General features: G+C 40.8%; 1 protein-coding gene across 1 annotated transcript; it reads right to left on the reverse strand.

Annotated features, from left to right (window-relative positions):
• Positions 1-3041: 3041 nt before the first annotated feature.
• On the reverse strand, positions 3042-95868 carry LOC124722999 (ubiquitin carboxyl-terminal hydrolase MINDY-3 homolog). Its single transcript, XM_047248173.1, has 10 exons — positions 95506-95868; positions 95294-95427; positions 79903-80132; positions 75216-75330; positions 54044-54197; positions 50329-50466; positions 40761-40920; positions 26983-27142; positions 7077-7259; positions 3042-3235 (listed from the first exon to the last, which is right to left on the reverse strand). The coding sequence occupies exons 1-9, from the start codon at positions 95603-95605 to the stop codon at positions 7113-7115; spliced, it is 1338 nt and encodes a 445-aa protein (XP_047104129.1). The 5' UTR covers positions 95606-95868; the 3' UTR covers positions 3042-3235; positions 7077-7112.
• Between the last annotated feature and the right edge of the window lie 45016 nt (positions 95869-140884).

Consider the following 140884-nt stretch of genomic DNA (forward strand, 5'->3'; position numbering starts at 1 on the left):
GTCCGCAGTCAGTCCTGTTGACGATGCTGCAGATGGTGAGCTCTGCTTTCATCCCGCTAGCGAGACTGGCAGTCTTCATCAAATCAGATAAACACCGGAAGCCAGAGAGGATTTCCTCCGATCTATAGCGACACCCGTCATTGGTGCCGACATGAGCGACCACCTGCAGATGGGTGCACCCTGTACCCTTCATGACATCCGGAAGAACCCTTTCCACATCTGGAATGACTCCCCCCGGTATGCACACGGAGTGCGCATTGGTTTTCTTCCCCTCGCTTGTAGCCATATCTTTAACGGGGCCCCATTACGCACCTGACGTTGGAGCTCCCAACTACCAGGAAGCCCACCCTCTACGACTGCCCGGACCTTGCAGACTGAGGGGCAACCTCTGGAAGAGGACAAGCAGCCATGTCCGGCCGAAGATCAGTATCAACCGGAAACAGAGCCTGAAATCAGTTCATCAGGAACTGCAGAAACCTTCCGTTCAGTCCTCCAGAATGTCTTTCGCCCCCTGCCACACCTCAAGACGACCTCCCACTCCACCACGGGTGAGGGGTCAGCCACAATGTGGGCAGTATCCCAGGCAGCCACAGCCGTAGTCCGATCGGAGGATGCGAGGGACGAGCTGGCCATCCCCAACAAACCCCAGTCCGGACCCCCACAGTGATGCCCACTGGCAACAGCCTCAAGCTGTGTGATCGAAGCCAACACTGCCTGAAGCTGGGAGCAAAGGGTGCCAACTCAGCCCGCATCCTAACACAGCAGTCGCAGTCCCTATCCATGCTAAATACTGTTGTGCAAAGAATGTCTGAACTTATCTACAGAGAGCACAAACAATTCGACACAACATTTAAACAGTTATTAAAATACAAGACTGCCTAGTAAATGCAATAATGCTACTACTTGCACAATGCTGACACACTGCTCAGCGACAGAAGGCTAACTGTACTGTCAGTATCGTACAAAGACTATTTAAATGAAATAAACAAATTACAGACGACTACGCGACTTTACACGTCACAGATATTAAAATGCAAATCTGCACACAATGATTTGACGGATTTAACTAAACAAGTGCGCTAAGAACACACAAACAAACTTTCAACTTTACTACTGCACTTATATGAACGATAATAAGCCACTTGCTGCTACTTGCGCAGTGCTGAAACACTGCTCGGAGGCAGAAGGCAAACTGTCAGTACTTAAGTAATCAAATTGAACTGTTTAATTTTATTATTACTGTTATTAAAATAGTAATGAGAGCGACCATAACTGTACTTTAGATCTGCATCTGAACGACATCAAAACATTCCAATACATTTCACTCTACTTGAAAGCACCACCAACATTATGAAAGATACCAGAGTGAAGGAAAAGCTTATATTTCTATATTGCATATAACACCACCCAACTGCATAATTTTTTTAATCAGAGTATTTCAGATATTGGTTTCATATTAAATTGTTTCAAGGTACAATGCACCCTCATGTTTTGAAGGTATTTTTTTTTAACTATATTCAAATTGAAATTAAGGAAAATCTGTACCAAAAAGCTACATATCTCTTACGAACAAGAGAAGATCCCGATATTACAATCATACACCGAAGTGACAAAAGTCATGGGATACCTCCTAATATTGTGTCAGACCACCGTTTGCCCAATGTGGGGCAGCAACTAATGTGGCATAGATTCAACAAGTCGTTGGAAGTCCCCTACAGAAATACTGAGCCATGCTGCCTCCATAACCTTACAGAATTGCCAAAGTGTTGCCAATGCAGGATTTTGTGCACAAACTGATCTTGATTATGTGCCATAAACATTCACTGGAATTCATGTCCGGCAATCTGAATTGTTTGAATTGTCCAGAATGTTATTCTAACCAATTTCTAAAAACCCAGTAATTGGTGCATTGTCATCCATAATAATGACACCGATGTGTGGGAACATTACGTCCATGAAGGGCTGCAAACAGCCTTGAATTTGCTGGCCCTAACAATTTCCTGTCAATCGGTCCACACTGTGCCATTATGGAGCCACCACAAGTTTGCACAGTGTCTTGTTGACAACTTGGGTCCATGGATGTGCACCACACTAACTTTACCATTAGCTCTTACCAACTGAAATCGGGACTCATCTGACCAGCCCATGGTTTTCCAGCCTAGGGTCCAGTCGATATGGCCACGAGCCCAGGGGAGGTGCTCAGATGTCATGCTGTCAGCAAAGGCACTCCCATTAGTTGTCTGCTGCCATAGCCCATTAACACCAAATTTCACTGCACTGTCCTAACATACATTCATCGTATGTTCCACACCAATTTCTGCAGTTCTTTCATACAGTGTTGCTTGTCTGTCAGCACTGACAACTATGCAAATACCCCAAATGCCACTGCACTGTCTGTGGTGAAAGGTAATCCTTGAAATTTGGTATTCTTGGCACTGTGGATCTTGGAATATTGAATTCTGTAACCATTTCCGAAATGGGCTGTCCCATGCATCTAACTCCACCGTCCATTCTGCGTTCAAAGTCCACTAATTCCCATCATGCGGCCATAATCACATTAGATATTTTTTCACACGAATCACCCGAGTACAAGGAACACCACCACCAATGCACTGCCCTTTCATACCTCTTCCACATGATGCTACTGCCATCTGTATATGTGCATATCATTATCCTGTGACTTGTCACTTCAGTGTAATGTCAACAATAAAATTCAGAAAGAGATACTCTTGTTCAGTGTTTAAAAGTGCTGTGTGTTTCCATGTACTTTTCATACAATACTTTTGTAAACTTAACTGACTAAATTATTCACACAGAACCAACAAAGGCAGAACCACTGTACAGAGTGACAACTACATAACACATGAAATGAAAGTTTGAAAATTTAAGATAACTTTAAACAGAAGTATGCTGCTGGATTTTTCCACACAAAGGAAAGAAGGAAGTTTAAGGTAAACCATCACACTGACAACGCTGTGTTTTGGTCCTACTTAAAAGTGTATTTTTCAGTGGGGCAAATCCAAATCAATAACACAGAACACTAGTGTTGAGATATTTATTTGTAAAAATGTTCTTTCAGAATGTTATAAACACACTTTAAGAGCACCAATGCCCTTCTAACAGCATGAACGAAACTGGAACTGGGCTATACATTCTGCTGTTTTTCCACCTGCATATGAACCTGGAATAGATTATCTTCTGCTGTCACCACTGCCATTCAAAATGTAAATCTCTCCTGTAAATAAACGAATAATGAAATCAAAAACAAAATAATTGCTTCAGTATTTTTCATAAACACGGATTAATTTCTGGACATAACAGTTAATATTTTTTCTTGCAACTCCTACAATTTAAATCAGTTCCCAATTTGCATTTTACAGAATTCGATGCCTAAAATATTTTTAAAAATAAAAAATTATTTTCTTCTTTATGTTTCGTGTATCATTAAAAAAAGTAGTGGCAATTTCACCACCTACAACACCAATCAATAATTTGATATCTTACTGTGGTCTGCCAGTAGTTTCTTAGTTTAATGCTTGGATTAGTACATTTTCTTTGCATGATTTTATATAGTTTCATGCAGTAGGAAAATGACAAAGACTGCTGCTTGTTTGTGAATATAATGCAAGTTGGTGGTTATCCAGAAACAGCTGGAAGCTGCACTGGTGATGGCTGATGAGCTTAGACTGCTGCCCTAAGCTGCAGGGACATATAAGTCCCCGAGGTGAAAACACACACACTTCCAATGCCTTTAGAATATCCTGAAAACTTTGATGCCACTGCATCATCTGATGCAGACCATCAGACTGATTTGTCCTTACTCGAGGGTGAGTGGTGGACTGTTGTGGGTTCAGCTATATGTTGAAGACCAGTGCGGGAACTGTTTTTATGGCAGCCGCCTTAGTGCTTAACAACAAGTTTGAGGTGCCACCCAATGTTGATAACACGCCTGAGCTGTACAAAGTCTGCTGCAGGGGGGGAGGGGGAGGAGGAGGGGGGGAGGAGGAGGGGGGAGGAGGAGGGGGGAGGAGGAGGGGGGAGGAGGAGGGGGGAGGGAGGAGGGGGGAGGAGGAGGGGGGGAGGAGGAGGGGGGGGAGGAGGAGGGGGGAGGAGGAGGGGGGAGGGGGGGAGGAGGAGGGGGGGAGGGGGGGGGAGGAGGGGGGGAGGAGGGAGGAGGAGGAGGGGGGGAGGAGGAGGGGGGAGGAGGAGGGGGGAGGGGGGGAGGAGGAGGGGGGGAGGGGGGGGGAGGAGGGGGGGAGGAGGGAGGAGGAGGAGGGGGGAGGAGGAGGAGGGGGGAGGAGGAGGGGGGAGGAGGAGGGGGGAGGAGGAGGGGGGAGGAGGAGGGGGAGGAGGAGGAGGGGGAGGAGGAGGAGGGGGGAGGAGGAGGAGGGGGGAGGAGGAGGAGGGGGGAGGAGGAGGGGGAGGAGGAGGAGGAGGGGGGAGGAGGAGGAGGGGGGAGGAGGAGGGGGGAGGAGGGGGGGGGAGGAGGAGGAGGGGGGAGGAGGAGGGGGGGGAGGAGGAGGAGGGGGGGGAGGAGGAGGAGGGGGGGAGGAGGAGGAGGGGGGGAGGAGGAGGAGGGGGGGAGGAGGAGGAGGGGGGAGGAGGAGGAGGGGGGGAGGAGGAGGAGGGGGGAGGAGGAGGAGGGGGGAGGAGGAGGAGGGGGGGAGGAGGAGGAGGGGGGGAGGAGGAGGAGGAGGGGGAGGAGGAGGGGGGAGGAGGAGGGGGGAGGAGGAGGGGGGAGGAGGAGGGGGGAGGAGGAGGGGGGAGGAGGAGGGGGGAGGAGGAGGGGGGAGGAGGAGGGGGGAGGAGGAGGGGGGAGGAGGAGGGCGGAGGAGGAGGGGGGAGGAGGAGGGGGGGAGGAGGAGGGGGGAGGAGGAGGGGGGAGGAGGAGGGGGGGAGGAGGAGGGGGGAGGAGGAGGGGGGAGGAGGAGGGGGGAGGAGGAGGGGGGAGGAGGAGGGGGGAGGAGGAGGGGGGAGGAGGAGGGGGGAGGAGGAGGGGGGAGGAGGAGGGGGGAGGAGGAGGGGGGAGGAGGATTAGTGTTTAACATCCCGTCAACAAACTGGTCATTAGAGATGGAGCACAAGTTTGGATTAACGTAGAATGGAGAAGGAAAGTGGCCATGCCCTTTCGAAGGAATCATCCCAGCATTTGCCTTAAGTGATTTAGCGAAGTCACGGAAAGCCTAAATTACGATGGCTGGACATGGTTTGAACTACTGTCCAGGCATGGTAGTAAAGAAGACAAATGTGATGTATACTTTATATGCTTGCCACAACATCTAATCTGAGATGTGGAGGAGTAGTAAGAGAAAACAATGTGGTATTTGCAAGTGGCAGAAATATCTATAGTGAGGTCTCAGAATTAATCCCATACAAAAAATTAGTAATGGCTACATAGTATAAGGAACACAAATATGGCTGAAATCAGACGTGAATAGTAGCACACCACCAAATTCGGACTGCAATATACATCACAAGGTTAAGCTAGACTAGTGGTTCTGATCTTTCCCTTCTTAATATCCCTTTGCTGCCTAGTAATGGTGGCCAATGATCCCCCTATACTCTGTATTGTCATGTGAAGTCTTTCTATTTTAAATTCAGTCAAATTTTACCTTTCATACAAACACTCATATGTATGAAGTATTGCCATAATCATAGATGGGAAAAAATGGGGAATTTTAAAATAATTCCTAACTTTTTATATTTTGATAAATTTATTCATGGCAAACAATTTTTTCAATAGTTTCAATTAAATATTGCAACATACACTCTGCTACAGCAATCTGAATATTGTTGCTAAATGGGTGATCCACACCAAGTCTGTTGGGGGAATCCCGATGTCAGAACTTTGGGAAGTCAGTTTTTCTCCTATTCATGTGAGGGTATTAATTACAAGACAGAACACCTTCTCACTTCATTTCTAATTTAAGTATAAATTCTTATGTAATAGTGTTAAAAAATTTCCAGATTTTATGTCTTAAGGTGTTTTAGTCTCATTTTTAAACTAACTGCTAATCATAATGTTTTAATACACAAAACTGGATTCACTTGCACATATTATTGTACAAATGTTGATTAAATTAAATTTACACCCATGTTCAAAACTAAAATAACAATCACCATGACAGTGTGTCTGCTTTCACCACCCCTTTCCATTCCACTGCCCCTTGAGAAGTTAAGGTATGTCACATTAAATTTCTATTCAATCATCGAGTTGCAAGCTGATCTGATACTACATAAATGGCATCAGTTAAAGAAACACCTAAAATCACTTTTCCCTTTCAGATGAGCAGCAAATATATCTGACATTCAGTAATATGTGACCTAATATGCACTACATGGGAAATACAGAAACCATATTCTCCAATGCAAACTTACATTATAATCAACATAACGGTGACCAATAACGAAAATGTTAGTCGATTGTCAAGTAGTGATGTAAGACTACAAGATTTGAAATTGATTAAACTAACTCACAGTTTCCTCAAAATAGCTCAAGAGCACACTGCAGCACAGCTGTGCAGTGTAAAATATGATCTGTTACAATAAGACTGCAGTATGGCAGAAAACTGCGCTACTTTGCAGGCAGTAAGTCAATGTGGGCTGCATCATTGGACACCACATCTAACAAAATTCAATAGTAATTTTAAATGCTGCAGTAGTTGTGCTGTATTTTCTGCTACATCAATGTGTACCTGATTTTGACAGTGCAGATACAACAGGCAGTGTACCTACCTACATGCAGGTTTTAGTACAATGTCTTATCAGTTTGCTGATTATTAGTTTGTTTTCTGGATATGCTTTGATTACGTTTGAATTGGTTACACTAAACATGTGCCAATTCTGGTTGACAACTTCAGATTTCTTTTTTGAGCTTACAACATTGACAGTGAAATCGAGGCAGGTGTTTTCTGTTTGCCATAACTTTCCTACAAACTGTACTCTTGTGAATAAAGTGGGTTAGAGAGCTCTTGGTCTAATTACCATTCTTTTTCTGTACACTTGTTTCTCTCCTCTTAGCAACTTCTATACATTATGCAACAATTAAAAGTTTAAAAATCTGAACAAGGAGTTACCTCTCATAACTGCCAACATTTAAATACGATCAATCCTTAGTTCAGGGATGGTGTTACACCCTGCTGCCATTGTATTTCTATATTCTGCCATTTTGTCTGTAGACATGTTAGCATAGGATTGCTCTCCAGAACGCATCTAATGTCACATTCAAGGAGAACAGCATGACCCTCTTGATAACAAACCTGTAACATGTAACAGATGCATATATGAAAACAAAATGTTCATCACAGGCCAGGCGCAAAGGATAAGAGTGTTACAACTACGAGAAGAGGTTTACATTACAACAACCAATGCTTGGAAAAATAGGTATGGATTGTCATTTTAGGCACTGTAATATTAGCTTTCAGCATGAAACAAGACAGACCAGAGAAACAAAAATTTACTAGTATGATCAATTAAAGCAATAACAGCATCTAAAAATTATATGAGAAGGAAAAGTGTGAAGTTGAATTAAAATTTTTAGCTGGCTAGTAAAAGTAACATGTGGAAATAACTTCAAATTTATGCTCTTCTTCAGGCCCAATTTTACAAATCCAATTTCCACCATTGTACAGCAGAAAAAAAAGTTAAACCAACATACAAGTAAATTTTTGCAACAGGTTTCTCATTTCTTCTGCTCTATGTGGTAGTTTCATTAATCCCATTCACAATGCCTAAAATACCATTTGTCTGCTAGAATTTTTTCCTAGGAGAAACTTCAGGGTTTGTACAGCATTTACAAAATAAAAATTAAGGACTTTAAGCACCTTTTCATTACTGACAATAGTTGCACTTAATGCTTTAGTGAGGTCAAGAATAAAGTAAACATGCAACATGTAAAGGTGATTATCATCATGCTTTATGTACAGTCTGTTAGGTGGGACACAAAATGTTTTTAAATTGTCCTGTAATAGTCCAGTTTCGGGTCTGATCTGCCGCTGGCACAGCTCTGCCATCAGGTGACCCGGCTCCAGCCTCACTGGTTCTTTATAGCTGCCAAGAAACAATCCAGCATCGATATAATTTGTGAATGTAGGATGCCGTTAAGTGCAGCACCCGAGTAATTTATCTTTGCCTTTGTTACTTTGTCTCATTTATGCTTCACCTTTCTGATAAATTTCAACACTCGCTTTCTCATATACGACACAACAATTAGTAGTCGAGTAGGTATAGATGAAGTGTATTAACAACTCATTCACGATTTAATGTGTCACACATGTAATTTAAGCACATCAAGTCAAGTCATTCTAATCAAATTACATATAACATGAAATAATACTTACATTGGATATGGGCTTTTAATGCCATTTCTCCCATCATTATATCAATGGCCTTTATGCAAATCTTCCACTTTCCTCCATGAGTCTCAATGACATTAGCCATTGTTTATATTCATCTTGTCATGGCCACAGTTGACTAAACACACACTTTACAGGCATTTAATCACAATTTTAAAATACACCTGTTCTGCAGTGTGTCCACAAAATGTATATTACAAACAGGGATGGCTGATAAATCACAGATCATTACTTTGCCACAGATATTTTCTTGTCAAAGGTGTAGTATTTAGTTGAGGTTTCCATACCCTTTGCCATTGCTGCCAAAGTGTAGTATCTCCCACTACCGGCACTGCAGTAATGAGTTTATATACAACAAATGGTGTCAGTTTCCAGTGCTGTATGTAATCGTACCCCCACTCTATTCTACATGCTCGATATGGGGATAACCTTACCCCTCTCCCCCTATAGGTCAGGCACCCGAGTAACCCTCATAACTGCTTCAGCCTTCAACCTATAATGCAGTCTTTTTTTCACCTTTTTAACTTTGATTAGTTAATCAATTTTTAAGTCTGAAAATAATTACCACAACAAAAATAAGGCCTTTTAAGGACAATAATTCACAAAAATGATAAAGTAAGCACTTATATAAAGATTTAATTTTACACTTTTGTACGCTCTGAGTGAAGGAGTTTACTATTATATTTGTGCTAATGGACGTGTAAGTTCTTAACCAACCACTTTTAGAGAGAGAACTGTTCAAAAACTCAGTGGAATGGTTTCCACAAACTGCCATGCTTACAACTGAAAGGGCTGTAGAGTGTGTAAGGAATCTGCAGAAAGTGACGCATTTGTATTTCATTAGACATTATTCCTCAATGCTAATCAAGAACTCCGTACTAGTCATACTTCTTCCTGACTGGCTGGTACAAATAAATTCCAGACAATCAGACTGAATAGATTTAAAAAAAGCTAATATTTTGGTCCTCACTCTTGTGTTGGAAGTTTTAACATTTGCTTATCTGCCTGAACTGTTCCTCACATTGTATTATTGCAAACAACAACAACAAGTACTGTATGATTCATGGCAATTTTCCATTTATTATTATTATTATTATTATTATTATTATTATTATTATTATTATTATTGTGTATAGCTGAAGTACACCACCCTTTCATTTTATTTTACCCTTCTGTATTGAGATATTCCTCCTTATCTTACCTTTTGTTCTTGAGACAAGGTTGTATGTACTCAACTTCACAGGACCATAAGTATACATAAATTTTTTAATTGCAAGACCTAAAAGCTGAAAAGACATATAGAAATGTTTTGTTGTCAAGCAATGCTCCTTACTGAGAAATGGTAAGCCACAACCACCTGAGAGGATACTGGTAGGCTCTTAAATTCCCAATCCAGCTTTGTTTCTTTTCCTATTTAAACTATACACAACCAGATATAACCGCTCTTGATTCCCAGATCATACAGTGCTTTATACCAAATCATGCCCTTTTCAGTGGCATAAACCGTACTCGACTATGGCTCCACTTGTAAAGTAAATGTTCATCCACCGTAATCCCTCTGTTGGGCAAACAAAAATTTCTGAACTTTTTCCTTAATTACTCGTAAATATATCACATTTTATTCAGTTCTGGATTAGGATGATAATCTGGATTGAACTGGAGTGTCAGAAGTGCAAACCTTTTTTATTTTGCAGAACTTTTTACAGAATATAATTTGTTGGGAGGGGGGGGAAGGAGTTGAAAATATAATCTCTCTTCAAGCACTGTATTTCAGTACTTTGTTTCTGTACAACACACTTCAAAATCATTATAAAAAATTAAAAAAATGCATGTAATTTGCAGATGTAAGTTGTCTCCTCTAAAACATTACAGAAAGGAATTTTCAAAAGCAGGTGGCATGAGCATCATCAGAAAGGTGTTCAAATATGCTCATGACATTCCTGCAGAGGGGTGGGAGTAAATGGGAATCACATAAGTAAACCCATTTTTTCCTTATAGTCAGGACTGTACCAAATTCTGATGTCTTATGTTACCTAATTCTCCGTTGTCATAGATTAAAACTGAGAAGGATTCTAACACATCACCAATAAATCACTACCTTACCTAGAAACTGACATCACATTCGCTGTCCTAGCCAGAACTTATTCCACTATCCCAGTTTTAGTCATACACAAGGAGAACAGTAATACGATCAAGCCAAGCAACTACAGCAGGTAACAGTAGGAATGTTTCTAGGACAATCAAAGACTTGCGCCACTAGCCTGCGAAGTGTTCTTACAGAAATTTCGAATATTTCTTTTTAAATGTCTATCATTTTTATAAGCATCTTTCCCATGGTCATTATATGTATTTACTTGTAATGGGCATCCGAGTAGTCACAAAAAAGCATAAAAATCAAGCCGTTTCATTTCAAGATCTTTAAAAGACTTCTTTTTCCGTTCTTGTCCCACAAGTTGGACACAATTACTGGGGATAAAAATATGAACCTTCAACCTCTGTTTTCATGTGTGTATAGCCAGCCGCTAAAAAATTGTCACTAACCTCCTACAAATGCTGATCTGTAATAACTGATAACAGCTTTCCAAATATGTGACAGTTCTTATTCTGATCAACACATCTGAATTCATCATGTATTGCTCAATGTTCGAAGGCATGCGATCATACCTGGTATGATAGCCAATCACTCTACATATAACATTATGTTTGTTCTTTCTTGAGATTGTGGACAATCAAAGCCCACAGAACAGTATGCAGACACTGCTGCATGTCAATAGTGATAGCTATTCTACCATTACCAGCTGATGCAGTTTCCTTATTCCTGGCATTGGCCTTGTAAGACATGTTAGCCAATTCTTGGTGAACAATAAATTGATTCTGAAGCTCCAACATCTGTTCTAAAGTGTGAAAAATCTGCATATGAAGTTTATTGTTAGTGTGGCAGATATCCTTTTTTGGTTTCTTGATATTAATTTGGTGAAAGATTCTGGTGAACAGTTAAATTTACATACTTATCTGACTGACCACACATGCAGGGGTACTCTACATTTTTGACAGTGTATAGTGAACACACTGCTACACACCCACCGATCTTTTTCCCCTTCTCTACCCCTCTCCTTCCCAAGCCTCCTGAGGCTGTGCCTGGCAGCCGTGTCCCGCTGCACCTGGAGAAAGAGGCAGCCCCACAGCACATTGTGTGCACTGAAGAACCTCACGAGGAGGAAAATGGCATGGGAGTGCCCAGAAGAGTTCTGTCAGTTCATCTGTATTTAACGGATCATGAACTGGAAGATATAAACAACACACTGAGATTTTAACTGACGTGAGAACTTCCAATGCAGTTGCTTTTACAGTCATGGTAAGAGAGACAGAACAAAAGTCACATCTATCAATGATGAGAACAGCCACTCTACCCTTAGACCTGTCTCCAGTAACATTTTTTTTTTTGTGGTTTTAAGGCGCAAAACTTCTATGGTCATTAGCGCCCAGCCCGTGACGGAGGAAACAGGAAAAAAACGAAATTTAAAATCAGCAGCAATTGGAACAAAGTCATAAAATTTGAGAAACTAAAGGCAGAAGGAATGCTTAAAAATCCACTATAAAAAGGGGTTGGTTGTCCCCAAAAAAAAGCTTCAAATGACTGACGTCATTTCACTGTCACTAATAAACTGTAGAACGCGGTCAGCTGAGCGCGTGTCATCTGCTAAAATCGACGATAGATGAGGCGATAGCTGTAGACGGGAGCGTAACGGATTAAAATAGGGGCATTCAATTAAAAGGTGTCTGACCGTCCACAGCTGAGAGCAGTGGGGACAGAGTGGGGGAGGATCACCGCTTAAAAGATGTCGATGGCTAAAAAGACAGTGCCCTATCCGGAGTCTAGCTAAAATTACCTCCTCCCGGCGACGCGTTCGGGAGGAAGAGGTCCAAGCGCAAGGAAGGGCTTTCACTTCCCGCAATTTATTATGGGGAAGTGTTGACCAATGCGCATGCCATAAATGAGCAACTTGGCGACATAAACCGCTCCTGAGATCGGTAGACGGAAGAGACTGAATAGCTGGCCGAGGAAGAGAGACTGCAGCCTTGGCCGCTATATCGGCCGCCTCATTCCCACAGATACCAGCGTGTCCCGGGAGCCAGAGGAACGCCACTGAGACGCCCCCCAGGTGGAGCAAGCGCAGACAGTCCTGAATCCGGTGGACCAGAGGGTGCACAGGGTAAAGAGCTTGGAGACTTAGGAGAGAGCTGAGAGAATCTGAGCAGATTACGTACTGTATCCGCTGATGGCGGCGGATGTAGTGGACAGCCTGGAGAACAGCGTAAAGCTCCGCAGTATAAACCGAACACTGGCCGGGAAGCCGAAAGTGATTTGGGGTGTCGCCAACAATATAGGCACTCCCTACACCTAACGATGTTTTCGAGCCATCGGTGTAAATAAATGTGGCTTCCGTCATTTGTGCACAGAGAGCAGCAAATGTCCGACGGTACACAAGTGTAGGGATACCATCCTTGGGAAATTGACATAGGTCTCTGAGCAAGTCGATCCGGGGACGGAGCCAAGGCGGTGCTGTACCCCAAGTTGTCAAGAAGGTTTTAGGAAAGCGGAAGGAGAGAGAGAATGGAGCAGTTGACGGAAGCGGACTCCCGGTGGTAGTAGGGAGGAGGAGCGGCCTGCACACCCGACATCAAAGGAGGTGTCGAAAAAAAGGTCATGGGCTGGATTAGCAGGCATGGAAGACAGATGGCTAGCATAACGACTCAGAAGGACTGCCCGCCGATTGGACAGCGGAGGTTCAGCAGTCTCAGCATAAAGGCTTTCCACAGGGCTGGTGTAAAAAGCTCCAGACACTAAACGTAATCCACGGTGGTGGATAGAGTCGAGACACCGAAGAATAGACTGCCGAGCAGAGGAGTAGACTATGCTTCCATAATCCAATTTCGAGCGCACTAAGACGCGATAGAGGCGGAGAAGGACCACTCGGTCCGCTCCCCAGGAGGTACCATTCAGGACACGGAGGGTGTTAAGGGAACGCAGACAGCGAGCCGAAAGATAGGAAACGTGGGAGGACCAGCACAGTTTTCTGTCAAACATAAGACCCAAGAATTTAGCGACGTCGGAAAACGGAAGGTTGACAGGACCGAGATGTAAGGAGGGCGGAAGAAACTCCTTACGTCGCCAAAAATTAACACAAACGGTCTTACTGGGTGAGAAACGGAAGCCGGTTTCGATGCTCCACGAGTGGAGGCAATCGAGACATCCTTGAAGACGTCTTTCAAGAAGGCTGGTCCGTTGAGAGCTGTAGTAGATCGCAAAATCATCCACAAAGAGGGAGCCCGAGACATCAGGAAGGAGACAATCCATAATTGGATTAATGGTGATGGCAAACAGTACAACACTCAGCACGGAGCCCTGGGGTACCCCGTTTTCTTGGGAGAAAGTACGGGAGAGAGTAGTGTTCACCCGCACCCTAAATGTGCGCTCTGCCATAAATTCGCGAAGAAAAAGGGGCAGCCGGCCTCGAAAGCCCCAAGAGAACAGTGTGCGGAGGATGCCTGTCCTCCAACAGGTATCGTATGCTCTCTCCAGATCAAAAAATATTGCTACCGTTTGGCGTTTCCGGAGAAAATTGTTCATGATATAAGTGGAGAGAGCAACAAGATGGTCAACGGCAGAACGATGCTTTCGGAATCCGCATTGGGCTGGTGTTAAAAGACTGCGGGATTCCAGCCACCAAGCTAAACGGTAATTCACCATACGCTCCAAAACCTTACAGACACTACTCTTGAGAGAAATGGGGCGATAGCTAGAGGGGAGATGTTTGTCCTTTCCAGGTTTCGGAACGGGAACGACAATAGCTTCCCGCCATCGCCTGGGAAAGGTACTGTCGGTCCAAATTCGATTATAAAGGCGAAGGAGGTAACGCAGGCTATGGGTTGATAAATGCAGCAACATTTGGACATGGATACCATCCGGTCCTGGGGCGGAGGAGCGAGAAGAAGAGAGGGCATGTTGGAGTTCCCGCATGGAGAAAACAGTATTGTAGCTTTCATGATTTTGAGAGGAGAAAGCAAGATGTCTCACTTCCGCTGCACGTTTCTTCGGGAGAAACGCTGGCGGGTAATTTGAAGAGCTCGAAATCTCAGCAAAGTGCTGACCCAATGAGTTAGAAATTGCGACGGGGTCCACTAAGGTATCATGCGCGACAGTGAGCCCAGAGACCGGGGAGAAACTAGGCGCGCCTGAGAACCGTCGAAGCCGACTCCAAACTTCCGAGGAGGGAGTGAAGGTGTTAAATGAGCTAATAAAGAATTTCCAGCTTGCCTTCTTGCTATCGCGGATGACGCGACGGCATCGCGCACGGAGCTGCTTATATCGGGTACAGTTGGCCAAAGTTGGATGGTGACGGAAAATGCGAAGAGCACGTCGCCGCTCACGTATTGCGTCACGGCATGCCTCGTTCCACCAAGGAACTGGGGGCCGCCGGGGCAATTCGGAGGTGCGTGGTATTGAACGTTCCGCAGCTCTGAGAATAACGTCGGCAACATGTGTGACCTCATCGTCGACGCTGGGAAAGCGACGGTCATCGAATGTCGCTAGAGACGAAAAAAGTGTCCAATCGGCTTGGGCAAACTTCCAGCGTCGCGAGCGCATATATGGCAGTTGAGGCTGCAGTCTAAGAACACATGGAAAGTGGTCACTCGAGTGTGTATCATCAAGGGCGAACCATTCGAAGCGCCGAGCTAGCGGAACAGTACCGACCGCAAGGTCCAAATGAGATAAATTTGTCGTGGAGGCAGACAAAAATGTGGGGACCCCAGTGTTGAGGCAGACTAGATCCGCTTGGTGGAAGACGTCTAGCAATAGTGAGCCACGTGGACAAGGATGTGGAGATCCCCAAAGCGGGTGGTGGGCATTGAAGTCCCCAACCAGCAAATAGGGGGGTGGAAGCTGATCAAGAAGATGAAGGGAGATCAGCTCGTGCCATTGGTGTGGACGATGGAATGTATACCGTACAAAGAGAGAACGTGTATCCAGAAAGGGAAAGACGGACGGCGACAGCTTGGAAGGAACTGTTTAAGGGGATTGGGTGATAATGGAGAGTATCATGGAGCAGACTCCTGAGTCCTCCATGGGCTGGAGTGCCTTCAACATAGGGGAGGTCATATCGGACGGACTGAAAATGAGGGAGAACAAAGCGGTCATGGCGACGCAGCTTTGTTTCCTGAAGACAGAAGATGACCGGCGAGTAGGATCGTAAGAGGATCGACAATTCATCCCGATTGGCTCGAATGCCGCGGATATGCCAGTGGATAATGGACATAGGGTGAACAGAAAACGGAGGAACGTGACCATGGGTGCTGTCAACTCAACGACTGCTCAGAGCTTGCGACCGACAGCATGGAATGGCATTCAGTCGAAGGCAGAAGATCCTGATCCATAGGTTGGTCAGGAGCAGCTCCTGCCACCAACGATCGGCCAGTTGACCGGCCACCAGCAGTGCGCCTCGGCGACACAGAAGACGGCCGAGGGCGATTTCCGCCAGGTGGTGCTGTAGATGGGACACGCCTTGGCGGAGAAGGAGAGGAACTGTGTTTCTTCGTAGCCTTCTTGGAAGTATGATGTTTAGATGAAGGAGGAACCGATGGTTGTGAAGTTACGGTACGTAAAAACTCTTCACGAGAATGCTCTTTTTTCGAAGACTTGGCGTCTGACTTTTGGGCTCGAGATTTAGCAGAACCCGATGAAGGGTGAGCCATTGAGTGGGCAGGCGAAAGAGGTGAGGTTGAACGGGCGATCTTTGCGCTGGCCGATCTGACGACCGTGGTACTAAAAGTGAGGTCGCAAGTCTGCGTGGCCGCCTCCTTGGTTGGCCGAGGAGAAGCAAGGACAGTGCTGTATTTTCCTTTCTGAGGCACGGTGGGCTGTCGACTGGCGAGTAACTTTCGAGCAGCAAAGGTCGACACCTTTTCCTTCACTCTTATTTCCTGGATGAGCTTTTCGTCCTTATAAACGGGGCAATCTCGAGAGGAAGCAGCGTGGTCACCCATACAGTTGATGCAGCGAGGGGATGGAGGTGGACAAGCACCCTCATGGGCATCCTTGCCACACTTAACACATTTGGCCGGATTGGAACAGGACTGGCTGGTGTGATTGAACCGCTGACATCGATAGCAACGCGTAGGGTTTGGGACATAAGGGCGAACGGAAATTATCTCATAGCCTGCTTTGATTTTTGATGGGAGTTGAACTTTGTCAAATGTCAAGAAGACAGTGCGGGTTGGAATGATGTTCAAGTCAACCCTTTTCATAACCCGATGAACAGCCGTGCCGCCCTGGTCAGACAGGTAGTGCTGAATTTCTTCGTCAGACAATCCATCGAGGGAGCGGGTATAAACGACTCCACGTGAGGAATTTAAGGTACGGTGCGGTTCCACCCGGACAGGGAAGGTGTGGAGCAGAGAAGTACGCAGCAATTTTTGAGCCTGGAGGGCACTGTGTGTTTCTAACAACAGGGTGCCATTCCGTAATCTGGAACAAGACTTTAAAGGACCCGCAATTGCGTCGACACCTTTCTGAATAATGAAAGGGTTGACCGTGGAAAAGTCGTGACCTTCGTCAGACCGAGAAACAACAAGGAACTGCGGCAACGATGAAAGAACCGTCTGTGGCTGAGACTCGGTGAACTTACGTTTGTGAGCAGACATAGTGGAAGGTGAGGAAACCATTGCGGAAGAATCCCCCATGATTACCGGCGTCTCCGATGGCGCGCTCCTCCCTTGTGGGGGCCCTCACCGAGGGCACACCCGCCTTAGGTGATTGTTCACACCTCAGGTCACACCTCCCGACAAACGGACGGAGGGACCAATCGGCACTTTCGGAAGGTATCAGCTCGGGTAATCACCCCTCCCTGGGCCTGGCCGTTACCAGGGGGTACGTACGTGTCCTACCTGTCTACCCGGGGCGGGGAATTACGCGTTACCCCGTCACCGGCTACGCATGGAAGTGCGTGGGTCGGCCTTCAGACATGCACAGGGAGGAAAAAAGAGAAAGGGAAAGGAAAGAAGAGGGGGTCTCAAACGCCGCAGCGGAGAAAAGGGTAAAGAGAAGAGGTAAGGAAAAGAGAAGGACAAAGGAAGGAAGAAGACATACAAGCAAGGAAGGCGAAGAATGAGGTACATTTACAAGCGTCCGTCTCCGGATGTAGGCACAAACCATACTCCCAGAGGGGGAGAAAGGGAAGGAAAGAGCCAGAGGTGAGGGCGGGGGGGCGAAGACAGGGGATGGGGAAGGATGCGGAAAGGGAAGGTATGCAGCCCGGAAAGGAAGGAAGGCCACATTAGCTCGGGGCCCCGTGCTCGCTACGCACGTATCCACGAAAGAGTTGTGGATCCCCTGGGGGGGGGGGGGGGGGGGGGGGGGTCCTTCCAGTAGTGGTGGTAGCCCCTTGATGCAGTTATGTTGGTGACTTTAAAATGAGTTTCTTGTCAGCAGATGCAGAACAGTCTCTCCTGGGCAAGAAATTTAATTCTTCCAAATGCTACTTATATCACTTAAAGTTCCACTGCAACACGAAAGTTCCTATGAGAGCCCTTTATTAGCGATAGTTGTCTTTGTCCTCCTGCTTCAGCGGCAGTGATTTACCTGAAGAGGTCAGGGGTTATCAATATCCTTGACAGTAAACATCACCATCAGAAAAGGAGTAGGTGCACACCTCAGCAAACAGCTGAGGTTCCAAGTACTTCGTCAATGGCTTCCGAATAATTCCAGGTTCAAGTGTAGCTCCTTCCCTCCCTCCTCCCTCCCCCCCCCCCCCCCTCAAGGTACACTGAGAGGTGCATGTACTCTTATTTTAATCTGTGGTCTGTGTTTATGTGGAAGCATCACACTTAGTGACTGGCTTCTTAAGGGCCAATGCAAAAGAAGTAGCTAACACTGGGAGTTGCACAGCTTTGAAAGCTTTTTAAATTTCATCATAGGGTATGCAGCTTAACTTTCAACGCCTGAATTTTTCTCTCCTCCCTATAAACCGCACACTTTCTGCTCCATAATGGGTGATGACCAGAGCAGTTTATACATTTCAGATGAAGCGTACAAGAATTGCCAGATTCGTGAGTGAGCTTCCTCAATTTCCCCACGTAGCCCCCTCCAGTTACATGCCATAGTGTTATGACCATATCTTTGACTTTTGAAGCATTACATTAGATTGGGAACAAACAGTCAAATCTGAAAACAGGTAGAGCCTGCAAAAATATGTTCAGACAATTCCAGAGTGTCGAATGTTAAAATAAATGTTACATTTGTTTCCAACGTGCCATTGACTCTCGTCTTAGTTCTGCACTTCCATTACACCCATATTTTTCCATTCTTCATGTAACACCATTTCCATCACATCGGAGCAGGTAAGCATGCATTTACAGAAGTTAAGGGTGTTATACATACACCCACAACATGTTAGTCACCTAAGGCCTTGCAGCCCAGAAGCTTCAGTACTTGATTTGACATGGCAGTTTCAACTGTAAGTATTCCATTATGAAATCATTTAATACTTTTTAAGGACCCAGCAATACCCTCAAATGCCTTATGAATATAGAAAGGGGAGACATTCTTAAACGTCCCTTCCGCTCTCTTGAGTACAATTTAAGTGTTGTGGCAGTCTAGTGCCTTGTTACTAAAATTCTGAGACTTCTCAGGCAGACTCACGAATCGAGCTCTTTGTTGTACGTACTATCTGGCAGTACACCCATCCCATCAGGAGTAGATGTGGAATTAGGTCACACCATAGGGATCACAAGAGCCACTAGGGTAACAAGTCTCAGCCAAGATGAAGCCCTGTGTGCCTGAGCACGCCTTATACAACTTGGCAGTGGGGGGAGGGGAAGGCAGAATGTGCCCCAGAGGCTGCCCACTACAGACTGTTTTATCTCAACAGTCTGTCACCTCATCTTAAGGTTGAGGGCTGTTTGCACAGATGTGTACCCTCCTCACAGTAACGGCAGTGGAGCCAAGGACCCTTTTCTCTGAAATGCACAATGTTCCTCCTCTGTGCCTTATGATGGTCCCTGAAGTATGCCCAGTGTTTACGACAGAAGAGGTCTGGTGGTGCTGGCCAGTCCCCAGCTCAGGAAATCCGGGTTCACTATACCTGTATCTAACCACTGCTGGTGAAGCTCCCTGAGAAACAGGCAGCCCTCCCTTCCCAAAGTTCACTCAACATCAGACCCCTCCACTGGGGCCTGTCCAGCTTGTGAGATCCTACCAGCAGCTATGCTACTACTGGCATAGCCCTCAGCATCACTGAGGCACGCAAACCCTCCTGCCTGGCACCAAAGGTGCCTATGATTAAGTAGTGTCCCCCTGGAAGGAGAATCATCAGAATTGAACAAAATTTTCAAGACCTCATCTGCGAATGATGGAGTTAAAGACTTGGATCTAATGAACAAGAACTGTGCCCAAGCACATTAGGACAATCTAACTGAGTTTAGAATATTCCATCACTGACATATTTATGTCCACATGGGTAACAATAATGTTCCCTTAAACCTCATGCTTCTCATGAATTATCCTTTTTGAACATGGAAAGTACTCTCAAAGACCTTCACTATCAGTAATCATAATCATTCCCAATGAATTTTAAATACTGAAGAATAACACACTGCATATGCTTAAATAAAACCACTACAAAGAAAATGTTCTCAATGAGTTCACCAAAAACATGTCTTTAATCACATTGAATAACACTGAGCAATTAATAATGCCATATACGCAATGGCTGCCAGGATTTGTCAGGTAGTCGAATAACAGAGTCAACAATGACAAAGAGGAAGCAAAATGTGGCACCCTCTCAGGAGATGCAAAAGGATCTAGATTGACACACACACACACACACACACACACACACACACACACACACACACACACACACACACCCCTTACCGCTCGTATTATGAAATGGGAAAAAGACAGAGTACAAGTCTCTCATATTCTTTTAGTCAAATGATTTATGTATGTCAATCACAAACCACCATAAGCATACCGATTAAAGTAGTTTCCTAGGTGAAATGAGTACCTGCTCCTTTGCAGTGCACCAATGTAGTGTGACCCCACAGTGACAGAGTGGTCATGATTTTTGGAGCTTCTGGAATAAATCCGTGACGATTTCCAATTTACAATCAAACTGGAGAACAGCAACTGCCATTTCTGGATGTCTTTGTCAGTCGGGAAGTGGATGGGTATTTACGGCATTCTGTTTACAATAAACCCACACATACATGACTGTACTTGCAGGCATTTAGCTCTCACTAACCTTCAAAAACTACTAGTGTCTTTCAAACAAAGCAACCTGAACATCTACAATCTATATTCAAGGATGATGGATATTCTCCACATCAGATTAGTCTAGTTTTAAGGAGGAAGAAGTGTGATCACTCCCAAGATCAAGAAAAGGAGCTATTAAAGCCAGGACAGGGCGTTCCTCCCATACGTTGGCAGTGTTTTGTTGAAATAAGGCGGAATTCTAAGAATTGTTAAGTAAAAGTGATTTTCCAGCCACCAATAGGTCAGTCATAGCAGAGCACTATATAACCACAGGACTTTCTATGGATTATTCTGCCACAACCATCTTGGCAGCAATGAAATCCTTCTGGGGTTTAATTATTAAGAAATATGAGGATATACGTTTGGTGGAACATCTTTATCATTATGACAGCTTTCAACTGGATAACGCATTGGACCCAGTGATTTCTTTAATACCTTCAGAATGTAAACACTTTATGCACAGTGAAACACCTGAACAATTTTATTAATTTTGAAATCTGGAGTGTAACACTGCAGCCCCAAATTCCTATAGAAGGTGTGCATGCAGTATCAGCATTAGGCATGTGCCTGCATACCACTGATTGCTCAATATTTGAAGAGGGAACTAAACTTTACAGGGAGGACTCATGGTAACCCATGAGCATGCATCTTCACACCAATTGCTGGTATAATGTTAGTGACATTTAATAGTAATCTCCATTGCATAACGCTTGCTTGAAGATGGCTGAAGGATTGGTTGTAAGCAGGTGTAGCAAGAGAACTGTCACCGAACTGCCATCTTGAAACTGTATGGAATGGAATATTTTTAACAGATATATGCACTTTCACTAACAATTTTTTTTAATTCTATGTAAGAGTGATTTTATGTTTTTTAATCTATTTTTGGACTTACACCCCATCGTCTGAACAAGAGTGAAACTCTCCGTCCAGTCCAAAACCAGCATTTTAAATAGTGCTTAATACCACACACAATATCTGAAATCTGTGGGTCCATCACGTGCTTTGACACTCGCAGCACCTACATATGTGTGATCTCTTACGTATGGTGGAGTAAAGAATATAAAAATTTTAAAAATGCTGTGTGAACAACAGACCAACAAACAAAGTAAAAACTCCCTTTTATTACGTTATCCTCCTTTCTCCACAGCACATCCCAAGACTGTAAAGAACAACTTTAGTATCTACCTGCATTTTCATTAAATGCTTTTTGCACTGTCATTTTAGTCTGAAGATGAGAACTGTAACTTGCAACCTGTTGCTTCATTAAATAATTTAACTAAGTTAACAAAATTTTGTGATTCTTAGTGGTCTCTGAAAAACCTTTTCAGATGATATCAAATGCAAACATTGTCAATATTAAGAGTGGTGTTGCCAATAACTTGTGCAGCCCACAATCCCACTGAGGCCCGTAATCAGAAGGACACTTGACGATGAACTATTGAAGTAGAGGCCTGCGTGTAGGTTACATGCCTATTCCTCAACATGTGTGTGCGCCAGTGATCCCACTCACACCTGTGTGCAAAATAGGCACCTCTACTTCCGTGTGGGGAAAGCTACAGCTACACAGTGACTAGCCGCAAAGCGCGAAGGGGTAAAGATGTAAATGCACCTTTACCCAGGCAAGAGGAGTTATGTCTGGGTGGACACTTACTTCCCTATTGGCTTTTGGGAGTTCCACAACATCCAAATAACAATTTACTACTACCAGCAGCTTGGGTGGCCATCAGGCAGCACAGACACACAATGTCTGAGCTTTCCTATCACTGAGTCTGACAGCTGCATCATTTGTTGATTTTAAAAAAATGAACAGTCTTTAAAAAATTCATGAAGATACTACTTGAAACCTCCGGAGAGTACATTTCACCACTACGCAAATGACCTGTGATAGCTACAGGTGCATCACAGCATGGTGACTGAGCAGCTTTGCATTTACTTCCAAATCAATCACAATGAAATTACTCCTGAACTAAAAAAGATGCCTTCTAAGTTATTCATGTCCACAATAAAAACCTTGGAAAGTGATCTGGCACTGTGTCAGAGATGGCACTGTGTCAGAGCTGGCATCAGTCTAGTTATCAAACAAAACTTCCTAAATGCAATAAACTACAATGAAAATCACGCTCTAGCAAACAAATGAGCAGTTCGAGTGTAAAACATGGTAACTAACATTTCGGCCAAAAATGACTTATGCCACTTACGATGTAGTATCTTGCATGCTGAGATAAATACATGAGTTAGTTTTCAAAAATCCCCACGGATGGCAGCAGAAAACAGCTTGTTTTTTCCTCGTAAGTAGTGACATCTGCACATATAACATGTTATCTGTGAGAAAATGGCTACCGAGAGAAAGTTGCGAGTTTGGAGGCTCGACAAATGTGGATGATTTTGCAATGTAAGAAGAGCTATTAAACAGTTATTTTGAGTGTGATGACAGTGATAAAGATCTAAATTACCATGAGACAGACTATGACAGTAATGTCAGCAGTAATAAAGAAGAAAATAAGGTAAATAGTGTCACTAACCTAATATTTGCCTTTGCATGTAAACAATGGTATCTACTGTACTTAACATGTTATACATGCTAAGGAGAAATGCAGATGCTATTTGCTGTAGTTACCAGGTTATATATGCTACGGATTATACAGAGAACTACAACTTGTGGATATCTACAGTAATATTCTCCTGTACAAATGTTTGTGTGCATATTATGTTTTAAAGTGTGTAGCTTGCTTGGTTAGGTAATGTAATGTGTCTACAAAATAATTTTCAACGTATTTTTGATTAAGGTTTGTTAATAAGAACTGTAGTAGAATTAAAATTGTAAACTAACTTCGGTGTGTGTTTTTCGAAGCAAATCTTTTCGTATTTAAATTATATTAGGCCTACCAATTTCTTTCTACTTTTCTTTTAGAATAATGCAGATCCTAAGAAAGGCAAACAGAGTCATGGCAGAAAAAGGGAGAGAGATGTATGAATCAATAACAGAAATGCCAAGAAGCTTTAGCTTATATTCAGAAACAAGGGAAAGGGAATGAGAGTCATGGCCGCGAACCTGGACCTACCTGTAACAGCAGAAAAAGGTGTTTCCAATTATTCCAACGAGGGAGGGAGAACGGATATCTTTCAGAAGTTTTGGAATATGGGAAATTATGACTTGCAGAATGCCTACCTTCAAAGTTGCATACAAGCAACCAAAACAAAGAAAACTGATAGTCCATCAAGACGGAGTACAACTATAAGGTATTCTGTGACATCAAACAGAAAGCACATTGAAGTGTGTAAGGCTGCTCACATGAATATTCATGGACTACAAGGAAGTAGGGGTCACTTAGAATACTGACCATTCAAAATAAAGAAAGGCTGTAAAACCCCATCAGGAGATGGAAGGGGAAAACACCAGCATCATCCTAAAAAGTATTCAAGTGCAGTTATTGAATTTGTCAATACTTTCATAAATATACTGCCGACATATACCAGTCCTTACAAGAGTGTTCATAGTCCAAATAGGAAATTCATGAGTATGGAGTACACAATAGAAAGCTGTTAAGACCAATACAAAGAAGAATGTGAACAACTACAGAAATTGCTCTTATCCAGTGAAATTTCAACGGATTTTTGTAGTAGAGCACAGCATATCCTTTAAAAACCCTAATTCAGACACTTGCAGCACATGTGACTGCCTACATATTAAAATAGAAAATGCAAAAAAAAGGAGAAAGACCAAAGCTTATCAAAATTCTTATTTGCTGAACGTTAATTACATCAGCGCAAAGCGAAAGCAGGGACATTAAAATCAGCCGAGCAAACCAAGGCAAATGATGAAAGCGGTGAGAGTGAAATTTGTATACCGCTATTAGTGTTTTCAGTTATTAAAACTGTTAAATTTAATTACATTACATTGTGTCATTAATATGTTGGCTTAAATTATTACCAACTAACTTCATGTCACATTTTCCTGTGGGAAATGAACATTTTTATTGCATTGAATAACATGGTCTCTACATTTTACATTCACAAGTAACATGGCATCTACCTTATAATTTGTGTCAATGTGTTATGTATTGCCTCTTTTTCCAATTTTTTAAAAAAAAAAAAAAAAAAAAAAAAAAAAAAATTATTATTTCCATTTCGTAACCTTACCAGTGCATTCCTTAATGTTCAACTACTGCATTAAAACTTGAAGTAAAGACATAACATAGTAAAATGAGTTGTTATATTTCTACGAAACTTCATATTCCAATATCTCCAAACCACTAAAATGTCAGTTACCATATTTTATGCCCGAGCCCCTCAAATAGAATGTGATATTACTGGAACACACAGAAAATTTCTTCAAGATGATAGCAAGCTATTTCTGAAAACATTTCTGGATAGCTATCTAGCATAAGCACAAAGGCATCCTTACTAAGCTGGAAAACTGAAGAAGGTAGGAAGGTTGCAGTTTAATGTCCCAGCAACAACAACATAGCATGTATAAGTGGTAAAATAGAGGCAGTGAAAGCAATATTGATGCCAGATGTGAAAAATAATTACACAAAATATAAAAGTATAAGGTCAGTATGTGGGCCACAGAGCAGACAAGTGTCTCTCAGGGCTCACCTGCAGTGAGGGGCACCTCCCCACACCTGACCCCTGACAACCTGATGAAGGGGTTGTCCAAGTAACAGAATAAATAATTCTTGTTAACCAGGTGGAGAGATGATCCGTAATGTAAAAACAGAATGTCTAAAAATGTAATGAACACCAATATGACTGACAACAATAAAATAAAGGAAGAGAAATAATCGGTCAGTGGGTAGGTGGGTGGGTGCTGTCAACTGTCCATAGGGGCTCACCATACACTGGGAGGCACCCCTCCCACTCGTCATGTCCTGACATGAGTGATATCCTACCCACATCCCCAAAACAGTGTTCTACCACCCACCCAACCTATAGAACATCCTTGTCCATCCGTATTGGAATCCCGCATCCCACAGGTCATGTGGTATGCTCAGGTACGAAACTTTTCTCATAAACCCACTTACCACCATCTACCGCAGTCCAGTCACAAGCATTTCCTAATCAAGAAAATGCAAGGCCACGTGTGAAAGCAGCCATGTTATATAATTATCAGCTTTGCTGCAATTACTGTGCAGCATTTTACGTAGACATTACAAATAGCAATTGTCTCCTCGAATGAATGGCCACCACCAAACTGTGGCAAACTGAAAATTACATCATCCAGTTGCCAAACATGCTGCACACAACAACACACATTACTTCAACAGCTGCTTCACTATGTGAAGCTATTTGGATATTACCTTCCACCACTAGTTTTTTGAACTACACATATGGGAATTCTCTCTGGCATATCCTACGCTCTTGCAATCCTCCTGGCCTAAACCTCTGCTAACCTGTTTCCACTGCCTCACCCTGCCAATTTCCCTTCTCTCGTCTGTCCACACTACTCCTTCCTTGTTCAGATTGTGTGCAGCCTTTTCTCACCACTCCTCCTCCCTCCCTCCCTCCCTCCCTCCCTCCCTCCCTCCCATGGGAATTCATTCTCCCCCCACATCATCTTCATATCTCTCTCTCTCTCTCTCTCTCTCTCTCTCTCTCTCTCTCTCTTCCCCCCCCCCCCCCCCCCCAATTGCCTTTTCCCTCCTTTTCTCCCTCTTCCTAGATCTATTTTCACTCTACACTCTGTACTCATTTTGTCTTCTTGCATGGTCGCAAGTCATTTGCCCAAAGACTAGCATCTTTTCCACTACCCCCCTCACTCCTTGCATCCATCCCTACCACTTTTTAAAAATCTGAAAGGTGAGAAAGAAAAAAAAATACTTTAAGGGATGCATTTTTTATACACATTGTTTAGGACATATCTGGGTCATTTAGAGGCATGAACACATCAAAAATTATAAATGACAAATTCAAATTTCAAAGTACTAAATTTTGAAAGTTGATTTGCTAATTTCAGGTACCTCTAGCAGTGGCTCAGGATCCAATGTTCACTATGCATGTCTCAGAAGAGAGTTGTGAACCCCTTGGATGACAGATTAATTAATCAATAATAAAGATGATGTCGAAAATTCACTGAACAGGGACAGAAAAAAAAAAGAGACGTATGTATAAAACCTGAAGTTCCCACAAGATGAGCCAAAATTCTATACGTTTATTTATATCTTTTCATTACTACAGACTCATTTTGACACATTTATCCACTGGCTCAAACTATGTTAAATCCATTACACCATAATTATAGAAGCTGCATGGAAAATTACACAAGTCAGTTGTAAACATATTTATTAAATTTGTTATAATAAGGTAGCTACTTACTTTTCCATCAGGACAAGAACCTGGTAGACCATTATAGTGATATAAATTGAATGTATCTGGTACTGAGGTCTTCTCATCAGGGTAAAATTCTGCCAGGAATGCATTCAGTAGAATAATTCCTAGGTTCTCAGGATCCAACTTTTTCATGATAACTTTGACACTGTAACAATTATTATTTTTTTATACAACACAGTAATACCAAATACTTCTTAAGCCTAAAAGAAACATACTGAAAGAGATGAAAAAGAAAGCATTCCAGCACATGAAAGTGAGCTATAGTGTAGACATCTCAGAAGAATATATGTGAACATTGAGATGATGAGTGCGGAAACAACTCCCTCCTGCCCCACAGATGCATATGTCCTTCGCTATTGGCCATCCAAATGATTTTGTGTTACCAATAAACTTTATTATCAGCCTTCGAGTCTTGTGTTTTGTGGTTTGTCATTCACACCCTGTGAACACTTTATTAGAGTATTACAATTTCTAGTTACAAATACTTGCGTTATGGGCCTTTGTGTCATGGTTTTTCCATCCACAAAGAAAACAGCTTATTGATAAATGGTCAACCAACAGTCACTGGCATTATTTTTTGCCTTTAAAAAGTCTTCCGACTACACAGACAGACAATTCATAGTAGGGCAAAAATGTTTAAGGAACATGGCAAAAATATGTGATCAAGAAACAGAACCTTAAAATTTTAAGTTTCCAGTGTTGAATCTTCAAGAAATACTACATTGGGTCAGTGTCAAGCTATACTAATGTTAAGTTTGTACCTGGTCTGAGACACCATACACCTTTTCTGAACTCTTCTAACAGGAAACAGGAGATTTAATATGGAGCTGGAGTGGCAGCATAAGTCAGATGCCACACCACATATTAGTGTGGTTCCATCTGATTCTGTCAGTAGATTAGATGATTGGCTGATCCAAGCATGGTCTTCACCTCAACAGGGAAGCGAAGGGTAAACTGGCTGAGCTCATATCAGAAAACCTAATTGGGGGGGGCGGGGGGCTATCATGAATGGTGTAAGGAGCAGTCAAATGAAAATGAGACAGATGATGAAAAGTAAGAGAACTATTTATTATTTCAAAATTGATATCATCATACCTATTAACACATTTATCCCACTATGAAACAAGACGGTCAATGCCCTCATGGAAAAAGTTTGTCACTGTCTAGAGAACTGTGACTGTACTTTTCACCCACAGCAAATCGACGGCCACAACTGTTGTCATCCTCTGTTTAAATGTACATGTACATCTACATCCATACTCTGAAAGCCACCGTACGGTGCATGGTGGAGGGTACCATGTGCCACTGCTAGGCATTTCCTTTCCCATTCCCCTTGCAAATAGAGCAAGGGAAAAATGACTGCCTATAAGCCTCTGTACGAGTCCTAATTTCTCTCATTATATCTTCATGGTCCTTACACGAAATTTACTTTGGGGCAGTAATATTGTTCTGCAGTCAGCTTCAAATGTCGGTTCCTGCATTTCCACAACACTACCTCACAAAAAAGGCATTGCCTTCCCTCCAGGCATTCCCTTTCTATTTCACAAAGCCTCTCCGTGTAATACTCATGTGCTGATTGAACCTACTGATAAGACACCAAGTAGCACACCTCTGAACTGCTTGAGTGTCTTCCTTTAATCTGACCTGGTGGAAATTCCCAACAATAGAGCAGTACTCAAGAATCGGTCACACTAGCATTCTATACATCATCTACTTTATAGATGGATTAACTACATTTTCCCAAAATTCTCCCAATAAAATAAAGTCTGGCATTTGTCTTTCCTACTATCAATCTAAGATGATCATTCAGTTTCATATCACGTTGCAATGTTACACCTAGATATTTAAGCAATGTGACTGTCAACCACTTCACTACTAAATGGAGAAACGAGGAGTTGCAACATACACCACCAGGAATTGTCATTAATATAAAAATATTGACATTTAAAAGTTTTGCTTAGAGCAATGAACCAAGGCATGTGCCAGAGAATTAGACTTTCAAACAATGGAAATTTCAGGCTGGAATATCAGCAGTATAAGGAAAATTTTAAGAAAGGTAATTTACAGTTGGCTTCTTAACCATCTGACAACAATAATATATTGTCAGAGTCACAATTTGAATTTCTAAAAGATTTCGAAATGAGGAGTCTATCTACACATACAGCGAGAATTTACTCTATTCATTACACAAATTACAGGCTACTGGTATATTTTGTGATCTGTCAAAGGCATTTGACTGTGTAAATCACAATATCCTTTTAAGCAAATTATATCATCATGGTGTAGCAGGAAATGCTGCAAAATGATTCCAATCCTCTACATAACTGGAAACAGAGTGTGTCAATATGAAAGATATTTGTATTAAGCCATCAGACCTCATCCAAGTGAGAACTAATTATGTGTGGTGTCCCACAAGGTTCCATCTTTGGGTTCTTACAGTTTCTTGTGATTATCAATGAGTTTTTGATCTATAACATGACCATGTGTCAAGTTTGCTTTGTCTGTAGGTGATACAAACACTGAAACAAATAGCAAATAAAGTATAGTCTTAAACTAGTTAATGGAAATGTAATGGAGATCAATAAATGGTTCCTAGCCAATTCTTTGTCACTAAACTTTGAAGAGACACATTATATGCAGTTCAGAACTGTATGAGGTTTCTTCTCAGTATATGTCTAAAACATGATGACATGCAGATATGAAAAGTTGACAAGTGTTAAATTCTTGGGCTTACAGCTTGATAATAAATTCGACTGGGAGGAGAATACCACAAAACTACTGAAACATCAAAACACACCCTTATTTGCAATGTGGGTGTTGTCTGGAGGGGAAAAAAAAAACATACTTTGGTTACTTTCAGTCCATAACGTCATGTGGGATCATCTTTTGTGGAACTTATCTAACCAAGCTAAAGCTTCTTGAGTCTAAAAACATATTATATGAACATCTTGTGGTGTGAAGTCAAGAATGTCCCAATGCTACTTTCAAATATATTTATTGCTTAATAAAATCAGTCATAAATGATGCACCTCTTTATCAAACCATCAGCTCACTCAGTTCATGGAATCTGTACTAGCAATCAAAATAATCTATTTAAACTCATTTGCTTTCGTTCAGAAAGGTTCTTATTCATGACTATATATTTATTATAGTCCCAAGATTTTTTTTTATGAAAATATGTTTATCTATCTCTCTCTCTTTTTTTTACTTATCCCACATCCATGAGGACCATTTCATTTGGGATTTGTGGAAGGTATCTTAGCGTCTCTTTTTAAGCATACACTATGTATTCTTGGTTTATGACATGGTCTATGGCTTTTAAGAAGCTACTCACTATGAATCTATGGAAAGAACTACATCTAATCTCATCTACAAAAACTTCTGGTATAGAATACCTAAGATATAAATAAAATGCCTTGCTGTGGTAGCTTCAATAAGGCTGTGGTTAATACACATTACACAACATTTCTAATTAGTGGAGGAGTAAGTCCTTGTTCAGACTAAGCTCCACATGGCAATCAGGAAAGGAATTTAATTTCTAAGGTCAGTCAACACTTTTACACATTGACTGCTACACAAAGTTACGAGCAAGTCTGCATCAGACCATGTACATTGCTATGTATTGAACTAATATTGTGGTACAGCAATGCCAAGTGCACTTCTAAGGTTGACACTTACTCTATACAGGTTTTGTAAACCTATCATGGGCAAAGTTTCTTACGACAACATAAGATAATTACATTTAGAACATAATGCTCATGGACATTCAGCCAACATCTTAAGCAATAAGTCTGTTTTGCCTATTGTTTGGCACACTAGGTGAGATTTCATCAATATCAGCTTGCAGATGGGGAACTGCTTGGTTCACGACACAGCAATACAAACGTTGTAGAACTGTTTGACATTTATATTCATTCAGTTCGATGCGGTTTTTGCTCCAGTGCAGACAAACATCTGTCTTTAGCCATGAACGTGAAATTATCAGTTGAAGAGTGGAGAGAGAGAGAGAGAGAGAGAGAGAGAGAGAGAGAGAGAGAGAGAGAGAGAGAGAGAGAGAGAGAGAGAGAGTAGTGAAATTATTTGTGATACAAGATGGCATTAAGCTGTTGAGCTTTTATCAGAAAAAAAGGTAAGAATGTTGAAAATTGCCTGATCTGGTAGGCAATCAACCAATGCTTATACCTTTTACGTGTCCTTCTGGGTTTAGAATTGAAAATTTGAATATAACGTCAGAAGTAGTGATAGGAAGTTGCTATGAACGATTTGTGACAGATAAATTGTTCAAGTAAATTGCCGAACAAACAAATTTACGCATATCACAGCAAGCTGAAGGCATCTACTCGCAGCACATGGGGAAATGGACAATGACAAACAAAAATGAACCAAAATTATTTTTTGGCTTAGTTCTGTGGCTGAAATTAGTTAAACTACGACCTTATTGATCCCATGATCCTTTACAGATCTAAACATTTCTTTTCTTTGGGGGCGGGGGGGAGGGGGGGGGGGGGGACACGACACATCTCCTCCAAAAATATACTTTAAACGTTACTAAGAAAGATACCTTTTGCCAACAAGAAGAGTAATGACTCCAATTGTTTATCCAAAATACAACCACTTATACACACTTGGGAAATTAATTTTAAAATTATCACTGAAATACAAACATTTTTAACATACCATGTTTTTAAATTGGACTATAAAGTATAAAACAGTTTCTCCTAACCACATACAGATAGTCCTGAAAATCTGTGAACATGAGATTTTAATAGCTATGAAAGTATTCCTAAGATTTAAAATAAAAGACATGGGGTGTATCCAATAGATGGTAACAATGAGGTGAACTATTCATCCCTCAATTACTATGTAGTGTAATAGTATGGAGACAAACTATTCATGGATTAATTATGTATTGCATGCATCAACATTTTTCGTTTAACTCTTACAAGTATTTTTACATCTATTAAAAAATTCCCAATCACAAATTTTGAGAACTATCTGTATGGGGTTAGATTAAATTATTTTGTATTTTTTAGTCCAATTTGAAAATGAGACATTAGAAATTCCTCCTTATTTACATAATTATTTTCTGGTTGTTAGTCTTTTGTGTGCGTGTGAAATTTTTTCAATAAGTTTCACACATCCTGATGAAATTACAGCAGATTTGTGTGATTAATTTCAGGTTTATTTCAGTTTCTCTTCACTTGACTCTACTGATGTATTGCTTCCTCCAACGTATATCTCCTGGACAGACCATGAAGGTAAAAATTAGAGACACGTGATCTCACATGGAGGCTTATCAGCAATCCTCCTCCTACCAAGTGGAACAGGAAAAGGGGAGAATGATAGTGGTACACAAACTGCCTTCTTCCACACACGAGACAAGAAAGCAAGTTAAAATTGCATTGCCATCCAGTTCTGAGCTCCTTTCAAGTCCCCAGTGCATCATGAAGTTCATTTAAAACAAACTGCAAAACACTATGCCCACTAAAACCATTCTCTCTGAAGAGGTTTATTCGATAAGGGACACACACTGTATACTGACAACAGGTATACAAGTTTAGAACCTGAGAACAAATTTATTGACAAACATATTTGTTCAGTGTGGACATTAAATTGAAATTGACACCAAAATCCAGAGCAAGAAGTAACAGAAAAGTTAAAATGGGAGAATTTATTGCAAAAGGAAATTTAAAAAATGAATAACCACTTTAAAATGAAAATATAAGTGATACATCCTACTTCTGACAACAAAGCATTCATCGGATAAGGTGAATGCTGAAACCCTATCCGAACAAAACTCGAAACCACAAACTTTAAACAGTCACAGATGAAAGGCAGCTGTTAACTTATCCCAATAAGTGAATGCCTATAGTGATCCTCTACAAAACAATACTAATCTTAAAAAAACACATGATCACAAGAAACATACATACTTCCTGGTTAAAAATACATTTTCTCCCAGATGAAAATACATTTTTTCCGTGTTAAGTAACAGTATACCTTTCCTCTGAACTGTAAAACTTATCAGTCCTTTCAATGGTTGTGGTTTTATACATACCAGCGTAGAACTTCCTGTCACTTTAGAAAACGAAACTCAGGGAAAAAAAAAACAGGATTTGGAAAGATGTCTGACGTGCAGCAATGTGAACAGGGATGTAAGCCAGTCATAGCTCATGTCATAGCTCATGTCAAGCGATCTCGCCAGCCGATGGCAGCGATTATTCAGAGCACAGGGCACGTGATGTAGTCAGCCAATAGCAACATAACTTAAGTAGCACGAACACACAAAAAGAAAAGGTAATGGTTTAAATTAATATACATAATGTTGCTATGAGAAAAGAAGAGCTTTCACGTATAATATTGGTCTCTAAGATTAATAAGCTGCAAGAGAAGCTAAGCTTTCACACATAATGTTGATATTTTTTTTGCTCTGAGCGCTTGACCTTTGACCCCGCCGATAAGGCGGTGCTACGCAACTTCGGCAGCGCGCCAGCCGCGGACTGACCGACAAACAGCCGACGGGCGCACCTAGTAAGGCTAGTGCGCCCGTCCGGGATAACGCGCGGCTGGCACTGTGAAATTCTAAGTCCCTTATCTGCTGACGCGCTATCGTGCGTCTATAAAAGCGAGCGCTGCCCGCGCAGCGGATCATTCGCGCTGCTGCTGCTGCAGCAGCACAGGCAACTGCATTGAACGCTGCCAAGATGCCTTACAGAAGATACAGTCGCCGTCACCGTGCAAGACAGACTATATATAAAACACAAATGTGCCAGTGAAATTGTTAACGACGACATAAATGTCTGGTCTTCTGGGCTCGAAATTATTCTAAATGGTCATCCTCAAAGAGTTGATTTTTGAATAAGAGTCAAACGCTCTGTGGTTCAAGAAATTCATCATCATACATTCTAGCACAGAGTTCATCTTGCGTAAAAGGAAATTTACTGCACAAGTAACGCTTTTCAAACAACTGTTCGGAATATTTTTCTGCGACCTGTTAGAAATAGGTTTGCTTCAGCATTTGCCAGAGAGCGCCAGATAACACGCGTCACTGTGCTTGCACAGCTACGATGACTCAGGAAGCCCGTACGTTCGTACGTGTAAAACATTTAAGAGATCTTACATTTTGTCACAAAAGAAACAAGATATCAGAGGATAATTCAAGAGCATGGGAGTTTTGTGAACCATACTAAAATGCATAATTCAGCTTAAAGTGCACATTCATATGTCCAGATTCGGAAGTAAATTTTCTTGGAGTACCTGTATCGTATTACCTCCTGTTTGGTTCGTTATTATGGCGTAATGCCATATGTGCTAGAAGATGAAAATGTGCACCTGAAACGCAGGAACAGTTGAAACTAGCCAATAGTGTTGAATTAAACACACTGCCTCAGCAGAAAAGATTAATAAAAGTCAAATTTCTTTAACAAACCGACAAAAGTAACTTCATTGTTCTACAAGGCGATTAATGCTTGACTGTCAGAAAGGTGGAAATAAAATAAGATCTGAAACTAATAACATTTTAGCCTTCTGTAATTATGTGAATGTATTTTAATTCACTTGATAGCTCCCGGCCACAGAAATCCTTGTTTTCATTTGACATGAGAGCAATAAACGAAGAGGAAACAGCAAAATCACTTGACGTAAACACAGGTCACGTGGAGACTACCACCTCCCCACTACAACTCAGACTGCTCTGTGCATCAGGTCCAGATCTACGATATTTCCGAACTGGGGCAATATTAGATAGTGGCACTCACCCTCCCTGGAGCGTTTGAGGTAGGACGCCAAAAACGTGAAACATCGACTTTTCAAAAACATCCACGAACAACAGGTCAGAAGCTGGTCGTGAAGCCGGGGATGGGACCTCTGGTGACATCAGAGGCTCCTTGTCCCGGGACTTAAGTGTTTTCTTCTTTTCTGTTTGAGATCGAGGAGGGCTGTGTGACAAAGGAGCCAGCTGCAGCAAGATTGGGAACAGAAAGAAATCGGGCGACCTGGGGGCCAACAGACCGTGGTTCTCGCGGTTTTCGCATAGCAGCAGACCTTTGGCCAGGAAGGTGCCGGGAAGGGGTATCCCGGGAGGGACGCCTTTGACCGGCAGACGCCAAAGAAGTGGGACACTTCTCTGGCTGAGAAGGGGGAGCAGCACCCAGAGGAGAAGGTGTGGGAGCCGCAGGGGAGGGGGGAGGAGAGGGGTCCGGGACTGGGGTAAGGAAGGGGGGGGGGGGGGGGGGGGGGAAGAGTGGAGATGTAACCAAAGCATACAAAGATGTCATGGACAAAGGGTGAAGATGCGCATACTTCTTACGAGCCTCAGTGTAGGTTAACGATCAAGGGACTTATACTCCTGTATTTTCTTTTCCTTCTTATATACTGGGCAGTCTGGTGAACAGGGAGAATGATTGCCATGACAATGAACACACACAGGAGGGGGAACACTGGAACTCCCCTCCTGGAGTGGACGTCCACAGTCACCACAGAGAGGGGCCTGTGAACAGCGGGAAGACATGGGTCCAAAATGCAAGCACTTAAAACACCTCATAGGAGGTGGGATGTACGGCTTCTGATCACATCGATAAACCATAAACTTTACTTTCTCGGGGAGGGTATCCCCTTCAAAGGGCAGGATAAAGGCACCAGTATCAATGCGACTGTCCTTCAGACCCAAAGTGAACACCCCGCCGTCTGAGATTGTCCCTAAGTTCATTAGTTTGAAGGTTGGAGGTCCTTGTGAAGGGGGGAAAAAAAAAAAAACACCTTGAACCATATTTAGAGAGCTGGTGGAGGGTAATAAACACAGAAATTGTGCCAAGATGAGTACAGGCACGAAGGGCCGCAGACTGGGCAGCTGAAGCAGTTTTGATCAACAATGAACCCGACCGCATTTTGCTCAGGGAGTCCACTCCGCCAAACTTGTCTTCAATGTGTTCCACAAACAAAGGTTTGGTATTGTTGAAAGTATCCCCATCAGTCCTGGTGCAAACCAGATAGTGAGGAAAATGTTTCGCCCCTAGCCGATGGGCATGACCCTCCTCCCAGGGGGTAGCCATGGAAGGCAAGACCGAAGGGGCAGGAGAAGAACTAAAAGAATCAGTTCCCACGCAGAGAGACGGCCGCAGAAGAACGGCCAGAGTTCTGGACCCGTATGCATTTCATTTGCATAGCTTCCGCCCTGATACTACCCACTTCGATCAGGGGCTCTCCTCACGGGCGCCACCCAGCCACAGCAAGGGCTATCTGGCACGGCGGCCATTGCCGGGAGTTCCGATGCTCCAGAATGACAAGCAACCACTCCTAGGCTTACAAGAGGTGGTCACAACTCAGGTATCAGAAGTGTGATCCCTGTGTGTTTCAGGGGGCTCAACCAAAAGGATACATAGCGACCCTCACCACATGCGCTGGCTACTGTGCTGGCTATGGACCCTAGCATCAAACAATGACGTGAAAGAAAAGGTGGAATGAACTAAGAGGGCACACGTCGGAGACAATAGGTAGGGTGCTCTACCCCAAATGGCCTCACACTATGGAATATTAATATAGTAATGGAGGTCAAAACCCCAGAGGGGGACCAGGGAATGCCAAAAGGATGAGGTGATTACGCAACAAAAACTAAATTGCAAAACCAACATAACCAGGAGGATAGCGGGGCCAACGTAAGCAAGGACACCAAGAGGAGAGGAGAGGGGTGAAAGGGATGGAGCAGGGGAGAAGAAAGGAGGGGAAGGGCAAGGAAATGCAGCCCTGGAAAAGAAGGAAGGCTGCAATAAGCTCGGGGCCACGTGCTCACCACGCATGTACTCATGAAAGAACCGTGAGGCCCCTGGGGGGATCACAACATTGCTTAGCACAACGCAGTACTTGTTTTAAAGTGAATTTTATAATATTCTTTAATTTTTATTCATTGATACTCTACATTTTCAGTACTAGATTTGAATATCTGACATTGACAACTCATATAACCGTCACACTGTTTTTTTATCACACTTCCTAAACAGATTCATTACTTTCTCAACATTCTCTTTAATATGTTTTGGTCACTGATGCCTGAAACTGCCTTACAATCACTGACTCACTATTCTAATTCATTTGAATATAAATATTCGGGTCTTGTCAGAAGATATAGGATGTTATCGCCACTAACCAGCTCTCCAACTAAATGGTGACGGTAGTTTCTGGATAAAACTTTAAGAAACAATACCATACTAATCCCTGCTCCTGGTATATGCTTTAATCGAATGACACACTTTACACTCTAGTTCTCTAGTTGGCAAATTGACCGCCCCCCCCCCCCCTCACCTCAACAATGGAATAGCAAGATCAGGAAATATACCCCTGATATTGTCCAAGTTTTCTTTTAAAATCTCCACCCTTTACAGTTCCTGCAGCAAGAGTTATATAAAAGCACACATCTTAAACACCTTTTGAAGCTTACCTCCAATAACATTATTTAGCATGTGGAATCTTGAACAATCAACCTAGATGATACAGAGTTCTTAAGGGAATTTAAGACAGTGTCACAACTGTCATCCATACTATCCTTGCAATTTATGTTCCAACTGGTATCAGATTTTGCTGGCATTTACTTCCTTTCTCATGATAGTACTAAATGATCATAACTATCCTTATTGAGATCAATTCTGAAACCTCACTGAACACTGCTGCAGTTATGTAGTGCTACATTAAAATTCTTTCTTTGACCTGAAAGGCCAAATCTTCCCTTTATCCTTCCATCAGCTGCTATACCCCTCCATGTGACTCATTATCAGGACTGTGGAGGGATGTGTGGAACCTAAAAATTCAATATCCACTTATCTCACATACTCTGATTAGCCATTTCCAGTCTGCAGCGCACACCTGTTGACCACTCAATACATAAAGAAAATTAATGTTGTTGCCACATAGCCTAATGCAGGGTGTATACGTGGACAAGGAAAAAAAAAAATCTGGATTTTTCCCGGATTTCCCGGTTAAAAATACACTTTCTCCCAGGTGAAAACACACTTTTTCCGTGTTAAGTGACAGTATACTCTTCCTCAGCACTGTAAAACTCATCAATTCTTTGAATGTTTATGGTTTTATATACTGACTTAGAATTTCCCGGCACTTTAGAAAACGAAACTCGGGGAGGGGGGGGAGAACACGTTTTGAAAGACCTTTGATGTGCAGCAACATGTACGCAGGTATAAATTTGAATTCCACCAAACACGGCATGTCACTTTCCAAAGCACTGAAATCAAGATTGCGAGCGCTTCTGTAAGCCGGTCATAGCTTGTGTCACGTGATCTCGCCAGCTGATGACAGCATAGGACACGTGATGTTGTCAGCCAATAGTAAGATCAAGTAGCGCCAACATACAAATAAGAAAAGTTAATGGTTTAAATTAATATACATAGCATTAAAAGATCTTACATTATATCGTAAAAGAAACAAGACATCAGAATACTTTAAGAGCATCGGAATTTTGTGAACCATAGTAAAATGCATAATTCGGCTTAAAATGCACATTCATATGTCCAGATTCGTATGTAAATTTCCTTTGAGTACCAGTACTGTATTATCTCATGTTTGGTTCTTTATTATAGCATAATGCCATACGTGGACTTGAAATGCAGTGAACAGTTTAAACTAGCCAATAGTGTGAAATTAAACACTTCGTTTCAAATAAAGCAGAAAAGATTAATGAAAGCCAAATCTCTTTAGCAAACCGACAAAAATAACTTCATTGTTCTGCAAGGCGATTAATGCTTGACTGTGTGGAAGGCGCAAATAAAATCTAAAACTAATACCATATTTTAGCCTTCTGTAACTATGTGAACGTATTTTAATTCATTTGATAACTCCCGGCCACAAAAATCCATTTGTTATCATTTAATGTGAGAGCAATAAACGAAGAGGAAACATCAAATCACTGAACGTAAACATAGGTCACGTGGAGACGACCCATCTCCCCACAACAACTCAGGCTGCTCTGGGCATCAGCGCCAGATTTACTTTATTTCCGAACCGGGGCAATATTAAGTAGTGGCGTCTAGCCATACTTCTGTAACCAGAAGCGAAAGAAGGTACTACTCATAAGCGACTCAACTGCGCATGCGCAAGAGCCCGCCCACAACTGCTCAAACGAATCTAATTTAAACAGTTGTCACGTCACGCTCATCGGAGGCAATTTGTTGTTATGAAGCATTGCATAGTCTTCCTAATGCCTTTGACACACTTTGCTGTTGGCAGACGCTTGTATGAGCACTGCGTTTTGTTGTTGTTGTATATGGCGCATTTCCTTTGCAACTTTTATTTTCAGTTTCCCCTCCTCCCCCCCCCCCCCCCCCCCCCCCTCGTTCGCGTTTTGTTACTGCAGTACTATTCTGCAATAGCGGAATACAATAATATCCTCTGTTAGAGTATTGGTTCTTACCAGGCAAAAATCACAAAAATTTAACAGAAAACTAAAACAATGAAAAAATTCCCGGGTTTTTCCCGGATCTCCCGGTTGTCCCGGGTCGTATTCACCCTGTAATAATTTTAATGCACTGCCATAAGTGTTACTGATACATACATGATTGGGTTGTCTGATCAAGCCTCATTTCAATGGGAGGGGATTGCACCTGCACAGTGTGTTAACACTCTTTTTGCACGAACTATAAGTAGCATTACGGCCTCAATTTGCACGATTCTTAAACTACTAAAACATATTCACAAGCTAGTAACCACAAAAATGTTTTTTCTTTATCCATAACTGGCCCAAGAGTTCATAATTAATATTTCCAAGGAAAGATGGTAGCTTAATTCATGCACACAGGAGATGGTAGAATGAGCAGCTCCAACAACTCTAAAATGCAGTATGTGAATTGGCCACTTTAGATGATAATGGTTCACACTGGTATAAACTAAGACTTGGATTAACCACACTGCTGTCACTCCTATGAGTCTATGAATATGGACCCTGTACCATTACCAACAGTGATGGATCTGTCGCACACCACAGATCATCCCTCCATCCCAAATTGAGATTAAGCTTGTAAATGATCAATGAACTCTATTTCAACAGTTGTTCTCCTCCTCTACCCTCCACCACCCCACAAAAACACCATAGCCGTAAAAGTTTTCTGCATTCTGCCCTTTCATGCCTAATTTGGATGGGGGAGGGAGGGGAAACAATGGTTTACTCCAGCTATTGTCAGACAGACAACTACTGAACAATCTCTTCCTACCATTCATTTGTCCTTTTGTGCAACTTTTAAATTTGCAGCAGTTTTGCACAGAATGTTTTGCCCTAGTTTCTTATTTATCTCCTTTTATGTCTCTGACAGGCTGATCCTTCCGATTAAGTTAAGAATAAATCCATGGAGATACAAACCCAACCTTACGGCACAACCAATAAAAACTGAACCAGTTCATGAAAGCAAAATATTATTGCAATATTACTCAGCACTGTCAATAAAGTAATAAATTCTATAGCAAAATTAAAACTTCTGCTTCATTTTAGAACAAAAACAATTATTGCCAACTGAAGTTTAGTGAGTTGGATGCGGGGTAGGGGAAGGAGACAATGAGGAGGAAGAGGAGGAGGAGGAGGAGACTACACAGGTCATCATGAAAGCTCAAACACGTGCAATGAAGAAAACTTAAGCCTGAAATCTGAAAATATGTGCATTCAAATATGCTACAAAAAGGATTGTAAATAAATTCACAAAGCTACAAGACATACAATCCATTTTCAACAGGCTATATTATTATGATTTGCAGCAGAAAGTATTTATACTTACTACTCAGCATCAGAAACAAGATCAAGAGCCTTCAAAAGCTCTCCTAATTTAGATGACATTATAAAGTTATTGCCTTCAGGATCAAATTTTCTGAAGACCCTGCGTGCTATTTCACCTGGAGTTTCCAGACTCACAAGCCTTTTCTCAAAGGAAAATAATACTGAAACAAAATGAAAATGAAACTTAATTTTTAGACTGAAACTGAACACACTTATGCACAAGACACACTGCGCTGTACATATCGCATATGAAAACCTGTTATGCATTGACAACCACAAACAGTAACATAAAATTCACTATGAAAAGATTGCCACAGATAAATCTCAAAATCATAACAAAATAGAACAAGACACTGAGAGCGATTTATTTGGAGAGGCAACCCTAGAGTTTGGAACACTACAGAACAAAACAGCATCTTATAAACAACAACTATGTTTTGTTTATTACTGCACCTGAAATTCCTGAGGAACAGTTCACCTATTTCTGTTTAAATTCCATCTCCCAGCACAGCTTTAACAACTATTTCTTAGAAACAATACTGGTTTCAACTAATTTTTATCCATTATGGATATGAAACACTGCAACAGTGATAAAACGAGGTTTTCAGAAATAACTGCACCCAGTCACCTGCAAAACGGCAGAATTTTCTCATTTTACCACAAAATAAAAATTGCTACCATTTCAAAGACAATTGGTTGCAGAAATTTTTGAAAATCTCTAGTATTTTTACATTTCCCATTCCAGCCACATGCTTTCTTCATTTTACCCTCATTTCTTCCAAATTCCAGTCCTTTATGTTATTTGTGAACACTCTCCCATATTCACACCCACGTCAGCAGGCCGATTAAAGACACTTTGTGTCACGTTCAGACCAGAAGATGTTGAAAAATCTCCCAGCAAAGCAAGTCTAACTTTTTCCTTTTATTTTCAATTCATAGTGCAGCTTTGAAAGTAGTTGTGAAGGAGAATAATTCCTTCGTTTGTCACCCCATGCTATTTGTTCCGTGACAAGGGTGTGTGTGTGTGTGTGTGTGTGTGTGTGTGTGTGTGTGTGTGTGTGTGTGTGTGTAGGAGGAGGAGGAGGAGGAGGAGGAGGAGGGGGGGGGTGTTAAAGCTGGATAAAGGATTCGTCTGAAAGCTAGCCAACTTGATTAACTTTCGTGAGCTTGTCAATGAGTCAACATCTACTACTTGGTGAGTCATTATCTTTACAACTAAATTATTTAATAAGCAGTTGAATCTAGAAAAACAACAGTTGTGGATGGAATGGTTAGTCCGATTATATGGTTATTCCATTTTCTATCACACTACACAACAAATACCTTTTGAAACTTCCTGGCAGATTACAACTGTGTGCAGAACAGAGACTCAAACTCGGGACCTTTGCTTTTCATGGGCAAGTGCTCTACCAAGTTTGGAAGGTAGGAGAAAAAGACATGGTGCACAGTCCAGTGAGTGCAGATGGAGATCCCAGCAGAGGGTAGTGAGATACATGCCAACCGACAATCCCACCCGTGTGTGGGTGTTAGGAGGGAGACATCCCTCATTGGTGAGGAGCACAGGGTACACAGGATGGTCAGGGAATTAGCGAATGGCAACTGCATAAGATACAAGGAGTTGGCTCTGTCGGATGTGTAGAGGGGGAATCCCTGCTGCTGTGAGGAGACTATCAACAGGACTAGTGCAAAAGGCACCAATAGCCAGACACATCCAACAATGATGGACAGGATCAAGGAGTTTGAGAGTGGAAGAAGTTGCTGAGCCATAAACCTGACTACCATAATCAAGTCTGGACAAGACCAGAGCGCGGTAAAGATAGAGAAGAGTGGTACAGTCTGCACCTCAAGATGTGTGGACCAGGAGGTGGAGAGCATTAAGCTTCCGCACACATGTAGTCTTTAGGTGGCAAATGTGGGGGAGCCATGTCAGCTTGTTATCAAAAATAAAGCCCAAGAAACAGGACTGTGCTACAACATCGAGGAGCTGGTTGCCTAAATAAAGTTCTGGATCAGTTTGTACTGTGTGACAATGACAAAAAATGCATAACCCGCATTTTAGAGGGGAAAAACTGGAAGCCATAAGTGGTAGCCCATGCAGAGGCCCATCGGATGACGCCTTGGAGCTGGCGCTTAGCAGACACCACCAAGTGGGAGCTGCACCAGATGCAAAAATCTGTCAACGTACAATGCTGGGGTAACCAGAGGCCCAACAGAGTAGAGCCCATTTATGGCAATTGAGGAAGAGTGTGACACTTAGCACAGAGCCTTGTGGGATACCATTCTTCTGAATCTGAGAGGTGCTGAGAAGTGCCAACTCGAACCCAGAAGAGCCGGTAAGATAAAAACTCATGGGTAAAAATCTGAAGGGGACCACGCAAGCCCAGTCATGGAGGGTAACTAAAATGTCATTGTGCCAAGCAATGTCATACGCCTTACGTAGGTCAAAGAAAACTGCGACAAGGTGCCGGCGTTGAGAAAAAGCCTGTCGGATGGCTGAATCCAATCAGAGTAAATGGTCAGTTGGAGATCGCCCTGCCCAGATGCCACACTGATATGGTGACAAAAGGCCCCGAGATTAATCTGGAGTTGACCATCCTTTCAAGCAGTTTACAAAGCACATTCGTAAGGCCAATGGGGAGGTAGCTGTCTAGAGACGTTGGGTTTTTCCCAGGCTTAAGGATGGGGATAAATATACTGTCTCGCCATCGTGACGGAAAAGCATCTGTGAGCCAGATGCGATTGAAGATCCTGAGGAGCTCTTGCCTCTGGGGAATGTCCAAGTGTTGAATCATCTGATTGTGAATGGAATCTGGCCCTGTGGCTGTGTCTCTTGAAGGGCCAAGAGGCTGTACCAATTCCCATTCACCGAAAGGTGCATAATAGGGCTCAACATGGTGCAGGATGAAATGGAGGGGGGTTCTGTTCAACTCTGCATTTCTGCTGGAGAACGGTGGGAGGGTAGGAAGCGGCCGACGATGCCATCACAAAGTGTGTCGCAAGGTGTTCTGCGAGGACCAGTGGATCAGCGCACAGAGCTCCTTGGAGGTTCAGACCCTGGACAGTTGACTGTTGCTGATGGACCAGAACACTATGGAGCTTTGACCAAACCTGCTATTAAGAAGTATACGTCCCCAGGGAGGAAACATAGTGCTCCCAGCATTCCTTTTTACTCCACTTAATAAGGTAATGAGACTTAGCTTCGAGACGCTTAAAAGTGAGGAGGTTGGTCTGGGAGGGGTGTCGCTTAAATCGCTGTAGCGCCCGTCGGCAGTCCTGGACAGCAACTGCGACATCCTTGGTCCACCACGGTACCAGCTGATTACTAGAGGGCCCTGTGGATAGGGGGACAGCAGTGCCAGCAGCATGAAAAAGAGTGGCGGAGATGCCTTGCACAACTATATCAATGGAATTCGAGAGGGAGGGGTCAAAGTGGACAGTAGACATGTATGAAGGCCAACTGACCCTGCGCAATGCCCAACATGGGGGCCTGTCTGCCTGGCAGCAGCAGGGGGACGATAGTGTCAATGGAAAGTGGTCACTGTCACAAAGGTCATTATGGGATGACCAATGCAGGGAAGCCACGAGGGCAGGGGAGGAGACCTTGAGATTGACAGCAGAGAAGGTGCCATGAGGGGTACTGACATGGGTAGGGGAACCATTGTTAAGGAGATACAAATCGAAGTCCATGATAAGTTTGTTGATTAGGATACCCAGACACGTTAAAGCGACACTCCCCCACAGTGAATGGTGGGCATTGAAATCCCCAAGGAGGAGAAACAGGGGTGGGAGTTGCTGGATTAAGGTAGATAGTGCAATATAAGCAAGTGGCCAACCTGGAGGGAGGTAGACATTGCAAAGGGTGATTGCCGGGAGTCGTGTGCATTTAAACCGCTATCACTTCCAAGGTGGTACGTAGGGGGATCTAGTCATTAAGAACGTCTGAGTGAACCACAGTGCAGACCCCATGCTATCTCATGGACAGCACTGTTCCAACATAATGCCCGATAACCACGGAATGTTGGAGAGTGGTCATCACGGAAATGCGTTTTTTGGAGAACAAGACAGAACGCAGAATAAGAGGAGACAAGACGTTGCATTTCCGGTAGGTGACTAATAATATCCGTTGCAGTTCCACTGGGTGATCGTGTGGTGTGACTCCAAGGTAGGTATGAAGGAACGGAGGTCAGGTCACTTTGTCAGTAGTTGTCACCGACAAGGGTGGGGTGACATCCATAAGTAAGACGTCAGACTCGGGTTGCGAGAGGGGAGTTGGCACCTCTTGGAGGCCTTGTCATGGGATTTATGTTTCTTCTTCCTCTCCTCTGAGGTGGAGAAGGGCAGAACACAGGGGGAGTACAGGCATCTGCAAGATCAGGGACAGAAATAGAGCGGACAATCTTGGGGCGCACAGATGGTGTGCCTTGTGGCCGAGTGGTGGTGAGAGTCTTCTGGCCTGAGAGACACCAGGGAATGGGTTCCTGGGAGCGAGCCTGATCACTGGCAGATGCTGAAGAAGGGGGGCACTTCTTCGGCAAGGGAGGGGGAGCGACTCCCTGACGGTAGGTCATGGGAACTGCAGGGGAGGGTGAGGCAGGGCTGGGGTAATGACAAGGGAAGGGAGAGGAGGAGGAGGAGGAGGAGTAATGGAAGTAACAGAGGCAAAAGTTGAAGATAGTGACACTGGGTGGAGTCTCTCATACTTTTGGCGAGCCTCAGCGTAAGACAGGTGATCTAGGGACTTGTATTATTGTATCTTCTTTTCTCTCTTGTAAGCCAGGCAATCTGGCGAGCAATCGGAGTGCCGGTCAGCACATTTGACACACAGGCGACGGAACACAAGTGCTTCCCTCACAGACTGGGTGGCCACAATCACCACACAAAGCATCCGCCATACAGCAGGAAGACATATGCCCAAAACGCAAGCACCGAATAGGTGGAGGGATGTACAGTTTCACATCATATCTGTAGCACATAACCTTTACCTTCTCTGGGAGGGTATCCCCTCGAAAGCCAGAATGAAGGCACCAGTATTTGTGCAGGTCCCTATGCAACCCTACTGCACACTTCTAACAAAATGAATGCCACGGCGCTCCAGATTAGACTGGAGTTCCTCATCAGTTTGCAAGATGAGGTCCCTATGAAAAATGACGCCCTGGACCATGTTCAGAGATTGGTGAGGAGTGATAGATCACAGGCATGAAGAGCTGCAGATTGGGTGGCAGAAGAAGCTTTGATCAACAGGGAGCCGAGCGCATCTTACTAATAGACTCCACTTCACTTCACCAAACTTGTCCTCGATATTTTCCATGAAAAACAATGGCTTTGTGGTGGTGAAAGTGTCCCCATCCGTCCTAGTACAGATCAGGTAACGGGGAAAGGGTTTCAGCCCAAGACGGCGAGCCTGGCACTCCTCCCATTGGGTAGCCGGGGAAGGGAAGGCTGTCAGGTCATGTGAGGCAGTATTTAAGGATCCTTCACCATTCGAAGAGATGGCCGTGTGAGAATGGCCAGATTTTTGCAGCTTGATATGCTCCATGTGCCAAACATCCGCCCTGATATCACCCACTCTGAACAGGGGCTTTCCCCATAGGCGCCACCCAGCCACAGCAAGGGCCGTCTGGCACGGCGACTGTTGCCAGGAGTTCCAATGCTCCAAGAAGACAAGCAACCACTCCTTGGCATGAACTGGGAGGGAACAGCTCAGGTATCAGTAATGTGATCCCTGGATTGTCAGGGGGCTCAGCCATATGGGTACGTAACTCCAGCGCACGGACTGGCTACACATGCTGGTGACCTAGCAGGGTGGAAGAGGGCTGCAGTGGGGAAGGGTGAGAGGAAGGGAGGGGGGAGAGGAATCCACACTGTAGATGCTAGGGAGTGAGTTCTTCCCCATATGGCTCAGACTGAAAACAGGAGGTCAAACCTCAAGTGGGGACTGAAAAAAAAAAAAAAAAAAAACAAAACAGGCAAAAGGAACAAAATTGTAACCAATACTGGAAACCAGAGGAATAGCCAGGTCAACATAAATCGCAACACCGAGAGAGGGGAAGGAAGTGGCAACGGGGAAGGACCGGGGATAGGGGAAGGAACCGCGAGCCCCTAGGGGAATGTTTGGAGGTCGGTAACATCTTACTTGCTGCCAACTGACAAATAGGATGAAATAGAATGTACATCACACTAAACTCTTATTAATAAATACCATGTTATTACAAAAAAATTTTCACACAAACCAATTGATACACAGTTCACAGTATCTTCCTGCTATAATTCTTTAATTATATACCTTATTATATAAATGCCTCCGATATTATTAAACAAAACGGTTAATCAAAATGTTCTGGTTAAATTTTTTGATTCATAGAACTTTCAGAAGGGCCATCCTACTGGTTTCTCTTCCAATTTAGTTCAGTCCTCCTTCCAAGAAACCACAAGCTGGCATACTAACTTCCTCATGCCAGTTACCATAGCAGTTCAATCAACAACATTAGAACAGAAATCTAAATCTCCCCAAAATGTTTGCATAACAAATTATTCACAGCAGTCTCTTTTGCTTCACTCACTCTACTGTATGGTGATTTAAGCTGAGGACACATTTCCCCCCCCCCCCTCTTTCAACTTCTTTAATTATGACCTACAGCAATTTCTTCCTCCCTAAACAAAAAAAACTGTTACCTCACATACAATTCATATGTAAAATATAACTGGTGTTACGGAACACAGCAATGCTGACAAAAGTGCACTACTTGCCAGTATAACAAGCTGAGCAAAGTATCATCATCATCATGTAATGTTAATGTTGGACACAATACGATTTGAATACACACTATAGAGGACTGAATACGATTCGAAACTAACAGCTAGTGCTCAGCAGATATTTTCGCTAGGTTCGAATCCACTGGATGGTGTACAGCAACCATCGAATATTCAAATCATAAGGACAGCTGTCCATCACAGAAATCCATTTATAGCAGATCTAGATTTTGACTATGATATAGTCATCATTGGTGCATTACCACAGAAGAGTCATATAGGCACAAAGATGTCCAAGTGTACACTCTAGAGAATTTACATTAGCATTTACATCACAGAAAAAAATATGCTTTCTGCAACTGACTGTTTTTCTACTTTACATTTTAGATATTCACATTGTTAGTGAATATGGCTTGTTACAATCTAACTTCACAGCATGAAAGATCACTTTGGAAACAATACAAAAACATATCAAACTTAATTTTGTTCATTGGTGGACATAATACAATTTGGAATGATGAATGTCAGAATGAAATGGGGGCTCTTAGAAGCATGAAATAAACAAATTCTCCCCTCAAAACTAATACAGCCCTGGACAATCTTCAAATATTTGTTTTGTGCAATATTTTGTAGGTCAGTACTTCTGAATGAAACCTTACACATGACATAAATGTCCACACTCCCATATACAAAGAATTTACAGCATAAAAATTGCTTAAGACATCTCTCTTTAGGAAACCTATGTACATCACCACTCCGTAACTGGTGCACTGAGATGCAAATAATTTTAGAGCCAAAATCAGTTAGCCATTCACTTTACCTTCATTTGATTACTCTGATATTTTGATTTAGGAAGCTCAGTGAGATTTTCAATCTGCATTTTGCGATTCACTCAAGCAACTGCCATTATTAACACAACCACCCAAAAGCAACAGTGACTCTTAAGTAGCTCAATTACAGAAAAGGACTAACTTTTCTGGTAGTTATCAAATGAATCTGATTTACAAGAAAAAAGAATACTGTTTTTAATATTCCACTGACATTATTTTTGACTGACTGTCCATTAGTTTTATTTATGGCGAGGTGAGGCAACTGTGCAGTTCCCATGTGCCAAACAGCACATATGTGAGCTACTAGTCAAGCTAGAAAATAGTGGAACATTTTGAGATAATAATACATGTTGCATAACACCGTATCTCTTGAATAGCTTTATAGGCAATGTCCAGAAACTAATGAATATGAAGTTGACACACACACACACACACACACACACACACACACACACACACACAATGATGCACTATTTGTTTAAAGTCAATTTTTTTTAAACATGTTCAGTTTAACAGCTACAGTCCTCGCTGTTCCCACCTAGCTTCCATTTTAATATAAATCTCTAGCGTTATTTTGCTGAACTGAAAATTATAGAGGTTATTAATATTACTGCACATTTTGAACTACACAAAATAGCTTAATTTACATAAAAAATTATAAATTAGGAATATAAGCAGGTTATGCTGAACTAAACATTGCAAAGCTAAACCCGTTTAGACAAAATGTATTATTTATGTATTTTCCTGAGCATTCATTCATTATTACAGAGAGACCACTATAAAAAATCATTGAGCCCCAGGTTTAAAGTGAAGTTTATACATTTCAGTCAGCTTCACAGGTAGATGATCTCTTCTTAAAAACTGAATAGAACATGCTAAGGAGTACTCCAACTTAATTGTTTCGTGTGATTTAGTGTATTTTGGAGAGGTATTTTACACATGCATTGAGCTACAAGGCAGTGTAGTTACTAAGAGCGCTAACTGAGCAGTTACATGTCACGCTCAATTGGGTAACCAGTTTCAGTTTTGGTTATGGAACTACTAATGCCAGATGTACTGAAAGGCATTTTGCACTGTTGTGGAGAACCAGGCTCTGAATGTATAGCAAGTGCAAAGCCCTATTTCACATCACACTGTATACACCGAATGTGGAAGTTAAGATTTCTCTCAGAGAACAAATTTTGAACTGTTTCTTGGAGTGTCTACACTAATGCTAAATACAGATTAAACACCAAAGATTGATCTCTCCTGGTAAAGACACCCCCCCCCCCCTCCAACTGATCTTTTCTGATTTTTAGAACAACGCACACAAAGAAGTTTTAAGTGAGACTGCAATTTCCAGAACAGGTATTTGACAATTATTACATTAGCTTTTCTGCAACAAGCAGCTCCTCAGTAGGAGAATTAATTCCCTGGAACTAAAAGGTGATAGATGCAGCAAGTTCATATATCCCAATGAACTAACCCCCAGCCCTACTCCAACCATATTAAAAATTTTGGTCCATATCCATATGCCTACCACTTAAGTTTTGGTGAAACAACAAATAGCGTATAACTTTTTTTTTTACTGATTTCATCTACACATCTTCTACTACTATGAATCTCTCTAAATTTAATAAGTACACGTTCAATGCAAAATTGTCGTGGGTGATGTTATCAAAGGATGCTTTCCTGAGTAAGTCCACTAACACACGTTAGTGTAAGTAAACCGATTGTGCTCCAGACATACGTAATGTTGCCAATATAGCATTTTTTCCCCAGTTTTCATAGGCATTTCACTGACAAACTGTTCCTTTTCACAAATTACACAGTTTCAATGTGTTAACAGTGAAATACTAACTGAATTTAACATCAGTCACCAAATAAAAGGCCAACCCCCAATAACAGAATGGACACAAATTGTTATGCCTTACATTTTTTTTGTTTTCATGTAATTCTGCAAGATTTATTCTCTAGAGAGTAATTTAAAAAGTTAATTATTTCACTCACCAGTAAGGTGGGTTTCGCTTTCCAAAACCCATACAGGATTCTTAGGATTTTTCAAAAAAGAACCCACTTCAAGGTACCTCATATGCTCTAAATAAGCTAGAAAACCTATCTCACTTTGGCGGTCAATTCCAAGTAATTCTGTAAAACATGAGGATGGGTCAATTAAAACACTTACAAAATATGTACAAGGATGTTACAGTCAAAAGGCACAAATATAATCTGATATCAAATACATTAAAAACTTAGCAACCATATTCCATCCTGGACTTTGCATTAAGAAGTTACATTTTCAAAAGTATTATCCGAAATTAATGTTGAAATGTATAAAACACGAGTACTAACTGATCTGTGTATCTTACATACCAGGAGGAATTTTATGTATCAGTCAACTACATCCAACTTTGACGTGCTAAAGTGTCCGCACACAAAGCAGAAACTGAAACACTAAAAACTTTTGTACTATCACAATTTAACATTCTGTTGTTCCCACAATTTCCAACGAGTTGATTCAAAGTCAATGCTCAATTCTTAGGTGAAAACCTGAAGACAATTGTCAGAGTCATTAGTTAGGCAGACTTCCCCAACTACTGTACCTTGCCAACATAACAACAAAACTCATCTATGACACACACTTAACACGTAGACTGGCTGACAAATGAAGTGAAGCAGCCAGATGGTGCGGTAAGATGTCAATGTACTTCTATATACACACACATCATTGGCGGGTATGTGAATGATTAGAACTGCAACTCTCTGTGACGGGTAGAACAGCTACCAGAGTGCATTAATTTTGCTCATGTTTAGTGTTGTCACTAGGCCTGGTATGATATGGTATGGTATGGTATGGTATCGGTGCAAACAGCATCAGATGTTCAGTGATACCTGTGAAGAACACAGATACTGTTCACTCGTGTGAGACAGTGTTTTTAGTACCAGACAGAGTTTGAAAGGGGCCTCACTGTTGGTCTCCATTTGGCAGACTGGTATAATCGCACAATATCCAGATTTGTGGAGCATTCAAGTGTGACAGTGACATGATGCTGGACTGGAAGGGAATGTGAGGGCATGCATACTAATCATCAAGACTCCAATAAACCACTTTTGACTACCAAGACACTTTTGACTACCAAAAGGGAAAATTGTTTTACTGTAGAGCAAGCACATCATAACTCCATCCCACCTGTACCTATCATTCTAGAACAAGTAATGGACTCCCTGCAACATTCTGTGTCATCCCACATCACTGGTCAGAAACCGAGCAGCTGGACTGGGGTATTACAGTCCCATGTGCAGGCTGCAGTTAACACCACAACACAATCAGCTGTGTTTGGAGTGATGCCATGACCGGCAAGCATGAACTGTTGATGAATGGCATTGCATTGTGTTGTGTTCAGCATGAGTCACTGCTCTGCACTACCCCAAATAATCATTATCAGTGAGTATGGTTGCAACTTGGGAAGATGTCCCATTCGTTTAATGTTTTGAAAGAGGAACATCAGCGTTAGTCCTGATGTCATGGTGTGGGGGAGCCATTAGGTATGACTTCAGGACTTGGGAGAGTGTGATGGAACTCTGACAGCACAATGGTGCGTCACAGACACACCTATCATCATCATGGGTCACCTCTCATAACAGTGAAATGTTGAAAAATGTCACAACAGGACAATGCTTGCCCCACACATGGCACACATCTCTATGCACTTTCCGTGTGGCAATAATGTACTCACTTGGCCAGCAAGATCCCCAGATCTTGTGCCTCATAGAATGAGTGGGGCCAGATTGGACATCAATTCCATCCCAGTGCCAGCTTTTAAGCTATTAAAGACCAGTTATAGCAATAGTGGGCAAGCTTGCCTCAGGAGAGGATACAATGGTTTGAAAACACCATTCTCAACAGAATCAGTGGGTATAGCAAGGTCAGCATGGGCATATCATCATACTGGTAATGGATCCATACTGCCAAGTTCTTTGCAAATTTTACTCTAATTTTTAATCACTGAAATAACATCACATTCCCTCTCAACGTATGCATTTTATTTTGCTTACTCTTCTTAATCTAGGTGCTTCACTTTTTTTGTCAGGCAGTGTACATAAAATCGCACATGGGCCTGCTGCTCAGCCAAACAGCTGAAATATTAAGAGATTGAATTTTTCATTGAATTTTTCATGTTGAGAGCACTGAAGGGCGATCTGTTTTAATTGTTAAAAACCATTTAACAGCCAAGACTGCATAAAATGTTTCTTTATGTAGGGCAACTGGTTTCAACAGACTTTGCTGTTATCTTCCAGACTTTGCCGTTATCTTCAGGTCTTAAAAACTTTTTGCTGTAAAACCTGTTCATTTTAAGCTGAACCTCATGCAAAAGATGTCAAATGGACATTATAAAAGATTTATCACTGCTAAAATATTTAAAAACAAAGCACCTTGTGCAAAAGGCTATGTCCATATACATATTGCTCACAGAAGCTTGTTACATCAGAAAACCACGGTACACAACAGCACATCTTTTTACATATGCTGGACATATTACAAACTAATACCACATCTGTTTATGCATGATGGACATAACGGTTTATAGTATTTCCAGTGTATATTAACAGAAGTGCTATTGTGTAACATGGTTCTGTGATTTAACAAGCATTTGTGAGCAATATGTATATGGACATTGCCTTTTGCACTAGATGCTTTATTTCTTAAATATTTTAGCAACGACAAATCTTTTGTAACATGCTGATTTTTATCCACTTGACATCTTGTGCGTGAGGTTCAGCATAAAATGAACAAGGTTTACAACAAAAAGATTTTTAAGTCCCGAAGATGACAGCAAAATCTGTTGAAACCGGCTGTCTTAAATAAAGAAATATTTTATACAATCTTAGCTGTTGAATGGTTCTTAGAAATATTAAGTGCCGAAGCCTGAAAAGTTGAATTTTTTTCCAAGGGAAATTCATCACATTCTGTTGCACACAGCACCATAAATCTCACTAGTTAATTAACTGACAATGTTTTGGCAAAGATTACCAGTGAATGTATGTTTATATATGTTCCAATCTCATTAATCTTTTCTACAATTCTGCTCAAAAAGTGAGATATCAAATGGCTGCTACCTCATTCAAAAAAGGCTGCAATAAGACCTGTATGTTACAGTACCCAGCAATTAGGCCACCAGATTTATCAGTTGGGACTAAGGCTAAAATTAATAATTTTTGTCCTAAGTTCAGTTACTTTAACTTACACTTAAACATACAAATCACTTATTTTTAGCTAAATACACAAAATTCAAAATTTTGAAGCACTATATTTTGCTCAGTATCTGACACAGTAAAGGTATTTTCCGACTTTTTCTCATGCAAATTCAGTCAAAAATTAATATTTTGGTAACAGTAACAACAAAACAGCAATAATAAACAATAAGACCAGGCTGACCAATAACAAAAATTAACAATGAACCATTTGAAACATATACAAGCAATCTTACAGTCAGTGACTCTCCCAGTTCCACAGCTTCCAAAACCATCACAGGAAACATTAAATTACAGAGGAAAATGAAGCAACACACAAGTTTGCCAAGCATCTGACAAATATTTATCACACCACACAGAAAATTTGACATGCACTCAATGAAATGCATGATTTACAGGCACATATCTGCTTCCACAACTACCTGTTAAGCCTATGGATCTTTTTCAAGGAGTAAGTGAAAAAATTACTAACTGAGGCCTCCAACATCTTGTTCATGATCCCAAACGTTACCCACTGCTCTTCCGGTGAGCATTAAGTTAATCAGGCTTTGGCTACCATAGCCATAAGTATCGTCTATAAAAGGCTCTGCAGGATCATTAACTTCTGCCATTATTTGTTCTACTCCCTGCAAAAACACAGTATCCCATTAAAAATACAAGCTACACACAAATTTCAAATAACCCACATTAAACTTACGAGTAACAATTTACACAGTCAATTACATAATTGTGTGAGTAGTTTCACTAACATGCAATACCCAGATATGTGACAGTATTAAAACTACCTTTTAATTACCAAATACACAGGGAATTTATCTGCATCACTACAGCTAAAAGGGAAAGGAGCAACTGTAATAACGCAATAACAGAACAACAAATTAAGAATAATATTTACATTTCCTGCTACTTGTACCAGCTAATTTACTGTTGTTTATATCCAAGGCTATGTAAGTACTTCTACTTGACATGTTATTTTCAGAATGTTGAAGATCACATTAGGCCTAAGTATGGGAAACTAATTCAGTTTTACCATTTACCATAACTTACAATTAATTAGAAAGAAAATTCATGGGCAAACAGTAACTTTGAAATTTCGATTCCTATTTTTTTTAATAAAAAAGAAAAATCAAAATATAAAGGTATCAGATATATTTAATGCACTAGAAAATATTTAACAAAAACGGGGGTGCTGTTCACGTTTGTTGAGTAACAGGAAAGTTATCAGTTGCTCCTTAGAAGAAGAAGAAGAAGAAGAAGAAGAAGAAGAAGAAGAAGAAGAAAAAATGAAAATGTAAAAAAGATTCTAAAATTAAAGAATAGTATGACAAGAACAAAAAAGTCAAGTAAGAGGAAAGAGGGGGGGTAAAAATCTCACAAAAATATTGATGTACATTAATGTTAAACTGTCAGTGGGGACAAAGGATGACTCACTCACTCTGCTGTAACAGAAGACATTTACAAGATATAAAATTAGTGCTGCTTGTCATTAACTTTTTCCATCCAAATATGTTTAGGTACAAGTCACAGAAAACAAAGATAGCTGTGCACTATACGATATAATACCATTCAGACTGTACTGGTCTATATCACTGCCGATGGAGATAAAATCATTAAACACAAGCCCACACATGCATCATCACTTTTGAAACATTTAATTGTTTAAATAAAGTATTTAACACTCCCAGTAAAATAATTAGCTTCACTAAAAATTATTCCATGAAGCACTCCATCATTGGTTACATAATAATAGTGATGGCCCAACCGATGCATGAATGAGTTTTCTATATGGTGGCCAAAATAAAATAGGCCTGGAAAATTTTAAAATAAGATGGACACAGGATTGATCCTTGTCAATGAATGTCACAGAAAATAGTGGAAATGATCAGTCAACCCCAATTCAACACTGTGTTGTGTTCAATTTATCAAATTGTTGCTGGAGGTTTTGCCACAGCACTTCCAGTCAAACTACTGTGCAAAAACAGTTCTGCACTCATTTTCTACAAATTGTGCTTCACATAACACTCAACAATGAACACATGCTGCTTCATCATGAGCAGCATTTTGCATTATATTTCACTAGTCAATAAATATGTCCGTTCCTCTCACTCACTCAAACTTAATTACATAGTGAAGTATTTGGAATAGAGAATGTGAGACATGCTCTTGTGCAGCCATGTCACAGACCAGCAGGTCCACTGAAATCATTGTTTCTAGAATTTTCTGAAATGCGCAATTCTCCTGTTCATTAACAAAGGTCAGTATTTGTGTAAGTCTTACAAATAATTTCCTGGCCAGTGTTTTTGTGCATCCTGTACCAATATGTGTATTCAATCAAGATATTTAATGAACACGAAGATAACAGGAATACCTGCTGTCTAGTGAAGAAGGCACGCATACTCTGTGACCATGCTTGCAGTATATAGTGAGATGCAGCTCTAACAACATTTATGAACTCAATAAAATGGTCATTTCATTGTCTACAATTTTGGGCCAACCGTTATATGGACCTCTTGGGCCACAACTTATGTACTGTAAGATATACAGTACAAAATAACACCCCAATTCACAATATGGATTCAGCTGCATGTTTAGATTGATTTCAACACTACCTCAAACCAGTCTACTTTTACAGCTTTAAAGCCATCAAGTATAATGTTTGTTTTCAGGAAAAGAACTGGTAAAAATCTCTTTCTCATCACTGTAAATAGGCCGAATGATGTGGTGTGTGTGATGAATATCACACAATTACTTTGGATACACTTCAATTATTCTACAAACACGAAACATAGTTAAAATTTAAATGTCTTTCACCCAAATCTCACATTCTCTATGATCACTCATAATGATAACACTTTTAAATGTCTAAAAATCTCCTAAAAACTGTTTATGAAATGACAGAATGAAGCCCAATTATGAAGAATTTAAAAAGTATTTAACTGAATGAGCCAACCATCCCAAGTGGTTAAACTTTCCTCAGTAAGTCAGTTAGCAGCTTGGCTCATAAAGCGGAAAATACCCTTTAATTTGAAATTACAACCGGTGTCATAATGAAATGTGTACATCAGTAGCACTGTACATTGATGGATTTTCTTACCACTGCAGGAAGCCTTGTATCATTGCACCAAATCCTATTCATAGATGGACAAGGAAGATTTAATATTGTTTTAGTGACAAAGAAGATACACCAATGCCAAATGGATGGCTTCACAAGCTGCAACTTAAAATCTTTTACTTCCATTTGCTGTGTACACCACTGATCTACAATACTGCTCCACAACAGTGACCAGATAGTATGTACATGACAAGCAAATCATCAGTGAAGAAACAATACCATGTAACTGACTGACTGATTATCGATTTTTGCGCTTTTCAGTTAGTTCATATCCTTGACGCTCAGCGCACCAACTCTTACTGCCAGAATGCCGATTTTTTTTAAATTATCTACATATAAAATGAACTAAAACAAGACGACCGCATATACGACACAGTGAAAAAATAAATTTAAATAATCCAAAAGGGCGAAAGAATGTAATACCCCATAACTAGATTGTTTTGGAAGTAGTAAACAACACCGCATAAAAATCCCGTGTTCAAAAGTGGTTCCTTGGTTTTACCTTTCGGACAGCATTTTACAAGATTTCTTTACTGAGGAAGAAATTGTTTCTCAGCTGAACATAGGGTATGAAAGCGAAGAATCCTCCTCGAGAGTGATTGACAGTGGTATGAAAATTGTTTTGTTATTTGCCACGCATTAACAGCAGTCCGCTAACACACTAAAATTTAGTAGTACCACAGCTGCTTTATTTTAACGTCACACTTCACTTTTTGAGTGCTTTAGTCCTTTGTGCTAAAGATGTTTTGAATACCCACTTGATTATAGGATCTCATCTAGATCCAGAATGGACAACAGGTCAGAGTAGTAGTAACAGTGAAGTTATATGCACAGAAGGAGAATTAATCTCATATATGGGGGTTTTCTGTTACTTTTCCTGGGCCATCTAATACCACATGTAATTTTTATTGTCATTATTGTTATTAATGCTATTGTAATTGTTGTTATCGTAAACACATGAATGTGAAATTCAACTTCGATCTTCTTCAGTCAATTTTTCAAATGTTTGTTTACAAACCTCACAGGCTGCATCCAAGAATGCTCAAAACGATACAGCAGTGACAGTTGCCACTGGAGATAGCCGCACCTCTTCACGTTTATTGCTGTACTATGTTGCTCATTTCTTCCCAGACAATTCAGATAACTTATCGGAAGTTGATGGAAGCAAGGACACAGAAAGTGGAGGCCAAGAATTTTGTGGCGCCTTAAGCTGTGACAGGAAAAGAAAATCTAAAGCTTGCCCTGAAGATTAGAAGAGAAACACCAACAATGTGCAGGCAAGCATATATTGGATATAAAAGAAGTCAAAATGGCAAAATTACTCTTAATAGTACAAGAGAGGCATGAAAATTAGGTCCAATGTGTACTTCAAAGATGTGTCAGAAATCTGTTCAAAGGAAGTGTCATCAAATTTTTACTGGTGACAGACAGGCAATTTTTAACAATTTTTGGGAAACAATGTCACAGGACCAGAGGAAGATCTACATAATTAGTCTTGTGGAACTAATTCCAACCAAACGTCCAGAGAAAATCACAGGTGAATCCAGTAGAAAAGGCACGCTGGTTTATCATCTGAGAAACGATACAGGAAAACATCAAGTATGCAAAAAAATGTTTCTCAATACTATTGGCATTAAAGAATGGACAGTGAGGTATTGGCTGGATAATTCCACACTTGGGATGAGACCTGATTGATAATTGTCACATTTCCGAATAAAACAAAGAAGAAAGATGAGAAAAACTTCATTAAAGAATTTCTGGACTGTCTCCCTAAACTGCCACCACATTACTGCAGGAAGTCCTCCTCTAAGCTATATCCTGAGCATATTGTACACAGCAAACAACAGCTGTATGAACTCTACATAAAAAATGCAGTAAGGAACAGGCTTCACCATTCAATCAGGTCACGTTAAGCTTTATTTTTGAAGAGGTTGACCTCAGATTATTTTTCCAAAGGAAGACCAGTGCAACCTGTGTTGTTACAGGCTCGGAAACTTTAGTGAAGAAATGTGGGAACAGGACATAAAACAGAAAGAGCAGGCAAAGCTGAAGAAAGATCTAGATAAGAAACATGCCCAGCACAAGCTCTGCAGTCTAAGTCATCGACTTACAGGCTGTAAGAGTAGCATCACTTTTACATACAAGTGCAGTTTATTATAAAATAAAATTGGATGTCCATAACTACAATGTATAATTTAGAAAGTCATGATGCAGTGTGTTGCTGGTTCTATGAAATGCAAGGCGAAATTGTTGCATCAAGTTCTGCCTCATGTATCGTGGGCACACTATCCAAAATGATTGAGGAAAATCCTGTCCCAGTCACTTTGTATTCTGACAGCTGCACTTGCCGTAACAGAAATGTGATATTAAACACACTTAAAGACAAGCAATTGATTCACGAGTACTGATTACGCAAAAGTTTTTGGAGAACAGTCAATACTCGCATGGAGTGTGAATCAGTTCACAGTTCCATTGACTGCAAGTTCAAAGGATGTGAAGTTACACTTCCTAGCCAATATGCCTCGACATCTAAAGAGGTGAGAAGAAAGCCACAACCTTACAATACCCATTACCTATATTGCTACTTTTTCACTAATTATGCAGAGAGAAGTTTGTGGAAGTATGACTCAATTAGGTCCAGAAGAGCTGCAAAGAATGAGTCAACAATTACCGACATGAGGGCGATACAGTTACGTCCGAACAGCCTTATTCACTCCAAGTGCACTTTCAACAAAGTGTAGCAAGAAGTACCAAGACATCCGAGAAAAATTTCTGGAAAAGTTTGCTTCTCAAAACTATACAAAGAAAACTTGAAAATCAGGAAAGCTAAATAGGTTCATTTACAACAACTTAAAGTAATTGTTTCTAAGGATTGTCATTTGTATTATGATAACATTCCTTATGAATAATCACCATCTTGGAGGTTACTGTTTCAAGAATGACAAAGTGTCTTTCTTTGCTCAGCAGTTTTTTTCCTTGAAGAAACCTACAGACATTATCAGATCAATGTGAACCGTGTGTATATTTGTAGCTTTTCCAGGAAGTCTTTCAATAAAGTCTTTCCAAAACGATGTTAATGTAAAAGACAAACCAATACTGCGTAAACAACATTCCTCTTCCATAAATACTGACAATTCCATGTATCTGCTTGCTGTAATCCAGTTTTCTAAACAGCACTTTCTTTGTTTCACTTTTTGTTATGATCCGGAATAAATCATTGAAGTGCAGCAATGCAAATTTCGTGCCCTTATGAAACATATCGGGTATTCTACACAGTTTTTTCTCTCCCCTGTAAAATTTGTGTTTTACTACTTACGCAGTAATGTTTCTTCACCGACAAAATTAGTAACAGGGTTTTCTCTACACTTTGTTTTGGCTGACAAATCATCTAATTAACTCTCACTCAATAGCTGTAGTCCATTTAAAAGCACTTGATAGTTGACATCTGTCTCTTGCCGCTACAGTGTTGCTACTGCTCGGTTATAGGTGACACACGAACTCTGTGGGTCACTTAACTAATGCTGTTAATGTGTAACGTGGAACAATGTTGGAAGTGACTACTGCAAAGTATGTAGGGAGTGCGAGATGCTCTATTGACTGCTGAGTTTAAGTGACCCATGAATGAATTGCAGCAGACGATGCATTTCGTAGGCTTGAATTTAAACTCATGTCCTAAGCTAATGACAACCTCACAATACACAATACAGTATAACCCCACTTTTACGTTCCCGGAATTAATGTTTTGCCACCATTTACGACATATTTTTTATCAGTCCCATGAAATTTCCTATGCCCCCAATGTTAATTTGCACCTGATTTTACGTCAACATATTTATAATTTTCCCACAATTTACACATTACGAAAAAATGTTTGTAGAGAAAATATGATGCTAGCATGATGCTGGCCGCCCAGTAGTGTTTACAAATATTAAGTGGTTAAGTTTCTTGACACCAGGGCACTCTAGTGGATTTGAACCGGTAAAGGAGTAAAAGTTGGAACAATTTGTGCCGTACCTCCTGCTGCTGCCGCCAAGCTCTACTTGGCGTGGTGGCCGATGGGAGTAACTAGGTTCGCTCGAATGAAGATATCATGACCAATCACAACCATTTCCAAACTGTCTCTACTGCACAAACGCAGCTTCGTGATTGTTGTGACCGTCGTGACTCCTCTGCCGAACCATATTTAGCATATTTCGGCGTATGGCCACACGGAGCGCTAGTCGACACCATCATTCACTTTGTGTTGCTCGAATGTTTTTAGTGTAAACACAGTACCGGTTACGTATTGTATTCATGCTGAGCAAAACGTGTTTCGAGAATTTATTCTTGCTGTCAAGTGCAGTATTTACCTACATATTTTTTGCGATGTTACACAAAAACAATGTGAGTGGTAGTATGCGTGTGTGTGTATGGTTTTCTACATAACTGATAGGGCACAGTACCTGATAACCTCAAAAGGACGACTACAGTGCAAGAGACACAGAATAACACATATTCAAACACCATACAAAATACTTTTTTTTACATATTTGCACTTGACAATGAGGAAAAAATTCTCAAAACGCGTCTTGCTAAACATGAAAAAATACGTAACACTAGTGCAGTATTTCATTATTTAATGAATGAATGACAGCTGCAGGCTTTCAAAAACATCTCTTATGACATGAAATTGAGTCAAACGTCTTGATGCCCGTTATGTGCATATCATACATAAAGTGTAAGGGGGGTATCCTATACGTAACTTTTACAGCTTAAAATGTTATTTCCCCGCATTTTACATTTTTCTGTGGTTTACACTATTTTTTTGAAGTCCCTTGAAAAGTGTCAAAGTGGGGTTTCACTGTATATGCAAGAAAATGTCTGTCAACAAGCTGCACCAGTACTAAAATCACAATCTCTTTGCTCACAGGGATTAAAGTCAACATTTCCAAATCAACTGACGACAGAAAAAAATTCAGTTTGAGTGCTAAAAGTAAGCTTATTTCTCACTATCACTGGTTACCAGGAACTATCCTCACACAGGTTACATGAGCTGACACGTTACCATTTGACCCTGCGACATCCTACATATGGAATTAATGTGCTGACCATTGTGCTATGGCCCTATAGTAAACAAAGCAATTACATCTATGATTGTGTTGACCCAGTAGCAATGTTGAATGGCAGCCTTCAAAAATTCGGCTTCACACAATGTCATACAAAGCTTATCTAATTTAAGTTAGTCTCTGTGACTATGATAACTGTACACATGACACTCAACTGCATCTTGTGGGAAGGTATCCAGTAACGTCTGGTTAGTTCTGTGCGTGATATGTGCAGATTTCATTAGCACTGTTGCGTATGTGTCGTTCTTGGTGTGGTTATTGTCTGTGATGAAACATGAAATAAAAGTGCCTGACCCACGATGCAGGATCCATGATACAGGATCCAAACACATGAAGAAAGAATGCCCGACAAGGAATTCGAAGTGAAATGACCAATTGTTGAGGCAGTTCAGCAACAGCGAACGATTCGGGTATGACACTGAGTGCTTTGTTTGGAAGAAACTAGCTCCAATGTGTGGAGTGTCAACTATAAAGTAATATTAATCTGACTGCCCATCACTTAAAAGTTAACCGATATGATTTGTTATGTAATAGAGGATTTAGGCTACAGAAATCCACAGGCATAATAGATTCTTTATGGATATGGCATATCTTTGATGTCACTGACAGAACAGTGGAGGGCTGGTGAAAAGATCATCATCAACACACTTGACACATAACTAATCAAACCCTCTGTCACAAAAAACTGCCTAAAATAGAATCATGACTCTATATATGACAAGGCCAGTATCATAGTATATCGTCAAAGACATCAGTTAAACCTTATAAACAGGTGTGAACGTTTAAGTTAAGCTTAAGGTCCAGCAGTGAATTTACTAAGAGCTTGGTGGTCATGTCATTCATCCGAGTTTGAAACACTAAACGGATCTGCATTTCACATAATACTGTTATGGGGTAGGAAAACAAATCTACATAAAATGGTGTGTCTAAATAGGAGTTGAGGTTGGCTGCAAACAGGGATGTGGCATGAAAAATACTTCATGGTCCAGTAAGAGCCCAGGTAGCAAGCAAACATCATTCCTATTCAAAGCTCCTGAATAACACAACTAGGTTAGTCATCTAAAATTGTGTTCAAAATAGAAACCAACTCTTCCAGAAACTAAAAATATACCAGCAACAAAAGACACAAAAAAAAAAAAAAAAAAAAAAAAATTCAGATAATAAGTGTGTGCTGTAATTCTCTTCTTACTTGTTTTGGTAATATCTCTCTCTCTCTCTCTCTCTCTCTCTCTCTCTCTCTCTCTCTCTCTCTCTCTCTCTCTCTCTCTCTCTCTGCCCCTCCCCCCTCCCCTCCTCACCAAATCTCTCGGTCCATCTCATCACCTATCTCCCCTCTCTCTGACCTTGAACCTTGTTTATTGTTGCTTCAAACAAAACCTTTATTGGGAACTGAAGTCACTCAAAACGAGTGGGTAAATCTCTCGCGATCATTGTTATACAGGGCATGAGAGAGACCTCTCCAGCTGCTGGATCTGCAAGGATTGTAGATTCAATTACAGCATTTTTCATAGTTTTAATCTGCAAATTCGTAGAATTACAAAATTTTGGACAATGCACATTAACCAGTAGTATTCGTAGTATTCTAACTATAACCCGATAAGCTATAAAACTAAGTTTTCTGTAAAACACACTCTGCGAGAGAAAAAAAAAAAACGGCACAATGCTGTGTACGAAATTTTTGTTTGAAATTATATACACAGAGAAAGAATATTTACAAGAGAAATAATATGTGTAATGGTCAACATGCCCTGCTATCATCATTAAAACTGACTGAAGAAGATAACTGAACTGTATATTTTCGCAGAACAGCACACAACAGCATTTTCTAACATAAAACTAATACATTGTCATTTAAAAATATATAGCCTATGCCTGCCTATGTGTTTATTAGCTTACAATGTGGAAATTCAAAGTAAATCAGTCATAGACTTGTTAATAGTGTTTTCCACTCCATTTTCGTACCACTATTCAAGAAATGTTCTCCAATTGACTGTGCAAACTATCTAAAGATAGCCCTTATCTATCATCCCATATTGAATGAGAGGCTGAAGACCTCACCTTCACAAATACCAGATGAGCACACTGGGTTTACTCCAGGTAAGGGAGCCAACGAGCAGATTGTAAGCAACATAAAATAGTCAGTACTATGGACCATCTCCATGGCGATGGGTACGCCAAGACACCTGGTGTACCTGACCCAACTGAACACAACAACAGTAATACATAAAACCTTCTGACTTTTTTCTACAAATACCAGTGTGGGGTGAAGTTCCATTCTCTCTCCACTATTGTTCGATGCATATAGTGAGCACATTATCGGGGATGTTCGTAAATACTGATATGACAGCATTGTTGTAGGTGGCAGAAAAATTAATTTCAGGTACGTAGTGACACACTGATAATTGCAAAAACAATCAACAACTGGAAACCATCATATACAGGTTAGTCGAATGAAGTGGAGAATTTGGTCTTGAACTCAACAATACGAAGACCAAAGTGATGATTGTAGATCACCTTAATGACAATGGACCCGACATTACAAATATTGCTGGCTCTAAGGTCAGCAGTGGCTTAGAGTACTTAGGGTGTGCTGTCACTGACACTTGAGAGCATGAGATCCATAGATGCTTTTTGATTACAAGACATTCTACAGGGAAACTTGCTCACTTCTAGAAACACACCTCCATCACTGCCAAGACAATGCTCACCGTCTTCCACATACTAAATCTACCCCATCACAACCTATGCATCAGAAACTTCGTCAATGAAGACAGCACATCGTCACAGGATTGATGCTCTGGATATTTGGTGGTGCAGAAGATTACTTCAAATCCTATGGACAGCACACTGAATTAATGAACTGATCCTGAGGCAGCTCAGCATCAGAACAAAACTTGACACTTGTCAATGGAAATCAATTGAAATATTTTGGTCACATTGCCAGAAGGCAATAAACAATGGAAAGAACAATAGAAAAAATTTGATGTAAATTGGTCAAGAATGTTTCCCAATTTGGTAACATTAAACAATACTTGTTTTTATATAGTAACATAGATATAGATTTAATATAATATAAAAACTTCTGTTTATATTGGCAAGGGAACTTTTCTTTCACATTAATTTTGTACTGACACACTGCAAGAGGAGAGGGGATAGGGATTATACCTTCAGCACACAATATAAGAGGTGAAAAACAATCTTCCCACAGTGGTAAGCAACAAGCTGAAATACAGCTTTTAGCAACATTAAAAACAACATGATAAACAGGAAATTGATCCCACAACCCAAGCACACCTCTTGAAATGACAGAAAACTTCTGTCTATCAGCAATTATCTGAAATTTCTTCAACTTCCACTGTAGTTTTCAATAATGACCATTTTCAGAACTTTTTTACATTCCGTTGGGCCCACAGCATGGTATACATCATTATAAGACATTTTGAAAATAGACGCTCCGAAACTAGCTGCCATAAGGTAATAAATTTTTAACATTTTATATGATAGGCCTGTTTTGGCTTATTGCCATTATCAAGTGACCCTGCGAAAATAGCATTGGTAACCACATCTATATGTAAATCATGGCTGTTTTATGTTTGCTTTTGCATTGGTACTTACATCTAGTAGGAAGATGGATGGATGGACTATTTGGGGGAAGAGAACAAACAGAAAGGTCACCGGTCCCATCAGATTAGGGAAGGAAGTCGGCTGCGCCCTTTCAGAGGTACGATCCTGGCATTTGCCTGAAGCGATTTAGGGAGATCGCAGGAAACCTAAATCAGGGTGGCTTTAGGCAGGTTTGAACCGCCATCTTCCCGAATGCAAGTCCAGTGTGCTAACCACTGCACCACCTCCCTCTGTTTAGTATCAAGTGATAACCACATTGCACCTCTAGCAAATTTTTCTGTCAAGTCTTGGCAAGTATAATATTTTTTGTAGTTATGTAATGTAAAAATACATTTTTGGCAGTTCAGTATTTTGGGAATTCTTTACTATGATGCAATATATTTACATACAGCTTATTAGAGAATGTTTCATTTAGTTGTTCTTTCCCTTTAAATTTTGTCCATGATGTTTGTGCGTTTTGTTTTCCACATCATTATATCTTTTTGGAATCTATTAGGTTAATAAAGTTCTAAAGATAGTATTTCTGTTTGAAATTGTGTGTTCATTTAGAATTAAAGCAATTAGATACAATAAATAATGCCTACAATATTAAGTTATTCCATCATATGGTCATCTTAAAATAACTGCAAAATTCAACCTAGTGGCACAAACCAAGAACTACAGAGCACAACATACAGGAAAATTTACACTATAAACAAATTTTGAAGCCAGAACTGTATGTAGCATACCTATGTTTAAGTAACAGTATAACTCCATTGATGTTTGGCTACAATTCTAAATTTATAGATACACAGATAGTTAGATACATAATACTAAGTTTAATAAGCTAATGCAAACACAACACTACATAAAGAAACCAAGGGAGGACTATCTATCTCCATACCAATTTCATACAAGAATAAAAGTCTCAAGAATACTAATTTCATAGATGATTAATCCAATTTACTTACAAAAGGCTTGAAATACAATTTAGAACTTAAATTACATAACAGTTCCATAAAACACCTGACAGCCACTGCAAAAGTAGCAATTGACATAACAAGTCTATCAATCAGAAAGCAAAATGAACAAACAGTTAATGTAGCAAAAGCTGTGGAAAATGAACTTTATAAAGTGAAAATACATAAAAAAATCAAAGACAGAATACATTGCCCTCAAACGCATAAATCACAAGCCAACGATGCACTTGCAGTAAAATCAAAATCAGGAAATTGTTCCATTATAATCAACTGAAATGAGTAAATAAATAACGTTATGACATTTTTGAAAAACAACGTCACAAAAGTACCACATACCCCAACAAACAAATATGTAGCACAATAAAAAAAAACAAAAATTACAATGGAATATTAACAGAATATGATAAGAAATCTATTATTATGAACCCACACACATCAATATTATGTGCTGAAATAAAGATACATAAAATATCAATTCCAATCTGCCCGATTGTGGATTGTATCAATAGTCCTACATACTTGGTACGTAAAAAAAAAAGAACCAACTACTAACAGAGCTGTACACATACAACAAGAAATATGCCACAAGAAATTCACGTACTTTAGCAAAAGTAACAAAAGAGAGATATTTCACCCAATGGGAAATTGGTTTCTTTTGACAATGCAGACCTATAACTTATGAAATCATGGATCTCCTTAAAACTACCTTATTTCAAAATTATTTTGAATTCAAAGGAAAAATCTACACCCAAGCAGATGGAGTAGCTATGAGCAACAGTGTAACTGGCACAATTGCAGATATTTTTGTCAACACATTAGAAGAAAAATTTTTCTTCTGCCTTTTATAGATATGTAGATGACACTTTAATCCTGGCTGATGGAGACAATACAGACATCACTACTGTCCTCCAGGCACTTAATAACCTCCATCCCAATATAAAATTTGCTATGGAAATGGAAATAGATAATTCAATATACTACCTTCACCTGACAATTAGCAGAGATACCAACAGCAATACATCTGATGCATACAGAAAACCTACCACAACGGAAAATATAATAAATGTCTAATCTTGTCATCCTAAAACATAAAAGCATGCCGCCTCCTACTCAGTTTTTTTTTGTTTTGATGGGGTTTAAGGGCGCTCAACTGCTGAGGTCATTAGCGCCCAGTCACTGTTGTTAGAGCACATGGAATCTAGTAAAACTCAAGGGGATGGGGGGGACACCAGAAGGACCTGACAAAGATGCGGATAAAATAAGTAAAAAGGTTAGATGTCATTGGACAAACCAGTTAAAGTTATAAAACGCAGAATACGGGCAGCTGCTCGAGCGTCATCAGCTAAAACATCTGGTAAAGTAGATGGCAGGGACAGGACAACACGAAATTGACTAAAACGGGGACACGGCAATAAAACATGGCGCACTGTTAATACCTGACCACAAGGGCACTGCGGGGCTGGGTCACCGGGGAGCAGGTAGCGGTGGCTAAACCGGCAATGCCCAATCCGCAACCTGGTCAGAAGGACCTCCTCTCGTCGAGATGGTCGGGAGGAGGTTGTCCAAGCAGTTGGGAGCGGTTTTACTGCCCGGAGCTTGTTTCCTTGGAGGGATGACCAAGCATCCCACCACAACGACACAAGCCTCTTACATCCCCACGAACGTCAGATGACGGGACACAATGGGAGGCTGGCCGAGGCAGGAGGACTGCAGCCTTGGCTGCAGCATCCGCAGCCTCATTCCCAGGCACTCCTACATGTCCGGGAACCCACAGAAAGCTGACAGAACCACCATTATCAACGAAAGAATGGAGGGACTGCTGTATCCGTGCAATCAAGGGATGGACCGGATAGGGAGCTCCAAGGCTCTGAAGAGCACTGAGTGAGTCAGAGCAAAGTACATACGATGAATGGCGGTGGCGGCGGGCATACTGAACGGCCTGATGGAGAGCAAAAAGCTCGGCCGTAAAGCTCAAACATTGGTCGAGGAGCCGGTATTTAAAGGTGGCGGCCCCAACGACAAAGGCACAGCCGACACCATCATCAGTTTTGGAGCCATCGGTGTAAATAAAGGTGTGACCGCCAAGTCGAGCACGGAGTTCGACAAACCGTGAGCAATACACTGCAGCCGGAGTACCCTCCTTCGGGAGTGAGCTGAGGTCGAGATAAATATGAACCGGAGCCTGGAGCCAAGGTGGTGTCGGGCTCTCACTCTCTCTGAAGGTGGTAGGGAGGGCAAAATCCAATTGTCGAAGCAGGCGACGGAAGCGGACTCCAGGGGGCAGCAGGGCAGACACATACAACCCGTACTGACGGTCGAGAGAATCGGCGAAGAAGGACTGGTAAGAGGGGTGGTCGGGCATAGACAACAGCCGGCAGGCATACCGACACAGCAGTACGTCGCGCCGGTAGGTCAATGGTAATTCGGCAGCTTCAGCATAAAGACTCTCGACAGGACTAGTGTAGAAGGCTCTGGTCGCAAGACGTATCCCCCGATGGTGGATGGAGTTGAGCCGGCGTAAGAGGGGTGGCCGAGCGGACGAGTAGACGAAGCTCCCATAATCCAGCTTCGATCGGACAATGGACCGATACAAGCGAAGCAGGACAGTGCGATCCGCTCCCCAAGATGAACCGCTAAGAACTCTGAGGACATTAAGGGAACGAGTACAACGGGCCGCCAAATAAGAGACATGTGGAGACCAACACAGTTTCCTGTCCAACGTGAGCCCTAGAAACTTAGTTGTGTCCACGAATGGGAGAACAACGGTACCGAGATGTAAGGATGGCGGAAGGAACGCTTTATATCGCCAAAAGTTGACACAAACCGTCTTCTCTTCAGAGAACCGGAAGCCATTTGCCACGCTCCATGAGTAGAGGCTGTCTAGACAACGCTGAAGGCAGCGCTCCAGGAGGCATGTTCTCTGGGCACTGCAGTAGATCGCAAAGTCATCGACAAAGAGAGAGCCTGAGACATTAGGTGGAATGCAATCCATAATTGGATTGATCGCGATGGCAAAAAGGGCTACGCTCAAAACGGAGCCCTGAGGCACTCCGTTCTCCTGGAGGAAGACGTCGGACAATACAGAACCCACACGTACCCTAAACTTTCGATCCGTTAAAAAGGAATCGATAAAAAGGGGCAGGCGACAGCGTAGGCTCCACCTGTGCATAGTGCGGAGGATACCTCCTCTCCAACAGGTATCATAAGCCTTCTCCAAGTCGAAGAACACTGCTACCGTTTGGCGCCTTCGCAAAAAGTTGTTCATGATGAATGTCGACAAGGTCACAAGGTGGTGAACAGCGGGGCGGCGGCGACGAAAGCCACATTGGACATTAGCAAGTAGTCGTCGAGATTCAAGAATCCAGACTAACCGAGCATTAACCATGCGCTCTATCACCTTACAGACACAGCTTGTAAGAGAAATGGGGCGGTAACTAGAAGGAAGGTGTCTATCCTTCCCGGGTTTGGGTATAGGAACAACGACGGCGTCACGCCAACGCATGGGGACTTGACCTTCGGTCCAAACGCGATTGTAGGTACGAAGAAAGAAGCTTTTGCCTGCCAGAGAAAGGTGTGCCAGCATCTGAACGTGAATGGCATCTGGCCCCGGAGCAGAGGACTGGGACAGTGCAAGTGCACGTTCGAGTTCCCGCATAGTAAAGGGGGCATTATAGTTTTCCAGATTCAGCAAGTGGAAGGAAGGTCGTTAAGCCTCTTCTGCCTCTTTCCTGGGAAGGAAGGTAGGGTGGTAATGGGCGGAGCTTGAAACCTCCACGAAAAAGCGGCCAAAGGCGTTGGAGACAGCCACAGGATCAACAAGGACCTCATTACCTGAGGTCAGGGCAGGTACCGAGGAGTGGGCCTTAATGCCCGACAGCTGGCGCAGGCCACCCCAAACGACGGAAGAGGGAGTAAAACTGTTAAAGGAGCTGGTGAAAGAGGCCCAACAAGCTTTTTTGCTGTCTTTGATGACTCTACGGCATTGCGCTCGGAGTCGTTTGTATTCAATACAATTCGCCAACGTAGGATGGCGGCGAAAGGTGCGTAAAGCACGTCGTCGAGCACGGATAGCGTCCCTACAAGCCTCGTTCCACAAGGGGACGGAAACGCGACGTGAAGAAGAGGTAGTACGAGGAATGGAACATTCGGCAGCATTGATGATAACAGCCGTGAGGTATTCGACCTGACTGTCACAACTGAGAAAATCGTGGTCCGGAAAGGTCGCCAGGGAGGAGTGAAGTCCCCAGTCAGCTTTCGGTATGTTCCAGCGCGAAGGACGTGGGGATGGGGTGTGGTGCAGGAGACGAACGACACAGGGGAAGTGGTCGCTCGAATAGGTGTCAGGAAGGACATACCACTCGAACCGACGGGCAAGAGTGGTAGAACAGATCGAGAGGTCCAAGTGGGAGTAGGTATGAGTAGAGTCCGAGAGGAAAGTCGGGGCGCCGGTATTGAGGCAGACAAGATTGAGATGGTTGAAGACATCCGCCAAGAGTGAGCCTCTTTGACAGGATGCAGGAGAGCCCCAGAGGGGATGATGGGCATTGAAGTCGCCAAACAATAAAAACGGCGGGGGAAGCTGAACGATCAGGTGCATCATGTCTGCCCGACTAACAGCAGATGACGGTGGAGTGTAGATGGTACAAACTGAAAAAGTAAAAGCAGAAAGAGTAATACGGACAGCTATTGCTTGGAGTGGGGTGGTCAATGGGATGGGATGGTAATAGACATCGTCCCGAACGAGCAACATGACCCCACCATGAGCTGGGATACCGTCCACAGGGGTGAGGTCATAGCGCTCCGAGGTATAGTGGGTAAAGGCAATACGGTCAGTCGGGCGCAACTTGGTTTCCTGGAGACCAAGGACGAGCGGACAGTGCAGGCGGAGGAGCAGTTGTAATTCCTCCCGATTAGATCAAATACTTCTTATGTTCCAATGTAACAAGGCCATCGCTAGTCAAAAAGTTGGGGGAACGAGACAGGGGAAGAGCTGGTCACCTCGACGGCCGCGGAGGGCCAGGTTGCCAGGGAACAACGCTACAACCGGCGGGAGGCAGATCCGGTTCCATCAAGTTGTCACCAGCTGCGGCCGCTGTCCCTGGTTGTGTAGGAGGGGCAGCATCATTTGCCAACGAGAGGGCAGCCGAGTGCCTGGCAGCAGAGCGTCCCGGCGAAACTGAGGACGGCCGGGAGCAGCGATCACGGATGGAGCGTCAGACGAAACGCGCCGGGGTGGAGAGGGGGATAGAGACTTCTTCTTGGAGGCCTTCTTGGAAGGCCGAGGAGGCACAGGGATGGTGGGCTGGGCCCGAAGAAGGTCCTCACGCGCGGGGTCCGTTTTGGAACGCCGGACCTCGGAAGCTGGGGTCCAGATCATTTCCCCGATGGACGCCTGAGAAGAGGATCGCTTCTCAGGTGGCAGGGGTAGAGGAGGAGGAGGAGGAGGAGGAGGAGGAGGAGGAGGAGGAAGGGAGGCCCCTGGGGCAGAGGGGGCAGGGGCCACAGGGGAGGAGGATTTGGAAGGGAGGGATTTGGGAGGCGGAGGCAGAGCCCCCTGATGGGCGGAGGAGGCAGAGAGGGGACAGGATAGGGGTGAGGATACCGCAGAAGGAGTGAACACAACTGAGGCAAACGAAGTGGTCAACGGCACGGGATGGAGGCGGTCATACTTCTTCCTGGCCTCAGAATAAGAGAGCCGATCCAAAGTTTTGAGTTCTTGTATCTTCTTCTCCTTCTGATATGCGGGGCAGTCTGAGGATCTAGGCGAGTGGACGCCAGGACAATTAATGCACAGAGGTGGTGGGGTGCATGTATGTTCCTCACGAAGAGGACGTCCACAATCGCCACAAAGGGGCTCAGCCTCACACCGTGACGACATGTGCCCAAAGCGCAAACACCGGAAACAGCGCATAGGAGGCGGGACGTAAGGTCGCACGTCGCATCGGTAGCACATCACCTTTACCTTCTCCGGGAGAACGTCCCCCTCGAAGGCGAGGATAAAGGCCCCGGTGTCGATGCGACGGTCTTTGGGGCCGCGCTGGACTCGCCGGACGAAATGCACGCCTCGGCGCTCCAGGTTGGCCCTGAGCTCCTCATCAGATTGTAGCAGGAGGTCACGATGAAAAATAACCCCCTGCGTACTATTTAGTGCCAGATGTGGGACAATGGATACTGGGATGTCCCCTAGGCGGTCGCACGCCTGGAGCGCCGCCGACTGTGTGGCGGAGGTGGTCTTGATAAGAACGGACCCTGAACGCATCTTGCTGAGAGCCTCGATTTCCACGAAGATGTCCTCAATGTGCTGAACAAAGAACATGGGCTTGGAGGCGGCGAACGTCCCCCCATCGGTTTGAGAACAGACCAAATAGCGGGGGAAGTACTTCGCCCCAAGCCGGTGGGCCTGTCCCTCCTCCCAGGGAGTGGCCAAGGGGGAAAGGGCAGGAGAACCAGAACTAGAAACGGTACCTTTCTTTTGAAAGACTCGGCCGCAGAGCGACCTGATAAGTGTTGACGTTTCATCTGCGAAACGTCCGCCCCGATACCACCCACTCCGACCAGGGGCTCTCCCCACGGGCGCCACCCAGCCGCAGCAAGGGCCAACTGGCAGGATGACCATTGCCGGGAGTCCTGATGCCCCAAGGAGACGGGCATCTACTCCTTGGCCAACATGGGGAGGGTGCAGCTCAGGTATCGGCAGTACGATCCCTGTGTTGTCAGGGGCCTACAACCTAGAGGGTACATGACGACCCCACCACAACGGGCTGGCTACAGTGCTGGATTTCTGGTGCCATGGAAAGTCCATCATGATCGCTGGTGCAGATGGAGACGCACTATGGGCGTAACTTGGACAACCCATCAGGCGTTTATGCCCAATTTGAGAAATAGTGGGTATGGTTACAACGCCGGTACAATGCTGAGTGCCAAGGTCTTAGTGCACTTAGGACCAGTGGTACACCACGTAAGGTGTCCTCCCCCAAAAGGCTCGTACTTCTGTAGAATTTTGAAAAATGGAGGTCAAACCCTAAAGGGGACCATCGCATGGAAGGCCGAAACGGTTGAAACTCCTTTTAGTCGCCTCTTACGACAGGCAGGAATACCTCGGGCCTATTCTTACCCCGGACCCGCAGGGGGATCCTACTCAGTGATTACCAGAATAATCAATTTACCTCTGGAACAATCATCTGTGCAAAAAGAACTGAAGATACTGCTCCACAGCCCACAAAAATTGTATAAAAAACCACACAAAACCGAAACCCATCATGATACATGATGGCTTACACCTTACAAGAGAAACCTTAACAAAACACCCAACTTACATACCTATAATTTACCTAGTACAAATGTCAAATAAGATAAATGCACTATTTAAATCCAAACACATACAACTGGCTTTCTACACAAATCTTAAAATGAAATTTCATTAAAGCACAACTAAAATCTCAGAATATGCCCCTTCTGGAATATAAAAATTGCCTGTGATGTTTGCAACAATTTCTATATTGGCCAGATCAGACGAAATTTTAATACCAGATATAAACAACACATTAGAAACAGTGATGATAATCTGTCAAGCTTCTGTTTACACCTGAAAACTGTACACCACAAAGCCAGGAAAACAAAATGTGTTACAAATCTTCCACAGAATACCAAAAGGACTAAATATGAACATTCTCGAAGAACTAGACATACGAAGGCCATGTGAAATTCTAAATGAACACACAGATTTTTAATATAAATACGATCTCGATAACTTTACTTACATAACAGGATACAAAAAGTGGAAAAAACACACACACATACACACACACACACACACACACACACACACACACACACAGACACACACACACACACAGACACACACACACACACACACACACACAGAGCGAGAGATCATAGATAAAATTTAAAGGCAAAGAAGAACAATTAAATTTTAACAGTGTCTCTGATAGGCTGTATATACTTTGTAAACATATAGCATCATAATAAAGAACTGTCAAAATACTGGACTGTTAAATATGTGTCAAAAACTTAATTTTACACTACGTAACTACAAAAAATTATATACTTACCAAGACTTTAAAGATAAATCTACTACAGACATCATATGGTTATAACTTCGAACGAGATAAAAGTAACATTATTTTTGTAGGCCACTTGTTAATGGCAGTAAGACAAAACAGGCCTGTCGTATATGACATTAAAAATATATTATCTTATTGTAGCTAGTTTTGGAGCTTTCATTTTCATTTCTGGAATTTAGAAACTTTCGCACCAACTTTGGACCTTCATATTGGATTATATATACACTTAATGGGTATACTGAAGGGCACACTAGCTGCAGCACATCTGTCAAGCAATATTTTAACACAAAAAGCAGGCAGACAACACACTAAATACAATTCCACAACATATGAATGGCATGCAATCCATCTTGTAAACAATACAAGAAACTGTCCTCCAGAAAAAAGTTTTTCTAAAGGTAAAATGTAATGAGTCTGGATTCAGGAATCTTCACCATACAAGAGAAAGAAAAACAGTTTTACTCTAGTAAAATTACTATGTTTATCAATAAAATTAACATGGAAGACTAAACAGGAAAACTGCTTTATACATAAAAAAAACCATTAGCTGCAATAGCATTTAAAGCAACACCTGCAGGCAGCTCTTTATGCTGCCCACAGATGAAACATCAAGTACAAACACAGCATTTGTTACAATGTATTTTACATAAAACTGAACTTAACTGCTACCTAAAAATTTGACTGAATGAAAATTAATTTAAAAAGCACATTAGAGAAACTGAAAGGCTCAAAAACCTAGTGCAAAACAAAAATACATTACCTTTGTCATGATTACCGAATACAGAAACAGTAGAACACCATATGTTCCTTGTAATGTGTATATCCTTTGTAGATAAAATGTCTCTACCTCCTCCTTATTTTCAAACGTGAGGACTCTACAACAAATTTATGTAATGTCACAGGCATTCACGCAATAGGCAGTACATTATTTTACAGTTATGAAGTTAATTACTATGCAAGATGTCCTATTTTCCTACACAATTTAGCTTTATCACAGATGAATCTATCTAAAAGCTGGATTTACTACACAAAAAACAGATGTTGCAGATCTATTAACTGTCCCCGGAGTAAAAAGTACAAGCGTGTGCTGAAAAGTGATGCCTCCAAATTTTTTATGTGAAAATACTTAAATCTTTTAAATAAAACAAACATCATTAATGTTCTGCACCTTTATTCTTCATGTCTACATATTTATTTCTCCACATAGCCACCCTCACGATGAATACATTTTGTCCCAAATAGAAACCAGTTCATCAGTACGGACACTGTTGAATATTTGACTTTGCTGGATCCACAAGCTCACCTCTGCTTGACCCACTTCATTACTATCAAAGTGAAGACCTCGAAGCTGTTCTTTAAATTCGTAAATACATGAAAATCAGATGGGGGCCAGGTCGGGTCTGTATGGAGGAGGAGGATGATGGCAGTGAACCCAAGGCATCACACTGATTTAGATGTCACAGCACTCGTGCACACTGGCATTGTAATGCTGAAGGAGAGGGCACTACAAGTGCAGACAAACTCTTTGAATTCAAAATGCAATTATAGCACACTGTTTCTCACATACTGACAAAGTTAAGTTATGCACCACCATGTTACATGCTTCAATTCAGAGCCCTCTAGTGGCAGTGGGCTGAAAATACCTATACATGAATAATAAAGATTTATAATGTTAATAACATTTGTTTTATTTAGAAAACCTTAACAGTTTTCAGGTAAAAAATTCGGAGGCATTACATTTCAGCATGCCCTTTTAGATAATATCCAAATCCACAATGCATCCATTGCTCCAAGTGCACTTTGAGCGTTTTTAAATGATCAAATAACTGTCTCCAATGTCCAGATTTTTTCAAAGCAATTAATAAGATGTATGGAATAGAGTCACGTACCAAGCACAGAGAGACAAAAAAATATCTTATCGGTGGCTTGCTACAGTCATGTTCAGCATGTCTCCAACATGCCACAGTTAAATCCGTGTCTCCTGATCACACCAGTGTAGTCATTTATGAACTTCCTGTACAGTATTACGCAGTAATACTATTTTTTGGTTGTCAAACTACCAGATAATTATCACTTCAAACATTTTCATTATCTCTTTCATAGTGCCTGTACTGTCCAAACTTTAGTGTCAAGATAGGGTATGAAATATCTAGCTAGGACCTTTTCCCCTCCACATTTGTATGCACCTAGTAGCAGAACTTACAATTTCACCTCCCCAGACATGAAACTTTAGTGTCATTAATAACATCACCTAATCCACCTCTTGTTCCACATTTATCAGGTGTGGCAATTAAGCTAACTTCTCATTTAACAGGATCTAGAGAAAACTATAGTTTTAAAACTGTAAGTGATGTGCCATCCGATGCAGTTCAAGTAAATTAAGTACACAACTGTAGAAATCAGTTTAACTGACTACTCTCGTCATGAGCTCAAACCTATGATTAGAGTCCTATCTTCCAGCCTGTATCAGTTTTAATTCAATCAGTCTTTATAATGTTCAAAGCGTAACAAAAGACTGAAGAATATTTTCTGAGTAAATAGTAGTACATAGGGGTGGACAAGGAGCCGATACAGGAGCAGGCAGGCAGGTAGTTGAGCCACGGCCTACAAGATCTTAAAACACTGGTCAACAGCCCACTGATGAGGGTGGCCAAGTGACTACGGTGTGCACAGAATGTGTGCTATAGGGCTGCCTGGTGGGTAGCCTACACTGCCTGTGCCTGCCCACAAGCAAATTAGCGGGTGCACTTACCTCATGGGGCAGAATTTGATGAGCCTGGCCTAGATGGACACCATATCTTTACCTCAATCGAGTCTGAAAGGGGATTATTTGTCCACTACCTAAAACAAAACCAGGGGACCCTTTAACTTTCAGGAGATGTTTGTTTAATACTCTTAGTCATGCACCTGTCTCATAAAATTATGATGCCTGCATAGTACAGCTTATGTAGCTGCCATAGGAAGAATCCAATGCAGTTAACTCCAGAAACACCAGTGAAAAGCCAAGGGGAGACAATATACATTGAAAAACACACAAAATCATGCAGGTGACCATGCACATCGCTGTTTCTCCTATGGAGCTGGCTACTGCAACATTATGTGGGGTGGTTGGGAGGGGGCAACAACATCGTACTTTCCCAATATTCAATTTATGCATCACAATGACTAAAAAGAGCACTGTCAGCCAGAAAATAATTAATAGTTTGAGGGTTTTTTGATCTACATCAAAGGAGGTGCATTTTATAAGTGGTTACTCAAACGAGACAGATCGAAAAGTATCAAAACTTTATTATTTTAAAAGTAAACACTATACATTTATCCCACTTTCAGACAAGCAGGCTGAAGTCTTAATGAAAAATGTTTTTGGTTGCCTATGGAATCCCGATTGTACGTAGATGTGCACCTCTTCGTCCGAAACAAAGCAATGACCACAAATGCCTTTCTTCAGTGATCCAAAAATATGAACATCGCCTGGGGATAGTTTAGGATGTATGGAGGATGTCTAAGGGCTTCCCAGTGACATTCCTGCAACACAGTAGAAACAACCTTGGCAACAAGCTATAAAAATGTGGGCTGTAGGGAACAGCAAATGAGTTTACAACTGTCCGAGCAGTTACACAGTAAAAAGTGAACTGTTTATCTGTCACACAGGTTGTCTGGCAGCAAGTGTAACAACAAAATATACCAAACAATGCAAACTCAAAGTTGGAATAGCAACAATGTTAGGAAAAAGATAAGACTGCTATTCTATAATATTTAACAGTCTTAATTGTGCCTGTCTGCAGCTCTTAGGTCATCTTTACGATGAGTAACAATCCACCTTTTCCTAATACTGAACACATTACATCAGTCTTGTTCAACAGATTCTGACACAAAATTACTGATTATCTGCAAGCTTGATATCTGAGGAATTTTTATCAGCAAGAGCAGCATTAATACCACTATTCAGATGGATTAGGAAACTGTGTTGTGGCCAAGAGAGACCATTCAAAAGAAAATTTCTCTGTGTGTGTTATAATCTTCGTTTTCTGACATAATTTGCTGAACTTTTACACATATCCAGTACTATACTGGGCAGCGAGTTTACTTTTTTAAAAAAATACGTATAATCACACAGAGCCAGCAGCTGAAGTGGAATTTTTTTATAGAAGCTCTCTCCACAGATCTGAGTTTTTTATTCAGGCACTGATCATTTTACAATGATACAGAATTTGCCAGCTTATCACATGGAAAAACCAAAGGAACATACACTCACAAATATAAACAGACCTGACAAGGCCTTGTTGAAATAAGAATCCTAGCACTCTGCTGAAAGGAGTTTGTGAAACCACAGATTACCTAATCACATTGGCTGAAAGGACACCCATTCTCTCGATTTCAAAACCAGTGTCTTAACAAATGCATTACTTTGGTCGGTTTCTAAGTATCGTACAACGATCTTTTGTTTATAAATAACAAACAATTTAGTTTGATAAAATGAGAAATAGTTCTTTAAGATAACCATGCAAATGGAAATCAGTATACGTAAACAGGAATTTGGAATCTATCCCCTCAAGTATTAGTATTTAACAAAATTTTTAATCTGTGTACCACAATATTACGCTCTCGCAGGTCTAAGAAATTGAAAAACCTACTCTCTATATGAATAAAATGCAATAACTTGTTTATGGAGCTTAGTTTCTGTTTCTATACAGTACAATTGGCTACAGAAGTTCCACTTATTACTGACTGTCTCTATAAAATGTTTCACCACAACAAATAAAAATTAGATTTCTACAAAATAAAGGGTAACTACCGTTTTGAGGAACACAATAAACAAAACAGCTGTGAAAAAGTACAACATTAAATTACAATGATGGAAAACTTCCTTTTTAGTTAATTATCAGCTGTAATGGCAACTAATGGTCATAATCATCAATTCCAAAATAAGAAACTTTGTCCCTTAAAACAGCTACTGCACTAAAAATAATGTCTCACACAGTACAATGTCTCAGGAACTTACACACAAAAAAAACTTACCCATGTGACCAAGGTTAAATTTTTTTCTGAAATTGCATTCGCACTATTACTAGTAAATGCGACACATCGAAATGCACACAATACCTGTGGCCTTGCACAGGTTGAGACTACAGTTGCATATAAGAAAAGTTAACTCTTAGAGGGAAAGTACTCAAGTGATCTCAAATCTTGATCACTTTCAAAATATTAAAATGTCTACAGGTGGAAAAAATATTATGCAAAATAATTGTTTTCAACAGCAAAATTTTCACTACTACAGAACAACCTGCTAACAGTGATAATTACGCCCAGCCTTACTTGGTTTTAAACGTAACAAAAAACAAACAACAAAACAGTTATTTTTCCAATTATCTACTCCATCCAGCAATTCTCATAAAAATAACAAATCATGCAAACCCAGGCTGTTTATTCAAGTTTATTATATTTACCTTAAGTGAGCATGAAACTGCTTCTGGCAGCAGCTCTCATCTGCTGGCTGCTCTATATAGTCTGCCGATGAATGGTCAAGAGTCGGGGAGTCATTATTGGGACTAGGAGTAGCAGTCGGTGAATCGCAAGTATCAACTAAGACGAATCTTCCTCCATTCTGCCTAGCTGCTTGAACCAATATTTCACATATGGCACCAACGAGGAGCTCATTCTGAGTGTCTTGCTCAACCTAATGAAACATTTTGTACACACAGACATATATATGTATATATATATATGCATAAAGCAAATGAAACTGACACAAATTAACACACACTTGCACCTACTTTCGAAATGACATGGATAAAATTTAACAAAATACAGAAGTACACAAATTTATTGCTCATAAACTGATAATGTATTAAGATGTGCAAATTATATGAACATAGCCATCTTGTCTTAACGTGCTGCTTTTTCCGCACAGCATGTTTTGTTCTTACACCACTCCCACACACTACATGAACAATTAGCCGGATGGAAATATTCAAAACACTGACATAAAATGGTACACATTAAAAATACCTCTGCAGATGCATTTAAATGAATGATGAAATTGTTTACAATATAGCAGCAGATTAGTTCAGTGAGCCACCTGTTTAGAAATATACCCTGTCATAGTATGAAAACGTAATAAACATAAAACAACACAGCTATAACAGCACCCGGAGAAACAAATTGCAATATGACAAAAAAAAAAAAAAAAAAAAAAAATCAAACAATATCGTATTGTATAAATTTTACATTTTCACATAAAATTTCAAGTTTTCGTCCATTCAGTATATCAAATTTCAATAAATGGGGGAAAGAATATGTGGACAGTGTGCAGAACCACACCCATTCCTTTGACAGGATCAAACTAGGTGACAAGAAAAATCTTCTAGACTGAATGGCATGTCACTTCTTTTGAAGTGTGTACCAATATCCTTTAGAACAAGGATACTGGGACAGAATACTTGCTTAAAAAGGTGTAACTTAGCCCACGCCACTTCTAAAATGCTGCTTCTGCTTCACTTTGTTCTACAAACTTCCCCTTTTTGAAAAGGGCAATCTACATTCAGCCCTTCAGCAGGTCTTAATCTTTGTATAAACATACTCACCTGCAAACCAAATTGCGTACAAATTACAAAATAAACAATCCTAATTGTCTCAGCATTAAGCAGGATAAAATGACAGTGTACATTTACGTACAAAATTTACAATTTGCAATTATTTCAGAATCTTTTTTTGACTTCGTCTCATAATACACACAGAACAAAGCAACCAACAATATTAGTAATCAAATAATAATGCAGGCATCTGCACTGTTATGGACACCAAATGTTAGTTTCATTTTTCTTTGGAGTGTCTGGCATCTTTGTTACTGTGAACACTACAATGACTCTTTCTAGGATAACTCTCAAGATATGAAACTTGTCTGAATGCAAAACCTCAAGAGCCATTATGCACGTATTTAACTCTGTGTGATCTCTGCATTTCACAAGCTAACACAGGCTTTGTGACTAAGGGAATATTATTATTATAATAATAAATAATAAATAATAAATAATAATAATAATAATAATAATGTTACTTCCTTTTTGCCTCACCCAATCTAATCACAGACCTAGTTTTAGATTCCATAAGTGTACATATTTTGCTTACACCATTATAATGTTTAACTGACAGTCTTTCCAGGAGGTCAAGGGCATGCTGATACAGCTCAATGATTAAGGCAATTGCTAGTACAATACAGGAAATCTGGGTGGAAGTCCAGATCTGGTACAAATTTACAATTGCCTTTACAAGTTAATTACAATTAAATAATTATAACAACAGGTTAATTATAATGGAAGTTCAGTATATTATTATTGGGCTTAATGAGGACCAAAATGTACTCTTTGGTGGAGATTCTTATTTTCTCATTTTCTTCTTTTAGCACTCCATTTTCTGGCTATGAGCCTCCTCTCTCCTGCACCCACTTGGTCACTGTGGTCTCTTACAGTAAGGAACATTGGTAAAACTCCCTGTCAGACAAGCTTGCCAAAACCTCAGGTGGTCTTATGTTTTCTCCTGCAGGAACTCCAGTTCTTCCAGATCTAACTTTACCAATACAATTCACTTGTTCTTTGAGGCCTTCTATCTGTGTGTCACTAGAGATCCTGTTGGTGAATCATTTAGGGTTCACGTGGGGGTCACGCGCCCATAGGTCAGTCACCTTCTCCTTAAACCCCCTTACATATGCGATTATGTTCTAGTGATGTTTGTAAAGCTCATCATCATACCAGATTCTGCATTGCCTTCCTTTTCTCTTACGGGTCCTGCTATCTTGCTCAGAATCATTCTCTCCTTGACCTACTGTTTTCTGAGTGGACCCCTCCTGGCCTTTGTGAGGCAATATGAGGCATAATTAACTGAGGGTTTTGCTACAAAGTTGTAATGTCTGAGTATGAGGTTCTCCAAAAGGCACTTGGATGAGTAGAGGAGTGGCAAGCCTTTCGAACTCTACACGTCTGGTTTTTGTTTTGTTTTCTTTTAGGGCACAAAAAAAACTAGGGTCATATGTGCCCATATCAAAACTTGATAACAAGAAGACAAAGAGAGTAGTTAAAAATGACTACACACCAATCCCAATTGTCGGAACAGAAGACAGCTAAAAAACAGGTACGTGGGGAAAGGTCCAGAACTGAAAATTAAATGACCTTTGCCATATTGCTATAACAGATGAAAAGTAAACACAGTCGACAGCCCGCGCATCATTCGCTAAAATGGCTCATAACTCACACGGCAAAAACAAACAGGAATGTAAGTGGTTAAACCAAGGTCATTCCATCAGGAAATGGCACACAGTCAAAAGTTGAGTGCAATGTGCACAAAGTGGTGGAAGAGCATCATTTACAAATGTCAATGGCTAAAAAAGCAGTATCCAATACACAACCTAGTTAAAATTATCTTGCAGCGAGAGGAGGTCGTCCAAGTTGCTGCAAGAAGCTTAATAACCCAGAGCTTGTTCCCATGAAGGGAGGACCAGTTGTCATGCCAAAGTGACACCACCTGCTGACACACAGCCACACAAAGATCGGAGGGGCTGTAAGAACTAGCAGCCTGAGGTACGAGGACTATTGCATTCGCAACAGTGTCAGCGGCCCCATTTCCTGTCAGACCGACGTGACCAGGAACCCACAAACATCACAGTGCCTCCATCGAGAGTGAGCAAGTTACAGCTTTCCCGGATCCACTGCACAAAGGGATGGACAGTCTACAGCACACAAAGGCTTTGAAGGACACTAAGAGAATCCGAGCAGATGACTCAGTTGAAAAGCCTGTGGCATTGTATATACTGTGTGGCCTGATACAGGGTGAAGAACTCTGCTGTAAACACTGTGCAGTGTTCCAGAAGCAGATACCAAAAAACGATGGCACCAATGATGAAGGCACACCCAACACCATGGTCAGACACAGAGAAATCACTGTACATAAAGGTACTATCGCAAAGTCCCATGCGAAGGTTGTGAAACTGAAGGCAATAGAGCGAGGTTGGAGTTGTGTCCTCCGAAAGAGAATGAACACCAAGGTGAACACGGCCCACTGCACGAAACCAAGGTGGTGATGGGTTCACAACCACCGGGAAAGTTGCACATAGCGTGAAGTTACGTCGCCAGAGCAAGAGCCAAACGATAACTCCAGGAGGTAACAGAAGATGGATGCACCCCATACTGGCAATCAAAGGAGTCATCGAAGGAGGCGGAACAGGACGGGTGGCCACACATGGCAGACAAATGGCATGCATATCTGCTGAGAAGAAAGTCACAGCGGTAGGACAGTGGTAGTTCAGCAGCTTGTGCATACAACTCTGAACTGGGCTAGTGTAAAAGGCGCCCATGACTACATGGTTGCCACAATGGTGGATAGTGCTGAGATGGCATAAGAGGAATGGACGTGCAGATGCACAAACGAAACACACAGTCTAATTTCTAACACACAAGGGACCGGCATAAATGGAGGAGGGTTGTTTCTACATCCCAGGAAGTATCCTTGAGGACACACAGAACATTGAGGGACCACATACAGTGGGCTGCCAGATAAGACACATGGGTGGACCAAGAAAGTTTCCTACCAAGCATGAGCCCCAGGAATTTCATAGTTTCAACTAACAGAAGAGCAACAGGTCGAGGATGTAAATGCAATGGAAGAAACCAATTGCGCCACCAGAAATACATACAAACAGATTTTTTGGTGGAAAAAAAAGGCACTATCAATGCTCCATGAGTAAAGACGATCGATGCATCACTGAAGACGCTGCTTAATGAGACTAGTCTCTGGAGAATGACAATAGATAGCAAAATCATCAACCAAAAGGGAGTCAGAGATGCCCGGCTGTGTGTCTGGTGTCCATGGTTATGTTCTTGGTCTTGTCTGCATAGATCCACTCTCCTAAGTACTTTAACTGCATATACTTCTCTTATGGTAGTGTACTCTGGTGGAATTGTTGAGGGTGCTTCCTTGATGTTGCTCATCCACAGCGATACACTCATTCCATTTCAGCATGTGTAACTCATTTCAAACACTAAAAAAATTTGTTACTGGGTTATGGCACACATTCCCATTCTGTCTTGCATAGCACACACACATCAATTTATGCCCTAACAACCTCTGGAATTTTGAAAATATTCATTTTCAATTAAAGAAGTCACTTTATCCACAACATATTGCCAATTACAATGTGGTCGCATTGTCTATAAAGCACACGTTTTTCAGTCAACACAAAGCTCGAGATGGCTTTGACTGCTGACCGGGTGCACATTTCACTGAGTGCGAGTGGGAAATTTAAGGAGTCGGCCCTACGCTACAGATGGTCTGCACCTCAACAGTACTGGAGAGGGGAGAGGGTAAAGAAAATTAGTGAGTACAGCTGGTGGGTGTGCTCAAAGTGTCTTCACAAATACTTTCCCCATTCATAATCAGTATTGTAGAGTACCGTATTTAATTCACTATAAACTGAGTGTATTGAGATTTTTGGATGAAATTAAGTCTGTCAAATAGCCATAGGTTTAAATGTCCTCATTTCTGCACTTTTAAACAAATATACTACCTATCACTACTTAACTAATTTCACACGCAAAAAAAATATGATACACATTTTACAGAAAATATTATGTCAACAGCAAGTTTAAAAGTCAGCCATACTTATGTTTGTTTCATTCTTGGGGGCGGGCCTTGTCCATACTATCTGCATTTTATTGCTGTGTTTGCAGCATGGTGTGTGGGTTCTCAGACTCAGTGTATGTTGCATGTGCTTCGCGAGGCCATGCAAACATTACAATCTAGTGTTATACAATGTGCGTACTTTCAGTGAACTGCAATTTGAGCCAATGGTGTTTTCCAAGTAATATTTCCGTGATTGAGTAGCAATGAACACAGAAGGGAGCAGCTCACTCTCCTGCTCAACTGGGCAGCAAGGAGCTGGAGCATTTAAGTATGTAATTTTCTATGTACAGATACCTGCTTTGACACTGTTTGATTTTAGTGAATGCTAACCAGAGTTAGATGAAGTTTGTTCATAACATCAAGCCAAGTCAGAAAATCTGTCCAGCTTCCAAAATTGTAATAAGTAAATATCTGGTGGCAGTTTTATTGGCCTCATCATCAAAGTCATTCACACCAAATGAAGAGAAACATTCACTTATCAACTTATACTTCTCCTACAAACTGTGAGGACCAGAGATAAGCCTCAGTACGAGATGCAGAAAATTCAACAGTGTTATTAGGAATCACATCACAAATTCTATAGGTGTGACTCAGTAAACTGAAGAGGCCAGTAAAAGCAAGCAACATGGAAACTATGCTGACCACACACATTTGTCAATTTAACTGAAGAGCAAGATGCAGGAATCCAATCAAAGAACAGCCACAAATTTTAACCTTGACACCTATAAGCCAGACCACTGGAGAAACACCACCACATTTTGAAGTATCGGAAAGAATGGTAAAACATGCTCAAAGCTAAAGGCAGAGAATGAGATTATTCCTGTAAACTGACACGGAAGACAATTACCAGCAGATCTCTTTAAGTCCATCTTTATACAGGATGTTTCAGACTTCTGCTGTTTAATACAAAACAGCAAATCATAAACACCTTCAGCCATCTATTTTTCAAATTTTATTTTACTTGAGATCAGTTTCAGTGTTTCACTATGCCATCTTCATGCCCATTGTCCGACATGTAGGAAGAATTCAACTTCACACTCATCAAAATAGTGGCCAGCATTCAGTAACTGGTGTCTGCAGACTTCTTGTTTTAACAATGTGATCCCTTCATTTAGCAGATGCAGACACTATAAATTTAGACCAAAAGGGTGTGTAACAGTTGGACGAGCTGAAATTTATGCAGTTTGTGTTCCTGTAGGTCATCAGAATGTTAAGCTTACACTTAGTGGAGCAGCAATAAGTGAAAATTATAAAGAGCTTCTCAGCAAAGAACTTTTCAGTATTTAATCTACAGAATGCAAGCTTTATTGATATGCAAAGTGTCCTGGACCAAGAAACTGCAGCATCTGAAGTTACAAGCTTTCACACAGATCTTGATCCACAGGAAATTGCTGTGTAGGAGCAACCTATCCAATCTGACAGAGACACTGGGAACACGAAGCAGATGGCTGTGGATGAATTTATTGAAGGAGTAGGGACAAGCATCACAGTTCATATCTTTAGTCCTTACATGTGATCTAAAGGAAGAAAAGCTTATTATCTTAATAGATTTTGCTAAAAACCGTTTGTTTAATGTTCAAGAGGCAGTGTAATGTTCCCACCGGGATACTTCTCAAGCAACAATTCACACATTTGTCATCTATTCTTGCCGAAATTGGAAGGTGAAAAGTATGAATGTGTGTGTTGTCAGTGACTATACGATGTAACACAATAACAGTGCCATTTTTCTTTTTTCCTCTTCAAGGTAATGATAAAATATGTAAAAACACACTTCACTCGGATATGCCACAAAGTATTTCAGTGAGACCTCCAGCACCCAATACTGAAGTTTCTCAGTTTGTGCTATCACAACAAAAGTCTTTGGCATGCGACAGAATGGATATTTTTTGCTAGAAGTCATGGAAAGTCACCTTGTGAGGGGGTTGCATGTACAACAAAGCAGTGAACAGTGAGAGCAAGCTTGCCATGGCTAGTTAATAAGCAGATTCTTGCACCTATTACATCTGTTTTGAATAACATTACATTTGCTTTCTTCAGCTAAGAAAAAAGTGAACAAAATAAATCCACAAAAGAATAGATATTTAAACATAAGCATACTGTTAGCAGGAATGAGAGAAAAATAGTTTTTTCCGACTGATGAAACAATTCAGACCATCCGTTTCAAACAATCCATCACCTTTTGTGATCAAATTTATTGACAGTAGAGAAGGATGTATATAAACATTGGATCTCCATCCAGGGCAATATACTGCATGCATTTATGAAAAAGTGTGCTGGATTGGAAACGTCCATGAAACTGCCAGTGAGCAGAATGATGCTTTATTAAGCTTTATTCACTCCCATGGTCCATCAACTTCATTTTATTCACCAGCAAGGGAATGACAAGCACTGGGTTTTGAAACTAGATTATTGCAGTTATTCCAGCTTGTAGAGTGCCAAGATTTAGGCCAGTATGGCAGAATGAAGAGATTGATACAAGGACATAGATAGGATTTTGTCAACAAAAAGGTACGATATGTTATAAAGGGTCATGTTCTTGTTTATTATGAATCGATTTTTTTTTTTTTAAGTCTTATATACATAATTTGCTTTTTTCTTAAATAATCATAACATATATTCTCAAAATTTTTTAATTTGTCAATATGATAACCTCACTTTATTCACAAATGGAGTAACATTATATTAATGTATTCCCTCTTTACTAACAAAACTCAGCTCAGCCTTCTATTGGAAAGGTTCACTATCACAGAGCAGAAGAATCTTAAGGTTGGTTGAATAATTTATGGTGTTAAAGGGTTCAAACCTCTTGACAATAACCAACTTCTAGTACAATCTTGTATTCAAATTTCCAACAAGGTTTCAACCTTCGAATTCCTTCAGCACATCAAACCATCCGAAATACCTCAATTCAAATAAAGATATTTCATGCAGTTAAAATTCTTCAATAGCCTTAAGTGAGCAAGAACTTTTTAAATCTTTATTTTAATAGTCAATTTTAAACTACAGCAACCAAATTTATTTATAACACAAAATGGAATACACAAATACTATGCGCTACAGTTTTGGAATATTAACATTGATTCATGCATTGATTTAAACTAGACTTGGAATGTATGATGTAACAAATGAGTTTACGTTTATTCATTATAATGTGGTAATACAGCCTTTGATGCTGATGAGCTCAACTGTAACATACCACACACATTATCACTTACCTGAGGTTTATTTACACATACACAAGAGTTGTAATCTCACTCCTTGTTCCAAGCATATTACAAATAAGAAATTTAACAGTGGAACAACTTCCTTGCAGTAAAACGTGAAGACTTGATATATTTCTCTAGAAGCGAGTAACCTTTATGCACAGATACACAGTACAAAATGATGATTGCTAGCTGCCTTCCAATGTAAATATCACTGAATTACACATATTGTTGAAATCTTACACAAACCAACATTAAAATTAAATGCGCCTGGCTGAGAAAGAATTATTCCCCAAATCAAGATAAGTACTCTTACAAAAGTGACGAAAAAATACTTTTATATAAATGTTTCTCCATCTTAAAAACAATTACAGTTTAAAATCCTAGAACATCTGAAAACATGCGTGAATAGATTATGGAGGAAAGTATGTTGCGTGACTAATTCAATCAAACCAACTGCAAAAATCTTTTAGAAATAAATGAACTATAGAATGTGCTGTCATCACATACCTGTCCCCATCGTTCCTATCTGAACTGGTTTTCATAATTGAGGTCTGCCCGGCAGACCAAATCTGATAATTTACCATTGGGCTACTAAAGATAGAATTTTGAGCAGAGATGCAACCATTGCCATTTCGGTGATATTTTTGTTATCAATGAGATTTTTAGGTAACACAGGAACTAAAGTGTCTTCCTGAGCACTGATTTTAATTTAATTTTATTTGCAATTACATTTACCACTCTGCTGCCTTGTGAAATATTGCAACCCGAAAGGTCTACCAGTCCCAAACAATGACTCCAGTGATAACATTAAACTGCTATAGAGGTATTTCTGTTATTATAGCAGTGAGTATTTTTAACTTTACATAATGATAGTGGACAAATCAAAATTGGTTTTCCTTTCTTGTCACAAAATTACCTAAGATTAGAAACTCTCAGCAGCACGAGGAACAAAAGCAATAAACAGCAACACTTACATTAAATTCAACTGCAAGTAAGGACTGAACTGATTAACAAAACAACTGAGCTCCACTAAGGCCAACAATGTGCAGTGGTTGGTCTCAGCTAAAGTATGGATGGGCAATAGCTGATAGTGCTAACAATGTATCGACAATGTAAATCTATTGAGGGCCTTGTTGGAAAACCACAGTGCGCACCAGTTTTTCGTTGTATGATTGAAAATTGAAATATCTTTCAGTTTCAATACACAGCAACTAGGTCACATGTAATTTCATTTAGCTGATAAGGGGGTCCGGACTCCCTTGCAACACCTCCCCCCTCCCCATTGGCTACATCCTTCATCAATACCACCTTTTTTTGTTTTATCATTTGATAATGTGTAAGGATCTTGAAAGCAGGATATAAGATGAACATCAACAAAAGCAAAACGAGGATAATGGAACGTAGTCGAATTAAGTCGGGTGATGCTGAGGGAATTAGATTAGGAAATGAGACACTTAAAGTAGTAAAGGAGTTTTGCTATTTGGGGAGCAAAATAACTGATGATGGTCGAAGTAGAGAGGATATAAAATGTAGACTGGCAATGGCAAGGAAAGCGTTTCTGAGGAAGAGAAATTTGTTTACATCAAGTACAGATTTAAGTGTCAGGAAGTCATTTCTGAAAGTATTTGTATGGAGTGTAGCCATGTATGGAAGTGAAACATGGACGATAAATAGTTTGGACAAGAAGAGAATAGAAGCTTTTGAAATGTGGTGCTACAGAAGAATGCTGAATATTAGATGGGTAGATCACATAACTAATGATGGGGTATGAATAGGATTGGGGAGAAGAGAAGTTTGTGGCACAACTTGACCAGAAGAAGGGATCGGTTGGTAGGACATGTTCTGAGGCATCAAGGGATCACCAATTTAGTATTGGAGGGCAGCGTAGAGGGTAAAAATCATAGAGGGAGACCAAGAGATGAATACACTAAGATTCAGAAGGATGTAGGCTGCAGTAGGTACTGGGAGATGAAGAAGCTTGCACAGGATAGAGTAGCATGGAGAGCTGCATCAAACCAGTCTCAGGACTGAAGACCACAACAACAACAATGTTTAATTTCCATAATGCAAAATACACATTATCTGTTAAAGAATACAGTATATTTGAGATTATACAGCAACACTAATTTTCTTATATGTCTGTACTGAACATTGACATTCCTGTTCATTATGAGTGTACACAGCACATAAACACTATTTCTCGAAGTTCATCATCCCATTACTTTGTAAGAGAGATGAATAGGCAGGGATATAATTTTGGAAGTAAATATATGTTGAAACACTAAAAATTTATATTATTAAATCTGTTAGGGTCTTAAATGTCACGCAAACTTATGAAATTTTATTTAAGTTGTTCAGGACCATAATTTATTGTTCAATGGTTACACACTTTTTGATTATGGAAATTTAGTTAGCTTTGCAAAAACCAGCTTTATTTAATGTAAAGTCAAGCAACATCAATATGTACAAAAAGATTCCTTGGTTTCCCAATTTCAAATATTCCAACCTAAAATTGTTCATTATTTAAATTCATTGTTTGTGTTTTAATTCTTCGATTTTTCTGTAGAAGAAAACACACATTTTTATTCAAATTCATACTTCACTTAAAAACTGGATGTAACTATAATAATGTAAATAACAAGTGGTTTGTCAAATGTTCTGGTACGTATTACATATACAGTTGTCAAAAAAGTGCATAGACAGTTTTCAGTTCTTTGCCCTATGTCCCAAGTTGACGTTCACAAAAACTCTGTATTATCTAGCACACAACTTGTTTGTTTAAAAACTGAAGTTTCAGTGATGTATTCACCAGTTGTGTTCCAACATCTGACTTAGCAATGGAACCCAGAATTGTGTTGATTTATGAAAAACATTTAACCAAACCATGATTATACGACAACAAATGTTTTCCTTCGTGAAGTTAGAACACCAGGCACCTTTGGACAACTAGACATTCTACAGGTCTCAATAACTAAGATGAATATAAAAATAATTTTTTTTTCTATTCTTTGAGCACTTTCCTATCTGCTGGAAGTATCAGGTGCCATTCTAGCATTGGACTTGCTAGACAGGCACTGTCAACAGCTGAGATCCATGCAAAATTTTGGATAATTTCCTTGTATTTTTTAAACTTCCCAAGTGCCATCAGTGACATTACCTGGCCGGCAGTACAGTTTCTCTCATAATATTCAACAGCATATTAATGAAACTTTTAAAAAATTCAAGTAGCTCGGAGCAAACTTAAGCTCAGGATTTTAAATGAGACCTCATCTAGCTTTGGCCTGGGACACTAATGTGTAATCAGGTTTGGAACCCTGTGGAGAAAATCCCTTATTGGACTTGCGATCTTGTGTAAAGAAACCCTTATTGGACTTGCCGTGTCAGGCTTGTGATACCACAGTAAAGAAACCCCTATCGCGATTGGGATCCCATAGCAAAGAAACTATATCCGGTTTGGGATCCTACAGGAAAAAAAAAAGGTCACCCATAGCTGCTGTTGCACAGTTACCATCTGTGGTTCTTATGGGAATAGGATGCTGGTGTTCTCACTTCAAAACAAACTAGCAATGGTTAGGCCACCATGGGCCGTAGCAACACATTTATATAGCCTTTCATCAGTAGACTTAAGATGAACACAAACCACAAACTGCACTAACGCAAAATTATATATTTTAAACCAAAATTAAACAAGCACATCAATAGCTTTACAAAATAAAGACACATTCAAAATCCTCGTTAATGTGAAACATCTTTCAAAAATGTTAATCATACTGTTAAGAACTTCAGGAAAATTTACACACTGTGTTAATGGTGTAAAACTTTAAAGGCAATTTATAGGACATGTGCTGTAGATGTGTAACAATTTTAGTGGAATGATGTCCAGTGCCTTGGCAATGAAAGTTAAATTTTGACATTTATAACTAGTTTGGTTCTATGGGTCTTACAGCAGAAAAACAGGCTGCAATACAATTGCAAGACACCAACTCACTTCTTTTAACTTTTTTTCAAATTGTTCGACACAAGCTCACTCCCTGCTCATCAGGAGTACAAAACAATTTTAAAACGTAAAAGTTGTCAAAGTGGGATAAAAACAGCCATTTTTGGAGTTTCCACAAAAATCAACTTTGTCCTCAATTTGCATACTATTAGTAACTACTTGTACAGTGAAATTTTACATACAAAGGCCTTGCTACTCGCATGTTACTACATGCAAAGTTTCAGGTCTATCCCACAATTACTTCCAGGGATATAAAAGCAAGATATTAATTTTTTTCAGGTGGTTTCTTCAATGACCTCACTCCAAATTATTCACATGAAACTTACTCATGAAATTTTTATTTCACGATAAAGCAAAAACTGCACAATATGGTCTAGGTTTGTTTCTTATATGAGAACATTGCCAGTGATATGTCTGAAATTGCCAAAAACTCAGGGGGTGCATATCTGTAACTATTAACTGGGGATCATAAAACTTTACCAGCATTTATTGGGAACATGGGTGGGTGCTCACAAATTCATTGAAGTCCATGATAACCGTGCGGGGCCCTCTAAACTACTTGGCAGTGAATGACCCAAAAACAACCACCCATTAATCCCATAATTTTGAAACAGTTCTTCCATAAGTTTTCATTTTGGAGAAAATTTAATAGCTATGAACAGTATGCACTTGATTCAATGTTCATATGTCTGTAATATGCTAAATCAATATTAACTTTCCAATGCAAGTGGGTAGGGATCATGACCTTTGGACCCCGATTCACTTGTGCTTCTTAATATTTTATTCATAATGGTTAGTTAAGCAATCCATTTTCAGTCTGCTGTAATCAACTAATCCCAAAACAGATTGTACTCTGTACTCTCAGGATGTTCACAGCAATGTGGATAATTAGGCAAAGATCACAGCCAATATGAAGCAATTACACAGCACAGAAACCAAAATTGTTTCCTTTAATCAATGTTTATACTTTACAACTAAACTAATCTCCTTTAGTCATTCTCTCACACTTTATTAATAACATAATTGAAGATCTTGTCTGTAAACATAGGTTACTGACAGTCGATGAGAAAGAGCTATTGCATGTGAAACCTGGTACATGACGTGCTTTATTCATATTAGTTGACAGTTACACACTGAACCAAGAAATAGCAGACCTAGCTCTACTTTTAGATTCTCACTAATGGCAACTTTGTTAGGATGTGTGCATATAAACAGCAGTAAGTGCCAAACACCTGGCTGCCAATAGTAGTAACATGTACAGTGTTCATGCAAGAAAAATGCTTTGCGGCAACAACTTTTACAAATTAAAGGATTATGTGGATAACTATGATTCAGATAAAGATCCTAAATATATTCTTGAAAGCAAATGTGCTCCAGAAGTTGTTGCTAATAAGGTAACTGAATATCTATGCAAGTAAACAATGTTGTGTCCCTTATCACTGTTAATGTGATGGTAGAAATGTCAAGGACCATCCTGAACATTGTTTACTTCCTGCAATAAGACAATGACAGAATTAACTTCTGAGATTCTTATACTTTATTGCAAAAATTGATTAAACTTAAATGACACAGACTTTCCAAACTTATGTTTTTGATAGCTTACACACACACACACACACACACACACACACACACACACACACACACACACACACACACACACACGCGATAAGAGCACTCAGTTTATAAGCAAACAATTTTAAGTACCCCCTCATACATGTTTAAGATTGAAATTTCGAATAAAATTTACGATTTTAAAATTAAATTATTATTCCAGAAATATTTAAAAACAAAGACTTAATTCAATTTAAAATAACAATATACTTTAATCTGACTTGTGTACAAATTCAGCGCATTGGTGTGATCGTTGGAAATAAGTGTTGTAAAATTATTTTTCTGTTTGATGATGAACAATACAATGCCCAAGGAATTACCGTATGCATCTCAGTGTCTAACTTTTATGGCTATTTATTACTCTTCAACTAAAAATATGTTTCTGATTTCCTTTTACTTGGAGCATTTCCTCCCTATGGATCTAGCAGAACACAAATTACACCTCATCTAATACAAGCTCAAAACCTATTCCAAGTTATTTCATAACCAATTAAACACACATTCTACTTCAGTAATTGGCACACATGTTATAACAGTCTAAATCTTAGACTTTTCGCTGCCTCCAACAGATTTTAGTTGTAGGGGAGACCACATTTCACAGTAGATTCATCCCTATTCCGCACCTGTGAGCACATTTCCAGAAGGTAACAGCTTCACTAACTTAACGCTTATTTTACCCTACACCAAGAACTACCTTAATAACGTTGGTTTAGTATGTCCCACTTAGAGTTTAAGAGCATTTCACATGCAACCCAACTGAAATACAAAAACAATGTTCTATATTCATCCACAGTCATCAGTGATTCCTTTGGGATTTCTGAGGATTGCAATTATGCAAACCCCTTAAGTAAGTTAGGGGACAGTACTGTAGGAAGAGGAAGCCACGAATGTGTACAAACTTACTCTATTCTTACGTGCACGTTGTCTCTTTTTTAAAAAAAAAAAAAAGGCCAACAGCCTTAGAACTGAAAGATGGACAACAATATCTGTTACCAAGTTTAGTACTTCACAATGCTAAGAACCATCAACATTTTACTGTAGTTATAAAGGACGTAAGAAAAACTAACAGGAAATGTGGGCAAGTACATGAACGAAAGCCACCTAAGAACGTGCCAGAATGTCGAACGTGTACAACTAGCTTTCATTATCAACACTGCTTATTGTATACCTGCACATACAATATAACACTTTCGTCGTTACATTTGTATCCCTGAAATATTGCTATCAACAATTCAAAAGTTTACACGTGACATTAATTGTAAAACTCACGTGCTGCTAACCTAACCGCCATAACCAACACAACATATAGTTAATACGTAACGTGTGAAGAAAAATATAAACAAGTCTTACCTCGCGCCAGTTGTTTCCCACTGGTTCAGTAATAATATTCCGCAAAATGAACGCCTGAACTGGTGCAATAACTGCACAGGGGCCACCATGATTTTGAACAAGAGCCGTAGGTTCGTCGCTACTAAAACAGAATCCTGCAAAAGAAGTTGCTACATGCTAACTGAAAGAATGAGAAATTCCATAACATATAAGGCGACAATTTGTATACGTACCCTGCGCCCATCGTCGAAATACATCATCTTTAATTGTTCCCCACAATAATCTCTTTATCTCATTAATTTCGTTTCCCTGGTTGCCACTAAAATCTGCCATCGTTTACCAAATGTCCAATAACACTTCGTAACTCAAATCACAATGACGCTGTTTGTATTACATATCATGACGCGCTACTGATTCAAGAAACTCCGCTCACCAAATCTGAATGTACATGTAAGCAGTTGACACACAATACTTAAGCAGGCATAAAGTCAAGACATACAGTACGCCGACAGAAGCACATCGCATCTACAAACGTACATTCTGCTGTCTGCTTCACTCCCACCTTTCATTGTCACCACACCTTTTGAACGCAAATCAAAGAGTATTGACAGATATAAACAACTGTCGAAGGCGTCTACGAACATGAAAGAGAAACAATTTCACAAACTAATCTTTAAGGAAAGTTTACAGCATTCATAAGGAGCTTCAAAAGCAATCACCAAAATTAAAAGAAGACAAGCTTTAACTTCGTGCCCATTTGAATAACGAGAAATCATCTACATATCATGTGACCGATTAACGCGCAACGGTCTATCTGTGCAGATACCTATACGAAGTTCTCTGCATGCAACAAATCGCCGCAAAACTCGTGCCCAACGCGCGCAGTTTAAACCTGCTGCTGGCCCGCCATCTGTTGTCAGACGGAACTTTCAACGCCAAGCGGCTACCCTGTCGAAAGGTTATTTAGTATCAGGACACTAACTCACATTATAGGAGATTCATTTTGTATGCTAGAAGCTAATAAAAAAGGAAAATCATCTGTGGCTTGTGTTCCTAACTAGCTCTTAAAAATAGCCTGGCAGTGGTTCCTCAAACGACGGCAGTTTTCACATTTTAATTTATTGCACGAATTAAGCTGTGAACACGACGGCAAACAGAATTACTTGTGAATTTACGCGGATATATATAGAACTATCTATTTATGCTTGAACTCCTCATATAACAAGCATAAGCAGAATAATTTCGGCAGATCAACAGCTGATAGCGACATTGAGATTCCCGGAAAGTGGTAGTCACAAAAATTTAGATTTTTCAACAACAATGTCCATACAAATATTAAGCGGAATAATAATTGACCTATGCGAAGCTATATAAACAGACCTGAAGAAAAATTTCAGTAAGACAAGTGAAGTATCTCAGTTATGTAATATATGCTGGCTTCATAACTCAAATTATTGAAACACGTTCCCACAAAATTTTGAAGATATGTAATTCCTATCTTCAGATGCAAAGAGGTAAAAGAAAGCGCTATTGCAGCTGCAATAGCAAAACTAAATTACCGTATTCAAAATCGGAAGACAATTACAGGCTCTCCAATTTTGTGATAAAAAAACTGTGGATATAATAATACATCCACTACGTTATCTTATTAACTGAATGTTCGTCACTTGCTGTTTGCCTTTATCTTTACAAATGACAGTCGTTACTCTTCTGCAGAAAAAAGTAACCAGTCTTGTCATAATAATTACAACACAATCTCTCTTGTACCCATTCTTTCGAAAGTAGTGGAATATCGCAAATGGCTAGAAATCAGTGAACATCTGCATGTGAATAATATTCTTATTGAATCACAGTACGACTTCCTGTCTAGTCCGTCAATAGTAATAGAAGTCGAAAATGTAGTTCCATTTATATTACCGTCGTCTAAATCCAGATTATCTGTTATTGCTATCCTTGTGGAGCTCAGCAAGTCTTTTGACTCTGTCTGCTATAGAATTCAGCCAGAAAAACTTTGCTGCTACGATTTTAGAGGCTCAGAACTATCTCTAACCTGATCCTACCTGAGTGAGAGAAAACCTATTGCACACTTCAACAACACGTGACCAAATCTCTTCGATATTTATTTTCTATTTATTTATTTATCCATCTGTAGACAATAAATATTATATGGAGTACATGCAAATTTATGGGAAACTATCTGTGCAAAAGGATCATACGAAATTTTACATTAAGTAGTACAAAGAATAATACATACAAAGTTGTACAAAGAATAATACTTGATCATACAAGACCCAGTAATACAACTTTTTATACATGTATAATAACAGTATTGGAACTGCATAGTCTGTTTGCCCGGAGGCTTTACTTTTGTCTTCGCTAAACAGGAAGCCCTTAAATTCACTACAATAATTCAGTAAAGATTTTACCACACTCAACAGCTGTCCATCAGATTTAAAAAATTAACAGAAACTTTAGGGGATGTAAGACAGTGTTTTGAGTTTTTCCTTAATATAAACATTACCAGAATTATTTATTGGCCTTAATACTCATCTACCGAGTATAAACACTGTTCAAGTAGAAATTCTTTAAATTCTACTTTAAATCTGTATTCATCTTCTAACTTTCTGATGTTGGCTGGCAGTATGTTGTACAGTTTTGTACCCATATGGCTCACATGCCTTTGTGTGTGTGTTCTCTTTGTTCGCTGAGTATGGAGTGCTGTGCTATTTCGAGTATTGTAGTTATGCAAGTCGGCATTTGTCTGAAAATCTGCAAAGTGCATCCTAATATATAAAACACATTTGTATATTTTGCATATATATACTGTAACAGAAAGGTTTTTTTTAGACGGCAAGTGGTGGAACCCCAAAATGTTATTCTGCATGTTGCAAGAGACTGAAAATAGCCATAATATGCCCTCTGGCACTCTCTGAAGAACAAACATTTGCAATAATTCTAAGAGCAAAACAAGATTAGTTAAGTTTCTACCCAAGTTTCATTACATGATAATCAAAATTAAGACTTTCATCTACGTGAATCCCCAGCAATTTTGTTGATGCCACTTTGTCTATGGGATTGTCGCAACAGATCAAGATTTACAGTTTGACATACTTTCCCAAACTGCATATAATTTGTTTTATTTGTCTTTAATGTCAACCGGTTTGCATTAAACCAATTGTGGACAATCTTTACTACTTGAACAGTAGGTGTTTGCAGCATTTGCTTTGGTGCACCTATTATCACACTAGTGTCATCTGTGAACAGTATAGCCTTTGCTGCTCCATCTGAGGTGTGAAAGTCATGTATGTAGACAAGGAACAATAAGGGACCTAGATTACTGCCGTGTGGCACTGCTATTTCCACTTTTTTTGCATCTTATACTAAATTGATTTTGTGGTTGGAGTAATAGTCCTACAATCTATGTTCTGTTTTGTAGGTATGACTCAAACCACTTTTTTCCTTGTCACATGAATGCCTAATGCTTCCAGTTTTTCCAAAAGAATGCCGTGATTGACAGTGTCAAATGCTTTGGAGAAATCTAAATATATTCCTACTACACTGTTGTCTTTTTCTAGCTTTTTGATTATTTGCTCAGTGTATCGCATTAGTGCTGTTTCTGTATTTTTGCCTGCCTGTAAATCATGCTGATTTCTTTTTAGTAACTTATGCTCATTTAGATATTTGTTGCTTCATTAATTTTTCTATTATTTTGAAAAATGCTGGAAGGAGGGATATTGGCCGATAGTTTTCTACCTTATGCTTGTTGCTGTTTTTCAATAATGGTTTCACTTTTGACATTTTCATCCTTTCTGGAAACACTCCTTCACTAAATGATAAGTTGGTCGTGTGTGCCAAGGGCCTTGCGATTTGTGCAGCCGTCATTGTTATGATATAAACAGGCACCTCATCTACTCTTGCTAACAAAAAATGGCTCTGAGCACTATGGGACTGAACATCTGTGGTCATCAGTCCCCTAGAACTTAGAACTACTTAAACCTAACTAACCTAAGGACATCACACACATCCATGCCCGAGGCAGGATTCGAACCTGCGACCGTAGCAGTCGCATGGTTCCGGACTGAGCACCTGAACCGCTAGACCACCGCAGCCGGTCTCTTGCTAACATTTTAGGTTTCAAGCTTTTTATTATTTTGAACACTTCATGTTCATCTGTTGGATCTATCCTCATGCCACAAGCAGCTTTTGGAAATTCAGGTTTCTCTTGCTATGTGAATTTTGAGCTTAATGAAATTGTTGCATTTATGAAATAATTGTTGATGTAATTTGACACACCTTGTTTTTTAATATTGACATTTTCAGTGTTTTTGAGAATGATATCCTGGTCTTCACATCTCTTTCCTGTTTCAGTCTTCGCAATACCCCATACGGCTTTTGATTTGTTATCAGACTGTCTTACTAAGTTGTCATTACTCATAAATTTTGCCTTGGCAATTACTTTCCGATATACCCTTTGTAATTCTTAACATATTCTATGAACTGTGGATTTGTAGATGTCTTCAATTTCGTATTTAGTCTCTTTAGAGTTCCACAAGAAGGGTTGATGCCATCTGTGATACTAGAACTTGGCTCTGTATTGTGATGTGATGTGGTTCTTGACAGCTTCTTTGGAAAGCAAATTTCAAAATATCCCATGAAAATTGAAGAAAAAGTGTTATATGTATCATTCGTATTTGTTAGGTACAGCACTAGAGTCCAGGACTCACTAGTTAGGATATTTGTAAATTCTACACAGTGTTCAGTGGAAAGATTTCTTTTATACATCAAGTACACTTTTTTATCTTGTAATGGCACTGAAGGTATTTTGAGGACAAGAGCTTTATGGTCTGATAATCCCAAATCAGTATTTGTTACTCCTACTTCTGTGGACTCTACATTTGAAAATATATTATTTATAAGACGGTTTGTATTATATGTTATTCTTGTGGGTTCATGTATCTGTGGAAACAGATTGAAACTACATAATAGATTTAGGAATTGATTTTTTAGCCTACTTTCATTCATAAGATTTATGCTGAAATCCCTGCAGACTACTACAGTGGCTCTTTCAGTAAACTAAATATCACATAGGTTGTGTCACAATGTTCTGTGTTGGGACCTTTACTCTTGATAATATATGTAAATTAATTGCTTATCATTATGTTGTGTAAATCCAGCACAATGCTAATGATACCAGTTTTGTTACAGCTGGGGAAAACTTAGGAGCATTAAAGCATGAATGTGGGGATCATATAGAGCAGTCAGTAAGTGGTTCCAAGTCAATCATTGGATATTAATCATGATGCTGCATATTTGCTAGGTAAACTAATGTCATGTGCTATGACAAGCCATTACCCAAGGCATGCTATGTCTTTTTCCACATTCACTTCACATATGGCACTGCATTAAGGGGAATTCCCCTGGAGTCAAATAGGTCTCATCTGGTAAAAGAAGGCAATGTGGTTGATGTGTGGAGCAAAAAATAATGATCCTTGTAGACCATATTTCAAATAATTAAGAATACCAGGACTCATGTTTGTCTTTATATCAAGTTGTCTAATACACACAAAAGAAACTCAACACAATCACAAACCATGACAATCTTTCCATCAACATAACACATACCTCAGAAATAGCAGATGGATGTCACAGTTACTAGACTTCAGAAAACGCAAGATAGCTACAGCTACATATACATAAAACTATTAATATGTTGCCAATACAGGTAAACAACATGCAAATAAGTGTGTTTAAAAACGCCACACAGTATTGGCTTAGAGAAAAATGATTTCATGCAATAGAGGTGTTCTGCCATAAAGTTAGTTTCGTTCAGATTATACTTACATATGCAAATATATTGAATATATAATGTTAGTTTCGTTTAGATTATACTTACATATGCGAATATATTGAATATATCATGTGCACCATATTGGACGATTTTATATCTTGAGAGACAATAATGATCTAAAATAACTTCTGCGCCATGTATATCATTTAAGTGTATATGTAAGTGTGTATGTACACAAAAGACATCATTGCCTGGAATTTTAATGCTTATAGATGGGTAGCAAATAAATGAATAAATAAATAAACTGTGACAAGTTACTGGTATTCATTTATATTTCTAGACTTACATCTGCATCAATAGGACTATTCTGCAATTCACACTGGAGGGTTAAAATGTGGAAAAATTACATTAAGACCTACTGTGTGGATGTGGCTGTGTGGTAGTGAATTGAATTGTTTGTTTGTACTTTTGTATCTTCTGTTGAACTCACTTTACAGTGTAACTGTGGGATATCTAACTGTGGGATACTGGACTCTGCTAAAATTATAACGTATAGTCGAGACTACAATCTAAGATAAAACATAAATGAAAATATGGAAATCTCTAAATTTTGCAATGTTTTACACGTATATTTGTAGCCATACCATCTGAACGACTTTTGGCAGCAGAACTAAAACAAGACGATATAAAGAGCCTGATAATAATGTTTTTATTCATAAATTTAGTATCTGAATGTGCTAAAATTATGAATAATTTCATACACTTTCCTCAGTTCATGGAAATCATTTTGTGATGCCCAAGTAGTACAGAGTCTATCGAAATTAGCATTTGTTCTTCGTACATAAAACGTTAGTAGTTTCTTACATAAGATATTAACAATTAATGCAATATTCTATTTGCAGATGCTCAAAAAATATTGTGTTCCTGATTGGAAGGGCAATTACAAATCTAACAAGGAAAAGATTCCCTACTGAATAGGAAAACAGAAAGACCTAGATAAAACCATTCCTAGAAATGACAAATCCATCCACCAGAAGTATTGTTTATATTGAACATGACAAACATCTTTGTTAAGAGTGGAAGTTGCAAGACTCTGATTTGAAGAGTTCCCTCGTCAGATGCCACTGCTTTTACTAGATGTCATGAGACAATTATTTCCTTGGTTACCATCATATTTAAACAAGGTACAGCATCCAACAAAGTGTGAGCCAGTAATTATAAGAAAACGTGCATGCAACAAAGACGAGGATACGAATTAAGTCTGGTTAAAGGAGGATAATATTCCAAATTTCCAATATTGTTGTCCTAGTACCAGTAAAGAGTTAACAGTGTAAGAAAGTGGAGTGTTGAAGTCAAAGACAGTAAAATGTTATCTTATATTGTAGATTTTTCTAAAGACATAGCTCAGGTCAAAATGAGTGTAGATGACAAAATCTATTTAAATAGTATTGTTAACAATACATGTTTACTTCAGTACTGATATGTTACTGCAATAGTGATTAAAATTCTTCTGGGTATTATGCCACGTCATTGCTAAAAACTAACAACAATAATAAACTAAAACCGACGTTTCGGCCGAATTGCAACGGCTTTCCTCAGGGCACGACTAGTTTTGCATGGGGATAGGTGCTTCTGTTTATTACAGACTATCAATGTCTGATGTCACTGTTGTAAATCTTTTAATTGGCCCTGTAATATGATTGGCTAGTCATGACGTAAGGGAAGATGGAAGGAAAGAGGCTATTTGTGGATGTTCATGTCGTCAACGATTAATAGCTGTCCGCCAATCAGCGTTCGGCTTCTGATCGGCAAGTTTTCCTTCTGGTGTGCGCGGAAGTGGACTGACAGTTGCTCTACAGTTGTCTGTGCCGATATGTCTATGTCCCGTGTAGCTTCTGCCTCACGACCGCTCACGGCCCGTTGGAGTGGGATGGCCGGCAGCCAGGACGCCGGGAGTTTGTAGCCATTTTCTCTGTTGATCGCCTCCCGTATTTTGCGTTCTCGCACCCACGATTCTGTCGCTACAAACTCCCGGCGTCCTGGCTGCCGGCCATCCCACTCCAACGGGCCGCGAGTGGTCGCGGGGCAGAAGCTACACGGGACACAGACGTATCTGCACAAACAGCTGTAGAGCAACTGTCAGTCCACTTCCGCGCACACAAGGAGGAAAACTTGCCGACCAGAAGCCGAACGCTGATTGACGAACAGCTACCAATCGTTGACGACATGGATATCCACAAATAGCCTCTTTCCTTCCATCTTCCCTTACATCATGACTAGCCAATCATATCAGGGGGCCAATTAAAAGTTTTACTACAGTGACATCAGACATCGATAGTCTGTAATAAACAGAAGCACCTATCCCCATGCAAAACCAGTCGTGCCCTGAGGAAGGCCGTTGCAATTCGGTCGAAACGTCGGCTTTAGTTTATTATTGTTGTTAGTTTTTAGCAATGACGTGGCATAATACCCAGAAGAATTTTAATCACTATGACACCGGCCGCGGATGCCTACGTTCTTATATATGTTACTGCAAATTTGAACTCATGTTTCTCCTTCCGTATGTCACGAATCCCTCCTTTTAACTTTGTTCAGCGACATGAGTTAAGAAAATAATGTTGATACAATTATTATTGCTGAATATATCCAGCAGATATATACTAGTGCAACATCCAGTTTTGCACTCAAATATCAAACTTATTCCATTGAGACTAGTATGCTCACAACACACAATAGCTGGTATACATTTACAGTGAACTGTTTGAACTTTCATATGGTCATGCTGAACACATAAAACATTGTGAAGTTCGTTTTTGGTCTATTACCGCTCCAAAATGTAGTCCTACACAACTTCTTTAAGCAAAAAGGACAGCTTATCCAGTTGATAAATCGATTTCATTGCATCAGAATTTCACATTATGTAATAGAGGTCAAAAGAGGTTAGTTCAACAGTATTCAATAGGCTAAACTTTGGTGTGCTTGCAGGATGTTCTATATTTGAAACTGTATTATAGACTAAAATTAATTGTTTCATATAGTGACACAGGCTAAAGATCCTATTTCTGTCATCTTTGCGTGATCCTGGGTTGTTGCAGAGCACAGGAAGGCTACCTTTCTCTATCCATGACCTAAACCTTTCCTGTTGTGATAAATAAGTGTAAAAGGTGACCATCATGAAATAATCTATAAAATACGGATAAAAGAACGAGTCGAAAACTAGTAAGTCGCCAGGTCTAGATGGAATCCCAATTCGGTTTTGCAAAGACTACTCTACATTATCGCCCTCTTACTTAGTTTGTGTTTGCTGTGAATCTGTGGACCATAGCACAGTGCCAAGTGACTGGAAAAAGGCGCAGGTGACTCCTGTGTATAAGAAGTGTAAAAGAACGGACCTGCAAAATTACGGACCAATATCCTTACCATCAGTTTGCTGTAAGATTCTAGAGCACACTCACGAATCACCACGGCTTTGGAAAGCATCACTTGTGCAAAACCCAGCTACTCTTTTCTAACATGCTATAGGTCTACTGTGAAGTATGGATGAAGAGCAACAGGCAGATTCCATGCTAGGATGTTAGGCTGGATGTAACTAAACCCAATGAAAAAAAATTTCAAATTAAATAGTTCGTTCGAAATATGTTGCACATCAATGTGAGGCTTCAGACAGTTTGGAGCTATTTTGTTTAACAAGTGAGTTGTTAAATTTTGGATGATGTCCTCCACATTTTGTGCGTATTACTGACATATAATGCCTGTGACTTGTTTTAGAAACTGTTATATTTAATCCTGACATCTCCTGTGGCGAGTGTTAGCATATCAAATTTAATTTTAAAAATATATACTCGAGTAACAAAATGCCCTAAACCCGACATGATTCATTTTTTAAGAATATTAGATTCAGTAAAGCAAGTGTTCTTTCGAATTCTCTATTTCCAGTCTGTACTGCATTCTCAGTTAAACTTATAGACTGAGCACCAAGCATATGTGATTTTTCCTTGCTTATTCCATAATTTGTCTATTCGACTATCACTGTAATGGTTAATGAAATCATCAACAGCATCGTCTTCATCCTCTTCTTTAGGCCTGGAGACTTGTTTGAGAGATTATATGACAGGCCTAAATGTGTCTCTAAATGACTGGTCTCTTTCCAAGTACGCTAATTTCCGCAATCGAAGTTTCTCTCGAAAAGCCTTATATGCTTCAACTACTTTATCTTTTGTCGGCCTGCTGTTATATAGTAAACAGATTTTAGAGTGGTATAAAGCTTATATACACTCCGATTTGCTTTCTTTTCAATTACGTCAAGCTCTGCAATTAACTCGCTTGTGTTCTTTTCCGTGATACCAACCCTTGCAGTTAATTCATTGATTAACGTCAGAATGGTTTGAGAATAGATTTTTAATTACTTGATACTTCTGTTGAGTGTTTCAAGTCTAGTAGTCTGATGTTTAATACTGTCTCTGAGCGTTTGAATTTTCGTATCAATGTACAGACGAATGTTCTGCTGCCTTGTCTCAGACTAATTATGGGTAGGTGACCTCGTGAATTTGTCCATAAATCTGTAAATTCATCAGATGTCATATTAATTCCTATGTGTGCCTGGTAAATGTATTTTAAATTCATATTGTGCTGTTGCAAGACAATAATAAGGTTTGTATTATCTCTTATCAGTTGCTTTGGGATCATTGAATACGTCTGGCTTAAGTAAAAGATATCAAGACCTCTGTGGCGATCAGAACAGAAGTATTTGTGTATTTGACCCCGATTTTCCACTTATGACATCATCAAATCCGAACTCAGTATTAGGTTTCACTTTTTCAGGTGGTGGGACCTCATCACTTTGGGTGGCAATCTTATACATAATACCATCAACACCTGAAAGTGTTTCCTGAAAAAGCTTGTACTTGAGCTGAAACAGTGTTCTTGAAAATCTATACACATACTCAAAGCGAACACAATCGGCTTGCATTGGCAGGAACATTAGCACATATGTTTCCCTTGAAATTCGATGGATCAACGATAATAACCGATCTAATGCTACTGGGCAGTAGTGTCACATTCTTGTTATTCTATGTTTCCTAAATATTCTCAGACCTATCAGTTACAGCAAAGCCCTTGTGTAGAGGATGCTTTGTCCGTACTATATAACTACACTAGCCACAGCAGGGGGGGGTCTTACAGGAAAACGGAAGAAACAGACATCATACAAATGCTTCATTGATTTCTACATATAGCTAGGTACAAATAAATACTCAAATAAGATTGCAGTTCTATGCCTACATCAAGTGTTGTAAACTCACACATAGTTCTGTGTATTGACAGGCAACATGCATCGAATTATTGAACTACATATTTTTTCCATGAGATTAAGAGTTTGATATAAACTTTCTGTAACTTGGTCCATAATGTTTCGTAGAAGCTGTAAATGTAACCCTGCCCTGCCAGTTCTATGCCTACATCAAGTGTTGTAAACTCATACATAGTTCTGTGTATTGACAGGCAACATGCATCGAAATATTGAACTACAAAACTTTCTGTAACTTGGTCCATAATGTTTCGTAGAAGCTGTAAATCTAACCCTGCCAGCTCAGTCTCTAGTCAAGTGTGTACTCTGTGATAAAACTACTGCACATTAAATTCTTGAATGTTCCTGCATATGAATCGATTCTGTACAGTTAAAAATTTGTTGTTTGTGGCAAGTCACCGGTACTGATCTTGTGATCAACTAGTGTCACTGCAGGTGTTTGAATATTTCGAGTAAAATATCTGAAATGGCCATTCGGTTGTCACACAGCCCACACCATTCTGTTGGGGTTAATATTACTTTCATATCATAATAATGAGGGAGTTCAGATATCACTGCTTGGTTGAATTCATGATAAAAGAGCTTTTCAACGCTAACACGTTTACATCCACTTGAATTTAAGGAGAAATATATATTAAAATGGATAGGGAACCCTATGAGTAAGTTTTTGTTATGGAGTACTCCACAACACCATCTGGATATAGGAAAATAAAACGAGTTGAGCCACAGACTCAGAGTACATCTATGCATATATGTAAGAACATGATGATGCTTACATGATGTTTAGTATTTAACTATAGCCTGACGTTTCATGTTACTGAAGTTAAAAATACCATCAAGGCCTTAAAAAATAAAAATTCCACTGGTATTGACAACATTTCACCAAAAATACTGAAGCATTGTAGTGACCACATATGTCAAGTCCTGTGTCACATTTTTAATGAGTCTATCCAGCAAGGTGTTGTCCCAGAGAGATTAAAGCTTGCCGTTGTGAAACCACTTTTCAAGAAGGGTGACAAAACTAATTTATCTAACTACCGTCCAATATCACTACTAAGTAGTTTCTCAAAAGTATTAGAGAAACTAATGTATACAAGAATTGTAGAACATCTTAACAGCCACAACATACTCAACAGAAACCAGTTTGGTTTCCAAAAAGGTAGATCAACTGAGCAGGCTATTTTTTCTCTCACAAATGAAATTTTAGAGTCAATAAATAATAAAATGTCACCTATTGGAATTTTTTGTGACTTGTCTAAGGCCTTTGACTGTGTGGACCACAACATTCTCTTACATAAGGCTAATTTTTATGGCTTGCGAGGTAGCATTGGTAGATGGATAGAATCATATCTGCAAAACAGAAAACAGAAGGTGATAATTAATGGTGCCAATGATAGTCCCATTTCTTCTGATTGGGGCACATTAAAGTGTGGTGTGCCTCAGGGGTCCATCCTAGGACCTTTGCTTTTCCTTATCTTCATCAATGATCTCCCACTTTGCACAGACACCGAGTGTAAATTTACTCTTTTTGCCGATGACACCACTATTCTGCTTGAAAGTCGAACTAACAGTGACCTAGAAAATAAATGTAATGCTGTACTCGTTGACATCCTACACTGGTTTAAGTGCAACGGACTAACTCTAAACATTCAGAAAACTCAGTATATGCAATTTCACACATCTCAACAAGAAAATGAAGTATGCCACTTAAACTGTGGTAACCAAAATATACTACACTGTGAATCATCTAAGTTCTTGGGCATTCTAATTGATGGCAAGCTGAACTGGTCTGAGCATATCTTAGACCTACATAGAAGGCTCAGTGTGGCAACTTATGCTCTGCGCGTAATCACCCCCATTGGTGATGAGGACGCTACTAAAGCTGCCTACTTTGGTTATTTTCATTCTATCATGTTGTATGGCATAATATTTTGGGGCAACAAGCCTTTAGCCAAAAAAGTATTTACTGCACAGAAGAGAGCTGTTAGAATCATGAGTGGTGTTCATCCAAGATATTCTTGCAGAAGTCTGTTTCATAAGTTACAAATATTAACACTTACCTCTCAATTCATATTTTCTTTGATGATTTTTGTTTCTAACAACCTATCTCTTTTTAAAACTAATAGTGAATGTCATGATCATAATACTAGGTCTAAAAATGATCTACACAGGGATCTGAAACATTTAAGTCTTGTTCAGAAAGGTGTTCATTATTCAGCCACAAAAATTTTCAACTCCCTTCCATCAGGTATTAAAGATCACATTAATGTCTTACCTACTTTTAAATGTAAATTGAGAGAATACCTAATGGTAAATTCCTTCTATTCTCTTGATGAGTATCTACAGATAAAGCAATGATTTTTTATACTGATAAAAATTTGTTTGCTATAGATCACATTAACTGTTTAATTTGGAAAATGTACTATATTTCCTTTTTAGGTATTGTTTTATATTACTCGAGCTATACCTTTGATTTGATTTTAACCTACAAACTTATTCATAATCTTATGGTACATTTTTGTCATTTTATATATGTGTATTATTTGTTTAATTTGGAAAATGTACTATATTTCCTTTTTAGGTATTGTTTTATATTACTTGAGCCATACCTTTGATTTGATTTTAACCTACAAACTTATTCATAATCTTATGGTACATTTTTGTCATTTTATATATGTGTATTATATCTGTTGTATGTAATCTTGACTCATTCCACATCCTTGCGATTTATCACAATACGGATTAATGGAATACGAAATAAATAAATAAATAAATAAATAAAGAAAAGATGCCAATGTTACCTTGCCATTCACACAGTGCTAACCGAAATCATTACTTATACTGTAGATGGTATATATATTTATTTTGCAACACAGTATTGGTAAATAGTGTGTGGTCAATGTATTGCAGCTGTGTGTGAGGGACAGGAACTTAATGTTAGAATGTGTGCTAAGACAGAAGATTGTGTGTGTGTGTGTGTGTGTGTGTGTGTGTGGAGGGGGGGCTGTTTTGAAAGCGCATGTTAATATAATTGTATGTGTAATCCATGATTAAACCAGCTGTGCTCCAGCGATCACATGAGTTCCATCACTTTTTATGTGGATGGTGATCTAACAGAAACGCTACTTATGTTCGATTATAGTCTTCAGGCTTCTTTACTTACAAGCTGAGTTCTGCAAGCTTCGAATCAATTTTTGTTTGTTTTTTTTTAATATAAAAAAAACAGATTTTGCAGCATTATGAATCGAAACACAAATTAATGAACGACATTTAGCAGCTGGAGGGCATTGATTTACATCTACGGGGAAGTTGAAATTTTTTGCTGGACCACATCCAATGTCTCCTGCTTCCCAGGCAGATGTTCTGACCACTAAGTCAGATCCAAATTCTCAACTTATCCACGCATTACTGACATAATTCTTCATTACTTGCCGTGTTTCGCCGATTGCCATAAGAGTTCGTGTGTGGTGTGCACCTGCACTGAAGGGATCATTGGGCAAACTTGTATATGTGGTGTCTGTTCTTTTGGACATCTCCAAAACAAAAGACACCACGCGGTTGCATCAGTGTGGGAGCAGAGAGCCTGTCCTCTTCCCTAAGTTATGTATGTTTCGATAAAAATGCAAGTGGAGAGATTTCAACTTATAAAGGGTGTACATGAAGTCCAGGAACACTTTCAATTATTTATTACACAAGAACCAAACATTGTACAGATATCATACATATGTATTTTGTAGAGAAACTCTGAAAGTTTTTTTTTCATGTATACCGCCACAGCATAGTCTGGTAATTTGTCAATAGTCAACGCTAATCACAAACATGTTCAGTTCAGGCGCAGAGCGAGCTTTCTAGTGTTGGAGTTTGACAAAAACAAGTGCGCTACAGCTGTTCAACAGATGTTTAGAACCAAGTACAGTAAGAAGCCACTGGCACAACAAATTCGTTACGACGGGTTACTTGTGCCCGGCAAAGAGAAGCAGACGTCCCAGTGTGAGTGAAGTGAACGATGCCATGCTGGGACGGGTATGGCAAGAATTTGATTACCGTATTGACGTCTGCCGGGTCACTCATGGTTCGCATATTGAATGTTTGTAAAAAAAAACTTTCAGAATTTCTCTTCAAAATGCAATATGTATGACAACTGCACAACGTTTAGTCTTGTGCAATAAATAATTAAAAGTGTTTCCCTGTAACATGCAGTGACTATACACATACATATTATACAGTGAATAGTAGCTTGGAGGGAAAAACATATCAAGTAGGCCAGCAGACAGCCTGGACCTACATAAAATATCTTTTCCCTCTGACATCGTAGAGCCTGGGCCAGTATTCAGGAACTTGGTTTATAGAAGTTGTCCCAGTAACTAATGCATTTTTCTAAATTTCCTTCCAAACTTTGAATTTCCCACCATTTTACACGTAGGGCAATTGGCTTTTGTCAGAGGGGAGAGGGGTCAGGAAATGGCATGACTCATGTATGATATCACTGATGACATCAGTTGTGACATCATCAGTGAGACATTCTACACCAGGACTGGCACTACATATCTACTGCCGTGGTTCTGACAGTCGCAACGGCGTCAAAAAAAAAAAAAAAAAAGGAGGGTGAAATTTCAGTAAGATGGTGTGACCACCTCCCCATTGTGTCACACGTCAACGGCGGTATTGGGCAGAATTGTGGTGAAATTTGGTGCTTAAGTGACAATATTAACCCGCATTACTCCTCACAAGAACTTGTAGGATCTGTTCTTTTTTTATTATATGGCGACATATTTGCTGTTTGAAGCGTCACTGAGTCCCGTGTGACGTCGCAGGGCGCCACGCTTTTGCACCACTACATTGTAGGCACCTTTGAGCCAAATTTCAAACTTCTGCTTCACAGTGGGGGACCGTTACGGAGTTTCGAAAAGTGATTCTTTAATCATGTTGGGCAGTGTATATTGTCATTCAAGTTGACATGTACTGCAACTCTGTTACGTGTTCGTATTAAAGAGTTTTACTAAAGTGAACTAATATTCTTTGCATGTACCTGCTCGACCCCCCCCCCCCCCCCCCCCCGAAAGTAAATTATGAACTGTCATGAAGGCTTGCTACAACACATATAAAATGGTGGCAATGATTTTCTCACATTTGTTCAACCATCAAAAGACCTCCGTCCTCGCATGCGTACGTGGATGTTCTTGGTGTTCCGCCAGTCAATGAGGCGAAAATAATATTTTTGTGTGTTGTATCTAACGTAAAGTGTTTAACCATGCCTATTCCCCCAGGTGAACTATCACTAAATCAAGCTGTTTATTCTTACTCACAGCAGATCGAACAACTGCTGCTCAGTGTTCAACAGATAAATGAACTTACTGTCACAACAAGCAGCACTACAGCCGGTTGCTGCGCTCAAGTTTCGCTGGTTGAATTAAGAGGAAGACTATTGATCAGAATATCATACTCATGCAGAAGCACACTCCGCCACATACAGTATTGAAGATATGACATGCCCTGCAGTCTTCATGCACACTGTCAGAGCTGACATCTATCGTCTGTGCCTCAAGTCGTTCTCGACTCTCATAAGAAGGCTTAGACAAGCAGTGACTGACGCCCCCAACCTGCTTCTATGAGAAGACACTGGCTTTGTTGGATGTTCTCTCTCTCAGCGGCCATTATGTAACTCTTCATGATTACAGCCAACTCATGCAGAGCTACTGGGTGTCTTGTCAGGGCACCACATACGATGTCAACGAGAGTGCCCTGGTCACCTGCTAGGCATTCTGCTAGCAACTGGGACCACACATACAACATCCGCAGTGCATTTGGTCAGGATGTTTCTGTGCTGCAGCTGCACGCTGTGAGTCCAGTCTCGTCGCTGCGGCAGCCAAGACTGCAAGGCATGCTGGTAGTAGCACATACAGGCCTTGTGTGAGCTTCAACTACTCGCCTAGCTACTGGCCATTTTAAAGAAGACAACTCTGTATCCATAAGTTATAAATGTGTATTCTTTTAGCACTGTCTTACTAGCCCCTTTAGGGATAGGCAAATCCTTGTCCCTCCACTCCACACCACAATATCCTGACAATTCATTCTAGAGGCCACAACTCTGGCCCTCAATAACATGAATTCTCAAAATGTGACAATTTTTTATAAATTCGCAAAATAAAGTTTTCGCCACAATTAAATTACTACTCATCGTATTATCACATATGTAAGTGGTCACAAATATGGTTGTAGTTACTGTAATGGTCACCCCTAGGGTCAGGAGGTCAGTGGGCATCGAGGTTGGACCGGTGAGGTGGTGCCACTACTATGTTGCTGAGGCCAAACTCCAACGATTTGTGACTGTTTTCGTCTTACACCCACAGGCGCCAGAACAATAGCGGTTTCTGAAATAGTATTTTATTAACATATTTCCTACAATGAATATTCCTTTCCCAATGCCCAGGAAAATGGCTGAGCTGCTTGCCCAGGCGTCGGCGGGAAATGCTGAACACAGCATCCAAACAGTTTGCATTGTGTGGGGCAGGTCAGGCACCCTGCCTGACAATCAAGCAGTGGGGGACAAGGGGGGGGGGGGCAGCAGCAGAACTCCATATGGTGGGCTACAAACGCCTTGTAGTGAACTCATTGACCTCAGTGGACACAAAGAGGGATGTATGCTCAGACTGTACCCACAGCATATTTCGCATGGTGATTGTCATGAAGGTGGAAGCCCAGGGCTCCCTCAGGACGTAGAACACACAGACAGGAAGAGTAAATGCACTGCCTGCGAGGCGGCACTCATGTGGCCGTGCAGCAGGTTGAAGAAAGTAGCTTGCAGTCGGTAGACTAGGCCCATCACCAGAGGATGCCCCATTCCTCTGTTTCTTCTATCAGTCATGACTGTGGCCTATCATGAGTGACGGCATGGAGATGCAAAGCCCATCCATAGCTGGCAGGCTGTAGTCTCATAGTTGAAGTTTTCCGACAGGTGGCAAGCAGCATATAATGGTTTGCCGGCAGCCTCGACCTGTAACTAGTAAAAGTGTCATTCCGTCGGAATCGGTGATGCAGGCGGGATAAACGGACACACTGAGGACGAGCTGTCCGAAACAGGGGCATTTAAAACCAGATATCATGTCATTGTAGCAGGTTATGCGGCCATTTGCTCTCGTTCGAACAGAGGTGTCAGAGGTCCTGTCTGCACCGTGGTGTCTCGAGTACAGACGGCTTTCCTGGCCTCTGCATTTATCATCAGCACCAGCATGCCTTGGAGCAGTGAAGCTCACTGGTTGCATATTATTACTCCATACTGTAGAGTTTTCAGAACGAAGGCTGGGTGCCATCGTACTGCACCATTTGCACTCATCGCTATAGCTCTGCTTGCCGTGCAGAAATGAGATATGGGCATTACATGGGTTTTTCAGGACTGACACTTTTTGTGTGCTCTAGATTATGTTTGTGACACGTGGTCTTGGACTTGGTTCTTTTACCATCTATGTCGAGCAATAGCTTCGAAAATTTAGTAGTGAACCCAGAAGCAGGGTTGCTGTACAATAGTACTAAGAACCAGAAACCTCTCTTTCTGTGCAGTCTGGAACCGCAAGACCGCTACGGTCGCAGGTTCGAATCCTGCCTCGGGCATGGATGTTTGTGATGTCCTTAGGTTAGTTAGGTTTAACTAGTTCTAAGTTCTAGGGGACTAATGACCTCAGCAGTTGAGTCCCATAGTGCTCAGAGCCATTTGAACCTCTCTTTCTGTCGATATGTGAGAATATGAAGTGAATACTATTTGATTCTGAGGACACTTGTATCAAGAATAATAATCTGATGTGTTTTTCTCTACCTATGGATCTTACTTACTGTTATTTGAGAGTAGAAAACTGTACTTAAGTATCTTATACAGAGAATATTTTGTTGCTAATCCATCCCAAAAATTTTCGACAAAGTATGTACCATGTTGATCATAGTACTATTTCTGAAACTGAAATTAGACAGAATAAGTGGTGTTGGGAAATTGGTTAAGCTCGTACCTGCAGGACAGAAATAAAAAGCGGTGTATGTGATAACTCCACTCAATCTGAATAGAGTTTCATTAGTTACAAAGTGGCCAGAAACGCAGACGAATTGATTTGTAACACCTTCCCGTGAATTAACAATCCAAAAAGGTCAAAGCTATCCATGCCAAAAATGTTAGTAGACTCGTGAGGACACAACACATTAAATAACACTGTTTGAGTAGTGCTGTGGAACGTGGCTGGTAAACTGCACACTCCAGGCACTGGAAAAAGTTGTCCATTGTATGCTGACAACGAGTTACATGGTACACACGTGAACATATGCAACTGAACATACAACTTCTTGGATTACAGATTGATTAGTCAAGAGTTTATGTCCTGGCAATCTGACGAAACAACAACAGGATCGGTTAACCATTGCGCAGCAGACGCAACATATACCTCATTAGAATCACTGTGTGGTATGGAATCTGAAAGCTGCCTAACACCATCTATTCTTGACCCTTCCAGACTTGAATTTCTTCTGGAAGAAGGAAACTTTTTTTTGTGGTAGTGCTCCTAGGAGATTTTTCAATAATTTGAGATGCAAGATTCATACAAAAATATTTACCCATTTTCGAAACATACTTTGTATACTTGGCTTTATTTTATTGACTAAAATAACTAATTATAAAATATTATCTTTTGTAAGAAGTAGTAAAATGATCATTCAATAATTACCATGCTGAATAACAACAATACTCAATTATACAGTGGAATATATCAAAGCTACCACACGCATGTATTCTAGTGGGCACGAGCTGCTGTGCACTGCTACAATGACTCGCTGATATTTTCATAGTGATGCCCAAAAGTTGGCGGCACTTGCACATGATGAAAATGTTGAACATTCGCAAATGTATACCTCAGTTTTCCATTTGGAAAATGCTTTTGTTGCAGCTAAGACACAGCAAAGTTAATGTACACAGTTGCAACCAGACGGTTTGAAAAGGTTATACATACCGACGACATGTGGCCTTGTTTGCCATATGTGAAACACTTGGCTTTGTGCCACAGGCACTGTGACCTATCAAGTGTTTGAAAGCAACACAGTCAGAACTTCCACAATAGTGCTGCCTGATGAAGCGGTTGGTTCGCACATGACCTAGTCTCCTGAGCTGGCGGAGGCGCGGGGGGCTGGCCCCTTAGCGTTTGACAACAGATATGGCAGGTGCTTGAAAATCAAGCTCAGCTACATTGACAATGTCCTGTGACTCAGTAATTGACAGTACTGTACTGAGGTCAGAGTTTGGATACTTTCATATGGCAGCACGAATACAGGAATCAGACACATTGTGAGTAATCACATTTCTCATCATAATGTCACTGTAACTTAACTCACTTGTACACTGAAAGTGACATTGTCTAGTAAGGCCACGAATTTCTGTTACCCACTGTTTGTAGGACAGTCCTGCCTGCTGTCTTAATCTGAAAAACTTCTAACGAGCTGCTGCTACATGAACTTGTGATTTAAAATGATTTGACAGTTTGTCAACTAACTCGCCATTGGGGACTTCGTGAGGATGACTATATGGAAGCAGTTTTAATACCAACCAGAATACATCTGAGCTTACAATGAAGAGAAAATGATTAAAAAGACTCGGTTCCTGTTACGTCGTAGGTACTGAAATGCGCCATCAACTGCGCATATATTGCACCAGAAACACTCTACATTTAGGCACTTGAACCGTTTGTTGAATTGTTCCAACTGAATAGGCTGTGATTGCAGTCATGGTGCAGCCACAATCCCTTGCGGTGCTTGTAATAATCTTCTTCTGTCCCTGCAATTTATTACTTGCATTAAAGACACATCTGCAAGAGACATTGTGAACATTGAATACATCGACACTCACAAACAGAAAAATAGCACTGTTGCAAGGAAGTGTTAGTTACACACTATGCCACAGTTGGCTGATCGCAAGCTGCATCCTCGGCGTCGCTTGTTGTGTCTGACTCCTTGGACACAGAGGTAGTTGAAACTGCACATGTGGACTTGCGATTTAGAATACCCTAAATGAGCTACGATTACTGAGTGGCGAATTGATACAAGTTCAGAACGGCCATACTGTGGCTTCACTTCTAGAAAACACATGTTTGTAGACACTTGTTGACATTGTTCAGATAGTGTTGGTGCATAGGAACAGTTCACAGAAGACAGAAGTCCATGCAATGGCATTGTACACAAACGCAGAGATGGCAGATGCACATTTGATGTATGGATTAGGTGATGGCAATGGCACTCGTGCTCAACATTTATCCCAGGAGAGATTTCCAGGATGAAGGTGTCTTGACAGGACTATGTTTGAAGCCCTTGATTGTCGATACAGGGAACACAGGGCTTATAAACCTGATACTCACGACTGGGTGGGGGGGGGGGGGGGCTAGAAGAATGAGGACACTGCAATGTGGGGCGGCAATTCTTAATGTCAGTACAGGATATGTAGCTGCAACACGGAATGTTGCCCACATGACTGTCTGGCGAGTGTTAGACAAGGACCAGCTGTATCCATACCATTTACAGCGTTTGCAGGCACTATAGGCAGCTGATTTTCCTGCATGGGTACTCTTCTGTAAACAGTTTATTCAACAATGTGTCAATGCTAATTTTAGTGCAACAGTGCTGTTCACAGATGAGGCGCCGTTTCAACGAGATCAGATTGTAAATTTTCACAATCGGCATGTATGAGCAGAGGCCAATCCACACCCAACTGTTGAAGCAAGTCGTCAAAGATGATTTTCTGTCAATAACTGGGCCAGCATTGTTTGTGGCTGTTTGGTAGGGTCTCACTTTCTTCCATCCAGGCTCAATGGACAAAGTTATCATAATTTCGCAGAGGATGTTCTACCTGATCTGTTAGCAGATGTGCCTTTAGCTGTGGAAAAAAAACATGTACTTCATTCTCGACGGAGCACCTCCTCATTTTAGTGTTAATGTCCATCGGTTTCTACGTAACAGATTCGGTGACAGATGGATAGATAGAGATGGATCAGTTGCCTGGCTTCCATGCTCTCTGGACCTGAACCCAGAGGACTTTTATTTGTGGGGGCCTTTGAAAGATCTTGTGTATGAAACCACAGATGTTCAGTATCTCCTTGCCTGTATTATGGAAGGCTGCGAAACCATACACAATACTCCAGGAATACATCAGCACATCTGAGTTTCATTACTATGGTGGGCTGACGCATGTATCAATGCCCATGGAGGGCATATTGAACATCTCCAGTGAGAAAGAGTTGTATGTGGTATGCTCACGCGTTCTGCTTGTGTGTGTTTCCCATGATTAATGAGTCTGAGAATATGAACTGTAACATGGAAACAAAAAGTTTCCGGACCAATGTATGTATACTGAAGAGCTAAAGAAACTGGTACACCTGCCCAATATCATATAGGGCCCAAGCAAGCAAGCAGAAGTGCCACAACATGAAGTGGCATGGAACTTGGCTAATGTATAAAGTAGTGCTGGAGAGAATTGACACCATGAATCCCGCAGGGCTGCCCATAAATCCGTAAGAGAAGGAGGCAGTGAAGTGTCTTCTGAACTGCATGTTGTAAGGCATCCCTGATACGCTCAATAATGTTCATGTCTGGGGAATTTGGTGGAAAAGGAAGTGTTTAAACTCAGAAGTGTGATTCTGGAGCCACTGTGTAGCAATTCTGAACATGTGGGGTGTCGCATTGTCCTGCTGGAATTGTCCAAGGCCGTCAGAACGCACAATGGACATGAATGGAATCCCATGATAAGACAGAGTCTTATCTAGACATATTAGGGGTTCCATATCACTGCAGCAGCACATGCCCCACACCATTACAAAGCCTCCACCAGCTTGAACAGTCCCCTGCTGACATACTGGCTCGATACATTCATGAGGTAGTCACCATACGTGTACAATTCCACCAACTCGATACTATTTGACACGAGACTCACCTGATCAGGCAACATATTTCCAGTCGTCAACAGTCCAATGTCGGTGTTGCCGGGCCCAGGCAAGGCATAAAGCTTTGTGTCATGCAGTCATCAAGGGTACACGAGTGGGTCTTCAGCTCTGAAAGACCATATAGATGAGGTTTCGTTCAATGGTTCACACACTGACACTTGTTGATGGCCCAGCATTGAAATCTGCAGCAATTTGCGGAAGGGTTGCACTTCTCTCGGGTTGTACCATTCTCTTCAGTCGTCATTGTCCCATTCTCTCTGGATATTTTTCCAGTCGCAGCGATATCAGGGATTTGATGTAGATGTTTTACCGGATTCCTGATATTCACAGTACACTCATCATATGGTCATATGGGGAAATCCCCACTTCATTGCTACTTTGGAGGTGCTGTGTCCCATCATTCATGCACCGACTATAACACCACGTTCCAACTCACTTACATCTCGATAACCTGCCATTGTAGCAGCAGTAGCCAATCTAACAACTGCGCCAGACACTTGTTGTCATATATACGTGTTGCCGATTGTAGCACCATATTCTGCCTGTTTATATATCCCTGTATTTGAATATGCATGCCTATATTAGTTTCTTTGGCACTTCAGTGTATAACATAATTTCTTTGTGTATGTCTACATCTACATCTATATATGTACTCCACTAGCCAACAAGCAGTAGGTGGCGGAGGGCACAATTCGCGCCAAAGTCATATCCGCTCCCTGTTCCACTCACGGATAGCGCGAGGGAAAAACGACTGTCTGAACGCCTCAGTACGAGCTCTAATTTCCCTTTCTTTGAATGGTGATCATTGCGCGATTTGAACGTTGGTGGCAATAATTTATGCTCTGCATCATTGGCGAAGATCGGATTTTGGAATTTAGTGAGCACCCCCTTCCGTTTAGCGCATCGTCTATCTGCAAGTGTGTCCCACTTCAAACTTTCTATGAGATTTGTAATGCTCTCACGATGGCTAAATGTACCAGTCACGAAACTTGCCACTCTCCTTTGGACCTTCTCAATCTCTTGAATCAGACCCAACTGGTAAGGGTCCCATATAGACGAACAATACTCTAAGAATGGACGAACTAACGTATTGTAAGCATTTTTTTTTTTTATGGACTGCATCGCTTCAGGATTCTACCAATAAATCGCAAACTAGAGTTCGCCTTGCCCGTTACTTGTGTAATCTGATCATTCCATTTGAGATCATTTCGAATAGTCACACCCAGGTACTTGACGGATGTTACCGCTTCCAAAGACTGGGCATTTATTTTGTACTCGTACATTAATGGAGATTTTCGCCTTGTTATACGCAGAAGGTTACACTTACTAATATTGAGAGATAACTGCCAGTCATTACACCATGCGTTTATATTCTGCAAATCGTCATCGATTTGTTCACAACTTTCGTGTGATACTACTTTCCTGTAGACTACAGAATCATCAGCAAACAGTCTAATGCCGCTGTCAATACCGTCAACCGGATCGTTTATGTAAATCGTAAAAAGCAGCGGACCTATTACGCTGCCCTTGGGCACACCTGAAGTTACGCTTGTTTCTGTTGGAGTCACCCCATTCAGGACCACATACTGCTCTCTGTTAGAAAACTTTCTATTCAACCGCATATGTCATCAGATAGACCGTAAGCGCGCACTTAATGTATGTGAGGAATGTGTCATGCAATTTGTGCCATACATTTTTGTTACACCCTGTATAGGCTTAAAATCCAGTAGATAGCATACCCTGCACATACACATTGTCAGCTAGTGGGGATACCACAAACTTGAGGAGGAGACAGCTGCTGTGTGTGTCAGCTATGGCACCCTTTAACTAGATACGCGCCGTTCCCCCTGAGGGCAATGCTGATCAGTTTTACAGGATGGGGAATGATAATCCCTTATATTGACATTCTACCATTCCGAAACACAAAGAAAATTGATGTCATTAGGGCAATAATGGTCATTTTCCAGAGTGTCCACAATTCCCCCTACGTGTCCTCTAGTCCCTCTTTGAACAGCCACCATTCCCATTGGGTGGCCTTCATCCCCCTGTTAGACATTATGCATTATTCATTATACATTAGGTGTACAGAAGAACTTATAAAAATCATAAAGGTCTCACTGAGCAATCCTGCTTTCAGTTAAGAGTTCATTCTAGTTACAAAGTCAGTGGGAAGCCCATTTCATACATACTAAGAAATGGCCTCACGAACCACACTGAAGACAGAATTTTTGCAGAAATAATAGAAACAAAGAAATGTACAATAATATACCAGTACAGATATGTAGATGATATCATATCTCTCATAGATGGACCACAAGAATATATAAACAGTTTACACAGACAAATAGATAACATACACCACAACATTCAATTCAGCATGGAAACAGAAACAGAAGAGGCAATATAACACCTCGACCTCAAAATCATAAAATGTAACAACAGAGACAGCTTCAATATTTTCAGAAAGGAAACAGCAACAGACATCCTTGTTCGCCAGGAGTCAGAACATCCACATACTCAAAAGATTGCAGTCATGAGACATTTGGTGTATGTACTATGCATAATACTTGTAAGCAAAAAGAACTACATGATCATTAACATAGCACGAAACAATGGATATAGCAGCAACACAGTATATAAACTACATGACGCCATGAAACAGAAAATACAGACAGCAGTCCGAATACACCAACAAATCACAATAACACACCACTACCAGTTCACACTCAAAATTAGTAAGTCTTCAAAAAACATAAAACTAATATATCCTTCAAGACAAATAACATAATACAAATGGAATTTAAAATTGTGACAGAAGAGAAAGATAAATACAATAGTTCAGGTACATATGAATTCCCATATTATAGCTGCAACTGCAAATATATTTCAGTGACTCCAAGAAATTTTAACATCAGGTACAAAGAACACATAAGGGTAATGAGGAGTGAGTGTACCCACTGCACATGCAAACTAGCCTATGGTGATGGCAGTTCTCCGTCTGCCAAATGACTTAAAAGTTGTAACCACCACACCCAAGAGGTACCACATTTATCAATAGTGCAAGGAAATCTGACTTTCATAAACTGTGGTCCCTGTGTGGATCTCTTAATAAGCTGACTAACTTCACATAAAATTAATTTAATGCCTTCAAATCCACAACAAAATAAATGACATTGTAGGGAATGAGAATGGGTGTCATTGAAAAATTAATAACAAGGACCTACGGTATCACAAAGAGATTTTTAACTAATATCAAGGTCAAGAGAGAACAAACATTTAAACAGAAACTTCAATGGTATAACATTTCATCAACATGAACTTGAGTTGGTTGGTAATAGACTTGGGGAACCTAACCGGATTTTCGAGTAGATGAGACAAGCTATTGTGAAGTGAAGAATGCCAGTCTAGACAAGCACAATATGCTGTATCGTTCCATTGATTGGTCTTTCACATCAAAATATAATGAACCATGCAATGGACACTGGGAGCGACACTACGAGTATAAGGCTGCTATAAGAAAGATTGGAATGAAAACGATTGCTAAGGTTCTGAATATGCCAAGGCTGAGGAACATTACCGATATAGTCAGTGAAAGACGAGATGCTGTCGCCTGCGTGAGGTCGCTGCCGAAGCTACTAGGTTTGGTGGCGCGTCGTAGTGTGGGAAAATATACAGTTTTGCCTGGGTGTCCAGACGTCTTTACAACTAAATGCTCTCTCAATAGAAACAGAAGAGCTCTAGTGACTGTACTCCGCGGCGGTCGAGAAGCAAGTATCCGCCTCTTCTGTTGCTCAAAACATTCCGAAAAAAAGCCTCCCCCCCCCCCCCCGATGTCCTTGAAAATCTATCATGGCTCAGCACTGGTTACCATGACAATCATGTTTTCTAGCAAGGAGACCCAATCTTCTTCAACCAATCACTGCTGTGCGGTACGCATTCTGTTCTCCAAAAAAACAGCGCACAATGCCTCGAGGTCCTGCAGCCAAGCTCCAGCGCATTTCACAAGATGAGGGAAGCTTCTTAGTGAAAACAAGCTCCGTCTCGTCCATAAAACGTTTTAGTGGGCGCCGGTTTGGCGAGGCGTGGCGGCATCTAAGAAATGCGACATCCGGAGAAATTCGTCGTCCTGTCTCACAAGGTACGCTGTTCTTGTAATAAACACATTAGCTCGGCGCCAGCCCGATGCCGCTTTACCTGGAACCGCACATGGGATAAGGGGAGCAGACTCGCACACCACGCCCACTCGCTTATAAAGGGTTAGGCCGTCGCCAGGATGTCCGGCGCCGCCAGTTTCTACGGAATTGTCGTTTCGCATTCAGCCATGGCGTTCCCACCCTCTTGCTTCGGCCACTAGCGGACAAGCCCGACCGCCAGAATAGCGGCCCATAAACCATTCTCCTGCAGAGCACACAGCCGGTTTCGGTGACTACAAAGGGAGACTAGCAATGATAAGGTTCCACGAACTCACTTACTGCTCGAGGTGGGAGACTAGTAATGAGAAGGTTCCACGAACTCACTTACTGCTCGAGGAAACTTCTAAAGGTGCCCCTAATGCAATGGTCACCGCCAGTGTCCAAAACTCTGTCTCTATAGTCTGTCTGTAAACTGAAGAGCGAGCAACGCTTTTGCGGGAGCAAGTGGCCTTTCCCGGAAGAACGCTGCCACCGGCCTACAGGGGCAACGCCCGTTACCTGTCTAGCGGTGTAGATCGGCGTGCGGTGATATACGTCGTTTCTGTTCGTGGGATCTTAGTTGCCAGTGTCAGTCAGTTAACTTTGTATACTTAACTGATATGACTCGATATCTGGAGGTGATGGATAATCGTCTAGCATTGCAAGAAAATGTGTAGAATACGAAGAAGAGGAGGTATTTGCGGAGTAACGAGCGTTCAATCGTCTCTAATGTTATTACAGCGTGTATTAAAGAGGCGACCCAAAAACAACTATAATAATATTACTAGTCCCAATGAAAGGGCGGCAATTTATGCTAACGTCAGCCTCGCTCAACAGGGCGCATAAGGAAGGAACGTGAAAATAAGCCGCATTGTTTATTGGAATCGCCACGAAGGAAAAATAATAATTTTGGGAGAAAACCCATCGTTGTAGACAGTTTCAAAACCATGTAAAACCTTTGATGCTTATGGAACACTAAATCTCTATCTCGGTCACTATTCACCTGATTCTAAGACAAATTGCTTAAAACGTGTACCCAATAGCTATTCCAAACACTGCTGAAATTTTCTTCGAAACATGTACACCGATTCTGGACTTCTAAGCAACAAGCTTGACCTACGAGGTGCGTTCACATATTAATTTTTATTTTTCGGTAAGAACTTTATTTGTTAATCTACAGCAATGTTATGCTCTTCAAAATATTCCTCATTACATACTGTACACTTATGCCAGTGCTTATTTTAATTCCCGAAACACTTTACGAACTGTGCATTTTCAACTTCTCGCGGCGTAATGAATAATCCATTAAATTTCGGGCATGCAGCCGCGCAAATAAAATTTCTTCTACTGATATTTCGGCCGCGTATCGTCCGGCCATCTTCAGAGCGAGTCACAAGACTGATGACAAGGTGCCAAGCGCGGCCTTATATGCTCCACCGCGGCGGTACTGCGCATGCGGGTCACAGATGCTGCGCCGCCTGTGGCGAAAGCGTACGGACGTTCGATGTGCTTATCGATGTTTGATCGGCGGCGATGACACGGTGACGACTTCTCTGCAATTTAATTAGTCCAAGAGCCGGATTCCATGCTTTGTCCAAATTGAAACCTTTATCTCTGTTTATTAAATTGTTGGCTAATCGAATTTCTATGGCTTCCTTGAATACAGAATCCCAAAAAGAAGAGGTGGATGTTAAAATCTTCACATCACTGTAATTCATCGAATGACCCGTATCAATACAATGTTCGGCCACAGCTGACTTGTCTGGTTGTAATAGGCGTGTGTATCTTCGGTGCTCCACACACCTTTCATGAACGGTGCGTGTTGTTTGACCTATGTATGACTGCTCACAATTTCCGCAAGGAATCTGGTACACACCCGCCTTACGAAGCTGTGTCAGTACCAGGCAGTTGTTCTGCCAGTACAGGGTAAACCAGACAACCATGTGGAACATTCTCCATGCAGGGCTTACTAGTGACAGACTTTCCACATAAGGGGCATTTTTGACACTGGTTTCTTCACCAGGCAACCACGATTCTGGTATCTGTGTCATCCATCCTATTCACAGTTGAGGCCACTTTTACATAGAGTGGTATCTTCAACTTTCATAACAAGCATCTGTGGAATAGTATGCAGAGCCCCCTTGCAGCCAGAATGTGTGGGCTGGGATAATTGGCGACCGTATTTTGGGACCAGTCTTCGTGCTGCATCGCCTAACAGGCCGAAACTATCAGTGTCTCTGGTGGGTGACATTGCCTCTCCTGCTGGAAGAAGTGTCACTGATAATTCGAAGGATTATGTGAGTACTACATGATGGTGCTCCAGTCCACTATCGGCGTTAATGTACAGACTCTAGCAACCCTACCACAACAAAGATCAAAATTTAATAATGATTGTGGTGTTGCTCACACTGCTAAATACTGCATTTTCGGGCAACAACAAAGTTATTATGTGGCAGGTGTCATTAGAGCACAGTTAATAAAGTCATTTCATGTAATAATAAATAAACTAGGCACTCATATTTTCGCATTTCCCACGCTGGTCTCGTTGTAAAATCATGGCTCAATCGTCGAAAATCTAGGTGGTGATGATTCCAAACTCGGATGCAAAGAGGCCTAGGTTTTATTCTGCTATATTCAAAAGGTTTATAGATGTGTTTCACAAACCATTCTTGAAGATTAAACCTTTGAAAGTTAACACAATGGTGGTGTAAAAGAATAACCAGCACTCCATATTTAAGTTACACTTTCTTTTTATTGCTATTGTTGCAATATCATGTAACACACAAAACAGCACTTCACAATACAAAACATACTTGAAAACATCTTCCTCACTGTTAAAGTTCACATTTTATAAGCTGACTACAATATGCGTCTTTCCAACATGACGTCCAAGACTTGACTTTAGGTCCGACTCTCTTACAACTAATAACCGCTTACATGCCCAAAAATCAAGAGTTACAAGTCCGTCAAAGATTATAGTGACAAAAGAAAGAATACACACAAGAATAATATCATTGGAATATAAACATATCGATTAATCAAAGTACTTCTACATTAATGAAATAAAATCTGAATGTTGTCTCAGAAATTCTTTGGACATTTTCAGCGTGGCACAAAAACATACCAAAATAATAAAGTAAAGACTATGAACATCCATAATCCGAAAATCCACTGCCATGACAAATATGAGCATGGCGGAAATAGGTAAACTTTAATATGACAATACCATTCCACCCCCCCACCCCCCCTCAGTGTCAAAACTTTCTTCATGAGGAACCTTGACCTTAATGTCTCGTTCCGTTCTATTGAGAGCCTGTGTAAATGCTGCCATTTGAAATGCACTGTGAAATGTTTTGATTTTAATCTAGGGATCATCTCACAAGAATATAGGATTTATCATAGAAACACAATGAAAATAAATAGATCGAAATACACGTACATTGCTCCGTTCCACTAGGTGTGAATCTACATAATAGGAAAACCTTCATTTCTCTGGAGTCTTGCCCTAGCAATTATTTTTCAATACACTTTCTTGTAATTCTTAAAATATTCTTTCAGTTCATGGTGTATAGATGTAGACATGGGTGTTAAAACTGTGGATCTATGGATGATTTGAAATCGTAGGTCTTTTAGAATCATACAAGAATTTTTAATACCAGTTTTATAACTGTGAGGTCTGATTCTTGATAGCTTCTCAGGAAAGCAAATGTTGTGGTCAGCGTGTAAATGGCATGTAACAAACTTTTGACAAAAATCTATGTTGAGCATGAAACTGATGTAGCAGCACCACAGTTTAAGATGGATTTGGTGCAATATTTCAGAGTGCACAAGTTACAGCCCGGTGCGGGCCGGATTACAGTAAGTTATGCTGACTAGCAGTTGCAAAGTGGAATGGAGGCCACAGGGGCCATCGAACCACTGAAAAGCGTAAACGCAGCAGTTCGCATGTCGCAAGTTACGGGAAGGTGGGGCCCACTTGCACAACCGGGTTGTGGGACGTACATGACTAGGAGCGATGCGTCAGCGAAACAGAGGCGCGTAGCCGAGTATAAATAGGTGTTGTTTTTTAACGAGATTCATTCAAGTGTGCCAGCTGTCCTGGACGGCGGGGCGTGTCACTCCACCAGACTACACGCGGCAAAAGATGGGGCGACAGCATCCCAGTCCATGGCGGGTCGTTGCTTCGACCCTCTGAGGCTGACGCGAGGTCCGCAGCCAGCCAGGGTGGGCCACTCTTCGGCTGGCTACCGCGGGCAGTCGTCTCGGCTCCCAACACACGCCGGAGGTTTCCGAGGCGAGGGGCAGCAGGTTCGGACGCTGGATCGGGGGCAGTCGTTGCCGCCGCATTTCGACCTACGCCAGCCGAGGAGAAAGCAGCAGCAGGGCAAGCCTATGGCTCCCGGTGGAGCAGCGTGGAGTCAATGGTGACAGTGGCCGCTGAGTCGGCTGCTGGCGCAGCCATCCTGATGTAATCAGAACTCTCCAGCTGGGGCAGTGGCCTCAGCATTCCAGGGCCTGTGACGCGGACCGAGGTGATCGAAGCATTGTCGTGGAAACGAATAAATAATTTGGAAAGTTCTTGGCGAGTTTTAATACAGCACCTCCTGGCACCCAACCACTACATTTGGTGTCAATACGCCGCATTTGGTGTCTGATACCATAACATTGATGAACAGACTTCTGAAAGAAAATAGAGAGTTTTAGTATTGCAACCAATTTCTAGACTTTTAGGGGTCATACAATCCCTCCCCTCCTCTCCCCAAAAATAAAAAAATTAAAGTTGCGATTTTTGAAAACTTGTGACAAAACTTTCAATATGAAATCAGATTTTACAAAAACTGTTCTGATAGTCACGCTTTTAAAATATAATTTCTTACAATCATAACAATAAAATTACAAATTTGATATAAACAACAGAGACCACATTGTACAGTCACTTTACTACCTAGTTTGCTCAATAAATATCAGCACAAGTCATCATAACTATTACCTCGAGAAAACTTATGATTAATTAAGGCGTGAGAGCTTTATAGTCAAGCTGCACCAAAGCACCAACATAAAAAATTGCTGCATAGAACTACTTCAAAAATGGTTCAAATGGCTCTAAGCACTATGGGACTTAACATCAGTCCCCTACACTTAGAACTACTTAAACTTAACTAACCCAAGGACACCACACACATCCATGCCTGAGGCAGGATTCGAACCTGCGACCATAGCAGCAGCATGGTTCTGGACTGAAGGGCCTAGAACCGCTCGGCCACAGCGGCCAGCCGTAGAATTGCTTGATAACCTCCTTCAAGATAGAAAATTGTGCGTGTGCATCAACAACTCTGCCAGAAACCAGTCCATGCCGGTATCCCACCTGGATCTGTAATCTCACCAGCACTTTTCAGTGTCTACATCAACGACATACCTACAGATCCATATGTGTCAATTAGCCCTTATGCTGATGATACAGCGTTTTTAACAAGAGACAGAAAATTAGACAAAGGAATTGTGAGATTGCAGTGACAACTGGGTCTCATGAAGCGATGGGTACAACTACACAAAAAAAGAGTCAGGTTAGCTTATTTCATCACAATATTAGAGGATTGAGTAATTAGGAAGAAGAGCTTCTTGTCTGTTTTGAAAATTTAAAGAGCTCTGGAAAGACAGACATCCTGTGCCTGGCTGGGCACCATATCACCACAGTGTTAGATAACTTACATATAAAAGATTACACTATTGCAGCTTACTCATTCAGAAATAACATAGGAAAAGGAGGAGTTGTTACGTACATTAACACAGAACACAAGTTCAAGAACACTGAGACATGTAGATTTTATATTGATCAGCACAATGAATTGTGTGCTTGTGAATTAATGCTGAAAAATAGTTCTCTTTCAATTATAACTGTGTATACATCCTCACTGGGAAATTTTGAACTATTTATGAAGAATCTGGATTCCTTACTGTGCTATCTGTCAGACAGCAGCAAGCAGTTAATAGTCTGCAGTGACTTCAGTGTTGCTTTCCTAAGGGATTCTGACAGGAAAACTGATCTGTACATCTTATTTGGATCCTACAATTTGACCCCAGTAATTAACTCTCTAACATAGTGGATAAAGGGGGCCCTAATTGATAATTTTTTTTTGATGAAGCTCAAAGCAAGAAAATAACCCAGTAACATATGTCCTCTGATCATGATGCACAATTAGGATAAATACATGCTGCCATACAGTACGGATATGCCTCAGTGGAAATCGATTAGAATAAATAACGACTCCAGGAGAAATGTTTTTAAGACTAGTTTACAGGAGATGACATGGGTTGTAATTTATAATGAATCCAAATGCTATCATAAAATTTAATCTGTTACTGATAAATTCATATCATTTGAAAACAGTTTTCCGTATAAGCTAATCAGGATCACTAGCACTTTATCTCAAAAAGCCAAGCTAAGTTGAGTTTCTTTCCGAAACAGTGATCAGCACATGTCGCCTTTTGCTTACGACTGCCAGCAGCCTCAGCGATGTAGCATGGCGACGATTCGTATGTGTCAATAAAAAATAAACAACGCTCAACGAGCAGCCACAATGTAACTGTCCGAACGTTCTTGCTGGCAAAATATGTTCTCAGCGTTTTCGTTTTCGGGAAGAGAGTATAGATGGAACATCAGTTTCGTCATCCTGTATTAAGGAAAATGCTGGATTACGAAAGTTACCTTTTTCACATCTCATACTTAGCTTTTTGATGAATCGAAAATACAACAAAAAGAAAGTTACGTTAACGAGACCAAATTCCCAGTCAAATATGCGTTTAAGACCACAAAAAGACAGAGTACCTTTCTGCCACTATTATTCACGTAAGCACTGTAATATTTGCTATTTAAAACAAATGTTGCGTGGACCCGACCGAAATTTAGAATAAGAAGCAACTGTAAACAACAGACTGCTAGTGGTTTAAGGGTCACTAATATGGCGACGCTGGCTTGAAAGTAATATACAGCATAAGTCTGTAGCGCCACCTCTCCATATTTTGGCTGCACTCAGGGCTTAATTTCGACCGAGGGCAACGTGATATATATATCGGTCGAAATTAAGCCTTGGTTATCAACAGCACCTCTTCCACCTTACCCAGTGTGGCTTCTGACCCTCCTTCTCCGCCAATGACCAGTTCCTTAACCTCGCCCACCTTCTTCCCCTCCAATTTAACTCCCATCGCTCCTCCACTTTTGTTTCCCTCGATCTCCAAAATGCCTACGACCGCGTATGGCGTCCCGGTCTTCTCTTTAAACTCAAAACCTATGCCCTGCCTATCAAATTTGTCCATTTGGTCGGTTCCTTCGGCTCACATCATCTTTCCTATGTCACGCTCTACGACACCAACTCCTGTCTCTTTTATCCCACTGCTGGCGTCCCCCAGGGCTCCGTCCTCTCCCTCTCCTCTATCTCCTGTACACCACAGATATGCCCAAGCCACCACCACCTGCCCACCTCCTCCAAACCTCCTCCAATATGCTGATGACACCGCCTTCCTGTCTCTCTATCCTACCCTTCAATGGTCCCAGCACACCCTCCAAACCCATCTTGACCAATTCATCACTTGGTGTAACCAGTGGTTCCTTAGTATCAACCCCTCCAAAACCCAGGCAATCATCATAGGCCGCACCAACTGCTCCTTCCATCTCCATGATTTCTACCTCACCATTTATGGTCATCCCATCCAGCTCACCCCCAGCCTGAGATACCTTGGCCTCACCCTCAACTGTCACCTCACCTGGACACCTCATCTCCTGACCATCCAGCAGAAAGCCCATTCTTGCCTCCGCCTCCTGAAACTCCTGTCTGGCCAGACATAGGGATTGCATTCTTCCACCATCCTCCACACCTACAAATCCCTCATCTGCCCCATCTTCTGTTATGCCAGAGTTGCCTGGATCTCCAAATCCTCGAACACCACACGCTCCACCTTGCCTTCCGTATCTGCCTTCCTTCCCCCACATGACTCCTGTATGACCTCATCCCCTTCCCCCACCTCCTCCTTTTTTTCCAACATCTCCACATCCTTTACACTGTCCGCAAGCTTGATCCTGCCAACCCCTGGTTTCCTCCTTCCTCACCACTCCCTGCCTGTTGTCGCATCTCTATCACAGTATCCCTCCCTCTCTCCATCTCCACACCCTCCATCTCCTTCAACAGGGCAATTACTGGCACCTTCCTCTCTAGGATGTTGAACTTTGCCATGTAATCTACCCTTCCTACCAACTATAGCCTGGCCTTGTTCCCTCCTCCCCAGGGCCTCCCTTTTTACTCTCCCCTCATTCTCCCAGAGTGGATTTCCCTCCTTCCCCCTTAGTCCCTGCACCCCCTCCTCAGCTGATTTCCTCTCCTGTCCCTCCCCCACCAACCCTCTTTCGGCGTGCCTCCACCTCATCCCCCTTTTTCTCCCCTCCTTCTCGCCTCCATTTACCTTCTCCCTTGCCCCCCCTCCCCAGCAGATACTACCAGGTTTTTATTCATTATCAAGTGTGCTGTATTTGTGTTGTGTTCAGTGCCGTTATGCGCTGTCATCAAGTGATGTGGTTTTAATTGTGTGCTCAACCTGTATATAGTCCATGATTGTTCATATGCTTTTTATACTGTGGCTGACTTTTAACTTGTTTTTGCCTCCAGTGTTTTTTAAGTGCGCTACACATTGCCAGCTGTGTTCTTTTTAACATTATGTCGACTTTTTAACTGTCCCCCAGTGCATGTCCCTGTATTAGTGTGTATTTTGACTCCCATCATCTTCATTTAAACTGTTTTTTTTATGTCCCCCTTTTATGTACGAGTTCACCTTCTGTTTTTGGAAAGCCCTTTGGCTGAAGAGCGGTGGACTGTGCCACTGCCAGCCCTCCCCTGCCTGTGTGGCGCAGGGAATGAAATTACAATAAAAAACCTTGATTATGTATATATCATGCCCCTGCTCATTGGCCTAAATTAAGCCCTGATTGTTGCCTTAATAAGGGGAGGTGGTGCTACAGACTTAACGTTGTACATTGCCTTCAAGTTGTCGCCGCAGTGTTAGTAGGCCTTAAAGCATTAGCGGTCTGCTGTTTACAGTTGTATCTTTTTGTTAATTTCTGTCGTAACCTCACAAAATTTATTTTAAATAGTAAACATTACAGTGTTTTCGTGAATAACACGATGTCAGAAAGGCATTATCAGACTTTTCTCTGGTCTTAAAAGAGCATTTCATCCAGTGATACGACGCATTTGTCCTTGTTAATGTAACTTTCTTTTTGTTATACTTTTCGATTAACTAAGGAGCGAAGTACTTAATGTGGAAAAGGTTGCTTTCATAATCCAGCATTTTCCTTAATACAGGATGACGAAACTGATGTTCTGTCTATGTCCTCTTCCCGCAAACATTGGGAAGATATTTTGCTATGTCTGGAAGGTTTGCAATATTTCCTTCTCACAGCGTTCAGTTAGAGCGATCTTCGAATTGTGTTGATAGGAAATCTAAAGTCAAATTAGAAAAATAAAACCACTATAGTAAAAGTGAGCAGCACAACTCAAGTGTGAGTATACAAAAGAAAATATCGCTTGAACGAGTCCACTTACGAATGAAATGTGAGCACGGCCGCTTGTGACTGTAGAGATTAAGATCTTTGGTTAGCAACGAAATAAACAACGCTGTTTTTCCGATAGATCTCAAGAATATCGAGAAAGGGTGATTAATTATTAACAGTTCGACTCTAAACTGTGTTGTCCGCAGTGAAAAAACTTTTCGACGAGCGGGTAACGACAATTGTTGCTTGCAGTTATGGCAGCCGCACTGAGCACGTTTGTGCCTCGTGCGGCAGCCGGCACCGGTTCCATCAGATGTTATGTGGAACTGTTATCAAGTTATTTTTACATCTACATGTACATCTACATCTATACTCCGCAAGCCACCCAACGGTGTGTGGCGGAGGGCACTTTACGTGCCACTGTCATTACCTCCATTTTCTGTTCCAGTCGCGTATGGTTCGCGGGAAGAACGACTGTCTGAAAGCCTCCGTGCGCGCTCGAATCTCTCTAATTTTACATTCGTGATCTCCTCGGGAGGTATAAGTAGGGGGAAGCAATATATTCGATACCTCATCCAGAAACGCACCCTCTCGAAACCTGGCGAGCATGCTACACCGCGATGCAGAGCGCCTCTCTTGCAGAGTCTGCCACTTGAGTTTACTAAACATCTCCGTAACGCTATCACGCTTACCAAATAACCCTGTGACGAAACGCGCCGCTCTTCTTTGGATCTTCTCTATCTCCTCCGTCAACCCGATCTGGTACGGATCCTACACTGATGAGCAATACTCAAGTATGGGTCGAACGAGTGTTTTGTAAGCCACCCCCTTTGTTGATGGACTACATTTTCTAAAGACTCTCCCAATGAATCTCAACCTGGTACCCGCCTTACCAACAATTAATTTTATGTGATCATTCCACTTCAAATCGTTCCGCAGGCATACTCCCAGATATTTTACAGAAGTAACTGCTACCAGTGTTCGTTCCGCTACCTTTAACCATACAATAAAGGATCCTTCTTTCTATGTATTCGCAATACATTACATTTGTCTATGTTAAGGGTCAGTTGCCACTCCCTGCACCAAGTGCCTATCCGCTGCAGACCTTCCTGCATTTCGCTACACTTTTCTAATGCTGCAACTTCTCTGTATACTACAGCATCATCCGCGGAAAGCCGCATGGAACTTCCGACACTATCTACTAGGTCATTCATATATATTGTGAAAAGCAATGGTCCCACAATAGTGTAGTCTACTGGATATTTTAACTACAAGTAGTTAGTAACAAGTGTCAAAGCATAGTCGCTGGGAGATTTCTCTCAGAGGCTATTTTTAAAATGGAAACTAATGACGAAATCCCACTCGATAGCAGCTTTGCATACGAGTCAGATCGACGAGACGGTCATGATGCACCCTCCTTCGACAGTGTTAGTTACAAATAAGCGTCAATTGGGTACCATCGAAATGTGCTCTCAAGATCACTGTTCCCAGAATGATCAGATGGAGATGGATCAGCATTCATCAAGTTCAGCTATCTTGTCACAGTGTCAGACAAACAACACCCAGCGACAAAAGGCAAGACACCGATCACAGGCAGCAGCTCTTGACGCAAATGTTCCGAAGAAGGCAAAGGCAAGTGAAAAGCATAGTAGTAATGTTGAAGGGGACGTAGATATGGTAGATATTGATACTGTTGCACACACTGTGGAAGTTCTAAGAGTAGACAGTAACTTGAGTGTAAATATAGGGGACAGGAATTTCAATGAACAGCCTGCTTCCCAAAAGTCCGTTAGTGGTAAAAACTTGTGCAATTCAGTGACCACAGCGGTACAACCTACAATAAATAACACGTTTCCCAGCAACAACAAATATGCTAGTAAAGATAATGCATATCAATCAATAGACATGGGTCCCTACGTCGTCTTTGTAGAGGGAGACAATGGTAATGTAGGAAAGTTACGTCCGATGGCTCTTGGAAGAATTTTGTATACAGAAAGTAATAACTTAAGACAAGAAATAGTTAATATCTCAGGTATTGGTAGAAACAGGTGTAAAATTGAAACCAAAACAGGGCAGTCTGCAAACAGGTTGCGGTTGCTTGATGCTGTTCGGCTGAAGAATTTGTAGGCTTGTATTCCAAATTTCCTAACAAAGATAAGGGGAGTTATCTGTGATGTTGATATTGCATTATCCCACCAAGACATCCTTGCAGAAATAAAGTCGGAATTTTTAGTAACCGGTGTCTGAAAGTTCAAAAAGAAAGTAATAGAAAATGGAGAGTTGAAAGTAATTATAACATTTAAATCTAACAACTTACCCAGTATGTATATTTGTGTGGTATGCGACGCCCTGTTGCACCGTATGTCCTGTCAGTTTTGCAATATCACAATTGCCTTAGATATTTCCAGTTCAGTTAGCAATGTCGTAGTAGTTCCCGCTGTGCCAAATGCACCGGCGCTCACGAGACTTCACATTGCTCACATGCCGGAGAGTCCATGTATTTGCATTGCAACGGAAACCACCTCGCTATGGTCGCTGTTGCCCAATTTATCTGCAGCACATGGAAGCGAAGCGCAGCGAAGCCTATGGCGCTTCTTACGCAACTGCCGTCTCGTCACGGCGACCATCATTTGCGCAGACTACAGCTGATGTTACTACAACACGAGAGCTCTCTCCAAGTGACTGGCATAAAATATGCGAGAAACCAAAAGGTTTTAACACGACGGACAAAAGGTTGCAACAGGGACCTAAGCATGCAGTTATGTCGGTTCCAGCTCCCAGGTCTTAACAAAAATAAACAATTTACTCGCGGGCCATACAAGCGGGGTTATTGTGATATGTTATACGAATTTCAGGGTCCACAGAACTCAATACAAAACAATCCATACCCTCCCACTCCTCTGGCAACATCTTATAGTGGAGGAGAAACTACTATTAACAGCCGGCCGGTGTAGCCGTGCGGTTCTAGGCGCTTCAATCTGGAACCGCGCGACTGCTACGGTCGCAGGTTCGAATCCTGCTTCGGGCATGGATATGTGTGATGTCCTTAGGTTAGTTAGGTTTAAGTAGTTCTAAGTTCTAGGGGGCTGAGGGCCACAAATGTTAAGTCCCATAGTGATCTGAGCCATTTGAACCATTTTTACTATTAACAGGCTTTCTGCTTTAATAATGCAGATCTTTCTTTCTCTTAAAAATGAAACAGACATGGTAACCACACAGGCTCTTATATGTAATGCTGTTGAAGACTTTTGCAAATCTAACAACGGCTTTTAAAACACTCCAGTGGAATGCAGGATCAACAATCTCGAACAGTCTTTATCAAGAGCTTAGCAGCAACCACATACCGGTAGCGTGTATTTGCGAAACTTGGTTTCAGCCAACCAAACGAGTACAATTCAAAGTATACGCTGTTCTCAGAAACGACAGAGACGATGGAAAAGGAGGAGGAGTAGCCATGTTGATTAGAGAGACGATTAAGTTTAAAAAATTGGACATCACTATTAGAACAACAGAATTCCAGGTAGTTTCTGCTGTAATTTACACTCCTAACGGCGCATTCACCATCGTCACCATTTACAAACCACCTAAGTGTAAAAAACAAGACCTTTCAAAAGAATCAGATTGTAGCCCAGCTTCAAATTCCATTTCTCCTTTGTGCAGACTTCAAAGCACACCACTCACTATGTGGTTGCGTAATAGATGACACGGATGGCAGAGAGTTAGTTACACTTTTTGAAAAGTTCACTTTGATTCTTCTAAATGATGGTTCTCCTACTATGATGCATAACCCAAACAGATGACCGTCGGCCGTCGATTTGACATTGTGCTCTGTTGACTTCAACTGTGCAACGGAGTGGACGGTCATACGAGACCCTCTTGGCTCAGATCATTTCCCTCTAGAAATCACAATAGACTTACCTACAAATACAGTAGAAATTATCTACCAAATCAGCAGGTGGACAATAAAGGATACCGACTGGCCAAAGTATACTGCAACAGTCCAGGTGAAGTTTCAATCTTTTAAAAATTTGTTAGCTCCGAAAGAGGCCTACCAATAGCTAATTTCAATTATTGAAGACGCTGCAACAATTTCCATTCCAAGGGAAAAGGAAGGGATCCTCTAGAGCCACAGCACAGCGCAAACTTGCGTACAGTAACTTCTGTAAACAACAAAATGTAGAAAACTTCATTGCATATCGGAAAATGGCAGCGAACGTTCTAAGGCAGTTAAAAGACTGTAAAAAGAATAGCTGGCAAAATTTCTGTGAATCTTTAAATAATAATGCCAGTATCGCTGAGTTTGGAAGAAATTAAGATTTTTCAAAAACAAAAACTTCACTATGCGTCAGCCATTAAGTGACGCATGGCTTGTAGACCTTGTGAATTTAATCTCACCAGCTTCCGCAGCCAAGCAGCCATATTGCACCCCAGAGCAACTGGATTACAATCATCTGCTCGTGGTACCGTTTTCGTATGAAGAACTGACGAATGGCATTAAAAAGAGCGTGACTTCCACACCCAATAAGGACAGTATACACTATCAGATGATAGAAAATCTCTCAGATATAGCACTCAGAAAACTGTTACAGATGTTTAACCAAATATGGATGAATGACACGCTAATAGAAGATTGGACAACTCAAGTAGTGGTACCCATACTGAAACCACATAAGGATGAAGAGCAGGCCAAATTATATAGACCTATTTCTCTATCTTCCTGTACTGGTAAAACCTTAGAACGCCTGGTAAAAAATCGTTTTGAATGGTGGTTGGAATCAAATCAGACCCTGTCACCGAGTCAGTATGGGTTTAGAAAAGGCAAGGGAGCAATAGCTAATTTAAATATCAGTATTTTAAACGTAGCTGCACAACAGCAACGGTTCCACGTAATAAAATTATAAACAGCCGACCAGTTGCAATGGATAAAGAATTCTTTACCTAGGTTTCAACAAATTTAAATTTGTCTTCTTCAGAAGGTGGCCTAAGGACGATGAACATCATAGCTTACATTAGAAAGGTATGAAACTTACGTCAAAAATAGATTTTAACATAAATTAGAGAGCTCTTGCATTACAGAAATATGAGAACGACGACTGGTACTTACAATTTTTCATTAGTAAGGACTAATGTACCATCGCTGTTTTTACAAATGTTGGCATAGATCCATTTGTCAAAATTAAAATATAGCTCTAGAAATAGGGTTTGTCACGTCAATATAAATCAGTACATGGATCTTGCAGAGCTCACAACCGACTGAGTGAATCGGCCAGCGTAGTTACTCTGCGACCAGGGCAGGTGGCGCTCATGGCGCGAACCATGTGCCAATTGGCGTACAAAAGCAACGTGTAAATTATCAGTATTAATAACGTCCTTAGATAAAGTAACAATAAAAAGAAGGAAAGCGTTTAACGCTCCCATTATAACAGTATGGGAGCCTTGGTACAATTAATGTAGTTATACATCAAAAAGGCAGGTGGCGCTTACGCCGAGAGAGTTACGCACAGTGGCATATACAGCCAAAATATAAAAATTACATTACTATAATAGTGAAGCCCACAAACGGTATATATGTCATAACTTTAAAATGGACAATAATGGCTCTTAAGATAGAATTACGAACACTGGTCCACGATCCAGTTAATACACATTCGCAGGGAATCAACGTTTTTAGAGCCAGACAAAATAACATAAGGGCTGATGTAGTGGCAGCCATACATCGTGAGAAAACCACGTTACATAAAGGGTAGTGAGCTTAAAGCATTAAAAGTGCATCATAGCTTCCTGAGAAAATAGACCACTAAGGTTACCAGCATTAATGTTATACCATAAACAGTACAGGTTTAAAGCCTTCGAAAAATTGTCTACAAGCAAGGTTCAACTGGTCGTTCAGTATATTACCGTCCTTGAGCTCTAGATGTTTAAAAATTTGTAACTCTTCCCACAGATCTAGTCTACGTCCTTTGACTTCTCTGTGTAGGATAACAGTGTCTTCTAACTGTTTGGGCATAAGGCCGGCTATCAAGAGGTGTTCAGCAAAAGTAGAGCTGTGTATATTAGCTCATTTTTTACCTAATAGGTGTTCTTTATATCTTGTTTTCACAGCTCTGCCTGTTTGACCAATATAATATGAAGGACAGTTATTACAGGTTAGTTTGTAAACACCTGAATTGCCTTCTGTTAAAAAGAAATTGGTGCGTTCAGTCATTTAGGATAGCACAGTGAATTTGTACAAGAAAAAAGATGTTCTTAATAGTGAAGCCTACTGTATACACCTATTTTTAACTAAAGCCTTTAAAGATCTTTGTAATTTCCAAATTGACCACCTGTGGAATAGTGTTAATGAATGGCTCTTTAACCGTAAAGAAGAAATCAAGGCCAGACATGAAAGAAAGTTGTTGAAGTTTAGTAATAGGACCACAAGTAAAAATGTTAATATAGCAGTCAATAGTGTCAAACATCAATTTTACGAGAGAATACTGAATAAAACCAATATTACTTTTACGCAGGCTCAGAATGACTTGTTATGTAAAGGCCTTAAATATAATTTGCCTGCTCAACTCGATAAATATCCAGTTATCTGTAATCTTATTGTAGATCTTAAAATCGGTTTGGAATCCCTGAAATTAGAGAAAACCGAGCAAGTCAAATGTGCCTATGAATGTAATAACATAATAGAAAAAGAAATTAAATTACTTCCTAATGGGCAGTTGGGCAAATATAGTATAGTAAAAAGCATTAATCGTAAGCTTAGAGAACACGACGCCTTAGTCACTAAGAGTGACAAAGGGAACACCGCTGTCGTGGCTTATAAAAATGAATGTATAGAAAAGACTGTAAAGTTTTTTGAGGAAAATGACATCACTGAGATTACCGTAGATCCAACTGCGGAATTGCAAAAAGAAATCCGGCGTACTTTAGCTAGTTCTGTCAGCCTGTTCAATAACTTCCAAAAGAAAGGGCTTATAAATATGAACCCGAAACCACCCGTGCTCAGAAGTCAGTTTAAACTGCACAAACAAAATCAACCGATTCGTCCTGTAGTGAATGGAATAGGTCCACATCACACACTTGCTAGGCGCCTCCATTTTAAAATTAAAGATGCTTTCACATTTGAAAATAATTTTTCTGTTAAAAATAGTAAGGAATTAATTAACAATATTCAAACTGTAAGATGTACACCTGACACTAGACTGGTTTCCTTTGACATCGTCAGTGTTTATACAAATGTCCCGGTCGATGAAACCATAGCCCTTGTAAAAAAGAATCTTCTAAAACGTAAAAAACTAAGTGAAATTCAGATTGCGGAACTGATTGGTTTGCTTAAGGTTGTTTTAAAATACAATTATTTCACGTTCAATGGGAAAATATATGTGCAACCTGATGGTTTAGCAATGGGTAGTCCCCTCACCGGTATTTTAGCAGATGTTTTTATCAATGCCCTGGAAATAGTGTTCTTCAATTCAAGTTCAGAATTACGCCACAAAATCCGCTATTATGCACGTTATGTTGACGACATTATCATTGCTTTTGATGGTACTGATCATGAGTTAGAGCTTCTCTTCAATACTTTCAATGGTTTACATGAAAAGATTTCCTTCACAAAAGAACTTCAGAATGAAAAAGGTGAACTTAACTTCCTCGATTTAACAATTTCTATACAGAATAGTTCCTTCAATTTCAATAGCTTCCGGAAGGAAACGTATTCAGATAATGTCATCCCTGCTGACTCAACTTATCCAAAAGCTCATAAACTGGCGTTTTTTCATTCTGCCATTCACCGTATGGTACCTACTCCTTTACCACCTGCTGATCAACAAAAGGAACTGAATGTCATCAAAGCGATTGCAACTAATAATGGGTACAATCAGCATATGATTGATTACTTGTTCAGTAAGAAAACTTCCCAAAACTGTTCGACTATGAGCAACAACCTCCCCACTGATAGCAAAGAAGCTAAAAAATTTATTTCCATTCCTTTCTTGGGTAATATATCGTATAGGATTAAACGTCTTCTAAGGAAGAAATAGAACTATAACGTCTCCTTTTCTACAGATAACAGTTTAAAAAGAAACCTTGCACATTCAGTAGCGATTGCCAGCGATTGGTTTTCCAATTCAGGTGTTTACAAACTAACCTGTAATGACTGTCCTTCATATTATATTGGTCAAACAGGCAGAGCTGTGAAAACAAGATATAAAGAACACCTATTAGGTAAAAAAGGAGCGAATATACACAGCTCTACTTTTGCTGAACACCTCTTGATAGCCGGCCATACGCCTAAACAGTTAGAAGACACTGTTATCGTACACAGAGAAGTCAAAGGACGTAGACTAGATCTGTGGGAAGAGTTACAAATTTTTAAACATCTAGAGCTCAAGGACGGTAATATACTGAACGACCAGTTGAACCTTGCTTGTAGACAATTTTTCGAAGGCTTTAAACCTGTACTGTTTATGGTATAACATTAATGCTGGTAACCTTAGTGGTCTATTTTCTCAGGAAGCTATGATGCACTTTTAATGCTTTAAGCTCACTACCCTTTATGTAACGTGGTTTTCTCACGATGTATGGCTGCCACTACATCGGCCCTTATGTGATTTTGTCTGGCTCTAAAACGTTGGTTCCCTGCGAATATGTATTAACTGGGTTGTGGACCAGTGTTCGTAATTCTGTCTTAAGAGCCATTACTGTCAATTTTAAAGTTCTGACATATATACCGTTTGTGGGCTTCACTAATATAGTAATGTAATTTTTATATTTTGGCTGAATATGCCACTATGCGTAACTCTCTCGGCGTAAGCGCCACCTGCCTTTTTGATGTATAACTACAGTAATTGTACCAAGGCTCCCAT

The sequence above is a fragment of the Schistocerca piceifrons genome, chromosome X (genome assembly GCF_021461385.2).
Source record: "Schistocerca piceifrons isolate TAMUIC-IGC-003096 chromosome X, iqSchPice1.1, whole genome shotgun sequence".
Taxonomy (NCBI): domain Eukaryota; kingdom Metazoa; phylum Arthropoda; class Insecta; order Orthoptera; family Acrididae; genus Schistocerca; species Schistocerca piceifrons.

Coding starts and splice junctions, on each gene's coding strand:
- LOC124722999 (XM_047248173.1), bottom strand. CDS start 95,605: ATGGCAGATTTTAGTGGCAACCAGGGAAACGAAATTAATGAGATAAAG. Junction 54,198..75,215: donor ATTCGGTAATCATGACAAAG/GTAATGTATTTT, acceptor GTGTTTTTGCAG/GGAGTAGAACAAATAATGGC. Junction 7,260..26,982: donor GTTCTTGTCCTGATGGAAAA/GTAAGTAGCTAC, acceptor TACATGTTACAG/GTTTGTTATCAAGAGGGTCA.